We start from the raw sequence: 115631 nt of genomic DNA on the forward strand, positions 1-115631 counted from the left end.
AACAGTTCCAGTTTCTCATATGACCGCTTGAGAAAATTAAATGCCCAACCTCACTTTAGATAGCCAACACAAAGAAGATGTAACATGTAATAAGTAAGTTGCCGTAAGGTGGATTTTGACATTCTGCTTCTAAATAGGTTTTGCTAAGTTTCCGTTTTACTTTTTTGTCCATAACACATTTGGGGGCTCATCTGGGAGTCTGACCAAAATTTTAACCTGCAGTTTTCTTAGCAAGAAATTAGAGCACTTCCATTATTATTATTATATGAATTGTTATATAAAGTATTATAAATTAAAAAAAAGACTATCACAACCAGAAAAAGGTCACATTGGTATTTATAAATTATAAAATAAGTAAAATTCCTCCTTATGAAAAGATGTTGTGACAAAAACACATATAAAATTAAATATGACACCCAAAAAAAAAAAGTCCAACAAAATGACCACAGTAATAAGTTAACTGACACCATGAATTAGTTTTCATTTTTGCCTTTCAAAGGTAGCTATGCTGCAGATAATGCATGCATTATCAGTAAATGATACACAGACTGATAAGATAACAAATTCATTGAAAAGTATATGAGGAAATAACCTGGTTTAAACACTTTCTTTGGTTCTGTCACTGAAATGATGTAAGGAAGTCCTCAAAGAGGGTCTGTATATAATAGTCTGATAGAGCTTAAAGTTTGTTTCAGCTGCAAGTGAAAATCTTTGATTGCTCTTTCTATAACCAAATTTAAACTGTCATTTAATCTTTAACTTATTTGTCTTCAGTGAGAGTGGAAAAACTCTGCTATGACTTTTTTCTTCTTCTTTTTAAAGGGCCTGAAAACATTCTTATGTAGCAACACGTTCTCACTCCCAAAGCGTAACATTTTACGCTAGGTGACAAATCGTCAACATATTACGTTTTCGGCTACCTAAATGACGACCTCGGAAAAAAGAGGAAATATGAGAACCGTCTGGACTCCATCTACACATGTTCGCTCTTTTTCTTCAAATCACTTAGAAACATGCTATTTATAGTCCTGGTTAAGATCAGAAATAAGGTTATGGTTAGGGCTAGGGATAAGGTTAGGTTTAGGGCTGGAATACAGGGCTGGAACGTCTATTACCGCGGGAGCGTCATTGCACTGGATTCCAGCCATAACCCGCCGCGTACCATAAGAACGCCGAAGGTCTCCTTTCGCGTTCCTCAGGAACGCCGCGGGACGTGACAAAACGTCGACATGTTACGCCTCGGGAGTGAGAACGGGCTGTATGTAGCTTTCCTGAGCAGGATACCATGAGTAATGGTATCCTGCAACAACAACAAACTATTGTCTGCTAAAGGTAGAAAAGTTTTATCTCAGACAGTGGATTTCTGAGCTTTTTCCTCATTGGTTTGAAGCAGAAGTTGGAAAATGTGATACTTTGTTCAGTGTCTTCTTGTGTGACTGTAGAATTGGATTTGTTTTTTTACAGGCTGTAAACAAATTCAAGGTTTACTATTTGTAGTGTTGGCCCAATCTGGAAAAGTGTCCAAGTTAAACATGGCTCTTCCCCAGGTGTTGATGGCTAAATTAATGCACAGGATCCCGATGATGTTGAGCATGAAACCAGCTTTCACCTGAAGGAACAAAATGTAATAATCAGATGATGACACAGGATGGCTAAAACTTTAGAATTTTATTAAAAATTCAAAATTATGCTCTGTGAGTTTGCATATTTGTCTGTTGAATAACACAACTAACCAAGATCTTATCTGTATTACCCCACATGGCAAAATTGGTATGGCCCAGATCTGGCCCACACAATGTGCTTACACATGGCCCACATACCGCAAAGAATGACGGCCCTTTGGTGGCCCAGATCTGGTTTGCCAGAGGTGGCCCACACATTGGCCAGAACAAGGCCAGTTGCAGACACACTGGTGGCCCTGTGCTAGCCCATGTGTGGATTACCTCTGGCAAACCAGATCTGGGCCACCAAAGGGCCGTCATTCTTTGTGGTATGTGGGCCATGTATAAGTTGTGTGCAGCCACAGGCCAGTTGCAGACACACTGCTGGCCCTGTGCTGGCCCAGAACAGTTTCAGCTCTGGCACCAGATGTCAGCCTAATGTGTACCTTAATCAAGCCATGTAATAACAACATGTGCCGGAACATAATAGTGCAAAAGTAACTCTGTTCAGACAGTGAATGGACTCAATCTTTGATAGCGCTTTTCTACTCCACTTACTCAAAGTGCTCTACACAACATACCACATTCACCAAATCACACACACTTTCTCTAAACTGAGTGCTTCCTAACTACATTAATACACATTCAAACTTGACATACAGACTGGAGGAAAATAGGAAAATAGGAACATAAACAGTGCCATCATTACCAGACCTGGCCCACATCTGGTTGGCATACACCCTGCCATGACACCGGTCAGCCAGACGTGCCAGGTTGATGCCAGATCCGGGGGCTAGGCCTGTTTTTTATGCTCCTGGGTCACATATACCAAACCACAATCAGGCCAGATATGGCATGGCATCACATAAACAGCGCCATCTACGCCAGGCCTGGCACACATCTGGATAACATACCACTTACTTATGGATGAGCTACAACACATGGAGGTTGATTTAAGTGTCATAATACAGCTCAATAGTCACTGATTTTAAAGAGCAAATTGATGATACTAGCAGCAGATAGCTCTCTTGTAACTTTGAGAAGTGACAAGAAGGACAATTGTATTGCTTTTCCCACTCCAACAAGGCCAATCAAAGACAGTCTTATTAGCTCAAATAAACTAAAATCGCAAAGGCAGCATATGTTTGTATGTCATATGTATGCCAATCTTACCATATCTAGGACTTTGAGGTTTCCAAAAGAAAAGGCAATGGCATTGGGTGGTGTGGCCACAGGTAGCATGAAGGCCAGAGAGGCAGCAATAGTGCAGGGCAGCATCACGTAGAGTGGGTGGAGCTTAATATTTTGGGCCTAAAGGAGCGCAAAACACAACACAGTTAGATTCATGGAGAACATACGTGCGCACACATCTGTCAACATATGAGCTCCATTTACCATTGACGCCAATATGGGCAGGAACAGGGTGGTGGTAGCTGTGTTACTGGAGCACTCGGTGAATGTGGCAATAAGTAGGGAAAGCACCAGTGAGATAGCAAAGGGGGGAATATTCTGAAGAGGTGACAGGTTTTCTCCCAACCACTTGGATAGATTTGATGCCTGTAAAGGTAGCAGGAAAAATACACAAACAAATGTTTAGTATTTGAGAAAAGCTACCACCATGGCTCAGAGTATGTCTGCTATCGGTCTACCAATTTGGTCTTGACTGAAATCTCTCCTCTACTAGATGGAATTGTCATTAATTTTTGTGCAAATGATAAGCATATTAACAAAACCTCCAAAATTCAATCACCAAAAACAAACAAGATACCAGTATTTATTTTCTGATTCAAGCATTTAAGTATCCAGTAATCACCAAGACTAGCATTTAACTGCCAAAAGTATTTTTAGATATTCTGTAAGGGAGAATGAAATAATAAAAGGTGATGACATGGAGTCCAAGGGTGTTTACCTCACTGCCAGCAGCAAGAGCAAAACCTCCTCCCAACAGCAGCACTATATTCCAGGGCATTCGTTCATGAACCACATTCCAGGTCAACAGAGCCGGTGGAGCCTTTATCCTCTTACCTGTGGGAAACAGATGAAGTTTAAACATCAACAAGTAATTAGTTTGAAAGTACAACATCAAGCCTGCCAAGCATTCTTCACCCAGTGCTCCAGTAAGCCCAAACTGAGTTCACATGAACATTTTTAGAAGCAGTGTATTACACCAAGGTTAAAAATGAATACTTCACCTTCATTTGTGTATCCGTAATTGCTAAACGGCAGCTGAGAGGGGATGACGAAGAAGAGTGATGACATTAGGATGGCAACCGTTCCGTCTGTCACAAACCTGACAGACACGAGAGAACATGATTATATATGCTGCCTTTTAAAAATGATGAAGAGAAAAATGTGTAACATCATATTTACTGTCAACTGTGGGGCAAAACAACGTAACTGTATTTGACATACATTTATGTTGCCATTTTTTTCAGTCTGACCGATTTTTCTCTTTTATAAAAAACTAACAAAAAGAAAAAAGAAAGTTTAATAAAAAAGAAAGAAAGAAAATGAGGACTTTAGCTACAACTTTGTTGCGCTTGTGAACATTTCCTGCAGAAATATTACTCCAGTTCAGAAGTGCTCAAATTGCGGATACTCAGACGGGCACTTCAGCTTTTCATGTAGACTTTACAGCAGAAATAAATAATGAATGCTTAAAATGTTTGTCTGGTACAAAAAGAACTGTACTGGCATTTGTTTTTCCTTCATAACGCACCTGTTTAAACTGAGGCTAACGTGTGAGCATCTCACCTGCGTTTCTGTTGCTTTTGGATCATTTAATGTAAATCTAATAAAATATATGACTGTTCATTCTGTGCTCCAGTTCTAGTGATTGACATTCCACCATCACAAATTATTTGTTAACTTTATGTGATGTAAGCATTTGTTTTATGAATACAAACTAGGGGATGTTGTATAAGAATGGGTCAGAGCCAATCACCCAGACCCTCTGAGCAGGATTAAAGCAGCATCCAGGTATTTATCTGTCAGCTCATGTTTGCTACCTTGGTTAACAATGCTGAATTGGCTCAATGTCCAATCACTTTATAGATCTTAATGCAGAGAGATCAGGTCACTTTTTATATTTTATAGCAAAAGTGTTAGCTGCAGAATCACAAACAAAGCTGTGATGTCAAAACATCACAGCTTGAAAATTATTGAAAATTATTTTGTTATTTTATTAATATTATTATTTTATTTTATTTGTGTCTCAGTAGACTTCAGTGCATTCAGCACAAAAGGTGCCAGAAGACTTTGTGTGACTTTGCTTGTAAAATATGTTGACTCATCCTGCCTCAGAGGCATTAATGCAGGACTTTATAAACCACTGGGTGATACCACAAGTGCTGCATACATTTTAATGCGCAGGAAAGCATGTGTTGAATTGATCATTTCATGGCCAGCTGTTTGGTCTTTTTGTTGGTAATATGTGGCGCTTCACTTCATTTATATCTAAAGGTCATGCTTAAAAAAGAACTCACGCAGCGTCCTTATTGAACAGCACTGTGGCCCAGCCAGGCATGAAGCCCGGCTCTCTGGTAAACCACAGAAGCACGAGCAAGATAAAGAGGACGAGTACCGCCACCTCTGCAAACTTGATACGTCCCAGCTTCTTGTACTCCACTTTCATCACTGTGTATGCCGCTCTGTCGCTTTCACTTTTCTCACCACAGCCAAATGACTTCTTCAAACTGAGGAGAGCAACAAAAAGATATAGCATATCTCTGCAGATGCTAAAAAAAAGTCAGTTTTACTTACAGCGTAGATTAATTTATTTTGTGCTGTTTGAGCAGCTTTTCTGAGGATAGTTTAAAATACCTGGGTTTGTTTCTGGCTGATTATACTTACTTGAAGCCCAGGAACATAAAATGAAGCCAGAACCAGGCGAGCACCAGCATGAGCACCATGCTGGGAAAACAAAAGCCAAACCAGCTGGCAAAGTTGATCACGTCAGTATTGTTAGGGAAGATCCTTCACAGAAAGAAAAACAAAGGGATGTGAAGAGAAGATACAAGTGGTTCAATGAGCAGTGACACACCTTGAAGATCATTTCTGTTTGTGTGTTGAATTGGGTTTTTTGCCTTACTCGTCCATTTGGCCCTTGAGGATGAGATTAGGCGTGGTCCCTGTGAGCGTGGCCGTGCCTCCAATGCTGGCAGAGTAACACACACTAAGACTCATCCCTTTGGTCAGAAGGTCATACTTCGCTTCTATGGATTTTTCTCTGAACTCTCGCTGTGTGTCATGTACATCTGGATCAAAACACAATAAGACAGAGATGTTATTGGAAGGGTTTCTTCTAGAAGTCCATATGTGTATGTAGCATTTTTACTTACACACAGGATCCTGTGTGTCTCTTTCGTGTATCGTCTCCAGCTTGGTTTGAACTTCCAGCTCAAATGCGTGGTTGTCCGCATCTTGGATCTGGAGATCACGCTCATTTGCCTGGGTCTCTGTATCTTTCAGCTGCTGTAGCACAGCGTGTGCGATGGGTAGCATCATGGCTGTGGTGGCTGTGTTGCTGATCCACATGGACAGGAATGCCGAGACACTCATGAAGCCAATCATTAACCTGCGTGAGAGGGAATGGTGATGATGATAACGAGGAGGCATGAGTGAAAAGTCCTCAACATCCTCACTAGTGCTCTGGGTGCATTGTTTTTTAAATGTTGCTGTACTGGGCAGCTCCTTGAACTCCTGGAGCAGTTTGCAATACCACCCTGTCAAAATTCAAGAACCATGCAAGACATAGCTACGTCTACAAACGATAGATGTTTCTGAATGAAAACAGAGAGCAGTTATTTGTTGCCATCTTTATTGATATTGATTGTTTATTAATTTTATTAAATTTAATCTTTTATTCCTTTTCCTTTAGAGGCGACCACACCTGGCTTAAATTAGATGGCATTAGTGTTTGTGCTTGTTTGTCATCCTTATTAAACTCACAGGTAAAGTTTCTCATTATGGGAAACATCAAATGAATATTTTTTTGCCATTTATTCAAACAAAACAATGGTGATGCAAAGAATCTATCCGGTCTGACGTCACTAGCCGTGTCTGGGCCTAAACTCCGCTGCAGGTCCATATATCAAACGAGCATTACTGAGAGTTGAAAAACTGTCTAAAGTCTTTCATCTTTAATGAAATGATCAGCGTTCTGCTCTACCAGGTGTAACAATTGAGTTTAACATCCAGGCATCCATGAAAACGGAATTTATGACATTTAACGGAGTTAGAAGTTAGCAGGAAGTTAGCTCGATAGCTTCTATCTAAATACAATATAGCATGTCCTGACTGCGGGGTTTTGGAAACAAATTAAAACGTACAGCTCTGCTATCACTTCCAACATAAATGAAGACAGAAAACTAAACAGCAGTGACGTTTGTAGGGTTACTGAAGTTTGGCTAGCTGGTATATAATGATGTGCTACGTGACCGCTAGCGACACAGCTATGTTAGCATAGCAAGCTAACTTTTTTCCCACTCGATAAAAGTTAACGTGAGTGTTCTGGGTGGTCAGGAACAAATGTAATCGCATGGCAGGATGCTGTAAAAGGACCAAACTTCAGCCAGGAGAACAACTGAGATAATCCATCCACAATACGAGGTTAGTCATTCATATACTGCTGCATGGGCTGGACTGTAGTTATATCCTAAGGTTTTAAAAACTGAGCTTAAATAAATGATTAGCAGTAATAAAAGCCGAGGGAGGTAAACAGTGATCACTGACTGTTTTAGGAGCTTTTTGAGATTAAATAGAAGAAAATACAAAACATTAAACATGTTAACAACACAAAAGCCATATTAAACGCAGACTACTTTAGGTCCGGAAGTAGGATCCGTCACGTCATCACTTAACAACCGGATTCTGAAAGACTTGTAGACTTGTATGTCAAGGCTCTCTTACAGCGATGGACGAACACCAACCAGCAGCAAAACCCGGAGAGCGATTCGTTTATGGAGGTTCCAGTGTTCGACCGCGATGGCCACCAGCAGACCTCCGATGAACAGCATGTTCGAGTCTTTCAGATACTCAATACTGACCTGAAACAGATCACACAGTCGCTAACATTAGCACATGGATCAAAGGTAACCTGTGGACCTACATGTATCATCAAATATGCTTTATGAGCAATAAATGCAAAAAAACGGGATCAGCAGTGTTACCATGCCAGTAGAAGTATGGTGTAAAAGAAGTGACTGGGGGTCACATCACACTTTCAATAACTGTTGTCCTTTTTAACTTCTATTTTCCACACTAAACTAACTGAAGAGTTTCTTCCCTTGACACTCCTATTTGCTTTCTCATGCGACACACAGTGTTGTATCAACACTTTTTAATTCAAGTTCCTCATAAATGGTCTTTCTGTTCTCAGTGCAATTAAAAAATATATATCCTAAATTATATTTAAAATCTCTGATTTTCATTTTATATTCATAAGCAGGAGCAAAATTTTCTTACGTGTGTCAATAACTCAGATTTTTATATAGAATCATTTTAAAAATAAAGACAGTTTTATGTATAAGATACAATATAATAAGATAATAAAATAAATAATAAAAGGTTATGTGGTCCTGAGCAGGTTCGAAAATGATTTAAATAGAAACTCAGAAAAACAACAACACACAACATTTTACACAGTGTCATTACTAATTAACCAAAACTAAAAACAGAAGCAGTGAGTGAAGTGAAGTACACAATGCCATGAATCAATTTTAACAGTAATAACTTGACGTAATCCTTTTCTGCACAGCTTTATTGGTTTCTCACATAGTTCTGGGGGATTTGGGCCCGGCTCTGTTCAGAAATGGCCTTTCCAAACACTGACGAGCAGCAACAATTGCTTCTCTAAAATCATTGCTCCTTGGCATTGTGTTAACAAACACATCAATGCGCCAGACCAACAAACTGGCAAATCTTCTACTTTTTTAGAGGTGCTGATAATCCGTTAATCAAGTTCATTTTATTAGCAGCACCTGGCTGCCACTTACGCTATTATTTCCTGTTGAAGCAGTGAACGTTTTACATTATTGCTGTGTTGTGTTATTAAAATATACTTATGAAGCACAGAAGTGGAAAAAAATAACCCTACATCTCCACCCTTCATGATGCCCATCATAGGAAAGAGGATGACTGGCAGTAAGGCAGTCACAGCCAGAGGCATGCACTCTGTGCACCAGTACAGAGCCATGAGGATGATCGCGTAGCCACATCTGGCTTCCTGTAAACACAGACACATAAATATAACATCACAATCACTAACATGTGATTTGATTACATTTTGTGCAGACGCACACAGAAGCAGAGACCAACCCACAGTTTGCAGCAAAGTGCATACATGGAATTTTCCTTTCGCTTATCTTTTCTTTTTAAAAGGCACTAAGTCTCTATACATGCAGATAGCAGCAACCCTTGATCATAAAACAAACAGTTTGTCGTGTTCACATCTCACAAGATAAGTTTTTATGATCCTCAATAAAAGTTATAAAATCTCTTTAAGCTTCCGACACAAAACATTCCACTGCAGACAAGACACTGATAAAGCTTACGTTTCAAAAAGATTTCCTAAAACATTATAATAAAACGTACAAAATAATATTTGTGTTATTATCTACTTTACAGTTATATTTTAGACAGCTACACCGTTCTCTTGCAGCTTTTGTGTAATGGAATGCATCGTATATTATAGAAATATTTTTTACTACAAGTCTGTGTATTTAAGCATTAAATCTCATGTCTACATATTAAATAGAGAGCTCAGGATAATTACAGGTAACACAGGCTCTAATTTATTAACAGTAATAGGGGTCATATTGGGTAGTGTAGTTTGAGCCCACCATCTTTATGTGTCTTTAATTGCACTGTAAAGCACAAAGGTTCAGCTGAGCACTTTGTTTCTTATCCTTCATACATTAACAGACCACTTCAGCACTTTCAGCAAAAAATGAAGATGATAAAATCAATTTGGTGGTGAATTCAGTTGCAATATGTCAACACATAAGAGATTACATGGCTTGCAGGGATTTTGAGGTGACTGTGTTTAGTAATCATATTAAAAAACTGGCCCTGGATGTCTACGGTATCTTTCAATTAAATCAAGTCTTCCAAAGTGAGAGACGTGGTGACTGAGTTAAGTGCACTCAAAAAATAACCTGCAGACATGTAATGTCACAGCAGCTTATGTTTGTGTCATGATCTTGGGTCTTTTGACCCGGCGTTTTGAGTTTTAGCCTATTTTGATGTTTTTGATTTATGTTTAAGTCCTTTAGGTTTTCTAAGTTCATTTCTACAATGCCTAAGTTGCTGTTATAGTTCATTGTTTTTTATATTCCCCTTGTTTCTTCTACCCCTGTGTTTAAGTTTCCCTCGCCCTTTATGCGTTTCATGTCTGTGTGTCTTATGTTGTCACGTTCGTGTTTTCATGTCTGGGTTCCATACTTTTTTCTGTTTTACTGTGAGAGTCCCTGTCCTGTATGCAGAGTGTCTATTTTGGCTTCTCCCTTCCGCCTCATCAGGTCTGATTTGTCCACCAGTTCCCCATCCTCTCATTATCTTTTTGTGTACTTAAGTCCTTTGTCCTCCTTTGTTCAGGGTCAGGTCGTCTGTTGTCTTTTGCGCCATCTCTCAATGTTCCAGGTATCTTTGTATCCATGCCAAGTTTCATTTTTAGGGTTTTTTATGTTTATTTTTAGTTTCCCCAGTTTAGGTCATTGTTTATTCTCATCTTTGTTTGCCTTATGCATTACTTTAGATTTCTCCATCAGCCATGTTAAATGGTTCACTTTTTGTTAATTCAAGTTTTGTTCTCACATGGGGACATTAAATTTTGGCTTTTTTGCATCTTAAACTTCATTCTGTTCAACAAAGTGTTTCTTACTTTGCTATACAATGTGTTTATTGTGTTGTCCTATAGAAGAAAACTGGTACCACATGAGGCTGTTACAACATTGTAATAACTTCCTCTTCAACGATTTTAAGATTTATCAGGGCCCGAGGTCAGGGAGATTAAAAATGAACCCCAAATAAGAGCCTGGGTATCAGGAGGATAATTGACCAATGTTGTAGTGTGAGTATTTGTTTATTTTTTAGAAATAACCATCATTAGTCCACATGTTTTCAGCAGATTCAATAACTGCAACAAGAGAGACATGTTAATAAGTGTGAATAAAACACCTGACTTTAAAAGCTTTTTAGCCCTTGAATTCGAACAACATTCAAACACCATTTATGTTATCCACTACAGACAGACGGACAAGCCTAGCCTGTTTAACTGTGATTGACTGCACTTCAAGTAAATTCACTCAGGTGAGAGTGTATAGTTTTAAAGGTGGGCATCAGCGTAGGTCAGTGATCCAACACTTAAATCATAGATTTAAAAATAATTACAAGATCTGTTCTTTAAGAACAAGTGTCAGATTAACTGAACGGGTTATAGCCAAACTTCTCAAATTGCACGTGTACAGATTAGTCTGGTCAGTGAATATAAATCTTTAGCTGTTTTTTTTTTTTTAAACAAATACACTCACCGATGAAGGATAGACGAGAGGCAGAGGAAGGAATACAAGCGGCGTGACGATTATGATGATATAGTTCCTGTGGTGCCACAGAAGATGCAGCACTCTCTCCCAGTTATACATGATGCTCTCAAAAAATGAACTAACAACTGAAATAAACTCTTTCTAAGTGTTGCAGGTAGGTCAACGCTAACACAAACACTAGTCAGTATGAAGAAGAGGCACAGGGCAGCTGTGGAGCTGAAAACTGAGCTCAGGTGGGTTAACAGTAGAGGTCTGCTCCACAGAAAGTCACTGTGGAAAAGAGAATAAAGTCAGTGCAATTTTCTGTCTATATCTGGTAGCATATCAAACATTAACTCATAGAGATCAACATCCTTGACAGAGAAGCAGCTGACACTGTTGGGAAAGAGCAAAAAGTAGCTGTAAAAGCAGAATAAGGGGGAGGGACTGGAGACGGACAGCCAAACAATAGAGAGACTTTATCATGTGAAGGAGTGCAGTTCCAGTAACTTAACCAAAGGTCAATATCTGTGTAAGTTTCACCTGAGATGAATTTCTGAATGATTCAAATTTTTAATAACTGATTCATTAAACAAAGAAGGGAGTTGATGTCAGTTGATGTCAAACAGCACAGCGAGAGATGAGGTGTTTTAACCTAAAATGCACCGATTTTGACAAAAAAACAATCATAGCCTCGCTACAGCCATAATTAGGTTATATGAACATTATTTTATCTCCTGTCTGACTGTTGTTACTGCGTCAGATGTTATTTCTCATTGCTGCATAGCTCATTGTAAGACTAGAAAAGTATTCTAAAGTATGATTTCATACAGTCAGCAGGTTGCATGTGTCAGAATAGGATAGGAGGAACCCATACTCCTGCATCTGCCCTGTAACAAAGAACAACTTGAAAAAAAAAACTCAACGTCTTAAAACAATGAAATCATTCAGTGGATTAAAAGCTTGTGACTGTTGCTGCTGACTTTGCAAAAGTTCTGGCAACCAGGATTTTCTCGTTCAATTGCGACATTGCGATGAGATGTCAACAGCTGTCTAGTTTCTTCCACTTTTTACACTTTTTTTAATAAAAATTTTTTTTTTTAAAGGCAAAACGCTGGGAAGTGTGTTGTTTAAGAATAGCATTTAAATTGTAAACCATGTTATCTTAAAATGGCAACCACAACTTTGCCTTTAAACACAAACACTTCCATCTGGGACATTTAACAAACAGTGGCTGGTGATTTTCAAGGAATCCCAGTGAATCTTTGTAAAGACTTTATCACAAAAGTTCTTTGTCTTAAATGAAGATAAATACCTCCCATGACTCAAAAACACCATCAATATACACAGCAACTCAGATTAGAAGCTTATATTAGTCTAAAAACCAGTGATCATATCATGCGATTAATACTCATATATCAGTCTTACACAGCACACTGGCATCACTGCAAACTCCCGGTTGTTTTATAAATTACTTATTACTGCAGTTCATATAGGAAGTTCATAAGAGATTGAGGCATAAAACGTCTGTTAAAGACGAACACTTCTATTGATCATAGATGATCATGTTGGTCTAATCTGACTAAATGTTACTGAGGAACGTTCTGGTATTAAACATGATGAAAACAAAAAAAGGGCAAATGTAGTAATTAAAACAAGAAAAAGCAGCCAAAGCAAAAACACTGGGTGACCTTTCTATGTTCATGTACAGCTTAGGAGTTTTAATAATAAAGGCAGTTAATCATTAAAGCAATAGACATAATATAGCATCCACACAGATTAGTGTTTTTTATTTATTGGGTTTACTGAATGATTTATGAAGGGAGTTTGGTTAGAAAGCACACGTACAGATAATCATTGTTTGTGTTTTCCAAATCCTGTATGCAAGAATTTCAGGCTTCTTGAAATTAAAATAGTAATGAAAGGTTCTGCATCCAACTAAGTTTAATCTAACAAAATAACAATCCAAATGATAGAATTTTAGATTTCCATAATCATTATACATCCTCTGACACCTTTATCAGGTTTGCCGCCTTCAGAACTGCCTTAATTATTTATGACATGGATTCATGTTGGAAATATTCCTCAGATTTTTTGTTCAGACTGACATGATCACACGGTTTCTGCTGCTTTGTTTGCTGCACATCCATGAAATTACTATCTTGCTCCACCACATGTCAAAGGAGCTCTATTGGATTGAGATCTGGTAACTGTGGAACTATGTGAGTAGAGAGAACTCATTGGCAGGTAATAATAATAATAATAATGACAAGAAGAGAAGGGGAAATAAAGGGCGGTTGGGTTGCTGGGGGGTGCTAGGGTGGGATGAGTCAGAGTGATCTTCATTATGAATACTATGGTGTTTCAGTAAGGGAGGGGTAATTAATGCCCATCCACATGACCACACAACATGTTCTTGCATTTTCACCCAAAGAACTACTTCTTGCTGAATAGTTTCTCTCTCTCTCTCTGAGCCTAAGAGATGATTGTGTGAGGAAAATCCCAGGATATCATCAGGTTCTGAAATACTCATGCCAGTCCATTTAGCACCAACAACCATGAGATGTTGAAAGTTTCTTAAATCATCTTTTCTTCCCCTGTTCCGCTGCTCAGTTTGAACTTCTGCAGGGCATCATGACCCCATCTACACCCATCTACATGCCTAAATGCACTGAGTTGGTCCCATGTGATTAGCTAATAGATATTTGAGTTAATGAGTAAGTCGCTTTGCTGCTGTTTTTTTTTTTTTTTTTTTTTTTTTTTTTACTGCCTGAAATTAAAGAACAAGACTGAGCTGAACATTGCGTCTGTACTGTTTTTATGACTGTTCTGTAATGAAAAGCTCAAAGGTTTTAAAGAGCCAACCTCTTTTTTCCAATAATGAACAGAAGAGCTGACTTGTACATGAACCGGATTAATATTTGACACCAAAAGAGACCAACTGATAAAAACTGTGTATGGATTTAGATGTTCTGTCACTCTCACAAAATCCTTATTTGTTGGTCACACTTTTTGATGAATCATTACTCATTAAAGGTGCAATTTGAGAGAAAACCCACTGTAAAGACCTCTAAACAATCAGCACCCAGCTTTATGGATGAAGTGCCTCCAATTGTAATAAGGCTGTTCTGCCAGTACAATTTAGTCATACTGATAAGATAACAACATGCATCCTGAAAACAGTGCAAATGTTGAATATAACTTACATAACAAACTAATATTTACTATTAGTGCTATAAAAATCACACTTTTATTCTATCAACCTTGGAAACGCCATTGCACTGCATTTTGATGTTATAGTGCCAGTACAATAATAATCAAGTCATGTAATGTTAATTTGTTTTTCTGCACAGACCAGAGAACATTTCTACACCTGCTCTCATTACAGTCATGGTTTAAACATCACTAAAAGAAGAATCTGGACCATTATTATATGAGGGCAGCATCCACTTACATTTAAGGAGGGCTATATAAATATGATCTGTTTTATGTTTGATCAGTGTAGAACTCACAATTCAATATTGTTGTGACTGAGTGCTTTTTAAGGGGACTTTGCATCCTGTATATAAACACCTTTCCCATCTTTTGGCATATTAGCAACAATAGGAGCGTACAGAGGTACCTTCCACTTTAAGCTCCCGTGAAACAACTCTGTGCATTTACTTGTTTAGTTATTTTTGAAACATTATCTTTTATATCAATGTCACAACTAAAGTTGTTACCTTGAGTTTCATTGTTTTATTTGTCCTGCTGTTAATTTCAGGGGTTCTGCCAGATGTGTGCATTTCAGTAGATTATACTTTTACAACAATCAGCCAGAAAATTCAGGATGATGCTTCTGAGTCTTTAACATACTGCATGCTATCCTTACTTCTGTCTCTACTGGCACTTGACAAGTTTGAATAAATAATAAATGGTAAATGGTCATCGAGGCAGACAAAAGCATTTTTTATAGTGACAGCATGCAGGGTTTAGCAATAAGTCAAATTTGTCAAAAAGGAAGTTCTGTGTCTCCGCAGGAGCCCATTTTAGGTCCAATCTTCTTCTTCTTCTACATATAATTATTCTCCTTATAGTCTCTGTTATGTTTAAAATTTTATGCTGATCACACACAGATATATCGGCCTCGTAGATCATCTGACCCTCCGCGGTACACTGAGCTCTCTGAATGGCTGCCTTTGCAAAGTGTTTTTCATGCTTTTATTTCCTCACACCGAGATTACTGCAACAGGCTGTTTATTTGCCTGAGCCAAATAAATCTATTGAATGACTGCAGACTGCCAGGATTTTAACTAGACCAAAGAGATGGCATTGTATCACTCCTGTTTAGGCATGTTTACATGTTCTCCCAGAATGTTTTTTAATTGATTTTAAGAGTTCACCTCTTATTAGAATGTGCAGCACGTACCTTTAAATCCGCAGGCAGAGGTCTTTTATTTGTTCTAGGTGTCCAGCTAAAACCTAAAGAGGACAGAGCATTTGCAACAAGGTGCCTGAGGAAATCCGATCTGTTGCAGTCAGCCACTTCCTTTAAGTCGTGTCTTAAAGCGTCCTTTTTTTTAAAGGCTTTCAATGATTTTAAGTTTTACATTTACTTACAGTTACTTTTTTAGTCCCTACATTTGTTACTTTTGCTTTTTTTATTTTTAAGTCTGCACTATGTGTCTTATTTTACCTTCCTTCTAAATTCCTAAACCTAGATTTTTTTGTCATGATAAACTCCGGGAGGTTGTTTTCTGTCAGACTGGCTGCAGGCTTTTCAATCAGGCTCATGGAGTTGCACTACATCAGAGGAAGTAGAAAAGTCAGCAAGCAGTCCAACACTTTGCTGCTAGATCCCGAAATAGATCTTTGTGGATTAGGTTCGGCACACTTTCTGTGGTTTTTCGGATTTGCTTAGTGATCTTGTTAATTGGACTCAAGAGCAACATAAGAACTGCCAGTGATAAAAGCTGCACTGATAATCAAAGTCCACACATGGACTGTTTTTGCTGCACTGCATGAAGGATGAGTACATTCCTAAATGCCGTGGATTTCCTTATTGTTTGGGCAGTTTAAATATTGACCTAAATTACCAACTTTCTTCAGCTGCGACTTTGTTCGTTTTAAACCTTAAAGAAAAAACTATTTTTTAAAACTCCTTTCAAATCCTTTAATGTTTAACAAATACCCGGAAACTTCAAGGCTAGCGATAAGGACGCATTAATATTGCTCTAATCTGTCTGCAAGCTGACTGACTTGTTCCGTGGTGTTGAATTTAGTCATCAACTCCCATCTTTTGGTCATAATCCAAACTGGAAAGGAGGGAATCCACAGGTTTCACCTGCATTTTTTCTTCTTCTCAGGGCTTAATTGGGGAGAAAAAGTCATTGTCTGTGTTTAAGGATCAATAGAGAAAAAAGACAGGCCTAATGTTACAATGTTTGAGCTTAGATATTATCCTAAATTTGCCTGGAAATTAAAAATACAGTGCACACACTTACTTTATGACTCAAGAGACACCTTCAGTTTTTAGTTGAGTTTGTAATTCTGTGTTTTAACCATTTTCATATTGAGAAGCATCCAGATAAACCTATGATTAATAACATTTTCATAAAGTAAATTAAAGTTATTATAAAATTATACTGGGTGATAGGTTTACTAAATAACATCAAATTAAAGCCATAAAGTGTTCATGTTTCTGGTCTGTAGCATGTTTCTAGGACAGATGGGACAGAGATCAGCTTAATGATTATCAGAGTATTGACCAGTCAGGACAGCAGAAGCCTGGGGGGGTCAACAGCCTCTGAAAAATATCTATTGATCAGCTGTACACAGTACTAAACCCCAAAGTGGGGCACCGAGCTCAAACCCAGCTAGTGGTTTAGGTTAGTAAGCAGGATTTTAGAATAGTACACCTTCAGAGTTTTAGTTTGGGGGATTTTTGCTGTGAGCCGACATGAAGCCAGCGGTAGTTCTGCTGGGCCTCGTCCTGTTGTTGGACACCGCCTTTGCTGCAGAAGGTAAAACTTTAACATTTTTGATGTGCAGTTTGTATTATTGTTGATAGCAGTTGTAATTATTAGACATGATAGATCATATTTTTAAGTTTCGTATAATGTCTTGACTTTGATGTGTAGCTACTGATGTATGAAACAAAATGTACTATATTGTCAGAAACATTTGCTCATTGCCTTCACACATATATGAACTTGAGAGACATCCCATTCCTAATCCATGTGGTTTATTATGATGTCGCTCCACCCTCTGCAGCTATAATATCTTCAACTCTTCTGGGAAGGCTTTCCACAATGTTAGCAGTGTTTATGGGGATTTTTGAGCATTCTTCCACAAGCACATTTGTCAGGTTAGGCACTGATGTTGGATGACAGGCCAGTCGAGTTCTTCCACACCAAGCTCGCACATCCATGTCTTTATGGATCTTGCTTTGTGCACTGGCGCGCAGTCATGTTGGAACAGAAAGGGACCATCCTGAAGCATGAAAATGTCCAAAATGTCTTAGTGAGCTGAAGCCTTAAGAGTTACTTCGACTGGAACTAAGGAGCTGAGCACAACGCCTGAAAAACAACCGTCACACCATAATCCCCTCTCCACCAAACTTTACACTTGACACAATGCAGACACATACCGTTCTCCAGCAACCACCAAACCCAGACTCGTCCACCAGAATGAGAAGGATGATTCTTCACTTCGGAGAACACGTCTCCACTTCTCTAGATCGAGTGGGGGGCGTGGTTTAAACTATGTTTGGTGATGTAAGGCTTGGATGCAGCTGCCATGCAAGATGGGACATACTTTTGGCAGTATAGTGTATATTAGTAGTTTATCCTGGTGTTTTCTTAGAGGTTTGTTTTATTGTTTTTAATTTCTAATTAAATCTTTTTATTCTTGGACTCTACTGAAAATGCTTTGAATGACTCAGTTTTAAAATATCCTTCTTTATCTCAGACTTCCAGTTTATCCCCTCTCTGAAACATACTCCTCTCCCTTTATTTAATTCATCTTTCTTCCAATTGGCTGCCTTATGCATACAGAATGTTTGAACGGGAGCTGAATCGAGCTTTTGTACTATAAGCCAGAGCTGTGTGACATCACACAGAGCCAAGAGTGAAAAATGGTAGAAATAGAGCAGCCTGAGCTTGCAGGGACAATATATAGCATCCATTATTCCACACCATAATCAATGAAAGAATCCCTGTCATAGGCTGATAGGTGGGAACATGTTTTTAGTAACTGTAACTCGTGTTTTACACACTTTCCCCTTTAAATATCTAAATGAATTGATTTCAATGACTCTTTGAACCCAAAACACAATTTTGTTGCTTCCCTCTTATTCGTGTCCCAATTCTTCAAATTCAGTTCACCTTGGTAAATAACTGTAAATATTTCAAACGTTGACAATGTGAAATATTTTATTTAGTGATGAATTAGGAAGAATCTAATCCTAACTTTATATCCTATCTTTCTGATAATGCATCTGGATTGTTTTACAGCTGGTGTGTTTAAACGAGTAAAGGGTCTGATTACTTCTGGTTTCACTGATTATTGAATGGTAAACTCAGACCAGGTCTACACGCTGCATGATATCTCACACTAAAACTACTTTCCCACAGAGTCCTGTGCAGGTCGCTGCGGCTCCTTCAGCCCACAGAGCAAATGTCAGTGTGACTCCATGTGTGTGTATTATGGAAGCTGCTGTGGGGACTTTTACACCATCTGCCCCAGAAAAGGTCAGTGCTGTGCTGTGTGACAGTTTCACTAAAGAGTCAGCTTGAATTTTCTTCTCCTTTGAAACGTCACCATCTGACAAAACCTCATGTTCTACCTTCAGTTTCTCGAGGCGATGTCTTTGAGGAACCACTGGAAGAGACGAGCCCGAGCACAGCAACTTTTATGCCAACCTCAGACACGGTTATACCGACTGTCACACCCAATGTTACACAGGCGCCCACACTACTACCGGTGGATCCTGATGCCATGCCCTGCAGTGGGCGGGCATTTGATGCTTTTCTGCAGCTGAAAAATGGATCAATCTACGCTTTTAGAGGTAATCCTGATCACATAACAGGACAGTTTACTTCTACTTCTACTTTTACTTTTGTTACTTTGTTGCCATTGTGTAATGTCTCTCTTTTTAATTTCCTTAATTATTCAGCAATGCTGTTTTTTCCAATACAGAGAGGAGAAAGTTATAATCAGAAGATGCAGAATTGATACAGTGCCTAAAAGTGTAGATTATAGTAAAAACTAATGTTAATAGCTTAAAAGATCCAAACATTAAAGAAAAGGAGGGAAAGCCTTTTCAATTTCATCCAAAATTAAAATAAAAATGATAACAATTGTTTGAGGAAAGTAAATGCTAAAGGAGCTTTTGCTCAATGAAAACAGAATGTGTTTCTTTAAAAAGTAAACGATAAATGGGTACATATTTGCAGTCATTTTGAACACAGACCCAAAATCAGACTTGAGTACCCATTCGTGGAAACTTTGTGGATTATCCTGCTGCAAGATTTGAAACTCTTTGAATGCTGATGTAAACACTGATCCAGAGCCTGGTCTTCCTCGTAGGTGTATATTTCTTTGAGCTGGATGATAAGTCCATCCTTCCTGGTTACCCCAAACTCATTGAGGACGTTTGGGGAATCAGTGGACCCATCAGTGCTGCATTCACACGCATCAACTGCCAGGGGAAATCCTACATCTTTAAGGTATAAGCTACCATATTTCTTTGTGATGAGGTCCACAAAAGGCTCCACCTCACACAAATGTGTGGGGGTTTTTTTGGTGGTGTGCATGTGTTTTCAGGTTTAATTGAGCTACATTTATTGTTTATTCTTTTAAGCCTCTGAAAATTCAAAATGAGTGCCTACAGTTGTAAAAGCCATTGTTTTAAACCATTTCTCTGTAACTCCGAAATACTCAAGCAGTGACTCTGTTGCGTGCAATAATTCAGATCAAATACACTATCCAACATTATGGCAGAAATAATGCTCTTCAGCCCCACACTGGCATGAGTGTTGCTAGAAAATGGTGTCGCTTCATTACTCATAATATTGATCTGTTTCCTTATTGATTCGGTTATTTGTACAGTGCATATGAAGAAGAATTGTGCATTTTTTTCTTGCTATACCCTGCCAGTGGTCTTCAGCTGGATAAAATGGAGTAACCTTACAAAAAAAAACATAAGAAACGTGGAGAGAAAGCGGTGTTCTTCTCAACTAACTAACAAAAGTTGTTAATTATGCAAAGTATTAGCAGTATTTTATATTAGGGATGAGCTCTGGGCCTCTTCTTGTTTGCAGGGGGATGCACACTGACAGATGAGGTCAGGCAGGCGTCTCTATGGACTCTATGCAGATGAGATTGTGATCTATAGTGAGAGTAGAGAGCAGGTGGCGGTATGAAGACGAATTAAAGTCAGTAGAAGCAAGATGAAATATGTGTGTGAATGAGAGGAGATTTAAGCGCCTGGGGTCAACAATCAAAAGTAAAAGACGGTGCACAATAGAGGTGAAGAAGAGACAGGGTGGAGTGGGTGGAGATGAGTGTCAGGGGTGATTTGTGACTGAAGTGTAGCAGCATGAGAAAGAGGGAATGTTTAGAAGATGGACCTGCTGTGATATATGGTTTGGAGGCAATGGTGAAATAAGTATATCAGAGACAGTTGGAGAGGCAAGGCTGAGTTGGTTTGGACATGTGCGGCGGGGGGAAAGTGGAAGATGGTGAAGATGGAGCTTTAAGGCACCAAATTACTGGATGTAGTGATAGAGGACGTGCAGATGATTGGTGGGACAGAGGATTGACTGAGATGTTTGCAGCGACCCCTAAAAAGAAGAAGAAGATGATGATTAGGAATGTTTCAGACTTCAAACCTTCTTTAGGGAGAGTAGTCTGTTGCCCTCATTAACACTCCCTCGCAGCGGTATCCTCAAACTTCAATGCTCTGGGCTCCATTTTCTCTCAGGGGAACCAGTACTGGAGATTTGATGGTGACGTCCTGGATGAGGACTATCCACGGCTTATTTCAAACGGCTTTGATGGCATACCAGATGAGATCGATGCTGCGTTTGCCATACCAGCACCAAGTCACCGTGGCAAGGAGAAGGCCTACTTCTTCAAAGGTATTTGTACTAATGGGTGATAATGTTTTTTATCATATACAAGTACAGCAGGGGTTTCTAAGTGTTGCTCGTGATCTGATAAAACTAAGGAAGATGACTTTGCATGTGAATATATAATGGCTTTTACAAGAATAGGGAAGTAGCACCCTATCACACAAAACAAGCAAATTAATAAACAAAGTTGTTTTCATGTTTTTTGGGGGTTTTTTGCTTCATTTTGTTAATAATTAGTTAAGGAGCTGAATACGTACTTACTTATATTGTAAATATTTGACATTTTTAGGAAATGTTTAACCCACCACATTTATCTGAAAGTCAAGTTATTTTGTCTTTACTTGATAAAGTTACCCTTAACTTTACCCTTAAAGTGATGACTTCAAACAGAGCACTGCTATATTCGTTTATTATTTTAATGCAGTGTCTTCACTTGTAACATTTGGTGCTTTTCCTTCTATACTTCACCTCTAAAGCAAAATTTCCTTGCATCATCATTTCACGGCAAGTTGTAAAGATGAGCAAGTTATAAAGAGCAGTCTGATGACACCCAGTGGAGCACAGAGGTTAAAGTTTTCAGAAAAAGCAGTTAGAGGCAAAGCAAAGAGTTACAGAATCTGATGGAAGCAAATGCAGATGGCAAGGTTTTATCTGCATTTGTATATCATTAAAAATGTATCGGCAACTCCACAGCCTCATTGTTTCTCTCTCATCGAGTAAAATCCTGAAATCTGATTTTTCTCTTTTCTTCAGGGGACCGGTATTATCAATATGAGTTCAAGCACCAGCCTTCCCACGAGGAGTGCATCCAGATGAGCAGGTCCTCCCCTTCTGTGCTGTTCACACAATACACAGACCTCTTCTGCGATAACGCATGGGAGGATCTCTTCACTGAGCTCTTTGGAGGATCCTGTAAGGACCTTGGTCTCTTTATGCTTGTCTGTTTCAGATTTTTTTTTTCTTATTCTCCATCTGCATGACTTTTGTATTTTAGCAGTTACCAGTTCCCAAACAGGCCCTTGGTTCATCAGCAGGGATTGGCGGGGTATTAGGCCCGTTATAGATGCTGCCATAGTGGGACGAGTCTACACCACTCCCAAACCAACTTCACCTCCGACCGCAAAGAAGTGGAAGAGTCGGAGGAAGAGGCCCAGTAAGAGGCGTGGACAGCGAAGAAGGCAGAGTCGCCACGATGACTTTTGGTTCTATGATTTGTTCGACCTCGGTGATTACAGTGACAGCTCTGAAGAGAGCATCATGCAGGAGTACCAAAGCACCCCCGTTCAAAATGTGTACTTCTTCAAGAAGGGTAAATCAGCCTGAAAAAAAATGAGTCAAAATCCTTCCAAAAACAGCTCTTTATTCTTCCTTAACACCTTTTGGTTTGTGTGTTTCCTTTTTGTTTTTAATATCAGATAAGTACTACAGAGTGGATCTGCAGACAAAACGCGTGGATGCCACTTACCCTCCCTATCCTCGATCTATCGCAAAGTACTGGCTGGGCTGCAAGCATGAAGCTGCTGCACCTGATGCATCAAGGGCAGAAAAAAGATAAATACTTGTCTTGACTATTACAATATGGGGCTAATGATGACAAAACCTTTGACCCTTGCATGTAGTTCAGGATAGACACCTCTCCAATGGCCTCTTAGGTGGATACACTGAAATTATTCAAAATTAATAAACTTTACATTTCAGTGCTTGAGTGCTTTGATATTTTTGACCACATGGCAGAGATTACACACACATCTAATGTGATCTGTAGCCATGCATCATGCCTACATGCCCAAACTCAACACCGAGCCTTTATCAGCGTTATCAGTGGGAGAAATGTTTCACCACTCATCCATCATAGCTTACAGCAGATTTGCTCAATCTTTTAAAGACTACAGTTTCATACTGACCTAAAATAACACCATATATATATATATATATATATATATATATATATTTATTTATTTTTTTAAATAACTTCAAGTTTTAATAAAGTTATGCAAATAGCCACTCATTTACAGAGTTAGGGAATGGCTGCTATCACAGCATTAGAAGATGGTGAAAGATTTACTCCTTGGTTCAGTTGCGGTTCCTTTTACACATAAATTAGGGCAGATGTAATGTTTATAAGCTTAGGGAAACCTGCAGACTGAAGAGGTCACTTTCCTCCCCCTGAAAATGCTGTATCTAGTGGGACTGAATCAAGCTTTTGGGGTAGCCTGACCTGGTTTTTACAAATGCAACATACAACTGAATATGCGCGCACACATACAGGCCTCTGTTCAGTGAATTCATGAGTATCCCTACAAGAGGCTGCCGTAATCCTGTGCTGACCTCTTCAGGTGGGAAAAATAAAAAATAAAAAAATAAAAAAAAGCAGCGCCCTCTGTTGGGCAATAGGCCGGTACAAGGGAAAATATATCAAAAATAAATACAATAAGAAGCTGTGTTACAACTTTGAAAAGGCATTAGGAAATTTGTATTAAGGTTTAAGTAATTTATAAACCACTACAGATGTTTTTAACATAACCTGATATTATCGAACTGTTGCATCAGTGGGAAAAAAAAACAAAAAATAAAAAAACAAAAACAAATACACACTATTTTGAGGTTTTTTAAAAATGAATAAAAATCTGATTTGCGTCAGTGTCGCAACATTTAATGTTACGGGAGTGTTTAAAAGTTTACTTTAATCAAAACAGAAAACAAAAAGGCACCGCTGGGATTCGAACCCAGGATCTCCTGTTTACTAGACAGGCGCTTTAACCAACTAAGCCACGGCGCCACGTGATTCCTGACCTCAAGAAGAGTTTATGAATGATAACACACAGCCTGAGAGACTTGTTCAGGACACATTTATTAGTAAAAAAATACTATTAACAATGTTATGTACATAACGTAATATGCATTTTATTTACATTACAGATCTCCACGGCCTGCCATGAAAATCGTGAAATATACCCCCACCCCCCCAAAAAAAAAAAAAAAAAAAAAAAAAAAAGGCGATCTGGTCATTCGTGTCCCATTTCCCCGTCACAGCAGTTGGCATACCTTGTAACATATCTGGTACCGAGTTTCAGTTGGAAACAAGTGCGTCTCATTTACTTTTTTTCCGGGACTCCGCTGAAGCCCACTCAGCAAGGACAGCTTTGAGTCAAGTGCTAAACGTTATCTTTGCAACCCCATCCAAAATATAAACAAACTATGTGCAAAAAGGACATGTGAAATCATCTGATGTGCATCATACTGGTGTTTCTTAAATAGATAACGAATAGCATAAGTCACAGTTACCACCTCCCCAAGGTAGACTCGGCACCTTTGTCCAAAAAAAAAAAAAGAAAAAAAAAAAATTAGCGCAACACTTTGAAAGACCGCGACATCACCGAATGGGTGCACTAGTGGAGGCCACCACGGCAACTGGCGACACAGCGTAGACGTATGGGTGTGAGAACGGATACACTGATGTAGCAGACATCCTGCTGCAGGCTGGCTCGTAGCTGTTACACAAACGGACGTGTTGTTGGACGTGGACCCATTCATGTCGTAGTCTTCAATATGTTGCTCTCAGTTTTGTCAGTCATGCCAAAAGATAGTCAATCATTGAGCTGTCCAAGCTGGGCAGACTGGGGACCATCAGGTCCTGGAAGCACAGATCCGACAGGTCGGCCAGGGTCTCTATAGAGCTGGAGAGAGCCTGGAGGCCTTGCCGACTCTGGATGTCTTCCTTGTGGACAGGATGGCCACGTTCTGCTGGCTGTACCCCCCGTGCATTGAGAAAAGCTTCAAAGTCCTCTGGTAAATCCAACTCATCCAGCCCTTCGTATGGAAACACGTCTTGGCAGTAGCTGGTGAAGTCCTGGGATTGGTGGCAAAAGGTTTGGGGAACGTCTGGTGACTTGGTCTGGATGTCCAGGATTGACGAGAGCCTGGTGGACTGAGGTAGACTGGGCACCCGGTAGTCTGTTGGAGACGCAAGGCTGGGACTAGGAGGTGGAGGAGAAGCCACCTGAGGAGTGCACGGTGTCTTGTGCCTGACCTGTGAAGGTTTGGTGGCTCCTCGAGTTGATTTCTTAGTCTTGAAGAAGCGTGCGCGCCGATTTTGAAACCAAACCTGAAGAAAATTGAGAATTACATGAAACTCTTAGTCAACAAAACAAGTGTACGTTGTCTAAATTAGCCTTAGGTCGCACGTGTCCTACCTGAATTCTAGGCTCCGGTAGTCCAGTTAGAGTGGCCAGGGTTTTCCTCCCATTGATATCCGGGTAGGGTGTAGCAGAGAAGGCCCTCTCCAGCTGGCTCAGCTGCGCCTTGCTGAATATTGTGCGCTTTCGGCGGCACTTTGTCTTCGAGTTGATAGTGTATGGAACATGGTGCACTTTAGAGGGAGGGCAAAACGTTTTGTTAAAACTGACAATTACATTTTAAATGCAGAAATTAATTTGCAGAGTCAACAGCCCACAGATTTATACAGATGTTTGTCCTCAAACTATATCACATTTTAAATGTGCAAATATAAATACATGTCCACCTACCCGTGCTGGAGAGCTCTGCCGACCCGTTGTTGTTGCTGTCAGTCAGTGCATCAGGCCATAACTGCTCCGAGAAAAACGTGATGATCTCAGAAACATTACCGCTGGTAAAATCCATCCCGCACGCTGTGTCCGAAGCACGCAGCTAAAAGGGGAAATAAGTTTCCGTGAGTGAGTCCCAGACACTTCTCCAGTGAGCAGGCATGATGTCAGAGGGATTTTATACCCGAGTTCTGCAGACACAACACGACCCCCTGCGTGGCATCTTCTTGCACATCACAGACGCTATCGGGCTTTGCGAACGCGTGGCTTTGATGTGCTGCTCACCTGTTAATGGCTGTCTGGATAATAGGTGTCTGTTTGATCCCCTATGGCCCGTTAATGGGCCCCGTTTAGACCAGAGAGACAGCTTGTCTTCAGCTACGGACAACGAGATGCTCCAGAAACCTTAAAATGGAAAGATGAATCAAAGACATCCGCAGGTGAAGAAATAAACTTATCGTGGGCGCGTTTTCTTTCATTTTAAGATCATTTTCGAAGCAAGACACTCTGATTTTATGGCAACTGTTTTGGCCTGAAATTATAAACACATGTGTTACTAATCAACAGCGTGGAGGGGGGCAAATTAAAATGATTGGAAACACCTTGAAGCGCCAGAACGGCTGCTCTGATCCGGGTCTAGTTTTGTTTTTAATAGTGCCCGTAATAATGATATTCATGAACGTATACAGTGTAAGGCATCCGCACTACGAGGAGCGAAGCGACACCGGCACTGTTTTACTGATTTGAAGCTCCAGTCTGCGGCACATCCTCTACCGCGCGCCGCCTCCTGGTGCGCATGAAAGCGCGCAGTGGAAGCGTATTGGAGAAGTTGTGGGAGTGACGCTTCTGTCAGCTACAATGTGTGAAGGTGACAAATCAGGCTACTTCTTTTCCCACCCCTTTCTTCGTTGTCGGTTGTGTTTCCACCGAACGAGACATCAAAACACCGGATCACTCGTAGTCCTTTTCAGCCAGTTCCCAGGCGAGTGCCAGACTCGCAGCTCCTTCACAAACAGACAGAAACGGGCTGCATGTATTAAATTACAACACGTCCACTGATTTTGCTTATAAGCAGATTTTTTGAATGCTACAATATATTTTGTAGAGGCTGCATGAAATAAAAATTAGCCTACTTGAACTGAGACGGCGGCCTTGTTGAGTGGGTCAAATTAGCTGTGAAGTACTCTACGTTCACCCTCTCTCCAGAGAACAATGCGCCATTTAAAAAGATCATAAGCCAAGCTCACGTGATTTGATTAAATGCAATAACATAACAGATGCAGTCGAAGAGGTCCCAGCAAACTGTGGAGTGCAAAGAGTGGCCTGTGTTTGTGTGGGACAAGTTTGTAATGCTGGGAAGTGGTCTGAAAAATGAAGGTGGTAGAAGAAACATTTTCAGTTCCACGAATGGGTAATATAAACGACCAAAGAACTTCTCCCCGAAAGAGTTGGTTTTAAGAGGTGCTTACAGACTTATAGCAGAAATAATTTCCTTAGGGAACCATTTTCGGGAAAGCTCAGACTGTTTGTTGTTGTTGTTTGTTTGTTTTTAGTAAAGGAAACTCTTGATGCATTTAAATCTGCCACGTCCAAGTGTAACCGCGACAGTGTCTTCTATAAAAATAAAACTGCACAGAAAGGATTAAAAGCTTCCTGCAAACACAAACTGCTGTTAGGAACACTTTGGTTTTAGATCATGGCCTAAAAATATGCAGCTACACAGTTTCAGCGTATGGAAGATATGAAAATGCAACTTTTTAAATGCTTTCTGTATGTAAATAATGACATAAAATTAAGTCGAGTGTTGTCTGTTCAAATTGTTATCAGTAATTGTTAATTAACTGATTAATTTGTATTTCAGATAATAACCTTTAGGTTTCACTGTAATGAAGATAGATTTGCATATCTCTTATTAAACAACGCTTCATATAAATATTCTCCCCAAAAATGAAAATACTATGAATAATGAGAGGAAGAAGAAACTATATGAAAACTGCCTTCCTGTGGCTTCTGTCACACATTAACTTGTATGGCGCCCACAGTGGCAGCTTTCCCAGCTCTCAGACTTAAGAAAAGTGCCCTGCAGTGTTGACTATTGAATGCTATAGCCATTCAAAATGTGGGACACAGTCTCTGTATGTGGAAAAGCAGGAAAATGCATTTAATATGAAAAGTGGGAGGCATGGTCCCACCAATCAGCAGGTTCTGCAGATGATTGAAACATGTGCTTACAACAAATGTGAGTGCACAGCTGAAAAGTTTGTGATGACTTTGTGGTACAAAAATATCCGTTTTACTTGCCCTACTTTATTGTAAAGCTTTTTCTAAAGCTACAGCTGCAGAGATGAAAGAATCCACTAGATGGCAGCATTTAATCGCTTTTATCTATCTATCTATCTATCTATCTATCTATCTATCTATCTATCTATCTATCTATCTATCTATCTATCTATCTATCTATCTATCTATCTATCTATCTATCTATCTATCAATCAAATAGATGTTAAATTAATTTTCGAATAGAGTATAGAGTTTAATTGTGGGTTGCCAGAAACAACAGCTTATAAATCTGGGTCAATTGCACCGGACCAATCCAAACTGACTAAAGTATGACAGCAAGGTCAACTACACTGCTGGGTTAATAATACAACTTGAATGGATGCATGACAGTGCACAACAGCTCACAAATACAAACTAAAGGCAAAAGCTGCAAAAGATCGTGGTGGAATAAAGATGCAAAGTGGACTCCTAAAAAACGATATTTCTGGTCAGATGATGTTCAACCCTCCTGTAGAGTCCAGTTATCTAGTGAATGCTGTTTGAGACTTTGTGTGTGTTTTTTCTTATCATCTGTCCATCTACAAAGAACATTAATACATTAATGGAGATTTCTTCTCATTTCATTTGTACTTCAATTGTTACTAATCATAAACTGACAGGGCGATCTAGAATTCATCTTTTCTTCTAACTCAGTAGTCGCTCTCTTCACTTTTCCACTCTCCTGCCCACTCCTCTGCCCAGACTGTGTTCCCGACCTCACCGTGGAAAAAACACAATACACAAACTGTCTTTTTCTCTGTGTGTGAATGCCTCAGTTTATACCTCACAAACTCAGGTGTGCACACAGAGAAACGCTACACTTCTGTGTCCACACTCCCCTCTAAGAAATCAGGATTGACACTCAGGCGTGAATGACGCTCTGACCTCCTCTCCGTCACCTCAGTCCTCGCTCCTTCCTTCACAATACACAAACGCCGCTCCTCAGTCCTCTATTTGATGTGGAAACTCATTCCACATTTCCTGTCAACCTGAGAGATTTTGGGGGCCCAATCTTGAATTCTGCATAGCAGAGGCGAGGGGGTTACTCCTCGCCTCTTGTCCCGTGCTTGTAAAGGCCCCTCTGGATCGGAGAAGTAGGAGCAAAGTGTGATTCCAGCTTGGCTATGGATAAAAGGACAACAGGCCAAGCAGCAAAAGCATCACACACGATTTAGTGCAGCTGGAGATACAAAATAAATGGGTATTACAGCTCAGATGGAAAGGAAGCTGAAATATTCTGTCAGCATTGCGATCCAACAGGTCGGTGTGACTTCAACTTGGCTTTGGATAAGTAAGCAAAGCATGAAGTCAGTGAAGGAGAAAACTGTGGCTGTAGATCACATGTTATTCAGTGAACTTCATAAACTGAATTAAATCCAACAAAGTAACACATAACATGGGTTTTTGGGCATTTTTGTGCACTTAGCTACTGAAACTACTGATGTTTTTTTCCCAGTGAAATTAAAGAAATTAATTTCTCCCCTCTTTCTGTCAAAATCCTGACCAAAGGCACAACCTGTACATGCAATCAGGTGGTGATTAATTATTGCTGCTGATTAACAGATGTTCAGATGTAACTTGTTTGCTCCTCCAACCTGGGCTACAGTTTCTCAAGCACAGGTGTCTGATGGACATTGTACACCGCACATTATCCATAATAGCTTCCTTTGTAATATGATGGCTGCTTTTTAGTTTAATGTAGTTTAAGATTTTATATTTTGTCACTGTATGGGTTAGTGCTTATCTTTTAACCCTGCGCTCTTCCACTGAATCACTGAGATCTGCTTAGCAAATGTCTGCCTGTCTCGAGCTCCTAATTAAACACAGGAGGTGAAATTGTGGAACAAACTGCGTCTTCACATCAGCATCTCCCATGTTTATTCTTTGGCTTTTAGATCAGACTGAATTCTGACTGTTATTTATCTATGTTGTTTTACTCTTTTAAATCTGTTGTTTTATGTCACTGTTTTTATTTTTTGTTTTTTTAGATGTGCAGCACTTTGGTCCGCAGCTATTGTTTTATATGCACTGATAAATAAATTTGACATGACAGTACATTCAATGAAGGAATGAATGAATGAATGAATGAATGAAGCAGTCTTGCTTGACTCAGGCTATGTGTTGGATTGTCGCAGTGTTTTTTGGGGTCTGCAGAAGCCTGAATGGGAAACTGGATATCATGCATAGACAAGAATATTATTCCCCTATTTCCAGGAATCACAGGGTACTGAGATTTAAAGCAGATGTGTGACTGCTGGCATCTGATAAAAGATGGATTCAGCCTCAGCAGGGAATTGATTTGGATATGAATATATGCAATATTCACACTAGGTTTTAGTGCATTGTTACTAACAATAGCATAATTTGTTAGATGTTACCAGTACATAATTTTAAATCGTCAATATGCCAAGTCGGAAGCTAAAAAATGATATCCTAACTGCAGTAGGCAATTACTGGCCACTTTATTAGGTGCACAACCATCTCTAGGATTTATAGAGAATGATCTGAAAAAGAGAAAATATCCAGTGAGTGGAGAAAATGCTTTATTGATGTCAGATGTCAGAGGAGTATGGTCAGACTGCTTCAAACTGATAATAACGTAAAGGTAACTTAAAATAACCTCATGTTACAACCAAAACATGGTAAATGGAATTACTCTTATTTAGTGATTTTTCTACCTGAGCACACAAAGCTCTTTATTCAACATGTCTCGCTCACACATTTTATTCTGCATCCTAGTGCACACTCACACTCACTCAGCCGCCTGACCAGCAGGGTATGCAGAAGAGCATTAGTTCTTAAGTTCAAAATGTGCTGCCAAACAACATGAAGGCATGGATCCATCCTCCCTTGTATGAGTGAGCACACTGGGGCTCATTTAAACACCAAAGTCTCCCAGAGCAGTGTTGCTGTTTTCCATCCCCTTTTGACCTGCTTCTAGCAGGATAACACAGCATGATACAAACATCATCTCAAATGACTGTCTTGATCACAACTTAATATAAGTTCCCTGTACTCAAATGTCCTCCACAGTCCTCAGATGTCAAATAGAGCACATATCGGATGTGGTGGGAAGGATTCTCATTGTGGACATGCAGACGAAAAATCTGCAACTAGTGTGAGAATCTGACATGTCAACATGGACCAAAATGTCTGAGGGATGTTTCCAGCACCTTGTTGAACCTGTGCAAAAATAAGGACTTGGTTATTTGTCATAAATGACTCCCAAAGGTAATATTTCCAGATCATCTTATTTACAGAATTTCTAAATCTCTGAAACATTAATATTTTATTAAAAGTAGAAAACCGTTATTTTCCACAGTGGAAAAAGTCCATTAAGATATTTCTGTATAAATACAGAGAGAAGGGGATTTGTTTCATGTGCATAAGGCACATTTGTAATTGGATCTGTTTATTTGTTTATTTTAGTTTTTCATTTATTTTTGCTTATTATGGCATTGTGTGCTCCTGGCTCAGTTTGAAAGTCGACTGCAGGTCCAGCGGTGCACTACATCTCTGTGACACCTTTACTTAGTTTGAATTTGCAAACAAAATACAGAAACAGCATATCAACTAACATAACAAGTCAGATTTAACGTTTTGAAGTCTTTTTTTATGACAAATAACCACGTCCATGTTGACATATTTCGGTGTGGACTATGAACTGTAGGTGTGGACCAGCAACACGCTGAGGCTGAAAGCTAAGCCCAGCGGAGGGAGTGTGGGGCCCTCCCTCCAGCGGGGGGTGGGATCTAACGGGGAAGGAGAGCTCTGTTTCTCCGCCAGTGTGACCCGTCCGGCTCCTCCGCAGCAGGTTATCTCACCATCGAGACGCTTCAGGATCTCCAGAATTTAACCGCCCCTGATATTATAAAGGTAGGACTGAACAAAACCAGATCACAGGTGTTTTCGCGTTTTAAGTTCCTGACCTAACAGACAGAGAGCGACCCGCGGGAGCGATTTGTGAAGAGACAAAAAAAACAAATAAGACTAACAATAAAAACACGAAATTTAATCAGCCAGACGGACACATTAAGACGATAATGTATCCAATAAAGTTTGTGCAGAATAACCAACGTCAGCCGTGAAGCATTTAACGTGAAACAGGATACCGGATGTTGTATGTGTAGTTTCTAATTACTGTACCTTTAAGTGTGAGCCAGCCGCTGTAGCCTGGTGTTTGTGATGGTTTCCCTTTGCTGTCATTATCACAGCATACAAGCATAGAAAGCATCAGGCTCCCTCCCTAAAAAGCGATAATGGACAAATATTCCGCTTGATCCAAGTTATCAGGAGCATATAATAACGTATGCATATAATTAAAAGTACAGAGAGCCAACACAACAACAGAAAAACGTACTTATATAATACTTAATTGCTAATATGCAAAACGATGATGTATCTTATCACTTCTGTGATTTTTATAATATAGTGGGTTTGTCTCAATAAAAGAAAAAGCAGTGCTGCTGTAGTCAATGAACGAAATCTCTCAGCACAACTATAAGAAACAAATTACAGCAAAACTTCTGCTCATTGCCCACACTGTCCTGTAATTAAGTAAAAGGTTTTTGTTATTACACTGAAAATGTCTTACTTTATTTATTTATTTATTCATTCATTCATTCATTTGTTTTACTGTAAATGTAAATAAATAAAAAATATCTATAGTAGATAGTGAAAAAACCTTTTCTGTCATTTAACTGTTTATATATTACTTAACTACTTTGCAGTATGAGTGGCTGTGGGGCAGGTCTATATCAGTGCATCAGTAACACAAACTGTAAAATATTTGAAATTACATTTGAAACGTTCCTAAATTTTCCAAAGATGTTCAGTGGGCTGGACTGGAGTCTTAAGCAGGCTGATTTTGGCTCCCGGGCCTTAACAATCACAATTAAATATAACAGAAAATACTAAACTATCCTAACCTTTATAGCTTAAGTTACTAAACTACCACCAAAACCTCAAATTACATTATATAATTTAACAGTTCTTACTTTATAGACGAGAGATCAATAAAACTAGGATAGTTATGGTTATAACAGATTTTTTTTAAAGTGTTTGATGCACTTGCTCGTGCTTGGACCGGTGAGAAGAGAGCTGCAGTAGGAGAGTTGTGTATTTTTAAAGTTATCCACCTTTTCTTGATTTCTGCTTTCTGCAGCTTTGAGGAAATCTTTTTCATTTGGTCTCAAAAGATGTCCCGGGAGCAGCAAGCGGTGGCTCGTGCCAGGAAAGCCTTTGAAACAGGCAGGTCCAAATCTGTAGAGTACCGAATCAACCAGCTCAAGAATCTGCAGCGGTTATTCAGCGAGAGACAGAAAGAGATTGCAGCTGCCATTAAGAAAGACCTCAATAAGGTGAGTAGTGAGTACAAAACACATAGACTCCTGTCTGTGTTTTTACAGACTGGCTTCCGATGTTTCCCATTTTATTTCTTAGGTAAGCACAAAAGCTCCCGGAAAGTACATCCACTGCCAAGGCCAAGGCACATTTCGTAATTCTAAACAAAGTCATCTGGACCCAATTAAATCCTGAATTTTTTTGTCTGTGTCATTAATGTCTTGGTAGTTGTGCATACTTGTGCTGGCACACAAACAGTCTGACATAGAAAGAGCTGGATGGGATCCCTTCTTTCCTCTGGAAATCTGATTGCTATAAATAAATATATATGTATAGGACTGCCTTGTTAAGAAATATAAATAGAAGTTTTAAAGTGGTCAGATCATAAAACCTATGAAATGTTCATGAATCAAAAATAGCCAAAATAGTTTCCTTTCATGGAAGCATACAGAAGCTGAAGAGTATCCACCATAAGGAGATCCTACGTTCATCTTCTTCTTCCTCAGACCGAGGTTGGGGCACAGTTTTATGAGACTCTGGGTCTGGAGGGTGAGATCAGCCTCTTCATTAAGAATCTGAAGGAGTGGGCAGCCCCTCGGCATGTGAAGAAGAACCTGCTGACCATGTCTGACACCGTCTACATCCATCCAGAGCCGCTGGGGGTGGTGCTGGTCATCGGGGCCTGGAACTACCCCTGGGCTGTGACCATCCGGCCGCTCATTGGAGCCATTGCTGCCGGTACTGTACCATGCTGAGAGTGTTTGGGGTGGATGAAAGGGCAGAGTGTGATGTAATGTGCCTGAGTAGCGCTTACATCTGTAACATCTTTTATGATAAGAATACCACAGGCAATTTGTGTCCTTGTGGCCACTTACTCAAGTGCAGAATTGCGTAAAATAGCATAAAAGTCAAATTATATAAAGCATTAGCATTTATATATAATAATAATTATTATTGTGTGCATATTAAATAATAACTGAAAACAAAGTTACCTATATAATTAAGTACTGGAGTAAACTTATATGTCACCAAATTCTCAATTTAAAATATACAATTTACTCACAGTTTGTAGTGCCTGGCCCTTTAAGCACACAGCCTTATTAACTCTGATATTGTAGCATTTTTTCAGTTCAGAGTAAAATCAGAACCTATGTAAATGTCTTTGGATACGTTAGCAACAGACAGCAAAGACCACAACATTTCCGCCTAAGATTTGGAAATCAAGGCGTGTATTCAGTTCTTTTCTATTCGTCTGTTTTTCAGGCCAGTTCTTTTCTTTTGTCCCGTGATCACAACCGCTCAAGTTCCCCTTTCTATCCAGCCACTGCCAAGTGTTCTCTTTCAGCTTGTGATAAGTAGGTCAAAGGCCACTCTGTGAACTCTATACTGCAATAATGAGAGCAGAAGTTTTAGGAACGGCAAAAGATTCATTGTGTGTGTCCTTGTACGTTGGTATTTACTCATCAGATGCTGGGATCATGTTTTTTTCTATTTCTCATACATTATCTTCATAAAGCTCAGCCTGAGTGGTCAAACTGTGCGACTCAGCTTTAATCACGATGTCATGAAGAGGTTTCTTGTGACTACACAGCATGACACTGCAGTATTTGTGGTTGTCCAGTGATAGCTTTGCATATCAGTGCTTGCAAGTAGGCGGCTCATTTGTATTTCATTTGGATAAATCTAGTTTAGTGTCAAATACTGAAAAAGTGTAGCACTCGTCAGTGCAGTTGTGCAGCACTTTGTGCCACCATTTAATATTCTGTGATTGCTGGCACAACATGGACTTTGCTCTTTGCACCGGCAATATCAGATATTACACAGATGCTCGTATCAGCCCAGTGGGTCAGAAGTCTTTTCTTCTGATTATTTTCAGGCCAAAGGCAACTGTCAGTTCAACAAAACTGTTGAAGAATTATGCATTTAAAATATAATGCACACTGATGTGCGTAATATTTTTTCATTGTGATTGGTTAATATTTACAGTCACAATTTCAGGTTAAAATAGTAAGTTAGCATTTTCTGTCTGGGCAGCCACAGCCTGAATGTGTGTGTTTGAATGGGTGAATGAGGCTAGTTGTATAAAAGTGCTTTGAGTGCTAGAAAAGAGTAGAAAAGCAGGATATAAGTGTCATTTATTTCCAGGGAGTAAAAATAATTCAATTAATCTCAGTAAAACAGAGACCCATGAACAACGTATGTACTATATGTAATAGGCTGATAATTCATGATATATACCATCATGTAAAAACTCTGATATATATAATGATACTTGTTCAACTGAATCAATTAGATTTGCATTTCACGTGTCAGTGATCCTGAAGGTTATTGTAGTTAACTAAAAATAAAAATAAAAAGTAGACTTGGAGAAAGGTTAAAAACAACCAAAACAATTGTGGCTAATGTGAAAAATGAATTAAAGTAAAATAAAAATATAGATAATAAGTTAATATCCTTAGCTTTAGACATTGTTATCTGTTAAAATTTGCTATCATAACTTAGCTGTGGAGGTTTTGATGGACATGTTAATTTGAGACATGGATGTTTAAAAGAGTGAGAGTCAATAGCTTTAAAAAAGTTGTATTTTTGGGAATGCCTGTTCTAATTTTCCATAATCTTGCCTCTGTCGTGTGTCCTCCACACAATAAAAGACTAAAACTGACACTGAAACCAATAAAAACTAAAGTGAAACTACTGAAAATGTTTTCAAGCAGTAAATATTAAAGTGGAACAAGCAGCAGTACTATAGAAACTAACTGAAACTAAACAGAATTAAAAACAAAAAGTCACAGTGAAATGAAAATAAAAACGAAATTATAAGAACTCTGTTGATCACCAATAAAAAAGCACAAAGGTGTAGCTGAGGCTGCCAGCACAGACAAAGGTGAACGTCTGGGGGTAGGCGTGTGATCTCAGCTTTCTTAGTGGAGATAATGATCAATAAATGTAAGATAATGATGCCAAATGCCTGCACACAAAGAGAACTGGATATTTTTTTGGACTTTAAGCCATGATCTGCATTCTGCTGAATAGCTATCCATCCACAGGCTGTGTTTTTAGATCACAAAGCAATAACAACATTAGTACATTTCATATTAAATGTGTCAGGAAAAAATGGACAAACATCATCAAAGAAAATGATTGAAAATAATTGTTAGATAAAGACAATATTGAGCTGCTATTCTCTTCTACCTGTGCAGGTAATGCAGCTGTGGTGAAGCCCTCTGAGGTCTGTGTGCACACTTCCAAAGTCATGGAGGACCTTCTGCCGATTTACATTGACAAAGTAAGGACAGGTCACATGACAGCAGCCTATGTCCAGCCAAACAAGGCTCTGTTATAAGCTGCTTATTCTTTACAAACTGCCTCTGTGCTTACACTTATAGTTTTATCCTGTGTCATATAAAAACAAACTGTGAAATGTTTCCCATGAAAACACAAGATGTCAAGGAAACTGTGTTTACTATACACACGATGGGGGAAGTCGAGCAGAGAAAAGCTTTTGACTTGTGCTGTATTTGCTTTTTATAATCAGTTTTATTTATTTATTCATCTCTATTTATTCTGCAAATGATCTAAAGAAGAAAACTGCCTTGCATCTCAAGTTGTTTAAATTACAGAGACGTGTTGTTTCCGGAGCTTTTGTGATACCTCTGTGTATGTTTTCTTTTGTGTGTCAGGAGCTTTACCCTGTTGTAACTGGAGGAGTGCCGGAGACCCAGGAGCTGCTACGCCAGAAATTTGATCATATCTTCTACACCGGCAACAGCACGGTGGGAAAAGTGATCATGGAAGCTGCCGCCAAACACCTGACACCAGTCACCCTGGAGCTTGGCGGGAAGAGCCCCTGCTACATCGACAAGAACTGTGACATAAGCATAGCCTGCAGGTGAAAGCAGTGCTCAGTGTTATTTGTCTTCATGTTACAATTTTAATTTCTTTTTTCTTTCTTACATACAGTCACTCAGAATCTTAATATTTCCATTAAGGGTGTCTGAATATGCTGGGTAGCTTTGCATGATCACAGTTTAAGACAGCTTTTATTTTAGCCTTGTGGCCGTTGGTTCATCATCTGTCGTTATCAGTTTAAGCTTCTCTTCTTTCAACCACCCTGCCTTAAAGTCAGCTTTTTTGTGGTTGGCTACACCTCATAAACAAACAGCAGGTGGGAGGAGCTGTTGTGCTCAAATTCAGAACTGTGTACCCTAAATGAGCATAATAAATATATTTACTCTCTCTGATGTTAAGAGGAATCTAAAGCATGGGCTTTAGAATACTTGCAGCTTTAGGCCATATTTAATATGACCTTAATATGACCTTTGTTCTGAGTGTTGGTCCATCCAGTGAGTGCTGTCAAAGCATATGCAGCTGTGGTCAGATGTTTATATACACTAGTCATGGACATGAATGTCATAGTAATTTGGGGCTTTTAATGATTTGAATGATTTTTAATTTTCTCTAATCCACATAAGGTCAAAAGTATACTTACACACCATCAGTAATATTCAGTGTCCAAGCAAGTCGCACCTTGCTAAGATACACTTCTGGTGGTCATAAGTAAGTTTCTGGCATTTGACCACCTTTTGTAGCAGAATTGGTAGAGTTAAATCAGATAACTTGGTTTCCTTGCCAACACATGGGTTTTAAGCGTAATCCACAAATTTGCAACAGGGTCGATGTGTGTTTGGGATCATTGTCCAGGTGGAACACCAAATAAAAGCAGTTGATTTAATGTAAAGTTGAAGAATATGAGATAGTCCTTCATTATTTCATCCACTTTGTGCAATGCACTGGTACCACAGCTCCAGAACATGATGCTACCACAACCATGCTTGACAGTTGTTACAGTTTTCTTAGGTTTGAAAGCCTCACCTTTATTCCTCCAAACTTACCACTTGTCATTGTGACAAAACGGCTTCAATCTTTGTCTCGTCCGACCATAAAACTTTGAAGGCATCAATTTTAGAGCGGGGCCTTCTTTCTTGATTGACACACTCTCAGTCCGAGTCAATGTAAAACTGGCTCGACTGTGGACGCTGGTGTTATAACGCTTCCAGTTCATGGCAGGCCTGAGCCTTGGGGTTTTCTTTAACACCCTGATAACGTGATGGCACATCATTCCACCCTGAAGGACAAAGAATTCAAAGAAATTGAATTCTCAAATTGTCTTGATATTCATGCTCATGATGAGTGTATGTTTAACTTCAGACCACAACTGTATATGACATAAATCCAGTCACCGGTAACACTTCCTCTGCTCTGTAGGCGTGTCACGTGGGGGAAGTACAGTAACTGTGGTCAGACCTGCATCGCCCCAGACTACATCCTTTGTGAGCCCAGCATCCAGAACCGGGTCATTGAAGAGGTCAAGAAGTGTATTAAGGTACTGAAGATTGAAAAAAACGTAACTTTGAGTTGAGAATTTTAAAACTAAGGAAAAAATATAGTCTTTAGCCTTTATTTCAATACAAACCTCAAAGAAATGTTTATGCCTAAAAGATTCATTATCAAGGTAGCAACACAGTGCACCGGGGGGGGGGGGGTAATTTAATGTGTTTGTCCATTAATTTACTGGTTTTTAAAATAATTTCTGTAGGAGTTCTACACAGACAACCCAAAGACGTGCCCGGACTATGGTCGCATCATCAACCAGCGCCATTTCAAGAGGGTCATGGCCATGTTAGAAGACAGCAACATCGCTGTAGGCGGGGAAAATGATGAGTCAGACTGCTACATAGGTAACAATTAATTCATTTTTAAAATATTGTGTTTATTTTCTCAGGCCTTGACAGATGCACCTTCAGGGACCATATACAGAGTCAATACTCAATAGCAGGAGGATAAGGGGAAAATAACAATAGAAGTTACAATGAAGACAAATGTTGATAGCTTTTAAACTAAAATAATCAAACTGAAACTCAGACAGATAAACCAGAATATCTGAAAGGAGAACCTTCAGGAACAAGACAAAGTCATGCAGTGTTTCTGTGATGTGCTTAGCTCCAACAGTTCTACGGGACGTGAAGCCAGAGGCAAAGGTAATGCAGGAGGAGATTTTTGGACCTCTACTTCCTATCTTACCAGTCAGCAGCCTGGACGAAGCCATCAAGCTGATCAATAAGGGAGAGAAACCTCTGGCTCTCTATGTGTTCTCACCAGATAACAAGGTATCTACCAGCAGCCAACACAGCAAAGCAGTTAACACGTGGAAACCAGTGTTTAGGTCGAGACTTATTGTCAGGGTTTTTTGTTTTCTCTTCTCTGTAAAGGTGATAGAGAGAATGAGAGATGAGACTTCGAGTGGAGGATTCCTGGCCAACGACTGCCTCGTGCACTATTCTGTCAGCGCGTTGCCATTTGGAGGAGTGGGTAAGTAGAGAAACTGTGCAAATGGAGCCTTTTTTTTAACCCCTTAGTGACTTTACTGTCTGTATTACTGGTTTATTGTGTTGATTAAAAGTGGTCAAACCTGATGCCAACATCTGTGTATGTTCCATGTGCAGGAAACAGTGGAATAGGCTGCTACCACGGCAAGTTCAGCTTTGACCGACTGAGCCACCTGCGTGGTTGTCTGGTCAAAAAGCTGAAAATGGAGGGGGTGAACGACATGCGCTACCCGCCGCACACATTGAAGAAACTGGGCTGGGCGCGCTTCTTCATCCTCAATACCGTAGATGTGGGCTGGGTGGGACGGATGGCGCTCCTAGCTGCTCTGGTTATGGTGGCTGCTGTTGTGATTCAGGTGAGTTGAAAAGAAAGAAAGGAATAACTGACACGGGCAGTATCAGTGGACGAGCTTCCCAGCTAGCTGCAATGTTCTAAGAGGAGCAGAGAAACCTAAACCTTTCTGTAGTTGAACACATCCTTTGAGTGTCACACAGTGCACATGTGCATTACTGAGTGGGACAAAAAAGAGCGATCGCATTACTCCAGTGTTGGCAGACTTGCACCTGCTCTCTGCGCATCACAGAATCCAGCATGAAGTGCGCTATTGTATTTAAAGCTTTAAATGGCCTTGCACCTGCGTTTGCGGTAGAGACTTATGCTGTATCCATACTCTCTCTCAACATCATTAACCCTGTAAATCCTGAACTATGCAATGACTGCCGGACGATTGTCATTTTTTTGAAACTGTTTTTTTTTTTTCACAGTTTCAAAAAAAGTTTTTGGAAAAAAAGTGTTTATTGAACCTTCTGACAATTAAAAAAAAAAGCAAACATTAATTTCCATATATGAGTTTTAATTTGTAATATTTGTCTCGCAGTAGCACTCCATGTGTCTGATTGCATACATCAGATTTTTCAGCCTTACAGGGTTAAGGTCTACTTCCTAATCACTCTAGAGTCCAGACCATCGCAGAGTCAAAGCTAATTTGCTTGCACCAAGACGCTGGAATGATCATCCAAGTGACTTCACAAATGCGTCACCTACCTCTGTCTTTAACTCTTAGCTAAAGACATCATGCTTTTTGTAATTTTATGTAATTAATATAAATGCGTGAATTTGTATCTTTTATTTTTGTTTCTTATTGTAAATCACTTTTCTAAACATGCTACAGTATAGAAATATAAAGCATTTCCAGTCATGCTGCACAATGGGAGCTGAACCATCCAAGTGCCACCAAGTCCCCCGTCCACAAGTATTTTTTTAAGCTCAACTTTGGTCTTTCCATCTACATTCAAAGGCCTAATGAAAAGCTCCTTCTGGGTGAAGACAGATTTAGGGTTAAGGGTTACATAACCACCAGCTGGCTTGTCATACTATAGGCATGCCCAGTTTTGTTTCAGTGCTTTCAAGCAGATTTAATTTATTCAGGTTTTGAGCTGTTTAGTGCTCGGTCCTGTGGAAGTGGTGGCGGTTCAGCCTTTTTTTCCTCCAAAGGTTCAAAGATTAATCAGTGATTCTGAGGCAGATTTGATGATAAATGGTTGTCTGCGATCGATTGGCAAGCTGTCCATATACAGGCAGCGAATCCACGACGCACATGAAAACAGAGTTGAATGATCCAAAACTACACATGCCAATAAACAGAACAACGCAACAATGACAAAACTTTCTTGTATCTGAAAAAAAAACATTCCCAACTCACTCATTAACAGCTACACAGTTGTAAGTAAACAACTCGGGTCTCTTTGATTCAGTAAACAATGCTATCCAGTGAATGTGGCAGATACAGCCTGGCACACACACAGATCTGGATGTGGAAAGGGTCAAATGGCAACAAAGATGCAGAATGTTTTTCTTTCTTCTTCTTCTTCTTTTCTTGGTTCACAATGCAAATACTTCACAGTATTTCTGTATTTTTTTTATTCAGTATTCACATATATAAATGTTAAATGTGTGACATTTATTTTTTTTGCACTGTGGCATTTTTCTGTTCTGTTCTGTATACTCCTTTTTACGGTGGCCCTGAGAGGCCAAATGGACTGCAACTTAAGAAAACACCAGCAATAAGAAAAACGCTGCAAAAGCACACAAAACACAATGGAAATAGGAAAAACGACAACGGAAATAGGAGCAAACAAAACACAAATAGGAAAAAACTCATTTCCACAAGCACAAAGGAAGTGTTTGTGGGGAGACAATAACCCGACGGACCAGTTGCAGGAACCAAATTATGCTAAGAATTGCGCTGGGAGACACTTAAAATAAGTGGAGGATCTATCAGTTTTGTGAGGAAAGAAAAGATGAGTGGTAAGTGTGTTAGCCTAACTATTGGCCTAAAAATCCGTCATGAGTATTATATGAATCATGATAAAACACGCCTACCATGTTTTGGGTTCCTGCAACTGGTCCGTCAGGTTATTGTCTCCCCAGAAACACTTCCCTTGTGCTTTTGGAAATCTGTTTTTTCCTATTTCTGTTTCTGTTTTTCCTTCATTGTGTTTTGTGTGCTTTTGCAGCATTTTTCTTATTGCTAGTGTTTTCTTAAGTTGCAGTCCGTTTGGCCTCTCAGGGCCACCGTACCTTTTGCCCTCTACAGTCTGCAGACTAGTTTTTACCCAACCTTCCTACTGAGTAACAACAAAGGATTCAAATAGAAATAGAAGCACTATTTCAAATAGAAATATTGTTAAAACACTTGCTTACAGCTGCGTCACAGCTTACCTCTGAGACACCCATCAGTCATTTTAAAAGCATTATGAATGCAGAGCAAATGTTTAGAAAAACCTCCAGCTGAGTCTTCTGTTTGTGTCTTTGGTTTTACAGAAGTACCTCCTCTGAAGCCGTTCTGCTGTTTCCTTTATCGTCTGGGCCGCAGAAGAGGAACAAGGAGGATTCATTTGTTTATGCATGAACAAGATAGCAATGTTGTGTTGTTTCAGGATTGCCGTTTTCCATTTCACATTTCAGTGAAGTTTCATGGAGCTCACTGAGAGCCGTTTATTTTAATGAAGATAATTATTTATTCTCATCTATGCAAGAATCACTACGTTCCATTAATTCATCACCACATTTTTAATACTTTTTTTTTAAAATATGAATGATTTAGTTGTTTTTTTTTAATGAAGTAATAGTGTAAGTGTAGAGGTATTGCATGATTCAAAGTATGTTGTCCATTTATTCTACCTTGCATTTAAAAAACAAAACATGTTTACATGAAGGGCCATAAGATGAAGTTCATGTTAATAATGAAAAATGATTTTTTTCATCATTATTATTATTATTATGTAGGAGCTACCTACAGGGTATTTTTAGCTTGTTGTTTCAGTAATGGATCCGCCATTAATCTGACAATCAGCCCGAATGCACTTGATTTCAGCCCAGAGTAGTTTCAGGCTGTGTTTGGCAGGCATGAAGACAATCTGTCCAGTGAGATTTCAGTGTTTGTTTTCAGCTCATCCGAATCACGCAGGTTCATGTGAAGGAAGTTTTTAATGATTTTTTTTATGACCAAATGTAAAACATTTAAGTGACCAAGTGTAGTTGTTCCTAAATATTTGCCTATATCGCACCATTTAAATTTATAAACAACAATTAAAGAAATATATATGCATTTCTATTTTAATATTCAACTAAATAAATTGCTACATGTATCAGTTTGAAATTTAAGTTATTTTTATTCTGTATTTTACAAGCGTATGTTGCATAATACAGAGTTGATATTCATCAGCTCTCCTCTGTGAATTAGAAATAGATTCACAGTTCAGACTCATACGTTGTTAAATTAACTGTTAAAGGTCATGAAAAACATTTTTACATAAGTGGGTCAAGAACTTATGAAGAGTGTTGCTTAAAGTCAAATTTCAATGACTTTGGATTTTATCATCTGCAGTGATAAAATCTCCATGAATGGTAACATTTAAAAGATTCAGAAATTCAGAGTTCAGTTCTCGTGATCTTTGGGACCAGAAACCACACCCAACCTTCGCTGGTGCACAAAAGCTTGTTCTGACACAGAAAACTGGAAACCTCTTCTGATGTTAATGATGCTGCACTGCTAACTTCCATAGACACTAACACTAACCGGACACTTTATTAAGTACACTCTACTATGTGGAAGATGGAAGACAAGCACGCAATTTAGGAAAAATGCTGCCAATTTTAAATAAAATAAAATAGCAAAGCAAAAGCTCCAGGCTTAATTTTAAAGTTTTTTCAAATAAACACATCCACTTTATTATGTGCACTAATGTATTATAGAAAATGGAAATCAGATGTAAATAATGACATTTTGTCCGGTGAGTTAAAATACTTTCTTGTTCCTCCTGGTTTTTCTGCTGTATCAAGTCAAAAATAAAAAACAAGGAACAGCTGAAATCATTTTGTACATTTTGCCACCAGGTGTCTTCCTCTCTCGTTTTACACAACTTAAAATTAGGAACGTTTGCACCAAGACCCCCCCTCCTGTTTAGAATAACTTCCACACACACACACAAACACACAATAATCACCTCCCTCCCACCTTCAAAGGTGGCTGAGTTGGTGTGTGAAGACAGCTGAAATTTAGTCTATGAGGAGCTTCGCCTGACTTCATCATGGGTTTTTCTCTCTACCTCCTGACTCTGCATCTTCTCCTTTCCCGCTGCACAGGTAGGAGACTCACACATAATATACACAGTATAACTGCATTTAAGCTAAATGCAGGAACTATGATGGGCTTCAGTTTTCTGCGCCTATTTTTTTAGTTTGAACTTGTTCTTGTTTAAGTCAAAAGGGTGGATATGACGATAAAACATCTGCAGCCACACTTGATTAAACATGCTGTAATTTGTGGGAAGACAAGTGCCATGAGATTATTAAGAATCAAAGCAGCAACACAACTATCTACAACATATTTTGAATTTTCTTGCTACTTCTTCATGAATGTTTAAATATTAACTGGAAAGATCACGAGCTGAACTGCAAACAGCAATGATTTTTATTACTAATTAATAGGCTCATTAGTTTTTCTATATGATTAAATGACAAAGCCCTGCAAATCATAGTGGAAAAAAGTGGATTAGAGGCAACATCAGATGTCTTTTTCTGTTGAAACAAAGTCCAAGACTCAAAAACAGTTCATCTAGATCATGAAAGCAGTGGAAAAGCAACCAATTCTCCCATTTGGGGATGTGCAAATCTCACATCTGTGAGTTTTTCATTTTCCTAAAGTTTACGTAAAAAATTAATTGATTTTGAAAGTTTGCCGGGGAGCAGGTGTTTTGGCTTGCAGTTCACAAGAGTCACAAGAATGGAGCCATAAAAGTCAACAAACCAGTGTCTGCTTTGCAGCAATATCTTTCTCCAGTTTAAGAACACCTGCCACAAAAAACTCATCGCTACCAACCAGAACAAGTTGCAGAAGAGCCTCTAAGTGTCCTGAGCTACTATCCCATGAAAAGAACATTTCCACAGGTCCTAAGAACAACATTTTAATTTAAAGCAACCGTTTTCTTTATAATTTTATCAGTCTCTCACATCACTGTGGAGGAACTTTGGGCCGTTCTTATAGCTTGAACTGAACATAGCTTCAGGTTTGTGGTCCTGCTGCATCTTTTCAATCAGTTCCTGTCGACGAATTCACTACAAGGTGCCAAATTTCTGTGGCTCCAAATCAATCACTTATCATCACCACCTCGCCTGAAGCTGGTATTAGGTGTTTCTGTTTCTGCCAAACATGGCCAAATATCTCCACTGTGGTCTCCTCTGTCTAAAGGACATTGCTCCAGATGTCTTGTGGTTTCTGGTTACTGTAATGAACTTTAACATTTAGCCGAGGCCTGGAGTCTGAGATGTAGTGCTTGGATGTTTTTGCAGTTTCTGAGCGCTGCACAGTCTGACATATAAAATTTGCCGGGATTTCCACTCCTGGAAAGATTGTGACATCGTGTTAACAAACACCCGAGTGCTCCAGATCAGCAAACTGCCAAAACATCTGCTTTTACACAGGTGCTCACTCTATATTAAGTGCAACTGATCAGCAGCACCTGCTGTTACTTACCTTCTTAATTTCTGTCAATGCAGTAAGAGTTTAATTATTTTCTCACAGGGATTCACGTTGTCATGTGTAAGCTCCAAGTTTAGGCTGCATGGAGCCACTCTGAAAGCTCAGATGGTGAACTGTAGAAGATATTGTCAGTGTAAGGAAAGTAAAACTGGGAATTTAGCGAGGTAATCACTGCACAGACTTCACTCTGACTTTTCCCCGCTGCTCAGTCTCACACAGGTGAATGAACCAGGTGGTGTAAAGCCAGCCTCCAGCTGTGTATTGTTCTCAGTTGGTGAGAACCACTGTCCCCTTTTCAAAGGACGGCATTGTGGGAGTCAGCAGGGCTAATCTGTGTTCCTATATTAGCTAAATGGTTCTCTATAGCGGCTTTCATTCCCACTGCAGAGTCAAACACCGGACTTTCATTCACATCAGAAACACAATACACAACCACGGCACAACTCTAATAACGTCATCAGCACCTGCTGAATGAACACGCTTAATGCAGCGGTGCAGAGGCAGTTAAGGAGTCGGATAAAGCCACTTTGCACTGAAAGCAATCAGTGTAATAACAACCAGCTGACCTGGGTGATTAAAATCCGCCTGCATCTCTTCCACTCACTGTCACACACAGACACATTTTCCAACATTTAAACTGAGTAAAACATGTTTGAAAACTAAATGTAAGCTGCTAATTTATTTTATTGTAAGACCTTCGGTCAATATATTTTTATACTACTCTCTTGTTCTGGCACAGCTTTTGTTGTTCTTGTAAACAAAGGAAGTAAGTGTGGGGGTCTGTGAATTTGACTGAACACATTTTTGGATGTCTTTTTCACTTTTTGCAGAGGTGGGTTTTGTGCAACTTTTTCAAAGTGCACTGAGCTCAGCAGTCAGACTAAATTTGCAGGGAGGCAGGGTGATTCATTGTAATAAATCAATAAATCGTAAGGATCAGTCATTTGTAATCACACATCATTCTGTCTGTGCTTTATCAGATAACATATTAATGGACACAGCATATTTTTAACACACTGAGCACATGTGTCATGTGAAGACTAATAATATGTCAGCTGCAAAGTTCAGGTGCAGAGGACAAACACATGAGCAGATCAGCTAGTTGCTGACTAAGAAAAAAATAAACGCTGTGTCTAATAGAGCGTGAACTTAATTAATATTCATTTATTAACTGCAGGGAGACCGTTGGCCTGGCACAGCGCAGCACCATCCCGAACATAAATATAAGCGCTGTGTACACTGCAGGTTATGTGTGTCTGTTTGTGTGTGTTCCTGGGTCTAATCTCAGTGTTTTACTTTTTCTCCAGCTAACTGGTGTTATCAAAACCAGAATGCCTGTGATGACCCATGCAGAGGTAAGACTAGAAAGAAAGGAACCTACAAAATTTTAGAGGAAAATCCAAAAAGTGTCAAAGATCCTGCAAGTCAAGGATGTAAACCACTGCAATATGAACAATTCTTTAACCATTTATTTTATTATTGGGCTTAACCACAGAGGTTCTCACTGGCCTCCAAAAATCTGTTTGGTTAAACGTCATCAGTTTCAGAATAAAGTTATTGCATTTAACTTAAACTAAAACTAGATGTGGAAAATATAAAAACTAAATGGACTGATTCATATAGAGCACTTTTCTACTCTCTCAGAGTACTCCAAGCGCTCTATACAACATGCCACATACACTTTCTCTAAACATAGTGCTGTCTAACCACATTCATATTCCGATGGATGCATCGGAGAGCAACTTGGAGTTAGTATCTTGCCCAAGGATATTTGGCATGGAGGAGCCAGGGATTGAACCACCAACCTTCTGATCAGTAGGTGATCTACCTGCTCTACCTCCTGAGCTACAGCCACCAGGTGAAACACTGGACTTTTGAAAAATGAAAAAGATTTTCTGAACTTGGAAAACAATAGTTAAATGAATCAAGAATGACTCAGAGATCAAACCTTCACCAATGCAGCTCACTTTCTGAGCAGTATTTACTTTTAAAGGAATAGTCATTTATTTTATATATAAACATTTTATTTTCTTTGTACTTTAAGACATTTGTATTGCAAAAACAGGTGGAGGTCCTGTTATTTGTCCTGTTGAAACCCATTTTAATATATTTGACATAATTCTGAGTATAGTTAATTTGTTTATTTATGTGGCTATAATACACATGTGGCATTCATTCAAGTTTTGAAACACAAATTTATGTTATCTTCCAAATAAAATATTACTTATTCAGAAACATTGCACATGTATTAAAATTGTTTTAACTGTAATAACCTGTTAGTGTACTATACACAAAATCACAAACTACACTCAAAGCGTATCCTATGCCAAAAAGTTATTGTCATAGTTTCTAAGTTAGGAGTTATTTTGTTAGTTTTCCACCAACAAATCATTGAAGGTGTTTATTATTAAGGGGAAAAAATCCAAACCTATGTGAAAAATCGATTGCCCCCTAAGCCTAATAAGTGGTTGGAAGAACCTGAGCAGCAGCAGCTGCAGTCAAGAGTTTGCAATAACTGGCAATGAGTCTTTTACAGCACTGTGGAGGAATTTTGACCCACTCATCTTTGCAGAATTGCTGTAATTTAGCCACATTGAAGGGTTTTCGGACATAAACCACCTTTTTAAGGTCGTACCACAGCATCTCAGTTGGATTCAGGTCAGAACTTTGACTAGGCCACTCTAAAGTCTTCCATTTGTTTTTCTTAAGCCATTCAGAGGTGGACTTGCTTTTGTGTTTTGGATCATTGTCCTGCTGCAGAACCCAAGTGTGCTTCAGCTTGAGGTCATGGACAGATGGCCGGACATTCTCCTTCATGATTTGATAGACAGCAGAATTCATGGTTCATGGCAGCAAAACAGCCCCAGACCATTACACTACCATCATATTTTACTGTTGGTATGATGTTCCTTTTCTGAAATGCTGTGTTACTTCTACGTCAAAAGTACTGGGATACACACGTTCCAAAAAGTTCAACTTTTGTCTCGTCAGTCCACATTTTCCCAAATGTCAAGGGGATCGAAAAAATGTTGTTTACCCAATGTGAGACGAGGTTTTGTGTTCTTCATGGTCAGCAGTGGTCTTCTCGAACTCTCCCGTGGATTCCATTTCTGCCCAGTCTCTTTCTTAGTGTTGAATCATGAACTCTGACCTTAACTGAGGCAGTGAAGCCTGCAGTCCTTTAAAGTTTTCTGGGCTCTTTTGTGCCCTCTTGGAGTAATTTTGGTCAGCTGGCCATTCGTGGGAAGGTTCACCATTGTTCCAAGTCTTCTCCTCTTGTGTATAATGACTCTTCATCAGAGTCCCAAAATCTTAGAAATGGCCTTTTAACCCTTGATAGATGTCAGTGACTTTGTTTCTCAGGTGTTTCTTTAGATCGTGACATGATGTGTTGCTTTTTAAGATCTTTTACATGTGGTTTATCACATTTAATTTGTGATTTAACAAGAGGGGCAATTACTTTTTCACACAGGACCAGGTAGGTTTAGGTTAGTTCACCCTTTCTCCCTCAATCAATAAAATCATAATCTAAAAAGTGCATTTTGTATTTACTCGCGTTATCTTTGTCTAATATTAAAATTTCTTTGATCATCTGAAACATGTAAGTATGACAAATATCCAAAACACTAGGAAATAATAAAGGGGGCAAACACTTTTTTAAAACACTTTTCCTTAAATATAATAACATTTTAAAAAAAGACTAAAACTAAAAACTGAAACTATTAACAAACTAAACTAAAACTAAACATCTTCAGACAAACTGAAACAAGGATACCCACATTGGAGACCAGCTAAAACTAAACTGCAAAATAAAAAGTAAAAAATTAAATAAAAATACAAAATTATAATAAAATTGCTACCAGTGTCCTGAAAGTGTCAAAAAAAATAATACACTATCAGATCACTATCAAAAACCAAATTAATATAGTAATATATTAAGTAATATAGTTGAAGACTAAAAACATGAAGGTGCCCATGAGAATCTTAATGCATCAGTTTGATGGTAATTCAGACAGTCAATTTCATCTTAAAGTTTCTTAATGTAACGAGAGATCTAAACCAAGATAATAAAAAAAACAAGATTCAGCTGTTAGTAAGTGCCACAGGACACAGGTGCAGTTTCTTGTGTTTGTGAGAAGCAAACCCAAAGTAGCAAAATGAAAGCAGAAGAAAGTGATGTTCATTCTCATTGAGATCTACAGCACCAGCAAATATTCGTCATTCATGAGGTGAATTGGCTGAGCACTATTCATTTTGTTGTTGCTTTATAAATTGAGTCTGACCTGCAGGCCTTTGCTGTGTGTCCTCTCCTGCCCCCTTCCTGTCTACTCTTGGCTGTTCAGCTGATGAACAAAGGCAAAAAAGCCCCAAAATAAGTCTTTAAAAAATACAATATGTAAGCGTTTACGTAAATAGGCAGGCATCCTGTCTTTTCAGCCAGCATGGGTGGGGGAGGCAATCTTCATGGACTCTCTGAGAGGCAGCACTCTGTATGGTCAGTGAAGCCTAAAATCTGATGATGCTGTTGCTTTTCCTGTTTGTGTCGCTTAGACCCCAACCACTGGGCTACTCAATTCCCAAAATGTGGAGGGTTACGCCAGTCACCGATTAACATCGTGACCAGCAAAGTCCACATCGACATCGCCCTGTCACCTTTCAACTTCATTGGCCACACCGACACAATCAACATGACAGTGGAAAACAAAGGGCACTCTGGTAATGAAGAGCCGATCTTATCCAGTCTGGCACACAGAGCGTGTTTTTTCCCTTAACGACCAAATACTTTCAACATGTTTACATAAAAATAACTGTTAAAGTAACATAATACCTTTGCTCAGTGACAATCTCTCGCCCCTGCAGCCCACTTTGCTTTGCCGGCGTCTGTTCGATTCATTGGGGGAGCTCTGCCAGGTCACTACAGAGCCGCCCAATTTCACCTCCACTGGGGAGGGAATGGGAGACCAGGATCAGAGCACACCATTGACGGAGAGAGATTCCCCATGGAGGTAAAGGAGTCATCATTAAAGTTATAAAAGATTTGAGTAGAGGTCAATAATTTTGTTGGCACATGGATTTGGTTTTCTGACATCAAAAATGTTCAAGCATGGCAGTTATGTTAGTGTGAAAAATTTCATGTTTTATTCCCTTATTATTCCCTTTTATTTACCTTAAATCTGCTCAGTAAGGCTAACAGATACACCACAATGACACAGGAGGGTCATTAATAACATTTTATTAATATTGTTATATCCATTGTTGAAAAAATTATGTGACTGATCTGATCTCTGAAAGCAGAAAGGGCCCTTGATGCAGTACAGTACTCTTTTCTTTATACAGATGCACATAGTCCACATTAAGGAGCCGTACAGCTCTCTGGCGGAGGCCGAACATGACACAGCAGGTATAGCTCTGCTCGCCTTCCTGTTTGAGGTAATACACTGTGATGTTTTCACCTTCTTCATAAAATGTTAAGACGTGACTTGCGGCATAGTATTGATGGTATCTTTCTAGGAAACAGCGGATGATCATCCTCATTTGGACACAGTAATAGATGCGCTGGGCCGCGTACAAAACAACGGTATGTATGCTGTTAATTTGCAGCTCTTTGGTTGGAAGAAACTGATTTTTGTGGATAGGTGTGCTTTATACATATAACCAGTTGAGGAGTATCTGCAATTAATCGATTGATTGTAATCTATCTTCCCATCTGTGATTTGCAGGAGATCAAATACTTAAATTCAATAAGTCAGTTTATTGCTTTCATGTAATAATTTTTTTCAGGATTTTTGGTGGATAATCTGTTTCTCTCCATTAAAATAAAGTGAGGAGTTGATCCAGATTGGGATCAAATAATTGTTTCCCACATCAGGGCACAATAAGCTTTATTCAGTCCTGACTTTGCTTCTTTCTTTGTCACATGAAGGCAGCACCACAGTGATCCCAAACTTTAGACTCGGTGACATTATCCCAGCTGCAAAGGACCTACAAGGTTACTACCGCTACGTGGGCTCCATGACAACGCCGGGATGTGAGCAGGCAGTTGCCTGGACAGTGTTTCACAGGAAGCTGGCCATCAGTAGTCGACAGGTAAGCAAGAATAAATAAGTGAAAGAGATAAAAGGCTCACAGTAGAGAAACTAGTGCTTTTGGTTGCATTTCATCCATAAACCTGTGAACCTCCAAACGGACATTTCTTTACTCTTTCACAATGTAAACAAAAACAGCATATTTGAAGAAGTTATGGAGATGTGATATTAAATTGCAAAATAAAACTAGTAAAACTACAAAAGTAGAAAACGCCTGGGGGAAGAAAAAAACTTTTCAGAAACACTTTGCATTTAAGAGGTCAAGACCTACAACAACTTTCCTTCTTTAAACAACTCTTCATCTCCTCAAACACATTTTTTCCCTCTCCACTTCACAGCTGGATGCGATAGTTAAGCAGTGTCGCTTTTGGACAGGGCATCCCATGACTGACATTTTCCGACCTACGCAGCCGCTGGATGGCAGGATTGTGTACTCCTCAAAGTCGGGTACAGCTCAGACAACTGCGACACATTTTTGGTGTCTGTTTTTATCATTTGTGACTGTTACGCTGGGTCTGGCACACTGAATGCGCAGCAAGAAATGGGCATAGTTTTCAAGTCTGAACAGTGAAGCCAACGCACAAAGTCTTAAATCTGCATTTTTTCTTATGGCCAGCAGGGAGTGACTTCTCAAAGTCTGATTGTATATATACAGTTCTGTGAAAAAGTATTTGCCCTTTATAACCCCTTCCTTGGGTTATAACTTCAGTAAACATTTTCTTGATGAATCTTAGTCACATGATAAAGCATGATGTATCGTTAGTAAGTAATGGTCCCTTTTTGAGTTCAGAAGAAGTACATAGAGCTAGATACATACAGCTCAGCCTTCCTCTGCAGATCAGAGGGTATGAAAAAATTAGAGATGCAAAGAAATGTTTTTATTAAAAATGCCACTGCTACCCTTAAAAGGGGCAGTTGTTTTGCGTTAACTATTGGTAATGTATTCATACTTAATCATTTTTTAAGATGATCCATTTTTCCTGACAAATTACCATCAATTAAAGTTGATCACATCAGCAGCAATGCCCACATTTAGGTACATGACTGCCAGGCAGTGTCTCGTACAACCCTATTAGATAGTTTTCTCCTAGCACCACCATCAGCAGTGTCAAACTTATTTCCTTAGAGATTATTAAAGTGTTCTGATTCTGAAGATACTGGATTGTTTGTCCTTAAATCTGTACAGATTCACATATTGTACTGAGCAGAATGATAACAACAGCCTTTAGAGGAACTGGTCTCAGTCACCAAACTAATTCGGTAGTGGTGTGAAAATGATTCAGGCAAGTTTTGACTAAAATGTGAGTGCACTCGGCTCCTGTAGCCTGATGTCGCAGCTATGGTGGAGCATGCAAAGAATGGCAGCTTCCACAGTAATACTAGTTAAAACAGCTAACTGGGCGTGTTTCATAAATGCAAACATATATGTGCTATTTAAGAAGACCTTCTTCCTATATTTACTTTCTTCCTCCCCACCATAGACATATCTGAGCTACATGAACGTTTTCTGGTGATTTGAAGGGATGCATGATGATTCTTTGGGATTTTTCTCTTTGTGGAAAGAAGCTGAAAGAAAGAAAAACAAACTGATCAACTGATTCAGACCAGACCAATTTAAAACGTTGAAACCATAAAGCAGCACCATCTTCATTTCAAACAGAAATTTGTATGATGATCAAATTAGCACATGCCGACTTCAGCTGAAGCCGCTAACATGGCAGTAGATTTGAATTTGAAAGTATTACTGACTTCAATTATGTCAGTATTTCTGACCTAGGAAACTGAAAACCAACATAGTATGTGTGTGAGCTTTAGTACCCTGCAGCACTTGGGGCTTTAGGGGGGAGGTCAGTTTTTAATATTCATGTTTTACTGCTTTATATTAACGCTTATTTTCTCCTAGATGTTTTTGTGGACAAAAGTAATAAACCAATATATAGAATTAGAGGTTTAACATATTTTTCTTCCTTTTTCAAAACATGAGAGATTCTTTAAATAATAACCTTTATTCTACTATTTTTGTCGTTGCTTTTCATGTATATATTTGTATCTTTGTTGTTTAGAGAGTTTAACAAAGCATTTGGTAATTAAGGCATCTCATAAATGTACCTGTGCATGTTTTAATTAAGATCTAAACTCCAGTAATCCTCCAGCAATCCAATGAGCAGTAGGTAGAGTGGTCGCCCCATGATAGGAAGGTCGGGGGTTCGAATACACTGAACAGCTACCCTGAGGTACCACTTAGCGAGGCACTCTCCCTACACACTGATCCCCGGTGCGCCTGCCCTCTGCTTCCCTGAGTGAATGGGTCAAATGCAGAGACAGTAATTTCCCCACGGGGATCAATGAAGTATACATTAATATTAATCCTCTGCCAGAGTAATAACTTGTTCTTGACTTCTTATGATGTGCAAAATCCAAACCCAAAACTTCAATCAGTAAACTAACAGCTGACGTCAGTGGATTTATCTGAACCCTTACTGTGAGTGAGACTGATTTTATATTGAGTATTCACCAATTTGGATTTCTACAGATTCAATTAGATCAGTTTAAAATGAATGAAACTGACTGTTTTAAGCACCATGGAAATAAATCTGCCTTGCAGTTCATTCTGCCCCGGTCAGTTGTGTTTATCATAGCCAACTGTTGGTAACTTTGTTCATATACAACAGGAAACCATGCTTGCATTACATGACTTCACTGGTAAACGGCCACACTGGAGCATTTAAATAAACAGGCACCTCAGAGTTTCTCTCAATTGTCAGCGCAGGTGTGAATCCTGCATAAACCTGCCATAAAGTAATGTTGGATCCACTTATGTGACATAAATAAATACACGTTCTTGTCTGTGCAGTAAAATAGGCTGTGTGTGTCTTTAGGATGGCTAGAGAGTAAAGTAAATCACATCAGATGTTTTTGTGGTGGAAATCAGACTTATTAATCAACCTGCCATGGCACTATTTATTTTCTTTTCAGGTATTTAAAACTGGTCAGTTTCCAGTTTGTACACAATCAATGACAAACATCACATGTTTGCACAGGATGGAAATGGCACTCCATATTAAAGAGAGAAGAGTGAAATGTTTGGGAGGCAATGTGGTTCTCAAAGTATAAAGATTTCACTTCAACCTCGCTCTGCAAATCTGATTCTAAAGGTTACACCGAGTGACACCGAGAGGTCACTGTGCGTGTTTCTTCAGCCAGTTCCTCAGATGCTCCACCTGTGCAGCGACGCTACTCTTAGCTGTGCCTCCAGGGGCGCTGTACTGCTCCACACTGCTCCTGTAGTCCCACACTGAGGACACGTCACTTCCAAACAGAGGGCTGAAGGTACAGAGCAGACAAAGATAAGAAAGAGGAGTTTAAAATTATGGTATGAAAAACATGATAGAAATCAAAAGAAGAGAAAATGATTCATTTGGAAGGTTTTAGGCTTTTAGTTTAAAAGTCTGTGTGTGTGAGAAGAAGACAGCCACCTTATAGCAGTGAGATCTTCCACAGTGAGCTGATTCAGGGCAATGTTTTTGGATTCAGCTGTAAACACAGCTTTGCCAGAGAGACCATGGGCCTCTCTGAATGGTACCTGCAACACACAATAACACACAGCTACACTGTAACACACAACATGCAGAAATGCAGGAAAGTATTTTGCAGTGAAAAATTAATGTGAATAAACTCATATAAAAAAAAAGAAAAAGAATGACAAAACAGACCCTTGCTGACAGATTTATGTCTCCTTCCAGGATCAAACAGGGTAGCTTTCACTTGTTAGATAAACCACTACCCAGAGACACTAGTTTACCTAGGACTAGTTACTAGGACTAATAAACTTGTATCCTAATAAAGGCTATGAAGAGTGTTTGAATTCCTGTACAAACTGTAGACATCATTTGAAATCATTTCTTTGTAATTACTTCCTCGAATATTGTACACAACTAAACTACAAAACTGATACTCAGTAATTTGTTATGTTCTAAAAATATCTGCAAGACAAAATTGTAATTTCAAACAAAATAATATAGATTAATTTCATATCCTGAATATCTATAACATAATAGTTAACATCTACATAATATAATATTTTAAGGGTATATGATCTACTCACCCCCTTCCTCACAAGGTAGTAGGCCAGATCAGTAGCCAGCATGTCAGGACTGAGAGCAGCTTCCATCACAGTCTGATTGATCTAAAAAAATAAGCAAAAATTAAAGGACACCCTGAACCTTTGCAAGATTATTTGTACAGTGAAAAAAGACTGAAGAAAAACTGAAATTCCTCTTCTTGTTTGGAAAACTGTCTCAACTTCCAGCCTTGAGTTTATGGAGCCAGAACTTAAAACCCTACAAAATCTTTCTACGTTAATGTCGTTTGCTAGTCTCCACAGAGAATCAGCTCTGTCAAATCCTCAGCAGTGCTTGTAATAAAATGTTTAATGCTGCAAGATGACTGACAGTGATGCAATTCTCATAATCCACCTCTGCATACAAATACTGCAGCTAAAACTGCCACGATGTCACTGAAGTGTGGAAATGATTCAGCTTTAAATGAAGCATCTCATTAACCACACAGGAGTTACTGTTTCCATATTAACTTTTTAACATAGTCTTTATGGAAATCAATTACCATCTACAAACCAAGAAATGTATTCGGTTTATTTTTCAAAGGAAACAGCAGTGAACTGATTGTCTGACCTTCAGAGTTGACATGACTCCGGTGGTCACCTGCAGCACAGCCTGAACATTATCATAGCAGTCAAACATGGCCTCCTTATCCTCCTGAAGGGTGAGCACGGTGATAAAGAGAGCTGGATATTAGGAGAAATTTGACTTCCTTCCAAGTGAAACCACGTGAAGACAGACTTTCATACCTGTAGGTCCTTGTTGTATGTGCTCGGTAGGCTCTTCAGCGTCATCATGAAGCCCGCACACTGAAATACAAAAATCACAGGAAGAGTTTTGTGAGAAAACTGCAGCGAGTAAAGAATGAAAGCAGTAAAGACTATGAGAGCACAGCACGTCTGAATGCTCATGAAAGGTGATACTGTTGTAGCTGCAAGGCAGACAACTACAATAAAACTATTATCACCCTCCACACTGAAGAGCCTCTGCCTCCTGTTCCCAGGTTTCATCATACAGAGCTGTGTTGATGATGAATTATGAAGGATCTATTGTATCACTATAATAAAATATTAAATTATTAGAAAATAGACTATTTATTAACATGTGTTTTTCTCCAGTTTGGCACTGTACTTTCATACTGAAACCAGCCAACTGTGATTCTAGTGACGGAAAACTAGTGACTGCTTTAGGACACACGAGGGCGCTGGTACTGCAGAGGAAAAACAAGCTGTTCTCCAGAGAGGAAAATCTACAGTTAGTTCCACTTTTAAACATATTGACCCTTTTTTAAAAAGTTAAAATATGAAAGCAAAGAATCAACTATTTACAACAGGAAGAAACAGGATTTAGGGTCTACACTTGAACTAATGGAAGTGATCTCACACAGCACATTACAGCTATACCAAGATATTGAAAAGAGTTATTGTAGCATCATTGGTGTTTCTATATTATACTTCTTTTTTTTTTAAGTTATCTGGCAAAATAAAATTGCAAGTGTGAGCTACTGACATGCGTAGAAAGACAGCATTAAAGCCAACCCTTCAGGCTTACCCTGCCAAAGGCACGACCTGCTTTACTCCTGATCAGCTCCAAACTGTCAGCATTTTTTTTCTGGGGCATCAGACTGCTGCCGGTGCTACACACAGACACACAAATATACATGAAGGGCAATGAAAATGCAGCATAAAATAGAGTAGGTCATAGCAGAGAGATCAGTGCTAAATGGACACAACTACAGAGAAAATAATGATTCAAACATAACATTTCACTTTATTAACTTATAACACAGCTTCGTGACTGCAGCCTTTGCACTTTGGTTGCTGTAAATGTTGAATGATGAGATGTAGACTTTTAGGCTCCGTTTTATTATAGATTAAATACCAAGATTATGCTCACAGAAATCCAGTGAACTGTCAAACCTCTACAGCACAGGTGTCCTGGAGGTTTTATATGTGCCCTTGATCCAACACAGCTAATTCAAATGGCTAAATGACCTCCTCAACATGTCTTGAAGTTCCTTTTCCTTTGCTTGCTGCAGCATTACGATCTCTGTCTAACTGTGATTGGATGTATAGATTAGCATTATTGCAGTTTCTTTATTTGTTGTTGCTTTAGATTGTTTAATTGAATTATTAGTTTTACACTGATTATTGATTTAATTTGCCTTGAAACTACCTGTAAAATAGGTAATAAGAAACTTTCATGAAGTAAATAAACTGCTGAACAGCTCTCCTCTTATGTGCCAGTAATTTTTTTCCAATATGTAAATCACAGATCTTTACATACATTGATTTTATATGAAAGCGGTGTTTCATGTAATATTGAAGTTCATGCACAATGTCACAAATCTTGCTAAAGAACTGCAAAATAAAAGCATGAACCGACCTGTAGGCATCAGAGAGCGTGATGAAGGAGAACTCTTTTGTGCTGTACAGTATCAGGTCCTCGGCCATCTTACTGAGATGGGTCAAACACAACGAAGCCCAGAACAAGAACTCAGCTAAATAAACAGACAAGTGAACATGAAAGGACTCAGAGTAGAGTTCATGTTTTTCACTGCTTGGATCCATTTTAGTCTGAAAGCTTCCTGGTGTGTACAGTTTACAGTACATACCAACAAAGTCTCTTTGGCCTGTGGCATCCATGCTGTTTAGACTGATGCTATCAAACCCCAGCTCTGCAGATCCAGAGGACAGCAAATGTTGTAATTTCTGCTCATTTTTGAATTCATATTTTATAAAAAACAACAGTTAAATGACAAGAAGACATTGGTAACAAAAAGCCAATTGGCCTGACCTCTCTGCAGGAGCTCTCTGTCGATGTCGAATGGAGTCCCAGCGATGGCGCCACTGAAAACAACAGGATTCATTTTATCATATCTGTGAGACCAAAATGAAAGTCACACACGAGCACGTTCAGGGTGTACCTGCCGAGAGGTAAAACGTTAACTCTTTTCTTGAGCTCCTGAAGCCGCTCCACATCTCTGCTGAGGGCAACAGCGTGGCTGGAGACAGAGATGCACGAGACTGACGTGAACATCACACTGTCTTATATGAAAGGCGGGAAAAGTGCAAATATGTCAGTACAGGAAGATCACCTCAGAATCCAGTGGCTCCATCTGATTGGCTGTGCCCTCTGCATGTGGGTGTAACCAGGAAAAAGGACTTCAATTTCTCTGAGTTTCAGAAAAAGTGATGGAAAATATCATTTTTTAAAAACTGCAAGGTTACAGCAGAGCACATGTTTACGTATGCCAGCGTGTGTTTGTCTCACGCTGCCGCCCGCTCCACCATGGTAGTTATCAACTGAAGCGCGTTGTCCGTAAGGGTTGAGATTGCGCTTCGCAGCCACAACCTCATGTCAGTCACCACCTGATCAATCAAAACACACAGAGGGTAATATTTTAATCTTTTCTATTCTATAACAGTTAAATCATTACAGTTTTAATATCACAACCACAGACCTGGTCATTCCTGCTCCTGCCTGTGTGCAGCTTCCCTGCAGGTGCACCAATCAGCTCCTGAGAAAACATGTAGCCACACGACTATGACATCTGTCACCACAGCGATCACCAAGCCCTCAACGGAGGAGGAGATCAGTGTTTTATAGCCCAAAACTGAAACAATAAAACACTCAAATTACATTTTATCGTTGGCAGTTTTTTTCTACTATATCCTCCACACATCAGGGTAAGACCAAAGCGATTTTACAGAATCTTACGCTCATCAAATAGAAATCGCAACAGCCATCAGGAGCGATAAATAGTATCTGAAGCCAATATATGTGTATACTTTTTTTAAATTGTTTTCAGCAGTGGTAGCACACGCATTTAGTGTTCTACTAAAATCAACAGTAGAGTTTATAAATGTAATTTTCATTGTTTTCTGGAAAATACTGATGTGGAATAAGCTCTATCAAGCTTCTGCTGCACCATGCAGCACTTCTTGGTAGGATCAATTCAACAATTAGAACACTGTGCAAAACATAACCTGTATATTTTTAAAAATACTTCTCTGCTTCCACTATGCTCCATTTCCCTTTCTTCTTTCTCCTCTAACCCCAACCAGTCACCTCATATGGCTGTGCCTCCCTGAGTCTGGTCCTGTTGGAGGTCTCTGCCACTGTCACCAAGCACTACCTCATAAGTCGAACTCTGTTCACTGCACTTTTCTTTTTAATGTTGTAGGGTCTTTGCCTTATGATATAAAGCATATTGAACTGAGTGTTGCCATGAAAACGAAAGGAAAAAGAAATTCTACAAGCCATAACTCACCTTTAGTCTGCGCTCATTGGCGGTATGAATATCTTCATCTCCGGGTTTGATGACAAAAACACCTCTAGACCACTCATCAGAAATCTGCAGAAACAAATAGGGACTATTTTAAAATATAATCCGTAAATAAAATATATTAATACATAGGAAGTTTTCAGTAACTGTGCATGAGTATAGCAAATGTCAGTCCTGGTTACATATTGACAATCGCACCAATAAAGCAGAACCTCAGGACAGAGAGGGCACCCTAAAAAATGAGCTGCATGAAAGAAGAACTAAGGCTGTTTAGCAGCTGACAGATGTCACATGATGACACCATTGTGCAGCTCACACTCAGAGGAATCCTGCACCATGGCACATTTTCAGCTGTCATCTATTAACCAGCCAAAGGGAAGGCAGTGATTCACATAACCATGCAAGTGATTTTCTGCTACTGCCAGCCTGTGGTTGCCCTGAACTATCTTTCTTAGTTGTGGTTTATGTTGTGACTTCACCTGAGCCATCCCGTGTAAGATCTGCTCCATTTCGTCCGTGCTGACAAGCTTTGCCCTCTCCAGAGCTTTAACATAAGCCTTGCTCCCACGGATGTCTGCATCCCACATCCTCTGGTCATAAGCGATTGAGGCATTGAACTTCTCCATAATAGGATCGGTGTCTCCAACAAATCGACCTCCCCAGAGTTTACTTCCCTGAGAAGGAAAAGGGTAGCAAGAAAAAAAGTAAAGAAAAAATTCAAATAGGTCAAAACATTAACTTTACAAGGTAAAACTCCATGGCTTTGGTTGGTTTATTGTTAGCTAATGTGCCCTCAATGGAGAAGAGACCTCAGTTTGACAGCTTGCTTTTGTTGTTAAGTGTCCAGCTGGGTATTAAAACAACAAACGCGCCAATGGCCGTACGTCGTTTGCACGCTTACCTCTGTACTGGCCATGTTTAACTGACGGCAGGCGTCTGTAGCGATGTAATGTAGGTGCTGTAGTTTAGCTGAATTAACGCTAAAACACTCGGACGTCTGGCGAGAACGAGGCTGCTGCCACTGAAGCGGTTGGTGTCGCTTTAAAAAACGTCAGAGGAGACGTCCCGGCGTCTTGCTACGTTTAGGGCTCCGTTGCAACGTAACAGGTGTGCAGTCAGCAGAGTTGACGTTGGGAAACGTCTTTTTTTTATTATTTTTATTAAAATATTGTACTCTTGATTTCAAACATGGTATCTTGGAAATTGTCTGTAATATATATTTAAAAAATCCTAAATGCTGATGACAATGTTTTACTTTTTACAACACGCGAGAGAGTATATCTTATGTTTTTCATGGTTGAACATTTAACTCGTTGGAAAGACCAATAAAGTTATATATTTTGCTAAACTAAACCCACAATACCACTGAAAAATACTGCAATTTCTAACGTAAAGAAAACTATTTATGCACTTACAATTGTTAGGAAAGGAGTACAACAGAGGAAAAGCTGGTTTGGAGACAACCTCTAGATCTGAGTTAGAGGGAGAAGGCTGAGATGGTTTGGATACAAAGGATGTTGAATATGAAGAAGGAGGTAAAGATGTGGGACCACAGAGAAGATTTGTGGATGCAATGAAGGAGGACGTCCAAAAGTTTGGTGTGACAGAAAAGGTAGCTAGAGATGAAATAGGATGTATTTGTGTGAGTGTTCAGTGAGACTAGAAAAGAGCTATACAAGTGCCAGCCCATTCACGATTTGGTGTTTATAATATTGAGCAGATATTGCCACAGGTTTACTCCTGTAGCAGTCCACTGTGTCTGAAGAACAGAGGCAGAAATGTTTGCAGTGATGATGGATTCAGTATCACACAGAACAAAGATGCATGTTGGATTTGTAAAAGATCAAAAAAACAAAAACTGTTTAATGAAGATTAATAATTCTTAAGGAGACAATGACACATTTTTGAACACATCTACTGGAAATTACTTAAGTTGCACTGACTGCTAATAGCAAACACAACCACATATTTAACATTTATTTGCTTTGCTTTTGCAACTTTGTGCAACTTTGATTATTTTGTGTTGTTTTCAGATTTCTGTCTTTTCATCGGTTTCTGTATCACCCAAACACCAGTCTACTATTTTGTGCTGTGTACAATGACAATGAAGGGATTCAAATCATTTGTCGTGTCCCTCTGTTATGTGTTGGACACTCCAGTACACTAGATGGCAATCTGCGTGTTTCCTGCCTGTGGAGTCAACAGGAAACACCCATTACAGGGAAAAGGCAGGAAGTTTCAGCATGACTAGGCGCGTTTGTGAGAGCAGAGAGCAGTTCCGTTTAATCCGTTGGAGTGTACAGTTGTACATTGCTCTTTTTCTCTCTTGAGGTAAGTTAAAGTTTTAAAAGTACTTTAAACTCCTTTTTCGCGACAAAAGATTTGGCTTTATAATAGGTGCTCGTGTCGCCGGGATTAGGTTTTTATAACATTTGAGCATTTAGTGCCGATATACCGCTGATATTGTTAACGTGGTCGTTTTCCACCTTGAGGAAGCATCAGCAAAAAAAACATTATTTTGGTGTATTTATCAGTTCATTGGATGACTAATAATTAAAACGTCCATTGATCACTTCTGTTCAGAAAACTGCAGACTGTAAACAGTTAGCTGCAGCCAACTTCCCAAAAAAAGAATACCTATCTTAGCAATACAGTTTTATGAGACTGTACGTTTGACTGGTAAAACTGGTGGGGAGAAGTTGCTTCTTTTCCAGGAACGGAGCTTAGAGGTGACCGATATCAAGCGTCAGTGATCGTGTCTACAGCTGTCCCTACACATTCTTTTATACTGACATGTCAGCAGGTTTCTAATCAGTGCCAGTGTCTAAGCATTGCCTACCAGTGGAAAAACTATAGATTCAACTAATCTCAGATAAAAATTCAGCACTTGCCCCTTTCCTGATGGGTGCCCTAAGTGCCATCTTGAGGCTTTTTTTTTTTTTTTTTTCTGTTGCATTATGGTTCCTGTTAAGGTTCACAATTAAGGAAGGAGAGTACAAACCACCCATGGTCCAGAAGGTCTTTGGTCAAACAATGATTTTAATGAACACACGTGTGGGAAGACACTCTGTACGCAGACAGCCAGTAGTCCTCGACTTAATCAAAGCATGAACAGATATTTTATAGCATCAGGGTTTGTTTACTGACGCCCCTTCATGCGTCACCGGTACATTTTATACATAGATCAGATCAACATCATCATGACTTTTCACCCAGAAAATCATCTTCTATTTTCATGGCTGGTACTTTCCGTTCTTATCTTAAAATGAATTGTTCCTCTTTCTTGCCGAGACAACAAGGACGGTTCCTCTAAATAAATTTAACTAATGTGTGTGTATGTGTTGACCTCACATGCTCTTTGTGTCACCTCTTCACCTACTGTCTGTGTCTCGTCCTCAAATGCTCCTCAAAATAACCTGCACTTAGACTCTGCTTTCGGTTTCAGTTCTGCAAAAGGCACACTCTGCAAACCTGCAACTTCCTGTCAGCCTGCAACTTAGTCTTTCTGAAAGACACACACTGTTCAACCCCTGAATGCAATATAAACTCCAGATTATATTATTAATGCAATGGTAATAATGACAATTATTTAACAATAGCAGTAAAATAATTTCCCTGCTCCACACTCCCTCTCTCGACCTCTGGAACACCAGAGGTCGCAATACATTGTGTCCTCGCTCAGACCCTCTCTGGTGGTCTCGGACCTCGAGATCTCCAGGATCCTCGTCCCTCCTGTGGTCGCCGAGATCGATCTTCTGCAAAGGAAACAAAACACCTTTTCCTGCACCTCCCTAACCTATCCTATCTGGGACTCTTTAATCAAAAGCCTGATCCTAATTATCTTCTTAACTTATTGACTTGTATTTATATATATTCTTCAACATTACTCATCCCTTTAAAACTCTTTAAGCCCTGCTTTCACGTCCGGTTGCTCGCTCTATTTTTCCCTTATCTGATCATCAACATCCCGTGCACAAATTGTCGCTGCTGCAAGTTCCTCTACTCCAAAAGAAAACAACCACTTTAATCAATTAAGTTTAAGCATATAAGCAATTACTCCTGTATACATTTCATCATAGCTAAATGCTGCCTTGAAACAATTCCTATGTGTTAACTTCATTTTAACCTCACATTTCCTATGTTATAACCCATTTTGGTATAGCCTTTTTATTTCATTTGCTCCCTTTAATGTAACAATACCTTCTAATTCTAATTTATCAGACTTAACCAAAATATATGCTTTCCTTCCTCTTTGGTCCTTCTTTTAAGTTCAGTTAAAAGCTAAATGAATTTAAGGCCTTTTGCCTGGAATCAATACTGTCATGTGTGTTTCTTAACTCTGTGTCTGTAAGCGTGTGCAATCCTTCATGAACTCATATTATCCTCACAGTAGATTGGCTAATCATAGCGCTAGCCAAAGGCTCGTGACCCTCCAGAGACAAATTTGAGCCACAACTCCTTTAAAAGCACAAAATGCAATATGTATAAAAATCATTTCTATTTATAAGCTCCCCCTTTATCCTAAAAATACCTCCTATGTAATATCTGTATGTGTAAGCCTACATTATAACCACTACTTCTAGAAATCAAAAAGAAATCAAAGCTGTTCTACTCCTTCAACCCTCACTAATTTTCCCCCTAAGACTTATTCACAGCTTTGAAAAACCGGCATTGTATCTTCTAAACAGGATTCAGTTCTGTCATGGTCCTGGGCCATGTTGGCCCAGTATTCTTGGTTCCTTGTATTTTTGCTCCTTATTTAGGCCAGGTTTTCTGAGGTGTCCTGTTGTGGTGTTCCCTAAGTGTTTTTTCCCTTTGTGACTCTTACCCCCTTGTGCCCCTCTGTGTATTTATGAGCTCTCGTCTCTCTTTGTGTTTATCCCATGTTTCCCCCAGCCTGTTATGTCTGTGTTCTCCCCGTGCTCTCTCTCCTCCTGTCTGAACCTCTGTGTACTTCCTGTTTTACTTTGACAGTCTCTCGTCAGTATGCGTAATGTTGTGTTCACTCCTGCCCTGTCTCGTTATGTTTATCAGTATCCCCTGTGTTCCCCACCTGTGTGTAATCTCCCTGTGTTCTCTGGGTGTATTTAAGTTGTGTCTTCTGTTATGGTAGTTGCTGGTTCGTCTGTGTTGTTTCCCCTCGGTCTCCCTGCGTCTCTTGTGTATTTCCCCGGACCTCCCTGCATCCTCGTTTCTGGTTCGTGTTATTAGCTTACCCAGTTTAGGTTTCCGGTTTCTTGTTTTTCCACCAGTGCTGTTTTGTGCCCACCGTTGTAAATAAATATTCACCTGCACCAGAGCTGCCGCCTTTTGGGTCCTTTTCTACAACTCCACACGGCTTGCCTCGCAAACCGTGACAAGTTCACTTTTAATCCTTTAACCTTAACTTAAAAATAACAGTTTCAGTTTTACCATATCCAAATGATCAAAAGCCCCAAAAGTCCTAAAATGATCCTAAATTATTAAACAATTAAATTAATAAACCCTAAACCCCCCTTTATCTTGATACATTTCATGTGTCAAGATACTATACAAAACTTAAAATGCTCAGTTTTCCCCACTCATGATCCAATCTATGTCATAAAAATAAACTTAAAACAGAACAGTTATCAGTCATGTGTTTCTTCAATTAATGATAACTGAGTTTCATCAAAAATATTTCCCCTTTAGCATTTGGCATTCTCCCAACAATATACTATAATCCCATAATCTAACCCCAGTCAACAAAACAAAACAGAAATTTTCTCTGGTAAAGGCAAATTGTTTGTCCACATTTATTCACCCTCACATTCACTCCCATGCAGTCACACATTCACTCACATGCAGTCACACATTCACTCACATGCAGTCACACCATGTATTTGCTGATAGTGGAGCTTCCCGCACGATCAGATACTCCACCCTCAGCAAAATGAGCTCAGTCATTTTTTATTTTCCATAGGAAAATATTTCTTTATGCTTTTGGACTGGATTGACTCACATAAAATCCTTTTTACAGGGACTTACGACCTTGATCAGTCCCCAGGTAGCTTTCTCCTCAGCCAATTATAATCTGGAAAGCCCACCTTATATTTGCTCTTCCCGATAATTTTCAGCGCCGTTATTCACTGTTGCAGGCCTGCTTAAAACAGAAATGAAAAAATAGAGCTGATTGTTAGCTCATAAAAACAAAACAAAATCACCTGACAGGTTTTCTTAAAGTGCACTGTTACAAAATAATGGGCCCCTCCCAGACATGTCCATGTTTCCTAAAACTCCCTCTATTAAAAACAAAAACACCAATCACATAATTTCACCTCCTCAATACACCGAAAGTCTCATTAAAACCACACAATTTGCAAACAAAAATCACCCCCTTTAACATACTTAAATTCAGCATAAAACCCCCTTGCGACAACGTATAATCACTAAACTATAAACTATTTCCTACCCAAATCTATACTTCTCTTGTCTGCCATGCTTCCTCGTCTGAAAGTCACTTCCTCAGTCACACACACACACAGGAAGTTCCTTCGTCACCACTCACTCCAACTAATTTGCATACTGAGTCATCTCTCAATGAGTTGCTGTAACAACAGAAACATATGTTTAAACATCACCAACTCATTAAATCATTTTATTTCTTCCAACAGTGATCACTAGTGTTGATCACTCAGTACGAGAGCACTCCTAAGTCACTCCTTTTAAAACTACTTTAATCACTTTTTGTTTACATAACTCACTCCCTTTGTCATATGGCTTATTCTATTCCTCAATTACAAATTCAAATGTATTTTATTAAGCATTCACACCATTGTATCATTCATACAAAATAGCAAGCTGTTCTTCATTGCATATGTTTGTGTTCTTAGCCAGGTTTAATCAGTGTCTATGCATTAAACTCCATGAGCTTGTCTTGTCTTTATAAGGTTAATGCATTTTCTGTTTGTGTGTGTGAATTTGCATATGGTGCTTTTGCAGTGTGTCAGACTCCTTCATAATTTTGCCTTTAAACAGTCAATTTTCTCCTCCCCAAATTTACTAACCCAAATTCTGATTTCCTACCTTAAATAGCAGCATTCCTTGTCCTCAGCCAGAAGGTAGGGCTCCACTTGCCACTTACCCCCTCTGCCTCAGCCCAGCGGCCTTACCCGTCAGGTCCCGTCTTCTTACTGAAGCCGAGTAATCGTGACTGTGCCTGCCTTAGGTTGTCCCAGGGTTTCGAGGTGGGATCTTACCCGTCATGGGCTATCCAGCCTTCCATACTCGCCTGATACGGGGCCCAAGTGGGCAGGGGAGGGAACACACTGGCTCTGGAAATTAAAGGAGTGTAAGCTGCTTCCTTCATTGCATCTTATATTAAACTATCTCACTTCTGACTCCTTCCTAGAATAATTTCACATATGGCACTTTGTGTATGTGTGTTTTCTATTCATTAATGTAATTGTCAGTTATTTTCTCTCTTCATTTTACTTTTTATCTGTTTGTTTGTAACGTTCTACTTTAGTTATACTAAATCTTGACGTAAAAACAATACTCCCTTATTTCACGCACACACTCTGCATTTTGCCTACGCACACACTTCTCTCTCAGACTTCCTCTGTTCACGCACCACCTTGCACTCACTCTACTATCAACTTTCATAGTGTTATTATTATTTAGTATTTTGTACACCTCACACAGAATCATTCAAATCGAGTACTCACAGCATTCACATCACAACCTTCAACTTTCACTTTCAATCCTGCAAGACGCAGAGATGGACATCTCCTTCACCTAACATAAAACTAAATTACCATATCAACATACAATTACTGAAATTCAAACTCAAATACACCATCTGTTTTAATAAAGTCAAAGAGTAAACAGGTGTACCAAGTGTATGTACTTATGTGTTTTAAACTGAAAGAAAAAGAAACTCAAACTCTTATAACATCACTCATGCCTCTCTCAAATTAAAAACACTTTCAAACTTTAAAACCTCCTACTTTACATCACCAAAGAAATACCTCTCACACCTTTATTCATCATGTCAAAGCTTTCTCCAGTTTGCACAGCCTGCCACATGTTTAACAAAAAAATCGCTGCCCGAGAAGGCTCCCACATATCAAGGTGGTCGTTCTCACAAATTTCCAGCAGACCCTCAAATAAACAAAAACAACGACCCAGGCAGGCTTCCAGTTCAGCCTCCTCAATTTCTATGCACACCGAAAACTCATGGGGAGATTCTTCTGTCTCCCCGTGTCCTACACAATTCACCTCCAAATGATCCCCTACAATTGAAATTTCAGTGTGGAATGACGCAGAGATTAACATTCCCTTATTTATTTACTATATGTAACCTGAATTTTTCTCTCTCTTATCAAATAACAAAGGCTATCTTTAAAATTTGTTATTGAACTACTAATTAAGTTGCTTTTTATGGTATCAATGGTAAACTACCCCTAAAAAGTCCACTTCATTGCGTGTTCATTGAGTTACTTCTATTAAGGCTATTTAACAAGTTCAATTTACACATATTCATTAATCTGTCACGCTTATTAGTGGCTCATGGTTACTTAAAACCTATGTCTGACTTGACCACAGAGTTAGAGCATCATTCAATCCTCTCAGGATGACCACTCCACTTACTCTGCATCCAGTCAGCTCATGAATTAACAACACTTGCAGACTGTAACCCTTTTATTTTTTGTTTATGCCTTCAAATCCACCTTAAATCTTCTTACCTAAACGTTGGTTTTAAACACAGACAATTCTTATATTCTATTTTGAAACGCTGTCACCATTCATATATTTACAATGTTATTATTTACTAAGCCAGCATTTTAATCGCAGACATTTATCCACATTTGCAAACAATAGTTATAGGGCTGAATAATCACACAAAACCGAAAGCATAGTCCTCTCATGCGCTCTGCATCAGCTGCCTCATTTGCATGCACACACACTCTCCATCTAAAAATGGCAGCAGGCAGTCAGTGCATTACTGACTCGACACACAGAGATCTCTCACACTAAATTTTCTTATTCTATTTTACAACGACGTCTTATATTTACAACCACTGTCAGATCTGCCAGCTTTAGCGCCTACACAATTTTAGACAAATTTAAAATAACCGCCCAGCGGATAAACTCCCTGAGTTTTTTGCGACCAATTAACCAGTATCAAGACTTTAACTGTTTCTGGCCTCATTTCTAAAATCCCTAACTCAATTTAAAAGCGTCAACCAACCCAAACTTTGAAGTTTTAGGTTAAAGTTACACGCCCGAAGTCCAACTTCTTCTGACCAAAAAAGCGCAGGTACCGTTCCAAACGGTAAGGAGACTCTAACTCCTAGCTATTTTGGAGGTTCCCAAGTTCTCCCCGGTTGCCAACCGTACTAACCCTATTCGCCGATAGGTCAGGGCCAAGCGTCCTTGGCCGGGAGGGAGCATTACCTCCGAGAACTGCGCTTCCTAGCAGACTCGAACTGCCGTCCTAGAATAATTTATAATACTTTGAAACAACAATCAACACCCAAAACAAGTGTATAACTGAGGCAGGTGCAACCTAGTGGTCAATGGAGACTCCAACTCACAAAATGACCACTCAGGTCCACTCTTATGACCAAATTTGGACTCTAACCAACAAAATAACCAATTCCCTACCAAACTACTTGAGACTCTAACTCAATTTCTTTGGGACTTCAACCCAGTATTTAAACTTTTCTTATCAGACTCTTAACTACTTTCATTTCTTCTTAGCAGAACTCTAACTGCATCAACTCATGAGATTTTCATCAAAATCAAAACAGACATCCACCAGTAACTTCAGTGAGTAGACTTAAATTTTATCATGTCCAATTTGGCACACTTTGGAAATAATTCAACAGGTAGTGCCTTACCTTTTGGATAAGCCGGCTTATGCCCACTCACTTCGACCACTGGAATTCATGTCTGCCCGTCAGACCACCTAAGACCAAATTTCTCCATCTACACCTCCAATCCTCCCTCCTCAACCACCGGACGAAGCCCCCAAATGTTAAGGTTCACAATTGAGGAAGGAGAGTACAAACCACCCATGGTCCAGAAGGTCTTTGGTCAAACAATGATTTTAATGAACACACGTGTGGGAAGACACTCTGTACGCAGACAGCCAGTAGTCCTCGACTTAATCAAAGCATGAACAGATATTTTATAGCATCAGGGTTTGTTTACTGACGCCCCTTCATGCGTCACCGGTACATTTTATACATAGATCAGATCAACATCATCATGACTTTTCACCCAGAAAATCATCTTCTATTTTCATGGCTGGTACTTTCCGTTCTTATCTTAAAATGAATTGTTCCTCTTTCTTGCCGAGACAACAAGGACGGTTCCTCTAAATAAATTTAACTAATGTGTGTGTATGTGTTGACCTCACATGCTCTTTGTGTCACCTCTTCACCTACTGTCTGTGTCTCGTCCTCAAATGCTCCTCAAAATAACCTGCACTTAGACTCTGCTTTCGGTTTCAGTTCTGCAAAAGGCACACTCTGCAAACCTGCAACTTCCTGTCAGCCTGCAACTTAGTCTTTCTGAAAGACACACACTGTTCAACCCCTGAATGCAATATAAACTCCAGATTATATTATTAATGCAATGGTAATAATGACAATTATTTAACAATAGCAGTAAAATAATTTCCCTGCTCCACATTCCAAACACTGTCATCGCTCTTTGAATTACATTATTATCTCATATCACTTGATTAATCAGCTCCCATCTCTCCTCTCATTGTCTACAGTCTCAGATCAACACGGCCCTGCCCTCCAGCACTATCAGCAGCAGCATTGTACCCATCAGGTAAAACGTATGCCATGTATGCATTGTGCCCGCCTGATGATAGTGCTATAGTATGAGTCTTAATGAATGTGGGTTGTTGTTATTCAGCCTCGTTCTATGTGCCCCTTTTTAGCTTTGGGAACCCGCTCCTTCAAACATGTCTGCACACCTCTGATCTTGTTCTATTTAATCTGAGCAAGCCTCTTTAAAAAAAAAAAAAAAAGTCAGTGATCACTGTCGGCCTCTCTCGGTTCCTATTAGCACAATTCATCAGCAGCACATTTTAAAGCTCTGTTTTTAAACCGTAACCACGGCCCAGCCCATGCAACAGTACACAAATGACTAACCTAGTGTTATGGATGGATTATCTCAGTTGCTCTCCTGACTGAAGTTTGATCCATTTAAAGCATCTTTTTCCTGCCATGCGATTGCAGCTCTGTTTTAGCCACCATGTAGCTACCAGCTAGCCCAACTTCAGTAACCCTACAAACGTCACTGCTGTTTAGTTTTGTCTTAATTTATGTCGGAAGTGATAGCAGAGCTGTTCGTTTGATTCATCTTCTTCTGCTTATCCGTGGCTGGGTCGCAGGGGCAGCACCTTAAGCAGAGAAACCCAGACCTCCCACTCCCCGGCCAGCTCCTCCAGTAATTTGTGCATTTTCACAAACTACTAAACATTACAGCCAGATATTGTACTGCTCTCTTCATCTGTGTCACCTTGAAATCATACAAACACTAATATCTTACTGTTTTTGTGTTGCTGACTTGGTATAGTCCTTAATGTTGTCTTTAAATCTTTTCACAGCAGATCTTGGGTTTTCTTTTTTTCTTGTGCAGATTTGCGATTTCATGTTTGTTATTGCTGTAATCGCTCTCATTAGGGCTACAGAGATTGACAGACCACGTGACTTTCATGCATTGCTTTGTGGGTACCCATGGCAACAAAACACTGCATCAAGCGCTAGTATTTCCAGCACCGGTAATCATTAATTCTGCGGTTTTAATCCCTACTTGCATTTTATTTGCCCCCAAAACAGTTATGTACAAAACGACGGAGAACACGCCAGGTCCGTACAAAGACAGACTTGACAAAAAGGCAACAAAAAAAAGGACGAGGAAAAAAATCAAAGGAGTGGAAGCGTCAGACCCATACGAGAATACAGAGTGGAGTAAGGACGTTAGCGTGCTGCCCAACTTTCATCACGCACATATTTATTATTATATATTATATGGTACTAAGTGTGAGTGCATACACTCACAGAATGTTTAGTAACTTCAGATCCCTGCAACAAGCCCAGGTCCAGTTTACTTTGGTGATTTGGACTATTCCATTTCACAGCTGTTGTTATTTTTTTTTTTTTTTTTTTTTTCCCCCCCTTTGTGTTGGCCTGTACAGGAGATAATCTATTTGTCGTTTCAGGTTGTAGTATTACACAACATTTTCAGATCTAATAGAAATAAAATGAGTGTTTCGTAATTAATTCAATTTATTGTCTTTATTTATAACTGGCATTATTGTTTCATTCTATTATAGAATCTTACAAGAAAGAGGCAAAATTGTATTTCATCGTGCTTTATTAGCTGCTTCGGTAAAAAACAAATCAACAATGCAAAAAAACAAACAAACATTGCAAAACAACATACTGGAAAACAGTTATTCATCACTTGATTGCTTCAATACAACCCTTGGGCACATATATGCCTGACTTTTTGTGGCTGTTTTGATCTCGCTCTCTCTCTTAACCGATCAAATCTCGCTGTGGTAGCAGCTTTAAACTCGGTATGACCCAGGTTGATAGAGGGTGCCCAGTCTGGATCGCATTCCAGCATTTTGTAGGCTGGTTTTCCTACAAAACACAACAAACATTAGCCTGCAAAGCCACAGTGAACAAAGCAGCATAGCGCAACGAATTCAAATCAATATAAGACTTATTTGTAAACTACATCAACAATTATGTTATGATAAATTATATAATAACTACAACAGAAGACTTACCTTTGTGGAAATGCTTGGAGCAGACTAACCTGTGAGCTGGAGTGTTCTGGAACGTTATATTTGGTCTTCGAATGGCTGCAATCCAGGCCATCCGTCAGCTCTTTGTTACTTCGGAAACACGGCTTGAACAATTTCTCTTCCACGACGTAATCCGATAACAACAAATCTCTTTACCCGTCGGCTTCCCGTGGCTGTCATGCGACCGGCTATTGCAGTTAATAATACAACAGCTTCTTGGCTTTTTTTTTTTTTTTTTTTTTTTTAAATCACTCTGTGACTGTTTTCATGTGAAAGCCTGCGCACACTAGTACCGCTTGCCACTCGTTCCCAGAATCCTTTGCGGTTTTACCCCTGAATGACGTCACATTTTCAATCTCTACTGTGATCTTTGCCTGAGTGCGTTTTTGGTCTTTTTCTTCTATTGTAGGTACCTACCTTCCTGCCAGACGGAGAAAAGATCTGTAAAACGGGTTCCTCATCTCAGAGCAAGTGTGTTTGGTGTGTGGTTCATTACTCCTGCTCTTTGTTTGAACACTTCGTTTTAACACCTCGCTTTTGGTGTTTCTTTGTGTTTTGGTTGGCAGTCATGCAAGTCTTGTTTTTAACTGTAATTAAAGGTCCCCCTTTGTTTTGTGTGGGTTTTTTTGTTTTGTTTTTTTTTTTTTTTTTTTAACAACTCATGTAATCTGTATTTGTTCTATGTATTTGTATATGTCATACTGACATGAATACACACAATAAAATGTGTAAAGTGAGAAATTAATCACTTATCCTTGCCTTTAGATAACCTGTCATACCCGACTGCTGGAACGATGGCGAGCAGAAGTGAAGTGCCAAGAGACACTGAGGTGCTGATTTTCTCCTATAATCAAATTTGTATTTGCCTTGGTTAGTATAAACCATCACAGATGCAAGTAAAAGTGGCAACAGGTGCACTGTTGTGTGATCATGTATAAGTTGTATAGTTTTAATGTTTTATTTGGAAATAGAATGGTATGTATGAGTTTGGTGATTGAGTTATTATTGTGAATGAATTATGAATTTTTTTTATGAATTATTATGTCTATTTTTTGTTATTTTATGGACAACAGATGGAAATTAGCCCTTGGCTATAATCTGGAATCTTTGCAGTCATGTAATTTTTTTTACATGTATGTTCATTAACATGCACTGTCCTAATAAAATATAAATAAATCTCACTGGAGAAGCAACATCAAGACCACTTCCAAAAACTAAACTGTTTTACATGCGGTGGGCACAGATTGTTGCTCATGTGAATTCACCTTTCTGGAAGAACTTGAGTGCATGTGTATCCTGAATGTCACTGCAGGTACCAGCAGTGGCAAAAAGCAGAGCTAGATTAAAAATAGTCTGAATGCACATGGAGAGCACTATAATCTGTGGCAGCCATTCAGCATTGGGGTTGTCATGTTGTTACTTCAAGAAATCAATGTACTCTCCTCCTGCATTTAAAGCCTGTTGTCAATGTCTCAATCATTCTTTTTCTTTGTTGGAAATGAATGACACACAATTTTTATCCATTTTAATTAAAATTTGAGTGAATGTCTAATAAGGGCAAGGTCACAAAAGAAGATGGTATCGTTTGAGTATCTGCTTGAAGAGAATAAGGTTGTACTGCAAGTTAAGTGAGACCACTTTCTTTTTTTTCTTCCTAGGAAGAAGAGCCTCATCTGACTCATTCTTTTAAGTGGAGTTACATGAAGAACGTCTCTACCCATACCTGCAAACAAGTGCAAACTATTGAGGACTGCCTGATGAAAAGTCAAAAGTTCAAAGCAGTTGTAGAAAAGCAGAAGGACAAAGAGCTTGTTATTGTAAGAAATGGGAAAGCGATAGCTTCACACTTTCCGTGCAGAGTAATTAAAAATGAACATCTGATTGTGAAGTTTGTCAAAGCTGTGGAGAAGCCAAAGAAACCAGTTAGTGGTTCTGGTTATCCCTGCAAAAAGAGACAATCTAGCAAACTTGTGATATTTCATGTCATGGAACGAGGAGGTAAAAATGTTGTCAGAATCCTGAAAAATCCAAAACTAAGAAAAGTCGTGCAGGAAATTACAGTTTACGCATATGAAGGGGAAAAAGTGAAGCAAGCTCTACGAAGAGATGGTCGTTTTCTCAATACCATGTTCAAAAAGAATTGTGTGCTCTCTAACATAAGCACTGAGGTTGAAACGGAGATGTGCAGTTTTGTCGACGACCTTGATGATGAGACTTTCAAGATCATGTTGCTTGACAACTCCAATCCACCAGCAAGTCAGCCTAGCAGTCTTGATGACGCTTATGTGCTGCAGAGTGAATCTCAGACAAGTGATTCTGGTGGCAATGAGGCGCTTTCACAGCAGACTGACCCAGTCAAGTCAGAGACCGACAACACAATAGGGAAAAAAACGGATCTCTGTGGAAATATGGCTCCAGGAAACCAACTGTCTGATTCAAAAAAGCTGCAAGTTAATTTGTCTGCATGGTTTAACATTTTGGTAAAAGGCAAGAAAGCTCAAGTTCCTAAGCTTTCTCGCATCCAGAATATTTTCCGTCAGGAGTTTGGGAACAGTGCTAAAAGATGTCAAGATGTGAAAACAATGAAGAAGCTCATGGAACTCAGTAATTCTGTTTGTCAAGTGAGAATAAATGGGAAATCACGTGGAAGTGGTTTCCTCCTGTTTGGCAATTTTATCCTCACAAATGCCCATGTTATCCAAGACTTCTGTAATGATAACGGCCGGCTTAACGAGCAGGTTGCTGTGACTTTCTCTTTTGAAAGTTTGGAGGAGAAAGATGGCCTGATAGATGTGGAAGAGGTTGTTGGTATTGAATATATTCCGGAAGTGTCAGGGACTGACTGGGCTTTGTTAAAGCTCAGTGCTGATCAGAAGTTGCCTGATTGTCTCTTAAAACGCAGTGGATTCGTTCGCCACAGTGGTGGAATTTGTATTATTGGATATCCAGGTGAAAGTGTAAAAAAAATTGATGTCTGTTTGGTTGTTTCACAAGAAAACCGTAGTCAGGTTGCAGAGAGGCACCGCAAAGACAATCAAGACTGTGTTCAACTTCTTAAAGATAGTTTCTTCAAAAACGTTGCAGATGATGTTCAACAGCGCAAACAACTTCTGACTTACGAGTCTTGTTTATATGATGGCTCCTCTGGCTCTCCTGTCTTTAACGAGGATGGCAATGTTGTTGCAATGCATTCAGGAGGGTATCCATACGTTGATGCAAAGGGTCAAAAGCAAAGTGTCATAGAGTTTGGGTATCCTTTTATCAACATAATTGAACGCATCATTATTCAGATGGTGGAGAGAGAAAAGTTTGATGTGTTGAAGGAATGCCTCGCTTGCACATGCGATCGACAGCAAGACTTTTTGGATGGTGTGAAAAAGCTCGTTGAGAGCAGAAATCTCACAAGGTTTAAAAATGTAGTGAACAGTTCAGTGGCTGTAGATGACGAGAGTTTGAAGGCTGTCTTTGAATTCTTCTCTCGGAGAGAGCAGCCAGAGCCCATGGATATTAACTGAGTGCACAGAAGGTTAACTGCAGACAGAAGATAAAGTGAGAACAGTTCGAGCAGTAAAAGCAGTCGTTATTTTTAATAAGTCAGGACACTTGTTTAAAAAAAATAAGACTTTTTTTTTCAATTTACTCTTTCACATAAGGTTTTGTTAAACAACTGATGCATCATGTACTATAAATAATATTAATGATAATAATGCATGTATGATGGTTCTGTGCTTTTGAAATGCAAGTAATAACGACTTTACAATGTTGTGTCCAGTTAAATTTGAAGAATCTAAGAGAATCTGCTCCGATGTTAAAGAGCTCAAATAATATGGATGTGATAAATGTCATGTTGAGGTTTCTCATTTTGATGTGACATTTACACAGTACAGTCTCAAATAAGTCTGGTTTACATTTATACCCTTTGTACTGTTTTATATCTGTATTTTTTTTTCTCTGTTTTGTGCATGCTTTATTTCAAGTTTAAAAATTTTGAATCAACTATGGCTGAATATATATGGAGTGTTGATCAAAGGCTTCAAAATATCATATCTTATCAATATTTTCAATATGACCAGTTTATATCAAATAAATACGGTTTGCTGTTTAGTTGCTTTTTATGTTGTTGTTTTTTAATCATATGAGAGCCTGAATCAGGGTCACTTTCAGATTTATTTTCAGTAAATATCTGCCCCACACACAATGAACAGAATACTGACCAGATCTAAAGATGCAGGTTTATTTTGCTGTACAGGGTTTGATTTATTTATTTATTTTATTTTTTTTAACTAATTGTAGGGTTTGCCTGCCAGACCCTACATGTGCCAAGAATTCTTGGTCGTTCACTGATACTCAGGTTAAAAAAAGTGCAAGACAATTTATCACTCCTATATATTCAAACTTCTGCAAGTCATTAATCCAAGAGTATCAGGTCACTCTGAAAGTTATGTGTTCTGGCTGGGAACTATATGTTAGCAAGTGCTGCGAATAAATCTCACACATTGCAGCGATGCTGATAATTTAAACTGAAACAATTTACTAAGGGACTCAAATTGTATTTAATCCCAAAATTCTGAATAAATAGAGTTATTTCACAATGACTGCTTTCACAGCTGGACTATTTCAGTAGTTATCACTCAGTCTCTGTTTTCACACTTAATTTTTTACACCCTATAAAACAGTATGTTTTTATTTGAATTGTTTATTCAAAATGCATTCATTTTGTCAAGTCTTTGTTTCTGTACTCAGCTCTACATTTCATGGGTGGTTTAGCGCTATTTCTTCACAAACCTGTTTCAGCTCATGCTAGAAAACTCCTCCTCTGTCATGGAGAGGAGGAGAATGTGCAACAAAAACAACTACCTGCTGAAATCGTCTCTGACAGACAAATTACTGCAACTCTCAGGAGCACCCTCCTTTCCTCCTTGAAGAGATCGACACAGCTTCATCATGTCGGCCTGTTGTAGACATGTTCTGGGTTTGCTCTTATCCATCATTGGCTTTTTAGGGACGATCTTCATCTGCGCACTGCCGTTGTGGAAAGTCTCAGCCTTCGTTGGTTCAAGCATCACCACTTCTCAGATCGACTTTGTGGGTCTGTGGGTGACGTGTGTGATGAGGAGTACAGGCAAGATGCAGTGCAAATCCTACAATTCTATACAGGACTTACCTAAAGACCTGCAGGGTGCCAGAGTGCTCATCGTTTTTGCTATCATCATCGAGTTCTGTGGGATTCTGCTTAGCGTGGTTGGGAGCAAATGCATCAACTTTGTGCCAAACAAATGGCAAAAGACCAAAGTGGTTATAGCTTCCGGAGTCTTGTTTTTTATTGCCGGTATCTTGGTGGCCCTACCAGTCAGCTCATGTTGGATCAACCTCACCAATAGTATGAATTCCAACAGCCTTTTCCTGGACGACATTCATAGAGTGGAGCCGGGAGACGTACTCTACATCGGCTGGGCCACTGCAGGACTGCTGTGTCTGGGAGGAGGCCTTCTCTGCTGCTCCTTTTCCACCAGGAATGAGACTGAATATGTGGTTGGATACTCCAGGGCTGAGTCTGTGGAAGCAAGATAAAGGTTTCACTTTCTCTTTGCCATTGAATTAGTCTGTTATTAAGTTAAGTAAAAATTATGACTGCTTAACTGACTGTAAATTTTTTGGCTTCAAAACAAACTGTAGGAACAAACACCCAGGATTTTGAATGTGTGAAGGCATACTAGTAATGCACAAAACAAGTAATTGATTTAAATTTGTTGTTTGAACTTACTTTTCCTTTTATTTGATATTGATCAATGTTTTTTTCTGTGTACAATTATATGCCAATATAATTTAAGACTGGCATTTATGAGTATATAACATCATTATGTTAGCAAGAATAATTACAATAATGTCAAACGATAAAGAAATTCTAACACTAAATCTGGTTTTGGGAGTGTTTGTGAAAGAATCTTTACAGGTTTTGTGGTAGATCCTTGCTGCCAAACAGGCTAAAAATGTATTTTTTTTTTTTTTCGATTTTTGCATTAAAGAATGAGAGTGTAAGGAAAAACCCCATATTCCTAACAAATATTTATAAATATTTGTTAAAGAACGTCACATACTAAGTTAAAGTTATTATCAGCTCACAGACTTGTCTCAGTTTTTTCAAGACACCAGTTGTGTTAAGCAGACAAAACAAAGGTGAGTTATTTTGATCAAAGTTATGTCAAAATGCATTTTCATGGATCAACCTTATCATTAAAAATGAACGCGAAGCTTATGTTTGATGAAACAAGACAGCGCAAGTAAATATGAGTACATTTATAATATGTGACAGTTTATATTTCAGCTTTACAAAAGAATCCGATTAAAACAGATTGGCAGATTGTTACATGTTAGCCTATTAACATAAATATCGCTCAGATAATATATAACAATGGGGTTTTTTAACAATTTTAACTCGCAACATTTTCAGCTAATTTAGTAGCTTTGTGACTTAGTACAGAGTTGGGTAGTTACTTTTAGTCATCACTGTCATTTTTATATATATAAATTCACTATTTAACAGAGTCCCTCCTGTTTACATTTAAGGTAAGCTAAGCTAATGTAGCCTACCTTGGTGACCCCTACTGGATGTGTGCCTTGTATGCCTCCACCAGTATTTGAACCCCGATTGTTCATAATTACCATTTTGCATGTCTGCATTTTTCTGATTTTGTGATATCGACCTTTGTATTCACGTGTGAAACTCAACTGTCCGTATCACAGGTGCTTTGAAACAAGCTGGTTGGGTGAGATTTCTTCACAAACCTGTTTCTTCTCATGCTAGAAAACTCCTCCTCTGTCACTTCCTTTAGCACTCTCTAATCAGTAGGAAAGAAAACCAGAGTCGACTTCTCCTCTGTGTGGACAATAAAAACTAATACCTGCTGAAATTTTCTCTTCCAAAACTCTCTTACTAACTTTTCTCCTTGAAGAGATCAACAGAGCTTCATCATGGCAGTTAGCTGCAGACAGATTCTGGGTTTGGTCTCAGCCATCATTGGTGTTCTCGGGACAATAGTTATCTGTTTCCTCCCATTGTGGAAAGTCTCAGACTTCATTAGTGCTGACATTGCCACTACTTATGTGATCTTTGAGGGTTTGTGGGTGAACTGCATTCTGCTGACTAAACATGAGATGGAGTGCAAAGAGTATGATTCTACGCTCACCTTACCTCAAGACCTGCAGGATGCCAGAGTGCTCATCGTTTTTGCTATCATCATCCAGTTCTTTGGGATTGTGCTTGGTGTAGTTGGGGCCAAGTGCACCAACTTTATACCAGACGCAAGGCGAAAGACCAAAGCGGATATAGCTTCTGGAGTGTTGTTTCTCATTGCAGCTAGCTTGGTGGCCCTGCCTGTCCACTGGACCACACGCACCATTGTTAATGATATGTTCAACCCTGACCTGGCCAGCGATCAAAGGAGGGATCTGGGAGCTTCACTCTTCATCGGCTTGGTGTCCGCAGGACTGCTATACCTGGGAGGAGCCCTTCTCTGCTGCTCCTATTTCTGCAGGATTGAGACAGAATGTGACGTTAAATCTGCACATACTAACACTAAACAACAACGTTCATCTAGACAGCGCTCTACTAGAAACAAGAAAAAGGTTTCATGATGGTTTCACTCTCTGTTTGACTGAGTCCACTGTTAACATCAGGTAATAAAGTCTGAAATATGAGTAAAAATTTGTAGGAATCTTTGCATTTTGTCTGTATTCAAAACATATGGTAGGAATATGTGCAGCATTCTGAATGCTTGTGAGCACAGAGTCAAAAAAAATTGGTTTTTTTAGTTTCTTTTTTTTTTATGTTTACAGGGTAAATAACAGAGCCAGTACAAACACCATACCCTCTGACATGCATGGGTTTTTACAGGATATGGGAACTGAGTTGAGCAAGTTTATGTTCTAATAGATTTTACTGAATTTCTTCCGTCTTATATCCCCTTACTTATTCCTCGGTGATAGATTTTCAGGGCGTAAGTTATAGTTGGACAGTGGTTTTTTTTTTTCAGCATTAGCAGTGTTACATGCTCCAGCTTGCTACTTTAGCAGCTAATGCTAACTGGAGCAGAAGGACTAATGCTATGTTCTTCCAGCTTTTTACCCAAATTAGCAGATAATTCTACCCATACTACTAACTATTATACTTTGTGTCACGCTGGAATTTTTGGGACACAGATTCTACATTCAGAGCCAAATCCACAACAAATATATTTTGCAGCACAGATTTTTCTGTTCCTGTTGTCAAGCATACAATGCATGTTGAACTGCTGTTCACTGCCAGAGAGAAGCCACTCCTCTTCCTGGAATGAAGGGAAACTTGCATTTTTTTCAGACAGCTCTGAACAAGGTAGAACAAAGAAAAAGTGATGAGTGCTATTCGTTGCAGATCTAAACACAGGAAACACAGGCTTAAGCTGATCAAAGCTCAGATTTGATCTACTGTAAGGAAATGAAAATGTCTAAATGAGGGTTCAGCTGGACCAGAAGAAGTTGTGCTTTTTAATCTGTCTGGATTTACTCAAGTATCCAACAACTCTTATCTGTGGGCACAACTACTGAATAAGCTGTATCAAGAACTACTGGGAAGAGGAGGAGATTAAGAAGAGTTTCCAGCTGTTATCAGTGCAGAAAGGGTTTCATACCAAAGCTAGTTCTGCAAACACCTAATTAGCAGAAGAAGACTAGCACTCTAAACTGCTCCTCATCCACAACACTATATTGGACTTAAAGATGTGGCCTGTGGTGTGTGCACTGGGAGAGCCCTGAAAGTCTCCAATTCCTGTCTGCAGTGTGTGGCCTCTTACTGTGAGAGCCACCTCCAGGTTCGGTATGAAATTAGGACTTTTCAGAACCAGCGATCAGCAGTATATCAGTTAACCTCTGTGGTATGGAGGAACACAGAGGCCACGACACAGTGTCAGCTGTAGCAGAAAGGACTGAGAGGCAGAGAGAGCTCAGGCCAACATGACTCAACATCCAACAGTGAAACCAGGACACACAGCAAGATATAGAAATGCTTCAGCAGCACGGGAAGGCCATCAGTGTCTATATTGATAAAGCAGTGAGGGAAGCCTAGACAATCTTCAGCCGGCTGGTCCAACTCGTGTAGAAGAAAAACTTCAGAAGAAGCCACAGCAGGATATTACTGAGTTTAACTTACAATTTTATCGTAAACATTTTTTAGTTGAATAAATAAAATACTCCAGGAATACACTTTGTTAGTCAAACCCAGAGTATAATTAACTTTGGTTATCCTTTTCCAAATACCACTGAAGGCAACATTATCCAGATAGTGAAGAGTTCAGAGTTTGTTGCTGAAGAAATACCTTGTTTGCAATTGCATTTGACAGCAAGACATTTTGGTCAGTGTGTGAAGAAACTTGTTGAGAGGAGAAATCTCAACATTTAATATTGCACTCAACAATTCAGTGGCCATAGGTGATCTTTGTTGACAGTGTTGCCTGATGGTATTTTTCACTAGAAAGTCCACAATAACTAAAATTTCTAATAGTTTCTGCAGCTGAAAGTAGCAGTTTCAACAATTTAAATCTTAATTTCAGGGAGTTTTTTCCCCCAATCTACTTACTTTCTAAAAATTCTTGTGAGAAAAGGTTATTATAGAAAGAACAACAGGAACAAATGCCAAAAGTTATAGCAACCCCAAAAAATCCATACAAAATTCAGAATAATAAAGATGAATTGAGTAACAGTTGCATTCACACAATAATAATAGAACAAAAAATATTGCTGAACAGACATTTGTCAGAAAAAAACACACCTTTGTTCAAGTCGGGTGTTTTGGACTTGGAGAGGGGATTTAACCGCATCACTTGGGGTTGTTTTGTAGTATCAGGCATCATGTCTGTTGTTACAAACTCACCATTAGTGCATTTGCAGTGATTCACATTACCAGCAAAGTCAAATTCAAACGTGGTGGATATTGGATTCTGTTCATAGTTTTCGAACTGAACTTCTACGTACATACAGTGGAGTGAAAAAGTGTTTCAAATCATTAAACAACTTAAAATATTAGACAAAGAAAACACAAGTGAAATAGCTTGGATCTTGGAAAGAAGCGGCACAACATAGAAGAACCACCTACATGGGATAAGACTCAGAAGCTTGGCTTCCAGGTTAAGCTGGGCAGACACTGTGCGATTTTTTTCAGTCGCGCGATTCAGCTCCTGCTCGAACTGCACGATTGACTCGCAGTGGTTAGAAGTTCGTAGGTCACGATGCAGGGTCTCACACTATACAGCCCGATGCTCTGATGCGACCTGAGTGCTCACACTGTGCGTCCATAAAAATGAAGGTTATAACAGAAATTCTGTCGCTCGCTCTCCCTCTCTGTCTTTCACTCACACAGTAAGTGAAAGACAGAACTCATGGAACTCAGTCACGCACCACCACCATCAACTTTGCTAAATTTCTAATGAAAAACACTGATCAGGCTGCTGTGATTGAGCAGCAATGTCTATCCAACTATTTTCACAGTTGTTGTGGTCGTGATAATTTTGTGAGGCCACATTGAAAAGGCTCAGATGAGCTTTCCAAAGTTCTACAAGTGCCTCCATTGCTTGTGTCCAGATCACACGCTGCACTGCCGTGCTGCTCCGTCTTTTTCACCGACATTTATATGTTTGCGCGTGCGCAGTGTGAGAAGCTGCGGTGACACCCTCACGAAGCGATTGATGATCGGGAGCTGGTCGTGACGTGTTAATCGCTTCTCGTTACACCACGTATACTACACGATGCACGACGCACGAAGAAGGCCAAAATCGGGCCGATCACCAAAACGGTCGCACGACTGAAAAATTGGCTCAGAAAGGGCCAAAAATCGCACAGTGTAAGCCCAATTGAACAGAAGACATTTAAATACAGCTGCTGATGAGTTCTACAACAACAAGAAACAGTTTGTTAAAAACACTTGCAGTGATTTATCAGTAACATGCATTTACTCAAGATTTGCTGATAAGTGGATGACTGGAATATATAGTTTATAATTTCAACTGTGTACTGTATAAAATAGAAGTATATATGCCAGATGTGGTGTGATGCTTGTGTGATTTTTAACAGGAACCTACTAAATTTTACAGTACTCATGCTGCTTTACCAAACATTTGATGACTAGGTGTGCGGTTCCTACTGTAAATTGATTCACTCTTAAGATTCAGAAATCTAAGTGATAAGAGGACAGAAATGTGTGCACTCGCTTATTAACGTAAATCAATAGTTTCTAAATGCACGCTCGATCATCCAGGTAAGTTGGTTCTGTACCTGAGGCCTTGGAAACTGCCAAGCAAAGACTCACAGCCTTGGCCAGCCACTCGAAGAGGTACACCAGAGAGATTGAAGGCAAGAGAAGAAACTAGCTGTTCTCTACAGAACGAGCCAAGGTGTACTCTCAGTGGCCAGGGAACAATATGAGAACAGCACCACCAAGGCTAGAGATGGAGCAATACTGGAAGAGCATATGGGAGAAGGATGCAACCCATAACGGCAATGCTCAGTGGCTAGTGGATCTGAGGGCAGACCACAGCAACCTCCCTGAACAGGGACCAGTAACCATCACAGTGGCAGACATCCAAGACAGGGTCTCCAGTATGAAGAGTTGGACAGCACCAGGCCCTGTAATGTTCATGCCTACTGGCTGAAGAAGCTGACTGCACTCCGTGAGCGCCTGGCAGTAAAAATGAACCATCTGACATCCAGAAATCCTACCAGTGGCTGGACAAAGCTGGACTGAAAAACAGCACAGAGGCATTAATCATGGCAGCACAGGAACAAGCTCTGAGCACAAGACCCATAGAGGCTGCGGTCTATCACACCAGGTGAGACCCCAGGTCACAGAGATGTGCAATCTGGTTGACGACCTTGATGATGAAACTTTTAAGATCAAATTGCTCGACAAGTCTGATCCACCAGAAAGTCAGCCTGGCAGTCTTGATGACGCTTACGTGCTGCAGAGTGAATCTCTGGCAGGTCGTTCTGGTGGGTATGAGGAGCTTTCACAGCAGACTAACACAGTCGAATCAGAGACCGACAATGTAGCAGAAAAGAAACCAAATCTGTGTGGAAATATTTATTTAAAACAGATGCAAAATTGTTTGTCTTCAGAATTTAAAGACTCAATCAAAAGCAGCAAAAAAACAAGCTCATGATCTTAATTTTGCCCAGAATCTTTTGCGTCTGGAGTTTGGGAGCAATGCTCAGTCGTGCCGAGAAGTAAAAACAATGAGGAAAATCATGGAACTCAGTCATTCTGTTTGTCAAGTAAGAATAAATGGAAAACCACAAGGAAGTGGTTTCCTCATGTTCAGCAGATTTGTCCTCACAAATGCCCATGCCCATAATGAGCGGGTTACTGTCACTTTCTCTTATGAAAGTCTGGAGCAGAACGATGGCCTGATAGATGTGGAAGAGGTTTCTGGTTATGATTACTCACCTGATGTGTCAGGGACTGACTGGGCTTTGTTAAAGCTCAGTGATGTCCAGATATTGCCTGGTGGTCTCCTAACACACTGTGGATTCATTCATCACAGTGGTGGAATTAGCATTGTTGGACATCCAGATGGTGGAACGAAAAAGATCGAATCTTGTTTGGTTGTTTGATCTGTGAACCGGAATCGGGTTGTGGAAAGGCATTACAGTAACAATAATGAGCCTGTCCAGTTCGTTACTCGCAGGTTCTTTGAAAAAGTGGCAGTTGATCTTAAACAGCGCAAACACCTTCTGACTTATGAGTCTTGTTTGTATTTTGGGTCGTCTGGCTCTCCTGTCTTTAATGAGGACGGCGATGTTGTTGCAATGCATTCAGGAGGGTATGCCTACCCTGGTGTGATGGGTCAAAACCAGAGTGTCATAGAGTTTGGGTATCCCTTTTCTGACATCATTGAGCACATCATTATAAAAATGGTGGAGAGAGAAAAGTTTGATGTGTTGAAAGAATACCTCAGTTGCAAATGCACTCGACAGCAAGACTTTTTGGTTGGTGTGAAAAAGCTCATTGAGAGCAGAAATCTCACAAGGTTTAAAAATGTAGTGAACAGTTCAGTGGCTGTAGATGACGAGAGTTTGAAGGCTTTCTTTGAATTCTTCTCTCGGAGAGAGCAGCCAGAGCCCATGGATATTAACTGAGTGCACAGAAGGTTAACTGCAGACAGAAGATAAAGTGAGAACAGTTCGAGCAGTAAAAGCAGTCGTTATTTTTAATAAGTCAGGACACTTGTTCAAAAAAACTAATACTTTTTTTTCAATTTACTCTTTCACATAAGGTTTTGTTAAACAACTGATGCATCATGTACTATAAATAATATTATTATTAATAATAATGCATGTATGATGGTTCTGTGCTTTTGAAATGCAAGTAATAACGACTTTACAATGTTGTGTCTGGTTAAATTTGAAGAAACTAAGAGAATGTGCTCCGATTTTTAAAGAGCTCAAATAATATGGATGTGATAAATGTCATGTTGAGGTTTCTCATTTTGATGTGACATTTACACAGTACAGTCTCAAATAAGTCTGGTTTACATTTATACCCTTTGTACTGTTTTATATCTGTATTTTTTTCTCTGTTTTGTGCATGCTTTATTTCAAATTTAGAATCAACTGTGGCTGAATATATATGGAGTGTTGATCAAAGGCTTCAAAATATCAGAATCAGAATCAGAATCAGAATACTTTATTGATCCCTGGGGGAAATTATTTTTTGTTCATACCGTATCAATATTTTCAATATGACCAGTTTATATCAAATAAATATGGTTTGCTGTTTAGTTGCTTTTTATGTTGTTGTTTTTTAATCATACGAGAGCCTGAATCAGGGTCACTTTCAGATTTATTTTCAGTAAATATCTGCGCTACACACAATGAACAGAATACTGACCAGATCTAAAGATGCAGGTTTATTTTGCTGTGTAGGGTTTGATTTTTTTTTTTTTTTTTTTAACTAATTGTAGAGTTTCCCTGCCAGACCCTAGCCTTGGTTGTCAAAAAGGTATCTCCATGACTGTGAGAAAATTTGCTACAACTGCAAAGTAAATAGAATTGTGCACACATAAATTTCTGTCTCAGTGTGGCTATAAATTGGTGATCCCTTAAGAAAGGCTTTGTTCAATAAAGCTCAGAAAGCAGTTTGGTTTCAACACTCAATTTATTTTTGATTTACAATATACATGAGTTAGGAAATCAACATGTAAAAGCTTTTCTTCTAAAGCATATGCAATTTAATTTGCTTTATGATGCTAGATAAAGGATAGCTAAAATCGATAAGACTAAGAGGCTGACCCTTAGCATCACAGTAAAAGTATCCTCCTGAATGCATTGCAACAAGACTACCTTCCTCATTAAACACAGGAGAACCAGAAGAGCCCTGATAAAAATTAGAGTTGTATGTCAGTCTGCCATTGAGTCCTGGAATTTCTTTTACCACACGATTAAAGTAATCATCATTGGAACCTGGATTTTTCCTCCAATTCTCCTCCACAGCCTGTCTGCGGTTCTCAGGACCAACAACTGAACAAAAATCTACTTGTTTTACTTCCGCATTAGAATGTCCAATAATGAAGATGTTAGAACATTCAGTGTCAGAAACTGACTTAATGTGTGGTAAAAGACCATTGGGCAATGGCAAACTGTCATTGACCTTTAACAAAGCCCAGTCACTCTTATTACCGAAATTGTTGCAAAAGTCATAGCAATGAACACCTACTACATTTATAAGATCACATTCTGACTCTTGAATTTCATGTGAAAAAGTAACAGCGACATCATTTGTAAGCTGTCTAGTTTTAAAATTATAGTAAGGTTCAATAACATGAAAGTTTGTAAGGATAAAATTTTTAAACAGAAGAAAACCACTTCCAAATTTGTCCCTTGTTCTTACTTGACAAACAGATTTACTGAGCTCCAACAATTTATTGTTATGTATGCCATATTCCCATACATGAGGAGATATGAGCAATTTACAATTTAAAAAACTGCCCAAAATATGTAAAGGGTGTTTAATGTCAGTATTTAAAAAGACTTGAATATTTGTTACAAGTACAAGATTTTTCTCAAAACCATTTGACACAATATAATGAATCTGCAGTATGTAATCGGAACAAATAAATCATTAATTTCCAATTACTAACACTACCAGTGTACACAGTGTACTGTGTTTGTTAATCTCAAAAGAACATTCAATATGATTACTTTTACTGCACAAAAATCAGTGCAACTATTCTCAATAGATAAAAAAAACAAATATATAAGAAAAGGTCAAAGTAATCGTTCATTTCTAATTACATTCACTGAATTTCAAAAGGTTAAAACAATAAGTTAAAGAATGCAGAACCTCCATTTTGTAGCCAAACTATTTGTAAGCCAAGATGGTGTTATAAACACGGATGGTTATTCTAAAACATTTTGCCATTGTTGATGGTTTGTGTACATTTACACATTTATTTCTCCTTCTTTTGTTTTTTCTCAGGAACAAAAGTTACACCTGCCTACGCATACCCGAAACTAATCAACTCCCGAGTACGTTTCAAGAGTTATTTTGGAGATAATTCGGCAATAAAATGTTTCATGTACTACACTGTTTCAAACACTACATTTAGAGGCCTTGTTTCTATAATCAGTAATCACTTTTTTGTGACAGTACAAATTGAAATGAATTTGATTGATTGAATAATATTCGTGGTGGTAAATAGCCTTCGGATGTAACCGATCAATTTTCAAATCTGTGTTCTATGATGACAGCTGGGATAGGCTCCAGCGCCCCCCGCGACCCTGAAAAGGATAAGCGGAAGCGAATGGATGGATGGATGGTGTTCTATGATCTACATTTTAGCAGTCTAAAGGAGAGTAACAGTTGGTAACCTGTTACATCCAAACCCCTTGACTCCGCAACACACGCTGTCTGGGTATATGACCCGTGATCTCACGCAGTCTGGGCTGATGTAACTTAAAATTTGGGCTTTCTGCGGCCTAACGTATCGCAAATAAAAGTTTTCTTTCATCAAATAATCAATATCACGTCTACATTTTTTATGTAATTTAAAATAACAAGCGAAATTGTGGCGCTTAGAGGCATTTTTTGTCTGGTTTAAACTAAACATACGTTAAACTAAACATACGTGTTAATCCTTTAATTGTAGTTCAGTTTCATTTCAGTTTCATTTAATCCATAAATTAGTTAGTTAACTAAAGTTGGACCTATAGCCGCCACAACCTCTGGGTACTTATCTCACAGCTTAAAATGCGCAGGTGTTCCTATCATCGTAGCATAACGTCATTGTTCTTCACCTTAAGGTAAGTCCCATCTGTCTTTAACTTAGATACTGGAACATTCGAGTTTACCGGAAGCTTCAGCTTCTATGAAACTTCTATTAACTTCACGAAGGACGAAGGAGAAAGGACAGTGGAGCGCTTTAGTTGCAAACAGAGAGTAACGTCAAGGTAAGTCGGACCTATAGTTAACTCATTTATGGATTAAATGAAACTGAAATGAAACTGAACTACAATTAAAGGATTAACACGTATGTTTAGTTTAACGTATGTTTAGTTTAAACCAGACAAAAAATGCCTCTAAGCGCCACAATTTCGCTTGTTATTTTAAATTACATAAAAAATGTAGACGTGATATTGATTATTTGATGAAAGAAAACTTTTATTTGCGATACGTTAGGCCGCAGAAAGCCCAAATTTTAAGTTACATCAGCCCAGACTGCGTGAGATCACGGGTCATACCCAGACAGCGTGTGGTTGCGGAGTCAAGGGGTTTGGATGTAACAGGTTACCAACTGTTACTCTCCTTTAGACTGCTAAAATGTAGATCATAGAACACCATCCATCCATCCATTCGCTTCCGCTTATCCTTTTCAGGGTCGCGGGGGGCGCTGGAGCCTATCCCAGCTGTCATCATAGAACACAGATTTGAAAATTGATCGGTTACATCCGAAGGCTATTTACCACCACGAATATTATTCAATCAATCAAATTCATTTCAATTTGTACTGTCACAAAAAAGTGATTACTGATTATAGAAACAAGGCCTCTAAATGTAGTGTTTGAAACAGTGTAGTACATGAAACATTTTATTGCCGAATTATCTCCAAAATAACTCTTGAAACGTACTCGGGAGTTGATTAGTTTCGGGTATGCGTAGGCAGGTGTAACTTTTGTTCCTGAGAAAAAACAAAAGAAGGAGAAATAAATGTGTAAATGTACACAAACCATCAACAATGGCAAAATGTTTTAGAATAACCATCCGTGTTTATAACACCATCTTGGCTTACAAATAGTTTGGCTACAAAATGGAGGTTCTGCATTCTTTAACTTATTGTTTTAACCTTTTGAAATTCAGTGAATGTAATTAGAAATGAACGATTACTTTGACCTTTTCTTATATATTTGTTTTTTTATCTACTGAGAATAGTTGCACTGATTTTTGTGCAGTAAAAGTAATCATATTGAATGTTCTTTTGAGATTAACAAACACAGTACACTGTGTACATTGGTAGTGTTAGTAACTGGAAATTAATGATTCATTTGTTCACCTTTCTCCTTCAGGTGAAATCAGAATCAGAATCAGAATCAGAATACTTTATTGATCCCTGGGGGAAATTATTATGGCATTCATAACTGGCATCCCAGCCGCTGGACTTGAGGTATTGATTTCCTCCTGTAATAAAATAGTAGGATATTAATGATTAATAAGTCATTTATATACATTTACCACATTATGCTAGTTTCTGAACTAGTTGTGCATTAATTTTACAGACCGGAAAGGAGCCACCGCGACAAGGTGTGGGGGGTTCGGTGCCATCGGTAGTCCTTGAAATGCATGAAGGTGAAGAGAGTCTACATATTCCTAATGGCCGTGGAGAGCTCTCAAATCATGGTAGGAAGAGTGAAATATTAAGCAGTTTATTTTCCACTTAATTTTACTTTTCTGGGAAAAACAAGCTTTGTAGAAAACACAGTTATTCTGAGACCTGCATTAGATATAGATGAACCAAAATCATGGTTTTTTTTTTATGATTTTTGTGCAGTAAAAGTAATCATATTGAATGTTCTTTTGAGATTAACAAACACAGTACACTGGGTACACTGGTAGTGTTAGTAATTGGAAATTAATGATTCATTTGCTCACCTTTCTCCTTCAGGTGAAATGGCATTCATAACTGGCATCCCAGCCGCTGGACTTGAGGTACTGATTTCCTCCTGTAATAAAATAGTAGGATATTAATGATTAATAAGTCATTTATATACATTTACCACATTATGCTAGTTTCTGAACTAGTTGTGCATTAATTTTACAGACCGGAAAGGAGCCACCGCGACAAGGTGTGGGGGGTTCGGTGCCATCGGTAGTCCTTGAAATGCATGAAGGTGAAGAGAGTCTACATATTCCTAATGGCCGTGGAGAGCCCTCAAATCATGGTAGGAAGAGTGAAATATTAAGCAGTTTATTTTCCACTTAATTTTACTTTTCTGGGAAAAACAAGCTTTGTAGAAAACACAGTTATTCTGAGACCTGCATTAGATATAGATGAACCAAAATCATGGTTTTTTTTATGATTTTTGTGCAGTAAAAGTAATCATATTGAATGTTCTTTTGAGATTAACAAACACAGTACACTGGGTACACTGGTAGTGTTAGTAATTGGAAATTAATGATTTATTTGTTCACCTGGTTCCGCAGCTGTCTCGTGTGGTCCTGCAGTTACTACACCACCGTTTGGTCCAGCTTGGCCTGTACCACCTAATTGCTGTGGAGAGTTCTCAAATCCTAACTCTACTAAAGAGTCCTGGATCACATACTCCCGCTATGACTTGTTTTTGCGTCTAGGGCAGCTCTGCAATCAAAGCAAGATAATGGTTAACAGACATTGCATCTTAACTCCAGAGTACTGTCTCACAGGCAAGTCACAGAAACGATTTATTTGTTATGATTACATACTGCAGCTTCATTACACTGTGTCAAATTGTTTTGAGAAATATGGCATACATAACAATAAATTGTTGGAGCTCAGTAAATCTGTTTGTCAAGTCAGAACAAGGGACAAATTTGGAAGTGGTTTTCTTCTGTTTAAAAATTTTATCCTTACAAACTTTCATGTTATTGAGCCTTACTATAATTTTAAAACTAGACAGCTTACAAATGATGTCGCTGTTACTTTTTCACATGAAATTCAAGAGTCTGAGTGTGATCTTATAAATGTAGTAGGTGTTCATTGCTATGACTTTTGCAGCAATTTCGGTAATAAGAGTGACTGGGTTTTGTTAGAGATCAATGACAATATGCCATTGCCCAATATATATAATATATGGCCATATGAAATACATACCAATACATTCTTGCTTCTCAGTAAATCTGTTTGTCTAGTGATAATAGGTGGGAAACCACGTGGAAGTGGTTTTCTCCTGTATGATAATTTTGTCCTTACAAACGCTCATGTTATTAAATCTGCTTATAATTTTAAGACTGATCAGCTTACTAATAACATCACTGTTACTTTTTCATATGAAATTCAAGAATCTATGTGTGATTGTGTAGCTGTAGAAGACGTTGTTTGCTATGATTTTGATAATAAGAGTGACTGGGCTTTGTTAAAGGTCAATGACAGTTTGCCACTGCCCAATGGTCTTTTACCACACGTTAAGTCAGTTTCTGACACTGAATGTTCTAACATCTTCATTATTGGACATCCTAATGCGGAAGTAAAACAAGTAGATTTTTGTTCAGTTGTTGGTCCTGAGAACCGCAGACAGGTTGTGGAGGAGAATTGGAGGAAAAATCCAGGTTCCAATGATGATTACGTTAATCGTGTGGTAAAAGAAATTCCAGGACTCAATGGCAGACTGACATACAACTCTAATTTTTATCAGGGCTCTTCTGGTTCTCCTGTGTTTAATAAGAAAGGTAGTCTTGTTGCAATGCATTCAGGAGGATACTTTTACTGTGATGCTAAGGGTCAGCCTCAGAGCCTCATGGATTTCGGTTATTTTTTGTCTAGCATCATAAAGCAAATTCAATTGCATATGGTTTAGAAGAAAAGCTTTTACATGTTGATTTCCTAACTCATGTATATTGTAAATCAAAAATAAATTGAGTGTTGAAACCAAACTGCTTTCTGAGCTTTATTGAACAAAGCCTTTCTTAAGGGATCACCAATTTATAGCCACACTGAGACAGAAATTTATGTGTGCACAATTCTATTTACTTTGCAGTTGTAGCAAATTTTCTCACAGTCATTGAGATACCTTTTTGACAACCAAGGCTCAAAGGTGAATCATGACCTTGTATCCAGCTTATTGACAGTTTTGGGCCTTTTCTGTACTCCTTGTACAAGAAATCTGCTGTCAGAAACCAATAAGTACATAATGGTTTTACAGTTCAAGCAAACAATGAAGAAACTCATGGAACTCAGTAACTATGTCAAGTGAGATTAAACGGGAAACCACAAGGACCTGGATGTACTGACTGGGCTTTGTTAAAGCTCAGTGCTGATCAGACATTGCCTGATGGTCTCTTAACACACAGTGGATTCGTTTGCCACAGTGGTGGAATTTGCATTATCGAATATCCGGATGACAGTCTGTTTGACTGTTTCACAGGCAACCATGGTCAAGTTGTGGAGAGGTGCAGGAGAGGTAATCAAGACTGTGTTCATCTTATTACTAACTGTTTAACAACGCAAACACTTTCTAACTTATAAGTCTTGTTTACATTGTGGCAACTCCAGCTTTCCTGTCTTTAAAGAGTATGGCAATGCTGTTGCAATGCATACAGGAGGCTATTTATACAATGAAACAAGGGGTCGAAACCAAAGTGTTATAGAGTTTGGGCATCCTTTTTCTGATATAATTGAACGCATCATTATTCAGAGGTTTGAGAGGGAAAAGTTTGGTCTCTTGAAGGAATACTCGCCTGCAAATGCACTCAACAGAAAGACTTTTTGGTTGGTGTGAAAAAGCTCACTGAGAGCAGAAATCTCATAAGGTTTAAAAATGTAGTGAACAGTTCAGTGGCTGTAGATGACGAGAGTTTGAAGGCTTTCTTTGAATTCTTCTCTCGGAGAGAGCAGCCAGAGCCCATGGATATTAACTGAGTGCACAGAAGGTTAACTGCAGACAGAAGATAAAGTGAGAACAGTTCGAGCAGTAAAAGCAGTCGTTATTTTTAATAAGTCAGGACACTTGTTCAAAAAAACTAATACTTTTTTTTTTCAATTTACTCTTTCACATAAGGTTTTGTTAAACAACTGATGCATCATGTACTATAAATAATATTAATAATAATAATGCATGTATGATGGTTCTGTGCTTTTGAAATGCAAGTAATAACGACTTTACAATGTTGTGTCCGGTTAAATTTGAAGAAACTAAGAGAATGTGCTCCGATGTTAAAGAGCTCAAATAATATGGATGTGATAAATATCATGTTGAGGTTTCTCATTTTGATGTGACATTTACACAGTACAGTCTCAAATAAGTCTGGTTTACATTTATACCCTTTGTACTGTTTTATATCTGTATTTTTTTTTCTCTGTTTTGTGCATGCTTTATTTCAAGTTTAGAAATTTTGAATCAACTATGGCTGAATATATATGGAGTGTTGATCAAAGGCTTCAAAATATCATACCTTATCAATATTTTCAATATGACCAGTTTATATCAAATAAATATGGTTTGCTGTTTAGTTGCTTTTTATGTTGTTGTTTTTTAATCATATGAGAGCCTGAATCAGGGTCACTTTCAGATTTATTTTCAGTAAATATCTGCGCTACACACAATGAACAGAATACTGACCAGATCTAAAGATGCAGGTTTATTTTGCTGTACAGGGTTTGATTTATTTATTTATTTTTTAACTATTTGTAGGGTTTCCCTGAATTCTTGGTCGTTCACTGATACTCAGGTTAAAAAAAGTGCAAGACAATTTATCACTCCTATATATTCAAACTTCTGCAAGTCATTAATCCAAGACTATCAGGTCACTCTGAAAGTTATGTGTTCTGGCTGGGAACTATATGTTAGCAAGTGCTGCGAATAAATCTCACACATTGCAGCGATGCTGATAATTTAAACTGAAACAACTTATGTAGGGACTCAAATTGTATTTAATCCCAAAATTCTGAATAAATAGAGTTATTTCACAATGACTGCTTTCACAGCTGGACTATTTCAGTAGTTATCACTCAGTCTCTGTTTTCACACTTAATTTTTTACACCCTATAAAACAGTATGTTTTTATTTGAATTGTTTATTCAAAATGCATTCATTTTGTCAAGTCTTTGTTTCTGTACTCAGCTCTACATTTCATGGGTGGTTTAGTGATATTTCTTCACAAACCTGTTTTAGCTCATGCTAGAAAACTCCTCCTCTGTCATGGAGAGGAGGAGAATGTGCAACAAAAACAACTACCTGCTGAAATCGTCTTTGACAGACAAATTACTGCAACTCTCAGGAGCACCCTCCTTTCCTCCTTGAAGAGATCGACACAGCTTCCTCATGTCGGCCTGTTGTAGACATGTTCTGGGTTTGCTCTTATCCATCATTGGCTTTTTAGGGACGATCTTCATCTGCGCACTGCCGTTGTGGAAAGTCTCAGCCTTCGTTGGTTCAAGCATCACCACTTCTCAGATCCACTTTGTGGGTCTGTGGGTGACGTGTGTGATGAGGAGTACAGGCAAGATGCAGTGCAAATCCTACAATTCTATACAGGACTTACCTAAAGACCTGCAGGGTGCCAGAGTGCTCATCGTTTTTGCTATCATCATCGAGTTCTGTGGGATTCTGCTTAGCGTGGTTGGGAGCAAATGCATCAACTTTGTGCCAAACAAATGGCAAAAGACCAAAGTGGTTATAGCTTCCGGAGTCTTGTTTTTTATTGCCGGTATCTTGGTGGCCCTACCAGTCAGCTCATGTTGGATCAACCTCACCAATAGTATGAATTCCAACAGCCTTTTCCTGGACGACGTTCATAGAGTGGAGCCGGGAGACATACTCTACATCGGCTGGGCCACTGCAGGACTGCTGTGTCTGGGAGGAGGCCTTCTCTGCTGCTCCTTTTCCTCCAGGAATGAGACTGAATATGAGGTTGGATACTCCAGGGCTGAGTCTGTGGAAGCAAGATAAAGGTTTCACTTTCTCTTTGCCATTGAATTAGTCTGTTATTAAGTTAAGTAAAAAATTATGACTGCTTAACTGACTGTAAATTTTTTGGCTTCAAAACAAACTGTAGGAACAAACACCCAGGATTTTGAATGTGTGAAGGCATACTAGTAATGCACAAAACAAGTAATTGATTTAAATTTGTTTGAACTTACTTTTCCTTTTATTTGATATTGATCAATGTTTTTTTCTGTGTACAATTATATGCCAATATAATTTAAGACTGGCATTTATGAGTATATAACATCATTATGTTAGCAAGAATAATTACAATAATGTCAAACGATAAAGAAATTCTAACACTAAATCTGGTTTTGGGAGTGTTTGTGAAAGAATCTTTACAGGTTTTGTGGTAGATCCTTGCTGCCAAACAGGCTAAAAATGTATTTTTTTTTTATTTCGTTTGGTAGATTTTTGCATTAAAGAATGAGAGTGTAAGGAAAAACCCCATATTCCTAACAAATATTTACACAACATTTGTTAAAGAACGTCACATACTAAGTTAAAGTTATTATCAGCTCACAGACTTGTCTCAATTTTTTCAAGACACCAGTTGTGTTAAGCAAACAAAACAAAGGTGAGTTATTTTGATCAAAGTTATGTCAAAATGCATTTTCATGGATCAACCTTATCATTAAAAATGAACGCAACGCTTATATTTGATGAAACAAGACAGCGCAAGTAAATATGAGTACATTTATAATATGTGACAGTTTATATTTCAGCTTTACAAAAGAATCCGATTAAAACAGATTGGCAGATTGTTACATGTTAGCCTATTTACATAAATATCGCTCAGATAATATATAACAATGGGGTTTTTTAACTATTTTAACTCGCAACATTTTCAGCTAATTTAGTAGCTTTGTGACTTAGTACAGAGTTGGGTAGTTACTTTTAGTCATCACTGTCATTTTTATATATATATAAATTCACTATTTAACAGAGTCCCTCCTGTTTACATTTTTTTTTTTTTTTTTTTTCTTTTTTCTTTTTGGCCTGTCCCGTTTGGCTCTTTTGCCATCAGAATTGTTGTCTAAAGGCAAAGAAAGACGGATTTACTTTACCAAACTGACCATCCCAGCCTTGCCGTAATGGTCCATTTGATTCACCTTTTATTGTTTATTTTATTTTCACTTACTGAATACGGGACAGACTTGACTGGGGGAAAGAAGGGGAGAAAGAAAGAGGGAAAGAGAAACAGCTGAGAAGAGGGACGGGGGAGAAGGGCAAAAGACAAAAACCAACAGAACGGGCAGAGAAAAAAAATGCATATATCAATCACCTGGATCACCTGCTGAGAAAGAAAAAAGAAAGCAAGCAGAAGAGAACAAGAGCAATAGAATAAACAACATCACAATGATATATGGGAATATGACAGTAAATACTAAATGTTAAACATTATTGTGCAGCACATAAGATCAACAGAACACAGTGTGCTTTGAGGTAGGAGCCAAAAAGGGTGTAGTTTGTGGGTGTGATCACCCGTGTGTACACCTGTGAGCATGGACGCGCTTGTTTTTTGTTTTTTAAAAGGTTCCTTCATGTAATAATCTGCTAGAGGGTGTGGGGGGGCCACAGCCCCGTCCTCCAGGGCGTGAAGCAGGTGTGGAGGAGATCAAAACTCCAGACATCCAGAGGCCCCCAGAACACAAGAGACCAAGGAAGACCAACAGAGGGGCAGCTGCGCCACTGTCCCAGAAAGAGCTGAGGAGAGTCCCAGATGAGGGCTCACTCAGCAGCCGCGGAGCAGAAGCCAGGGGGAGTTGCAGTGACGCGCCCGTGAGCTCCGCCGGCAGCCAGCTGCGCCAGAGTGACCGAGCCCCAGGCCGAGAGGCCGGGGGCACCCCACCTCCGAAGTGGCCCGAGCGAGCCCCAGGCTCCAGGCCCCGATAAGCGGCCGCCAAGGAGTGAGCCGGTGTGTACCTGGACGCCCATCCCCGGACACAAAGAACCACCAACGCACCGATGTCTGAGGGGGTCCGCCACTGGCAGGGGAAGTGGTGGTAGGGGGAGATAGGCCTCCAAACCTTGGAGGGCCTGAGATGTCCCCAGAGAGGTGGCGCCTGACACCCAACCTGACATATAGACACAGACATACAGGCACACACAGACACAAACATCCATTCCCACCCTCATGCTCTCATATGCACTTACTCCACACTCAACCAACGTGGAGACAGACATAAAGAGACGCTGTACACACGATCACACTCCCCAAGCGTACTCTACAAACCGGGTCTAGGTGCCCCCGCCCCTGGAGGGGGGAACTGCACCCAGATCCAGGTGGTGTTTCCCTTTTCCCTGCGGTGGGGGGAGGCAGACCGCCCCGACTCCGCAGCAGCAGGAAGGCTCCACACTCCAGACCGCAGTCGGACGGCCAACTCCTCCTAGTCCTAGCCCCCCCCGCTCCAGCAGGTCGCAGAGAACGGGGGTGAGAGAAGACTCCAAACCTCCCTCCACCCGCTCATTGTAGTGTTGATGCATGTGTGTTCTAAGGTGCATTTAAAACCCAGGAGGGCATGGAGCTACCTGCCAGAGAGCAGCAGGTAAGCGCATGGTCCCTCCTGCTAGCCCTCAATGTCTACGTGTATTTAAAATTGAGAGGTGGGCAACGATGCCAGGGGTGGGGTGTACACCCTGATGGTACTTTGGACTCCGTGTATCATGCCCACCCCCAAGATCCTATATGTATGTGTAATGAGAGTGTGAGTAATGTGAATGTCTAAGTTGTGGGATAAAATTGAGGCAGAGGCAGCCAGAAGGGGACAGGGGGGGGGGGGGGGGGGGGGGGGGGTAGCCTCCTCTGCACCCTGGTGACATACCCCTACTCCAAGGCCCTGCATGTGTGGGTGGTTGTGGTGGAGCGGGAAGAGGGAGGCAGCTGGAGATGGGGAGGGAAGGAAGGGAGGGGCAAGTGACCCCTCCCTGGGGCCAGCTCCCCCGCTGACCCCAGTAGGCACCCCCATACTCCGCGACCCGCCAGGGAAAGGGGGCCCAGGCCCATCCAGACCGGGGCCCAGTGCAGCAGCGCCGCCCGGCCCCACAGAGCCCGGGACAGTCCACCCAACCCCACCACAGAGAAAACTGCACCCACCCCACCATCCACTCATCTTCCAGACTACATAAGACAATAAACACCCAGGCTGAGATCTTCCTCCACCTCTCCTGTATCTCCCCCTCCTGCAGAGGGAGCTCCTGAGGAGAGGAAAGCTCCTGCAAGATGTGACAATCTCCCCCACCAGTTGAAGAGCCCCCCAGGTGGCTCGATGCACCGGCGGCACCCTGCTCCAGGGCTGGGCCCCCATGCACTTTGGGGGCTGGGCCCCCAAAGTGCATGGGGGGGCTGACATTGTTTGAAAAATGTCAGAAAAACCATTTCTGACATTGTTTTTGAATGTCAGAAATGTATATTTGTGAATGTGGAGATGTTATATTGGTGTCACTGGTAAAAATAAATAATTGAAATGGGTATATATTTGTTTTTTGTTAAGTTGCCTAATAATTATGCACAGTAATAGTCACCTGCACACACAGATATCCCCCTAAAATAGCTAAAACTAAAAACAAACTAAAAACTACTTCCACAAACATTCAGCTTTGATATTAATGAGTTTTTTGGGTTCATTGAGAACATGGTTGTTGTTCAATAATAACATTATTCCTCAAAAATACAACTTGCCTAATAATTCTGCACTCCCTGTATATAACAATGGGGTTTTTAAACAATTTTAACTCGCAACATTTTCAGCTAATTTAGTAGCTTTGTGACTTAGTACAGAGTTGGGTAGTTACTTGGGTAGTTACTTTTAGTCATCACTGTCATTTTTATATATATAAATTCACTATTTAACAGAGTCCCTCCTGTTTACATTTAAGGTAAGCTAAGCTAATGTAGCCTACCTTGGTGACCCCTACTGGATGTGTGCCTTGTATGCCTCCACCAGTATTTGAACCCCGATTGTTCATAATTACCATTTTGCATGTCTGCATTTTTCTGATTTTGTGATATCGACCTTTGTATTCACGTGTGAAACTCAACTGTCCGTATCACAGGTGCTTTGAAACAAGCTGGTTGGGTGAGATTTCTTTACAAACCTGTTTCTTCTCATGCTAGAAAACTCCTCCTCTGTCACTTCCTTTAGCACTCTCTAATCAGTAGGAAAGAAAACCAGAGTCGACTTCTCCTCTGTGTGGACAATAAAAACTAATACCTGCTGAAATTTTCTCTTACAAAACTCTCTTACTACTTTTTCTCTTTGAAGAGATCAACAGAGCTTCATCATGGCAGTTAGCTGCAGACAGATTCTGGGTTTGGTCTCAGCCATCATTGGTGTTCTAGGGACAATAGTTATCTGTTTCCTCCCATTGTGGAAAGTCTCAGACTTCATTAGTGCTGACATTGCCACTACTTATGTGATCTTTGAGGGTTTGTGGGTGAACTGCATTCTGCTGACTAAACATGAGATGGAGTGCAAAGAGTATGATTCTACGCTCACCTTACCTCAAGACCTGCAGGATGCCAGAGTGCTCATCGTTTTTGCTATCATCATCCAGTTCTTTGGGATTGTGCTTGGTGTAGTTGGGGCCAAGTGCACCAACTTTATACCAGACGCAAGGCGAAAGACCAAAGCGGATATAGCTTCTGGAGTGTTGTTTCTCATTGCAGCTAGCTTGGTGGCCCTGCCTGTCCACTGGACCACACGCACCATTGTTAATGATATGTTCAACCCTGACCTGGCCAGCGATCAAAGGAGGGATCTGGGAGCTTCACTCTTCATCGGCTTGGTGTCCGCAGGACTGCTATACCTGGGAGGAGCCCTTCTCTGCTGCTCCTATTTCTGCAGGATTGAGACAGAATGTGACGTTAAATCTGCACATACTAACACTAAACAACAACGTTCATCTAGACAGCGTTCTACTAGAAACAAGAAAAAGGTTTCATGATGGTTTCACTCTCTGTTTGACTGAGTCCACTGTTAACATCAGGTAATAAAGTCTGAAATATGAGTAAAAATTTGTAGGAATCTTTGCATTTTGTCTGTATTCAAAACATATGGTAGGAATATGTGCAGCATTCTGAATGCTTGTGAGCACAGAGTCAAAAAAAATTGGTTTTTTTAGTTTCTTTTTTTTTAATGTTTACAGGGTAAATAACAGAGCCAGTACAAACACCATACCCTCTGACATGCATGGGTTTTTACAGGATATGGGAACTGAGTTGAGCAAGTTTATGTTCTAATAGATTTTACTGAATTCCTTCCGTCTTATATCCCCTTACTTATTCCTCAGTGATAGATTTTCAGGGCGTAAGTTATAGTTGGACAGTGGGGTTTTTTTTTTCAGCATTAGCAGTGTTACATGCTCCAGCTTGCTACTTTAGCAGCTAATGCTAACTGGAGCAGAAGGACTAATGCTATGTTCTTCCAGCTTTTTACCCAAATTAGCAGATAATTCTACCCATACTACTAACTATTATACTTTGTGTCACGCTGGAATTTTTGGGACACAGATTCTACATTCAGAGCCAAATCCACAACAAATATATTTTGCAGCACAGATTTTTCTGTTCCTGTTGTCAAGCATACAATGCATGTTGAACTGCTGTTCACTGCCAGAGAGAAGCCACTCCTCTTCCTGGAATGAAGGGAAACTTGCATTTTTTTCAGACAGCTCTGAACAAGGTAGAACAAAGAAAAAGTGATGAGTGCTATTCGTTGCAGATCTAAACACAGGAAACACAGGCTTAAGCTGATCAAAGCTCAGATTTGATCTACTGTAAGGAAATGAAAATGTCTGAATGAGGGTTCAGCTGGACCAGAAGAAGTTGTGCTTTTTAATCTGTCTGGATTTACTCAAGTATCCAACAAGTCTTATCTGTGGGCACAACTACTGAATAAGCTGTATCAAGAACTACTGGGAAGAGGAGGAGATTAAGAAGAGTTTCCAGCTGTTATCAGTGCAGAAAGGGTTTCATACCAAAGCTAGTTCTGCAAACACCTAATTAGCAGAAGAAGACTAGCACTCTAAACTGCTCCTCATCCACAACACTATATTGGACTTAAAGATGTGGCCTGTGGTGTGTGCACTGGGAGAGCCCTGAAAGTCTCCAATTCCTGTCTGCGGTGTGTGGCCTCTTACTGTGAGAGCCACCTCCAGGTTCGGTATGAAATTAGGACTTTTCAGAACCAGCGATCAGCAGTATATCAGTTAACCTCTGTGGTATGGAGGAACACAGAGGCCACGACACAGTGTCAGCTGTAGCAGAAAGGACTGAGAGGCAGAGAGAGCTCAGGCCAACATGACTCAACATCCAACAGTGAAACCAGGACACACAGCAAGATATAGAAATGCTTCAGCAGCACGGGAAGGCCATCAGTGTCTATATTGATAAAGCAGTGAGGGAAGCCTAGACAATCTTCAGCCGGCTGGTCCAACTCGTGTAGAAGAAAAACTTCAGAAGAAGCCACAGCAGGATATTACTGAGTTTAACTTACAATTTTATCGTAAACATTTTTTAGTTGAATAAATAAAATACTCCAGGAATACACTTTGTTAGTCAAACCCAGAGTATAATTAACTTTGGTTATCCTTTTCCAAATACCACTGAAGGCAACATTATCCAGATAGTGAAGAGTTCAGAGTTTGTTGCTGAAGAAATACCTTGTTTGCAATTGCATTTGACAGCAAGACATTTTGGTCAGTGTGTGAAGAAACTTGTTGAGAGGAGAAATCTCAACATTTAATATTGCACTCAACAATTCAGTGGCCATAAGTGATCTTTGTTGACCGTGTTGCCTGATGGTGTTTTTCACTAGAAAGTCCACAATAACTAAAATTTCTAATAGTTTCTGCAGCTGAAAGTAGCAGTTTAAACAATTTAAATCTTAATTTAATTCAATGTGTGAACGTGTGTGTGAATGGGTGGATGACTGAATGTAGTGTAAAGCGCTTTTGGGTCCATCGGCACTAAGTAAAAGCGCTATATAAATACAGGCCATTCATTTTTGTCTGTTGTTAATGCTATGGAAGAATGGTTGTCCAAGTAAGGCCAATTGGTCGATATATATCGGGTGTTTTGGACTTGGAGAGGGGATTTAACCGCATCTCTTGGGGTTGTTTTGTAGTTAGAGAGAAGGAAGAGAGGATAAAGACATGCTGTGGAAGAGAGACAGAGATTAATAACAGATATGATTCGATGCAGAGAGGTCTGTTAATAGATAGTGAGTGAGAAAGGTGACTGGAAAGGAAAAACTCAATGCATCATGGGAATCCCCGGCAGCCTACGTCTATTGCAGCATAACTAAGGGAGGATTCAGGGTCACCTGGTCCAGCCCTAACTATATGCTTTAGCAAAGAGGAAAGTTTTAAGCCTAATCTTAAAAGTAGAGATAGTGTCTGTCTCCCGAATCCAAACTGGAAGCTGGTTCGATAGAAGAGGGGCCTGAAAACTGAAGGCTCTCCCTCCCATTCTACTTTTAAATACTCTAGGAACAACAAGTAGGCCTGCAGAGCGAGAGTGAAGTGCTCTAATAGGGTGATATGGTACTACAAGGTCATTAAGATAAGATGGGGCCTGATTATTTAAGACCTTGTATGTGAGGAGCAGGATTTTGAATTCAATTCTGGATTTAACAGGAAGCCAATGAAGGGAAGCCAAAACAGGAGAAATCTGCTCTCTCTTTCTAGTCCCTATCATTAGTTTTTCAGCGTCACTCTGAGACAGGATATTTCTAATTTTAGAGATGTTGCGCAAATGGAAGAACGCAGTCTTACATATTTGTTTTGTGGATATTGGATTGTGTTCATAGTTTTTGAACTGAACTTCTGTGTACGTACAGTGGTGTGAAAATGTGTTTCAAATCATTAAACAAATTAAAATATTAGACAAAGAAAACACAAGTGAAAAAGCTTGGATCTTGGAAAGAAGCGGCACAACATAGAAGAGCCACCTACATGGGATAAGACTCAGAAGCTTGGCTTCCAGGTTGGGAAAATTGAACAAGACATTTAAATACAGCTGCTGATGAGTTCTAAAAAAAACAAGAAACAGTTTGTTAAAAACACTTGCAGGTGAATCACCACTGATTTATCAGTGACATCCATTTACTCAAGAATTGCTGATAAGTGGATGACTGGAATATATAGATTATAATTTCAACTGTGTACTGTATAAAATAGAAGTATATATGCCAGATGTGGTGTGATGCTTGTGTGATTTTTAACAGGAACCTACTAAATTTTACAGTACTCATGCTGCTTTACCAAACATTTGATGACTAGGTGTGCGGTTCCTGCAGTAAATTGATTCACTCTTAAGATTCAGAAATCTAAGTGATAAGAGGACAGAAATGTCTGCACTCACTTATTAACGTAAATCAATAGTTTCTAAATCCATGCTCAATCATCCAGGTAAGTTGGTTCTGTACCTGAGGCCTTGGAAACTGCCAAGCAAAGACTCACAGCCTTGGCCAGCCACTCGAAGAGGTACACCAGAGAGATTGAAGGCACGAGAAGAAACTAGCTGTTCTCTACAGAACGAGCCAAGGTGTACTCTCAGTGGCCAGGGAACCCTGACATGGTGATGGCTAACCAACTGAACATAGTGGTGGTAGACAAACAGAAGAAGACAGTCGTAGTGATAGATGTAGCGGTTTCGATTGACAGCAACATCAGGAAGAAGGAACACGAGAAGCTCGAGAAATACCAACGGCTCAGAGAAGAGCTCAAGAAAATGTGGAGGGTGAAGGTAACAGTGGTCCCAGTGGCTTCAGCAGATCCCAGAAACAACATTGGAGATCTCTGTCCAGAAGAGCGCAGTCTTAGGAACAGCGAGAAGATACTGCGCAGGACCCTCAAGCCCCTGGGCCTCTGGTAGAGGACCCAAGCTTGAAAGGACAGACCGCCCACAGGGGCGAGATGGGAATTTTTTTTTTTTATATTGCTGTGACTGTTTTGTAGTAGTGATTGTCAAATTAAGCTTTCTGAAGCATTGAAGCTTGTTTAAAAGGGTTTATTATTCGAGGCTTTTCAATACAGTCCACTCCTCAGAACTTAAGATCTGCGGACTCAGTGATCACTTTTAAAAAACAACTAAAAACACATCTTTGTAGAATTGCATTTTGTTAACTTTTGTCTGTTTTTGTTTTATACTTTGTGAAGCACTTTGTGATCTTTTTATCTAGAAATGTGTTATATAAATAAAATTTTACTTACTCTGGTGACATCTGGTGGCCAAAAATATAACAAGCAGCTTGAATCTACAAAATAAAACGAACTGCTTCATTATGACTGCCGACTCCACAGAGTGGAGTTCACAATTCAGGCTGATATTAGGCCACCATTGTGTTGCTTTGAACATGTATTTTTGGGGGGTTGAAAAAAGAAGTTATGTTTATTCGTTAAATGAATAGTTTTGATCAATAAACTTTCCTTGTTTAAACATGCGCCATGGTGGTATTTGCTGGTGACATCTTGATGTTGGTAAATACAAAAGATGAAAAATAATTGTAATAATGTGCAACACATTATGGAGTATGTTTGTGCTGTGAGTTCCTCTCTCCATGTACTTGTGCAATTAATCACTGGACAGCTGGACAGGTATGTTTATAAATAATATGATATTAGGCCAATTATCGTATACTTATTTATGACCTGTGGGGGAGGGGGGGTAGAATTGATTGTGAACAGGAAAAGGAAAATGCTTATGAACTTGTAAAGCAAAAACGTGATGCCTTTAATGTAGCATTTTTTCATTATTATTTAACAAGAGAATTTGTTTCACTGTGTGATGACCGAGTCTGTTTCTTTTTTGTCTTGCCCAAAAGAAATTCCTCTCACATGGAACAGAAGAGGCTGGAGTGCACAGAAACTGCAATGCATGTTGGTTAGATTCAGTCTTCCTGGGTCCCACAGACTATCACCTGAAGAATAAACAAATTAAATTGCAGCACATTTTGTAGAATAACATTTTAAGATTAGTTTATTAGTTTATTTTAAATTTAAAGAGTCAAATGGAAGTCTTTCTAAAGTTATTTAACGATATTTATATTATGAAAAGCAGATTTTTGTTTTGTTAACATTTGAACAGAAAACATAAGCGAAAAACAAGAACAGAAAGCTGACAAAGCCACCCGATTGACCAAAATCAATTCAAAATACTCCCACACGACAGAACCTCTCTTCCTCGCTGGCTCGATATCTCTTAATAAAACGATCAGTGGTTTGCTATCTCTCACAACCAAAACACTCCACAAATCTCGCGAATCGTATCAGTTACGAAGCTTCGGACGCCACTGATCACGTGACTCTGACCAAACGAATCAAGCGTCGAGAACCAGCGTGTTGTGGACTCACCGGAGCTTCAGCTTCAAGCGAGCCATCGCTAGTGAGCAGAAATGGACAAAAAAGGGCGTATTTTGAACGGCAAGTTCAATTTTAAAGCAATGCCAGATGGATCTCTTGACAAGACCAAAGTAGTTTGTATTTACTGTCGATGTGAACTGCGCTATCACCGTAGCACGTCCAGTCTCAAATACCATTTGCTAGCCAAGCACACAGCTGAAGCAGAGAATCTCCCTCGCCAGATGCAGACCATGCTGGATAGCTTTCAAAGGAGACGTATGGACAATTCTACAACCAACAAACTTTCAACAGCCATAGCAAAATGGGTGGCTACAGCTTGGAGGCCGATTGACATTGTGGAGGATGAGGGGCTACTTGAAATAATTCGCATAGCGTCCAACGACTGCACGTATGAATTGCCTTCGAGAGCCACCACTGTAGCCAAGATCCACAACTTATATGAAGATGAGAAAGCCAAAGTCGAGGAGACTTTGGGGCAGACCAATACGGTTGCGCTCACCGGAGACTATTGGACTTTTCGAAGTAATCACAGTTACCTTGGAATAACAGCACATTATTTTTCACCACAGTGGGAACTGAAGTCGCATGTTCTGACTGTTATGGAGACAGAGGAGCAGCACTTCGCCGACACGTGCGCCGAGCAGTTTCTGCAGGTAGCTAGACAGTGGGGGATTGAACATAAAGTCAGCACGCTGACCACTCACGGTGCATGCAACATGGTTGCAGCGGCCAGTCAGCTACCTGTAGAGCATATGCCTTGCATCGCACACAGCCTCCATCGAGCCATCACAGTTTCTCTACAGAACAGTCCATTTAACAGCGCATTGGCAAAATGCAGAAAGGTCATAGGCCATTTCAACCATAGCCCACCGAACGCACTGGAGCTCGAACAACAGCAAATTGCACATTTTCATAAAAAGGAGTCACTTACACAGGACGTATCAACAAAATGGAACAGTACCCTGGAGATGATCAAGCATGTTCTGAGAAATCAAGAACCACTGAGAGATGCACTGGCACTACATCCAACTAATGTCACAATGCCAACAACAGCTGAAGTGGAGAAACTGAAGAAGCTGGAGACGGTCCTTGAACACTGCAGGTAATTTATTAATACTTACTCTTACCACTTCTGACATAGAGAGTGTGTGTATAATGTATTTTGACCTTTTGTGATTGAATGTAACAAATTCTTAATGACGTATGTTTCTCTATTACTGCAGGTATATAACTGAACTTTTGGGAGGGGAGAAGTTTGTTTCCTGCTCAGTGGTGTTGCCAGCTTTGTGTCACCTGTCGCGAGTGATGGAGGTCTCTGAGTATGACCCAGCTTACATGGTTAACTTCAAGGAGACCTTTAAAGCAGAAATGGAGAAGCACAAGGAAAAAACTAACATCATGTGGCTCAGGGTTGCAACAGCACTGGATCCTAGGTTTAAGGGTCTTAAGTGTCTAAGCAGAGCTGACAGGGCTGAGGTGTGGCGCTTGATCAGTGCATTGCTCAGGGAGAGGCAGAGGCCTGCACAGCCTGAACAACCAGCAACATATGAGCCATCTAAGAAAAGATCAGCTCTCATGTTTGCCTCAGAGTCTTCATCTGATGAAGAGGAGGACTATATTGAGAAATGTGTGGAGCGATACAGGGCAGAGCCAACTATTGACATAGAGGACTGTCCCCAGAAATGGTGGTCCAAGCATGAAGGGGCACACAGTGAGATGGCCTACCTTGCACGCATGTACTTGGCAACACCTGCCACATCCATACCATGTGAGAGGTTATTTTCACTTTCTGGGCATGTTTTTCAGAACAAGCGAGCTGCCCTGTCATCTCAAAATGTTAAGATGCATGTCTGTTTGAGCAATTGGGTTAGTGCAAAGTAATAGTGACAACCCATGTACTGTATGTTCTAGGGTTTTTTTTTATTATTCTTTGTTTCTCCTATGTGCTGTTTCCATGTTCATGTTTTATTAGGAAAAAAGGAGGAAGAAGCTTGGGTTGCTCAGCCTCTGCTTAAAAAAAACTGGAGAGCAAAAAGAAGTATAGCCAAATTGTTTTATTCATACCTAACTGCATTCCTTGTTTTGATCCCACTCTAATGGTAAATTAAACAGTTACGTTGTGTGGGAGTATATGATTCTTTTCGGCATAATTTTGAGTATTCAGTACCTTTGAGGCTTTGTTGAACAGTATTCTGGATTTCTCATTGTATTTTTCATTATTTTGAATTGTTGCGATTAACAATAAACACATATTTGCATAAAGCAAGTACAGTAGTTTGTCCACTCCCATACTGTTTAAGGTATTAGAAACATGAAGAGTATCCTAAAGTTCCTTTAGAACAGATTAAAAAAAAAAGATTAATTTGCGATTTATCATGAGTATTTAGTCACGATAATTTAAGCGACTGACACAATAGATAGAGATATATATGAGAGAGATCTGTACATTTGCCACCACACAGGTGTAGATATTGTAGGTGCTGTGAATGCTTAAATTGTACCGATGTCCATCATACATCCAACTTTTGAGTATTTACTTTCAATTTACTTCATTTACTTGCATTAATAAACACAGACATCATGTAAATAATAAAACTAAACATTGTTCTTGATCATCATTTATGTCCAGTTGAGAATGAATGTGTGCACCCGCATATTAAATCAAATGAGCTCAAATCAGTAGTTTCATCTCCAGTCTTAGCAGAGGGTAATCATATAAGGAACGAGAGAACTGACAGTTACTATTTTAATCACCTTGTCTCAGTTGTTTTAACTCTCAGTATCATAAAGTAATGTGCTAACATCTGGACTGATGTGTTCACTGTCAGCATTTTAATCACGAGTTAAAGGCTGTAGGTTGCAGCCTTTGCTCTAACACTGTAGAAATGTAACAGGCCTCAGTCCTGATTCTAATAGTCTGAGCTGCTTCAAGCTTTATTTGTGAAGAGCACAGCAGCTTACAAAAACATAGCTAATTTGTGCTGTTGGGAAATATAGCTTTGATTGTTGAATCCATTTACATATTTCACTTTTTTTAAATTGTTTTTATAAACGATTTTTAAGACCTGTTTTTAAAATTTGGAATTTGAAAATGTTTGTGGAAATCAGGCTTTTTTTGAAAATTAAATTTTTTTGTGAAATTCATTTTTGATCAGAAGTATATTTTGATGGATATTTTTATTTAAAAATTGTGTTTTTATTTTAAATTAAATTATTACATTATAATGTAATAATTTACTGATGTTTGGATAAATACAATGATTTTACAAATGCATAATTTTTTGTACAATTCATTATTTAAGCACAGAATTCTTTATTTCGACGCATGTGGCTCTTGTGGTCCCCCATAGAGTAGGAGTGATGCCCTGCAGAATAATCTCTGTCCGTCCAGAAAGGTGTCTGGAGTTACATTGTCATATGCATTAGCCCCTCCTCCTAGACTTTCAGAAAGATCGTGCTGAGACAGATGGCCATATCTCTACAGTTTTTAATCTGGATGTTAATAAGTTTTTGTAAGACTGCTGCTTCACATGTTCACATTAGGAATAAACAGCATTTATAAAATCATAAATAGTCTGAACAGCAGAGGGCAGCATAAAGCAAAACAGTGACGGAATGGGAGATTTCAACAATTAAAGAAAAAAAGATACAGATGAAAGTTTTTTTTATTTTTCATACAGTAACCTGATACCCCAGGTACTAATTTCCTTTACCAGGTTGGCCTCTGCCCTCCAACTTCCATCGAGGTTACCTAGCGGCGGAACGTTTAAGGCGGACTAGCATTCCCACACGGACACATTTGTAACGGAGCGACGTGCCAGGCGAAATGGAAGTGTAAGACCGTTTTTGAGTTAAAATGGATTTCATTTTTATATCTGCATAATTTTAACTGATATTTTTATAACGTTTTGTTTCACCTGAGGCTAAACGCTGTGGTTAAAAGTGCAGAATCTGCCTCGCTGTCTTTTAGTTTCCGGTTCAGTTATTGGGACCCGTGTGAGGGCTGTAGTCACATTTTCCAGTTAATCTGAAATAAACAATAAACAAATAAATTAAGTAAACGCAGCAGAACGTTAATGAAAACATAATAACAAGTGCATTTGTCAGCACTTTACTGATCCAGATTTTTGTGCTTTGATCGAAATTGTTTTTTATTTTTTATTTATTTATAAATTACACGTGAAAACAGATGCCAGGTTCTCTCACGCGAGGAGATGTTTTCTTTTTGTTTGATGCATTATTTACTACTACTGCTACTACTACTACTACTACTACTACTACTAATAATAATAATAATGATAATGCTGAGATTTTGACACTTAGCACTAAACTGGCTCGTTTGAACAAATAATCTTAGTATATTAATAGTTGCAATCCCATTGCTATGGTAGCCCATATTTTATATTGTTTACAAATGTGCTACACAAATACTCTGTGGCCACTTTATCAATTCAAATATCTAAAATCGGTAAATCAGATGGTTACAACCCAGTATATTTAGGAAACCAAGACATGCAGAAGAGCATTACGAGTTGAACTTTGAAGTAGACGAGTCACAGAAGCAGCAGAAGACCACACTGGGTGCCACTCCTGTCAACTAAGAACAGAAAACTAATGCTACTGTTCATATAGAATAACCAAAATTAGACACCTGAAGACTGGAGTAATTTTGCTTGGTCTGATGAGTCTCAATTTCTGCTGTAATGTTTAGATGGTAGGGTCATCATTTAGCATAAAAAAACATGAAAGCCTGGATCTGTTCTACCTTGTATAAACATCTTTTAAACACCACAGCCTCCACTGAGATAACCCTCAAAAACAAATGCTTACTTTTTTTTTTTTTATTCTCAGGAAAAATGCTAATGCTGCAATGCTCAGCAACTATGAGGTAAGGTCATATTTTCTCACTTTCTTCTTTATTTTCTGTGGTCAGTTCAAAGAATAACTCATCAGGCCGATGACACTTTTGTTTACCTGTGTGTTCCTCAGGTGTTCAAACTCCTCACAGACCTGAAGGAGCAGAGAAAGGACAGCGGGAAGCACAAACACAGCGCCGGGCAGCAGAACCTCAACACCATCATGTATGAGGTCAGAAAACATCCTCTGCGTTTCTCGTGCCTGTCATGTTTACCCGTTTTCAAAAGCACAGCCACAGTTTGGTTTGTACTTCCACCAGACGCTGAAGTACCTATCGAAGACGCCCTGCAGCAGACAGAGCCCTGAGATTGTCAAGGAGTTTCTCACCACCATGGTGCCGCACAAACTCACAAAGTCAGTAAGATCAGGCCATCACAGTAACTTCCAGCCTTGATGCTTTCAATAGAACTTTACAGTCAGCATAAGATGCACAGCTCTTTTTAGATGAGAACTGTTTTTCCTCCCAAACAGGGCAGAAAAACTACAGCTACTGAACCACCGGCCTCTGACTGCAGTGGAAATCCAGCTTGTGAGTGTTTTTAAATTAAATTGCATCTTCATATCTACAGTGTTTTTATTACATTATTATTTATTACATTGTTCTCATTTAATTAGAAATGACTCTGTACTCTCAGAGTGACTTAAAGAATAGGTGTGCTGGTATTCTGCTTTATACGTCCGAGCTGTAAAAGGATCTTGCTGGGCAGGCAGGCGGCATGGACACCTATGTTTGTGAAGGCAACAACAAGCAAAGCAAATGCACCTTCAAATTGTTTGAATAATACAAATGAACTGTGTGATGGCTCACTTAAGTAGGAACAGATGAGCCTGGCTTCCACAGACGGGACAGAAACACTGTTTTTGTTTTGTTTTGTGTTGTTTTTACATAGGACTACTAACCTAACCTCTGCTAATGGCCACTTTTTTAAGGCTTTATTATTGAAGAAAAAACAAAAATGATGTCAAACATGCAGATTTGTGGGTCATTTCAACTCAGAATCTGTCCGTGGAGCTGTAAATCACAGATGAAAATAACACCACCAAAAAAAACCCACCTTGCACGTTAAAGTTAGTAGATTGGAGTGTCCCTGCAGCAGTCTGGGCTCATTCAGACTGTGTAAAAATGTAGTTTGAGTTGTTCTTTGCCGACGCTAAATGTGCTGAAGAATCCACTGATAAAGTGACGCTGTTGAGTCTGGTGCTTTTAATCTCATATCACATGGTTTTCATCAGCTTGTAGAATTCAACAGTTTTCAGTAATATGTAGATATTTTACAGATCTCTTCCCAGTTTTATCTGAGCACTTCAGGGACTAGTTGCCCCTTTTGGACATTCAAGCATCGACACTTCCATGAAAGCTGGCAAACTGTATCTACTGATGGAAATCATGTGATATGATCAAAAGCTTGAGAACAAAGACATAAAGCAAAAACAAACTGAAAACAGAAGATGAAATCACATCAGGAGGCTTTAGTGTTGCACTGTCTGAAGTTTCTTTCTGTGTTCAGATGGTAGAAGAGAGTGAAGAGCGACTATCAGAGGAGCAGATTGAGGAGCTTATCCAGACAGTCACAGATGTCCTACCGGGAGACCCAGAGCAAGAAAACGCAGCTCCAGCAGACACAGAGATGGATGATGGTGGCGAACAGTCATGACACCATGACGGGCCAGAACTGGAGATAACTGCAGAACTGGATGGACTGTGATTATTTGCACGACTAATTGAACTGTGCATGATGGGACACATGCTGCCTGACAGCTTGATAATTCACATCAAGTTGACCTGTTACATAAGCAGAAGAAGATATACTGATTGTTTCTCTATGTGCATTCATACTACATAGCTGCGTTAAATCAAACAGGGTAGTGTGTCACAATAGGAATTATTGGACTCTGATTTCCAAAGCTGCAATGTTAGACAGTTGTGCGATTAAACTTAAGCTGGTGCAGCATAAATGTAAGATCAAACAGTATGATTAGATTGGCTGTGTAATAACAAAGAACAATATAAGCCAGGAGGTTGTCACTCAACTCTTATTCAGTTTGCGAAGCAACTATTTTTAAAACATGCTGACACTTTTTACCCTTTGCATTACAAAGAGATGTAACAGCTGAAATATGCAGCGGTTGTTTGTAATTTTGGATCACACAGAAAAGTTGCAGCCACTATGTCTGCTTTCAGGTATGGCTGCAGGGCTGTAGTTGTCAGTACTGCAGGACATGTTTCACAGAGATGTGTTTCTGTAACCGTGCAGAGGTCACACGGGATATAAACTACAGGTTTGCAGCACAAACTCTTTAACCACAGGCCCTGGATCAACTCCAGTTTTTTTTTCTCAACTTTCTGTTGTAGTAGAGGAAGGATGTGCTGGTTAGAGTCATGTACATTTCTGCTTTTGGGCTTCCTGTTGACATATCACATCAGTTTCCTGTGCTTGCCAAGTACCTTGCCGAGGCGGGACGCCTAAGTGAAGTGAACACTGATTTTTTGGACAGCACATCTGAGCGCGCCAAGCCCCCCAACCCAGCCAAATTGGTCATGCTTGTAAATGTAAACAGGAGGAACACTTTATTAATTTCTATATGACAATGACAATTATCGCTGTTACTTTCATTCTTACGATAACAAACTACCAAATCCGACAGTTTTACTGTACTATATTAATTTTGTTCTGCAGTCAAGACTGGTAAGAACACAGTAAAAGTGGAAGTAGGCAACATATCTTTGGCATCATTGGGGGAAAAGATTGACATATTATTGTAATTAAAGTTTTCCATTAGAGGACTACGCTTGTGTGAGGGAATTTTTTTTTCAGATTTAAATAGGGGAGAAGTAAAAAGGGGAAAAAGTCTACATATGAAATAGGATGTGGTGTTAAAATGAGTCACAGTGCATTTACAAAAACAGGGATGTGCTTTAGACTCAGTATTTACTTGGCAATGTGATTTTAATTCTTCACGGCATCCCTCTGAGATGCCATGTCCACATTGACATGACAGCATCACACAGTTGCTGCAGATTTTTCAGATGCACATCCATGATGAGACTCTGCTCCACCACACCCCAAAGGTGCTCTACTGGATTGAGATCTGGTGAGTCTGGAGGCCAATTGAGTGCAGTGATCTCAGTGTTGTGTTCATGAAACCAAGTGTAGTTCCAATTTCCTGTTGCTTAGTTTTAATGAGCCTCAGTTTCCTGTTCTAAGATGACAGTGAGTGGCACCCAGTGTGGTCTTCTGCTACTGTAGGCCACCTGCTTCAAGATTTGGTTGCGCTTTCAGAGATGCTCTTCTGCAAACCTTTGTTCTTATGTGTCCTCAAAGCAGTCAGGCCATTCTCTTCAGACATTAACGAGGCATTTTTGCACAGAGAACTGCTGCTCGCTGGATATTTCCTCTTTTTCGGACCATTCTCTGTAAACCCTAAAGATGCTTGTGTGGGAAAATCCTAGCAGGTCATTAGACCAGCACCAACAATAATCACCATAATTGCTGTAATGAAATGGTTCTTTCCTTTTGAGGCTCCCTTTGAACTCTAGCAGGTTATCTTGACTATATCTACATGCCTAAATTGTTTGACTTGATGTCCACTTACTGGCTTTCTAATGAAGTGGCCAGAGAGTGTCAGCGTATAAAGCAAAAGCATATAATTCTTTTCCTTTATTTATTTTTTCATCACCTCACTAGTTATTTCATTTATTATTCATGTCTCTCATGACTTATCCATGGACTGAGTCGATATTGAATATTTTATTTATTGCATGTTGGCAGCTTTACTTGTAATTTGGTCACACATGGTCGTCCACAGAGGCCGCAATCTATCATAAAGGCGATGTTAAGGGTAGCCAAAAACCTGCTCCTAATGAAACGATGGGTAAATTAAATGAGGCGGCTTTAACCTCCTTTAAATCG

At 39.4% G+C, this 115631-nt stretch overlaps 13 protein-coding genes, 3 long non-coding RNA genes, 1 other non-coding gene and 1 pseudogene across 23 annotated transcripts; 13 read left to right on the forward strand and 5 right to left on the reverse strand.

Moving 5' to 3' along the window:
* Positions 1–319: 319 nt before the first annotated feature.
* Positions 320–11574, reverse strand: slc13a2 (solute carrier family 13 member 2). The gene is made up of 12 exons (XM_026182939.2): positions 11192–11574; positions 8758–8886; positions 7572–7708; positions 6002–6237; positions 5752–5917; positions 5514–5636; positions 5147–5356; positions 3854–3951; positions 3571–3686; positions 3057–3218; positions 2835–2972; positions 320–1609 (listed from the first exon to the last, which is right to left on the reverse strand). Exons 1-12 carry the CDS (start codon positions 11300–11302, stop codon positions 1478–1480), a joined length of 1758 nt encoding a protein of 585 aa, XP_026038724.1. The 5' UTR covers positions 11303–11574; the 3' UTR covers positions 320–1477.
* Positions 11575–16915: 5341 nt separating this feature from the next.
* On the forward strand, positions 16916–22994 carry vtnb (vitronectin b). 2 transcript variants are annotated; one of them, XM_026183078.2, is made up of 8 exons: positions 16916–17184; positions 18796–18912; positions 19014–19229; positions 19751–19890; positions 21147–21303; positions 22051–22209; positions 22292–22606; positions 22713–22994. In XM_026183078.2, the coding sequence occupies exons 1-8, from the start codon at positions 17121–17123 to the stop codon at positions 22850–22852; spliced, it is 1308 nt and encodes a 435-aa protein (XP_026038863.1). In that variant the 5' UTR covers positions 16916–17120; the 3' UTR covers positions 22853–22994. The 2 variants fall into 2 exon arrangements, with proteins under 2 accessions (XP_026038863.1, XP_026038864.1); XM_026183079.2 differs by having other exon boundaries at positions 16981–17184; positions 22295–22606.
* Positions 22995–24002: 1008 nt separating this feature from the next.
* Positions 24003–24076, reverse strand: trnat-agu (transfer RNA threonine (anticodon AGU)). Its single transcript has one exon. It is a non-coding gene; the product is annotated as a tRNA-Thr (tRNA).
* Positions 24077–24129: 53 nt separating this feature from the next.
* On the reverse strand, positions 24130–27096 carry LOC113030635 (uncharacterized). Of its 4 annotated transcripts, XM_026182249.2 has the most exons (6): positions 26996–27096; positions 26760–26866; positions 26148–26267; positions 25824–25965; positions 25491–25666; positions 24130–25402 (listed from the first exon to the last, which is right to left on the reverse strand). In XM_026182249.2, the coding sequence occupies exons 4-6, from the start codon at positions 25936–25938 to the stop codon at positions 24869–24871; spliced, it is 825 nt and encodes a 274-aa protein (XP_026038034.1). In that variant the 5' UTR covers positions 25939–25965; positions 26148–26267; positions 26760–26866; positions 26996–27096; the 3' UTR covers positions 24130–24868. The 4 variants fall into 4 exon arrangements, with proteins under 4 accessions (XP_026038034.1, XP_026038032.2, XP_080163308.1 ...); XM_026182247.2 differs by lacking the exon at positions 26996–27096 and having other exon boundaries at positions 26047–26267; positions 26760–26779; XM_080307182.1 differs by lacking the exons at positions 26760–26866; positions 26996–27096 and adding an exon at positions 26465–26484 and having other exon boundaries at positions 26047–26267.
* A 4820-nt stretch (positions 27097–31916) lies between these two features.
* Positions 31917–43572, forward strand: aldh3a2b (aldehyde dehydrogenase 3 family, member A2b). Of its 2 annotated transcripts, none has more exons than XM_026181632.2 (11): positions 31917–32057; positions 33346–33541; positions 34031–34262; positions 36725–36810; positions 37205–37413; positions 38790–38907; positions 39121–39262; positions 39525–39691; positions 39794–39893; positions 40028–40266; positions 42735–43572. In XM_026181632.2, the coding sequence occupies exons 2-11, from the start codon at positions 33380–33382 to the stop codon at positions 42747–42749; spliced, it is 1470 nt and encodes a 489-aa protein (XP_026037417.1). In that variant the 5' UTR covers positions 31917–32057; positions 33346–33379; the 3' UTR covers positions 42750–43572. The 2 variants fall into 2 exon arrangements, with proteins under 2 accessions (XP_026037417.1, XP_026037418.1); XM_026181633.2 differs by having other exon boundaries at positions 33380–33541.
* Positions 43573–44371: 799 nt separating this feature from the next.
* On the forward strand, positions 44372–53197 carry ca4c (carbonic anhydrase IV c). The gene is made up of 8 exons (XM_026181637.2): positions 44372–44558; positions 47262–47309; positions 50506–50670; positions 50815–50960; positions 51292–51384; positions 51466–51532; positions 51878–52041; positions 52379–53197. Exons 1-8 carry the CDS (start codon positions 44504–44506, stop codon positions 52565–52567), a joined length of 927 nt encoding a protein of 308 aa, XP_026037422.1. The 5' UTR covers positions 44372–44503; the 3' UTR covers positions 52568–53197.
* A 1790-nt stretch (positions 53198–54987) lies between these two features.
* Positions 54988–61490, reverse strand: asl (argininosuccinate lyase). Its single transcript, XM_026181635.2, has 16 exons — positions 61348–61490; positions 60926–61120; positions 60432–60515; positions 59622–59678; positions 59432–59529; positions 59256–59333; positions 59085–59162; positions 58955–59007; positions 58773–58835; positions 58544–58658; positions 57710–57794; positions 56908–56967; positions 56732–56815; positions 56146–56226; positions 55517–55623; positions 54988–55364 (listed from the first exon to the last, which is right to left on the reverse strand). The coding sequence occupies exons 1-16, from the start codon at positions 61360–61362 to the stop codon at positions 55220–55222; spliced, it is 1398 nt and encodes a 465-aa protein (XP_026037420.1). The 5' UTR covers positions 61363–61490; the 3' UTR covers positions 54988–55219.
* A 12549-nt stretch (positions 61491–74039) lies between these two features.
* Positions 74040–77349, forward strand: LOC145431430 (serine protease FAM111A-like). The gene is made up of 2 exons (XM_080307183.1): positions 74040–74075; positions 74904–77349. Exons 1-2 carry the CDS (start codon positions 74040–74042, stop codon positions 76758–76760), a joined length of 1893 nt encoding a protein of 630 aa, XP_080163309.1. The 3' UTR covers positions 76761–77349.
* Positions 77350–78055: 706 nt separating this feature from the next.
* On the forward strand, positions 78056–79161 carry LOC113031269 (claudin-4-like). Its single transcript, XM_026183306.2, has one exon. The coding sequence runs from the start codon at positions 78190–78192 to the stop codon at positions 78814–78816; it is 627 nt and encodes a 208-aa protein (XP_026039091.2). The 5' UTR covers positions 78056–78189; the 3' UTR covers positions 78817–79161.
* Positions 79162–80076: 915 nt separating this feature from the next.
* On the forward strand, positions 80077–80950 carry LOC145431431 (claudin-4-like). The gene has a single exon (XM_080307184.1). The coding sequence runs from the start codon at positions 80218–80220 to the stop codon at positions 80878–80880; it is 663 nt and encodes a 220-aa protein (XP_080163310.1). The 5' UTR covers positions 80077–80217; the 3' UTR covers positions 80881–80950.
* A 1332-nt stretch (positions 80951–82282) lies between these two features.
* Positions 82283–87404, forward strand: LOC113031128 (serine protease FAM111A-like; annotated as a pseudogene). Its single transcript, XR_013911958.1, has 2 exons — positions 82283–82330; positions 85101–87404. The product of XR_013911958.1 is annotated as a serine protease FAM111A-like (transcript).
* A 2249-nt stretch (positions 87405–89653) lies between these two features.
* On the forward strand, positions 89654–91162 carry LOC145419299 (uncharacterized). Its single transcript, XR_013911735.1, has 3 exons — positions 89654–89719; positions 90839–90926; positions 91039–91162. It is a non-coding gene; the product is annotated as an uncharacterized LOC145419299 (long non-coding RNA).
* LOC145431432 (uncharacterized) lies at positions 90324–91180 on the reverse strand. Its single transcript, XR_013911736.1, has 3 exons — positions 91041–91180; positions 90816–90940; positions 90324–90443 (listed from the first exon to the last, which is right to left on the reverse strand). It is a non-coding gene; the product is annotated as an uncharacterized LOC145431432 (long non-coding RNA).
* A 243-nt stretch (positions 91181–91423) lies between these two features.
* On the forward strand, positions 91424–93388 carry LOC113030963 (uncharacterized). Its single transcript, XR_013911734.1, has 3 exons — positions 91424–91468; positions 91581–91701; positions 91964–93388. It is a non-coding gene; the product is annotated as an uncharacterized LOC113030963 (long non-coding RNA).
* Positions 93389–95719: 2331 nt separating this feature from the next.
* Positions 95720–96960, forward strand: LOC145431434 (claudin-4-like). The gene has a single exon (XM_080307185.1). It carries the CDS (start codon positions 95776–95778, stop codon positions 96400–96402), a length of 627 nt encoding a protein of 208 aa, XP_080163311.1. The 5' UTR covers positions 95720–95775; the 3' UTR covers positions 96403–96960.
* Positions 96961–100565: 3605 nt separating this feature from the next.
* Positions 100566–101455, forward strand: LOC113030723 (claudin-4-like). Its single transcript, XM_080307186.1, has one exon. It carries the CDS (start codon positions 100723–100725, stop codon positions 101383–101385), a length of 663 nt encoding a protein of 220 aa, XP_080163312.1. The 5' UTR covers positions 100566–100722; the 3' UTR covers positions 101386–101455.
* A 5261-nt stretch (positions 101456–106716) lies between these two features.
* On the forward strand, positions 106717–109069 carry LOC113030457 (E3 SUMO-protein ligase ZBED1-like). The gene is made up of 2 exons (XM_026181940.2): positions 106717–107905; positions 108027–109069. Exons 1-2 carry the CDS (start codon positions 106836–106838, stop codon positions 108682–108684), a joined length of 1728 nt encoding a protein of 575 aa, XP_026037725.2. The 5' UTR covers positions 106717–106835; the 3' UTR covers positions 108685–109069.
* A 1355-nt stretch (positions 109070–110424) lies between these two features.
* crcp (calcitonin gene-related peptide-receptor component protein) lies at positions 110425–114508 on the forward strand. The gene is made up of 6 exons (XM_026181484.2): positions 110425–110637; positions 111655–111691; positions 111793–111891; positions 111980–112074; positions 112192–112249; positions 113229–114508. The coding sequence occupies exons 1-6, from the start codon at positions 110630–110632 to the stop codon at positions 113373–113375; spliced, it is 444 nt and encodes a 147-aa protein (XP_026037269.1). The 5' UTR covers positions 110425–110629; the 3' UTR covers positions 113376–114508.
* The last annotated feature ends 1123 nt before the right edge of the window (positions 114509–115631 follow it).

This window comes from Astatotilapia calliptera, chromosome 10 (assembly GCF_964374335.1).
Source record: "Astatotilapia calliptera chromosome 10, fAstCal68.1, whole genome shotgun sequence".
Classification (NCBI taxonomy): Eukaryota; Metazoa; Chordata; class Actinopteri; order Cichliformes; family Cichlidae; genus Astatotilapia; species Astatotilapia calliptera.

What these genes read in the sequence shown, in the direction of transcription:
- slc13a2 (XM_026182939.2), bottom strand. Translation starts at nt 11,302, where the DNA reads ATGTATAACTGGGAGAGAGTGCTGCATCTTCTGTGGCACCACAGGAAC. An exon ending in TTTATGTTCCTGGGCTTCAA is followed by an intron (nt 5,357 to 5,513) that starts GTAAGTATAATC and finishes TGCTCTCCTCAG; the next exon opens with TTTGAAGAAGTCATTTGGCT. An exon ending in ACCTCAAAGTCCTAGATATG is followed by an intron (nt 1,610 to 2,834) that starts GTAAGATTGGCA and finishes TTGTTCCTTCAG; the next exon opens with GTGAAAGCTGGTTTCATGCT.
- vtnb (XM_026183078.2), top strand. Translation starts at nt 17,121, where the DNA reads ATGAAGCCAGCGGTAGTTCTGCTGGGCCTCGTCCTGTTGTTGGACACC. An exon ending in CACCGCCTTTGCTGCAGAAG is followed by an intron (nt 17,185 to 18,795) that starts GTAAAACTTTAA and finishes ACTTTCCCACAG; the next exon opens with AGTCCTGTGCAGGTCGCTGC. An exon ending in TGTGTACTTCTTCAAGAAGG is followed by an intron (nt 22,607 to 22,712) that starts GTAAATCAGCCT and finishes TTTTAATATCAG; the next exon opens with ATAAGTACTACAGAGTGGAT.
- LOC113030635 (XM_026182247.2), bottom strand. Translation starts at nt 26,097, where the DNA reads ATGTGCAAGAAGATGCCACGCAGGGGGTCGTGTTGTGTCTGCAGAACT. An exon ending in GGCAGAGCTCTCCAGCACGG is followed by an intron (nt 25,667 to 25,823) that starts GTAGGTGGACAT and finishes CTCCCTCTAAAG; the next exon opens with TGCACCATGTTCCATACACT. An exon ending in TACCGGAGCCTAGAATTCAG is followed by an intron (nt 25,403 to 25,490) that starts GTAGGACACGTG and finishes AATTTTCTTCAG; the next exon opens with GTTTGGTTTCAAAATCGGCG.
- aldh3a2b (XM_026181632.2), top strand. Translation starts at nt 33,380, where the DNA reads ATGTCCCGGGAGCAGCAAGCGGTGGCTCGTGCCAGGAAAGCCTTTGAA. An exon ending in CATTGGAGCCATTGCTGCCG is followed by an intron (nt 34,263 to 36,724) that starts GTACTGTACCAT and finishes CTACCTGTGCAG; the next exon opens with GTAATGCAGCTGTGGTGAAG. An exon ending in TGCCGATTTACATTGACAAA is followed by an intron (nt 36,811 to 37,204) that starts GTAAGGACAGGT and finishes TTTGTGTGTCAG; the next exon opens with GAGCTTTACCCTGTTGTAAC.
- ca4c (XM_026181637.2), top strand. Translation starts at nt 44,504, where the DNA reads ATGGGTTTTTCTCTCTACCTCCTGACTCTGCATCTTCTCCTTTCCCGC. An exon ending in GGGCCGCGTACAAAACAACG is followed by an intron (nt 51,533 to 51,877) that starts GTATGTATGCTG and finishes TGTCACATGAAG; the next exon opens with GCAGCACCACAGTGATCCCA. An exon ending in TGGCCATCAGTAGTCGACAG is followed by an intron (nt 52,042 to 52,378) that starts GTAAGCAAGAAT and finishes TCCACTTCACAG; the next exon opens with CTGGATGCGATAGTTAAGCA.
- asl (XM_026181635.2), bottom strand. An exon ending in TCTTACACGGGATGGCTCAG is followed by an intron (nt 60,516 to 60,925) that starts GTGAAGTCACAA and finishes TTGTTTCTGCAG; the next exon opens with ATTTCTGATGAGTGGTCTAG. An exon ending in CCAATGAGCGCAGACTAAAG is followed by an intron (nt 59,679 to 60,431) that starts GTGAGTTATGGC and finishes ATGTTTTCTCAG; the next exon opens with GAGCTGATTGGTGCACCTGC.
- LOC145431430 (XM_080307183.1), top strand. Translation starts at nt 74,040, where the DNA reads ATGGCGAGCAGAAGTGAAGTGCCAAGAGACACTGAG. An exon ending in AAGTGCCAAGAGACACTGAG is followed by an intron (nt 74,076 to 74,903) that starts GTGCTGATTTTC and finishes TTTTCTTCCTAG; the next exon opens with GAAGAAGAGCCTCATCTGAC.
- LOC113031269 (XM_026183306.2), top strand. Translation starts at nt 78,190, where the DNA reads ATGTCGGCCTGTTGTAGACATGTTCTGGGTTTGCTCTTATCCATCATT.
- LOC145431431 (XM_080307184.1), top strand. Translation starts at nt 80,218, where the DNA reads ATGGCAGTTAGCTGCAGACAGATTCTGGGTTTGGTCTCAGCCATCATT.
- LOC145431434 (XM_080307185.1), top strand. Translation starts at nt 95,776, where the DNA reads ATGTCGGCCTGTTGTAGACATGTTCTGGGTTTGCTCTTATCCATCATT.
- LOC113030723 (XM_080307186.1), top strand. Translation starts at nt 100,723, where the DNA reads ATGGCAGTTAGCTGCAGACAGATTCTGGGTTTGGTCTCAGCCATCATT.
- LOC113030457 (XM_026181940.2), top strand. Translation starts at nt 106,836, where the DNA reads ATGGACAAAAAAGGGCGTATTTTGAACGGCAAGTTCAATTTTAAAGCA. An exon ending in ACGGTCCTTGAACACTGCAG is followed by an intron (nt 107,906 to 108,026) that starts GTAATTTATTAA and finishes CTATTACTGCAG; the next exon opens with GTATATAACTGAACTTTTGG.
- crcp (XM_026181484.2), top strand. An exon ending in CAATGCTCAGCAACTATGAG is followed by an intron (nt 111,692 to 111,792) that starts GTAAGGTCATAT and finishes TGTGTTCCTCAG; the next exon opens with GTGTTCAAACTCCTCACAGA. An exon ending in CTGCAGTGGAAATCCAGCTT is followed by an intron (nt 112,250 to 113,228) that starts GTGAGTGTTTTT and finishes TTCTGTGTTCAG; the next exon opens with ATGGTAGAAGAGAGTGAAGA.